The sequence below is a fragment of the Hyperoodon ampullatus genome, assembly GCF_949752795.1.
Source record: "Hyperoodon ampullatus genome assembly, chromosome: 1".
Taxonomy (NCBI): Eukaryota; Metazoa; Chordata; class Mammalia; order Artiodactyla; family Ziphiidae; genus Hyperoodon; species Hyperoodon ampullatus.
Window position 1 is genome coordinate 48617764 of NC_136914.1, and position 124175 is coordinate 48741938.

The window sequence follows — 124175 nt, forward strand, 5'->3', positions numbered from 1 at the left end:
AGATTCGCCAAGCACCTCCTTCTGTCAGGGTGGGAGACACTGATAGGCAGTTCTGGGCCATAGGGTCTCCCCAGGCTTCTGGGTGCCCACTGGTGCTTCCTGACAACTGAAACAAATACTAGGGCATCCAGAGAGGGCAGCTAGTGGGCCTGGCCCCTGGAGCTGGCCAGGATAAATGCAGATCTTCCTGCGGCAATCCATGGTCTTTAGCCTGCACCCCTGCCTCCTGGCCTAGGCTGGCTAATGCCAATCCCAGATACTTGATTGGCGCAAGGTCAAGTAACTTGAGAAATATTCCTCAGAAATGCCTGCACAACCTTGGACCTGGAAGTGCTGATTCGTCCAGCTTCAGATCTTCCTGTGGTCCCCTCAGATCAAGGTGGAGTTTACAAATTCTCTTTTGAAGGAAACAAATTCTTGGGCTGTAGGCAGAAGCTGGCCTGCTAATATGTTTTGATAGGCTTTTGGAAGCAGAAAGCTCCCATAGAGGACCTGGCAGTCCCGGCCTCATGGTGAAGGTTGGACCCAGCCTCCTCTTCCACGTAGCTGACAGGAGGGAGGGCGGCAGCCAAGGGCAGGACCGTCTGATAGGCCAGAGCACAGCCCGTGCCGCATCCTCAGGAGCAGCGCACGCTGCCCTCGGCCTGGACACCCTCCTTCCTCCTTGTGTCTGCTGCTGCCTTCAGCCCCTCTTGGGTGCTGCTTCACCCCTGCAACAGAGCCCCCTGTGCCCCAGGCAGTGCCGCTCCCAAAGGGGGGCTTCTGAACTCTGGCAAGTCTCCAAAGTGGAAGGCAGGGTGATGGTTTCAATATTTCAGCAAAAGAGACTTCCAGGTCAAGGATTTTTGCTTTGTCCAGAAAGCTGCTCCTTTTGCTTCCCAAACCCCTCCCCCTGCACCCCAATTCCTCCAACAGTATCAACCACACGAAGAAAAGGAAGTCACAGGAAGGTCTATAATAGGCTTGCAGGGCTGCATGTCCCACGTACAGTCCACTGCCCACCGGCTCTCAGGCAGCAGACAGGCGAACAGTCCCGCAAGGGTGATGGATCCTTTCTGTTACAGAGAGCTTTCTCTCTGGAAGAAAAGTTGTATACCAGGACAGCCGCGGGCTCCAGAGGGAGGAGCTGGGAAGGCAGGCATCTCCCTGAGAAGGCTGGTGGAGCTGGGCATGAAAAGGGCATCTAGCCTGCCTGAGACTGACACAGATGCACAGGTGGACATGACCTGACTTGGGGCGGGCAGGTCTGGGAGCGCCACATGCTGCTTGGGACTGTCACTTTGAGAGAAACTGGACACTGACCAACTGTGACCTGGGTGTCCCCTTATGGCAGCAGGTCTACTTCTGGTCTTGACCCCAGTGAATTCCTTTCCAAAGCTCACAGAGGTAAGCATCAGGACGGTCCTACAGTATGACATCTAGTATCGACCTATTAGGAACAATCTGAATATTGATCAAGGGAGGCCCATGAAATAAATTGTTCCATCCATGCACTGGAATACTATGTAGATGGCTGCAAAGTACTATGTACTGCATGATCCCATTAATGTAAAAATATCCTTGTAAAGTATACTGAGGTAGGTCTTTACATATAAAAGCTGAACTCTTTGTGGTTGTTCTCTCTGCAGAGAGTAGGATGGGACAAGGGGGGACCTTATCACGCTGGGGGACAGCCTGGACCCAGGCTGGTTGCAGGAGTGTCCCCGTCTGTGCAGTGTGTCCTGCCTTCATCCCGCGGGTCCTCCTGCCCCGCACAGCCTGCCCCACGCACACCCTCCCAGAGGGTCTCTGGCCATGACGCAGAGCTGGATGCCGGACCTCAGAGGGAAGCCCTACTCTGCACTGTGTCCTCCTATAGCCGCACTGCTGGGCCCCACCTGCTGGGCTTCCTGCAGACACTCACTCTGGCACAGTCACATACAGGAAAAGGAGTGACCAAGTGCCACGTCCAGCCTGCCTCTGGGGTACAAGCCCCGGGCCAAGCCCCAACACCCCCAACCCAGCTTTGAGAGGTGCACTCCCCAACCAAAGACGCTCTTGATGTGCTGGGGACTGATCGCTTCCTGGCCTGAGATGAAGGGAGCAGTGGCCAGGCTTCCCAGCCAGGTCCTTCCTTCCATTGTCCATGCTGTCTCTGTCCTCACAGTGTCCACAGTGAGTGGTGAGCAAGGGCTTCGACGGCCTAGCCGGCTCAGGGAATGCACTGTGGTGTGGGAAGCGTGTCACTTGGCGGCGCCAAGGGGGTTACTTACCAAACAACCGCGTGTCTCCGAACTTAAATCTACAAATAACTTCGTCCTTCTTCTTTGCATTATTAAATCCTTTTCCAGAAATCATCAATTCATTTTCATCTGCAAGGGCAACACCCAAAGGTCTGTATTAGGAGGGGCTGAGTGCTGTCTTCCCTCTGATCTTGCAGTTATGACAGGCCACTCCATAACTGAATTACCAGGGACTCTGATGAGGAAGCATATGTGTCTGAACCAATATCTGTGTGCACACTGGGCCTCACCGGGTATCACAGAGGGTACAACTGAGATAGATGGGCCTTGAGCACTCGGGGGCTTCTCACCACTGACCCTGACCCATCCAACTCATTAAAGGCACCCAGTCTCATACCCTCCACAGGGGCAAACCCAGCCATAGGTTTCTGACTCTGAAGCCAAGGTCTTCCCTGAAAGGCGCAGGCAGTGCTGTCCACCAGGCCCTCTCTTACACAAATGCCAGGAACCCAGATAACGCAGGCTGAACACAGTCCTGACCCTTGTCTGAGCTGAGCACACAAGCCTGGGTGTCTGGGGGGCTTTCTGACTCTAGGGGGTCTGCTCCTCCTCCGTGTATCTCTCTCTGCCTATGGCAGGCTGGAGACCCCAGGAGCAAGGCCAGGACCTGGGCGAGGCAAGGAGGAGGCGAGGACCGAGCCCCGGAGAACCCCCCATGGAAGGCGACGTCCTGCCTCAGCTGTGGGTCTGAAGTCCGCAGTGACTGCTCTGCCGCGCCCCCTTCCTGCCCCTGCACGTGCCTCACACAGACCCCCACGCCCCCCACAGAGATTCGCCAAGCACCTCCTTCTGTCAGGGTGGGAGACACTGATAGGCAGTTCTGGGCCATAGGGTCTCCCCAGGCTTCTGGGTGCCCACTGGTGCTTCCTGACAACTGAAACAAATACTAGGGCATCCAGAGAGGGCAGCTAGTGGGCCTGGCCCCTGGAGCTGGCCAGGATAAATGCAGATCTTCCTGCGGCAATCCATGGTCTTTAGCCTGCACCCCTGCCTCCTGGCCTAGGCTGGCTAATGCCAATCCCAGATACTTGATTGGCGCAAGGTCAAGTAACTTGAGAAATATTCCTCAGAAATGCCTGCACAACCTTGGACCTGGAAGTGCTGATTCGTCCAGCTTCAGATCTTCCTGTGGTCCCCTCAGATCAAGGTGGAGTTTACAAATTCTCTTTTGAAGGAAACAAATTCTTGGGCTGTAGGCAGAAGCTGGCCTGCTAATATGTTTTGATAGGCTTTTGGAAGCAGAAAGCTCCCATAGAGGACCTGGCAGTCCCGGCCTCATGGTGAAGGTTGGACCCAGCCTCCTCTTCCACGTAGCTGACAGGAGGGAGGGCGGCAGCCAAGGGCAGGACCGTCTGATAGGCCAGAGCACAGCCCGTGCTGCATCCTCAGGAGCAGCGCACGCTGCCCTCGGCCTGGACACCCTCCTTCCTCCTTGTGTCTCCTGCTGCCTTCAGCCCCTCTTGGGTGCTGCTTCACCCCTGCAACAGAGCCCCCTGTGCCCCAGGCAGTGCCGCTCCCAAAGGGGGGCTTCTGAACTCTGGCAAGTCTCCAAAGTGGAAGGCAGGGTGATGGTTTCAATATTTCAGCAAAAGAGACTTCCAGGTCAAGGATTTTTGCTTTGTCCAGAAAGCTGCTCCTTTTGCTTCCCAACCCCCTCCCCCTGCACCCCAATTCCTCCAACAGTATCAACCACACGAAGAAAAGGAAGTCACAGGAAGGTCTATAATAGGCTTGCAGGGCTGCATGTCCCACGTACAGTCCACTGCCCACCGGCTCTCAGGCAGCAGACAGGCGAACAGTCCCGCAAGGGTGATGGATCCTTTCTGTTACAGAGAGCTTTCTCTCTGGAAGAAAAGTTGTATACCAGGACAGCCGCGGGCTCCAGAGGGAGGAGCTGGGAAGGCAGGCATCTCCCTGAGAAGGCTGGTGGAGCTGGGCATGAAAAGGGCATCTAGCCTGCCTGAGACTGACACAGATGCACAGGTGGACATGACCTGACTTGGGGCGGGCAGGTCTGGGAGCGCCACATGCTGCTTGGGACTGTCACTTTGAGAGAAACTGGACACTGACCAACTGTGACCTGGGTGTCCCCTTATGGCAGCAGGTCTACTTCTGGTCTTGACCCCAGTGAATTCCTTTCCAAAGCTCACAGAGGTAAGCATCAGGACGGTCCTACAGTATGACTTCTAGTATCGACCTATTAGGAACAATCTGAATATTGATCAAGGGAGGCCCATGAAATAAATTGTTCCATCCATGCACTGGAATACTATGTAGATGGCTGCAAAGTACTATGTACTGCATGATCCCATTAATGTAAAAATATCCTTGTAAAGTATACTGAGGTAGGTCTTTACATATAAAAGCTGAACTCTTTGTGGTTGTTCTCTCTGCAGAGAGTAGGATGGGACAAGGGGGGACCTTATCACGCTGGGGGACAGCCTGGACCCAGGCTGGTTGCAGGAGTGTCCCCGTCTGTGCAGTGTGTCCTGCCTTCATCCCGCGGGTCCTCCTGCCCCGCACAGCCTGCCCCACGCACACCCTCCCAGAGGGTCTCTGGCCATGACGCAGAGCTGGATGCCGGACCTCAGAGGGAAGCCCTACTCTGCACTGTGTCCTCCTATAGCCGCACTGCTGGGCCCCACCTGCTGGGCTTCCTGCAGACACTCACTCTGGCACAGTCACATACAGGAAAAGGAGTGACCAAGTGCCACGTCCAGCCTGCCTCTGGGGTACAAGCCCCGGGCCAAGCCCCAACACCCCCAACCCAGCTTTGAGAGGTGCACTCCCCAACCAAAGACGCTCTTGATGTGCTGGGGACTGATCGCTTCCTGGCCTGAGATGAAGGGAGCAGTGGCCAGGCTTCCCAGCCAGGTCCTTCCTTCCATTGTCCATGCTGTCTCTGTCCTCACAGTGTCCACAGTGAGTGGTGAGCAAGGGCTTCGACGGCCTAGCCGGCTCAGGGAATGCACTGTGGTGTGGGAAGCGTGTCACTTGGCGGCGCCAAGGGGGTTACTTACCAAACAACCGCGTGTCTCCGAACTTAAATCTACAAATAACTTCGTCCTTCTTCTTTGCATTATTAAATCCTTTTCCAGAAATCATCAATTCATTTTCATCTGCAAGGGCAACACCCAAAGGTCTGTATTAGGAGGGGCTGAGTGCTGTCTTCCCTCTGATCTTGCAGTTATGACAGGCCACTCCATAACTGAATTACCAGGGACTCTGATGAGGAAGCATATGTGTCTGAACCAATATCTGTGTGCACACTGGGCCTCACCGGGTATCACAGAGGGTACAACTGAGATAGATGGGCCTTGAGCACTCGGGGGCTTCTCACCACTGACCCTGACCCATCCAACTCATTAAAGGCACCCAGTCTCATACCCTCCACAGGGGCAAACCCAGCCATAGGTTTCTGACTCTGAAGCCAAGGTCTTCCCTGAAAGGCGCAGGCAGTGCTGTCCACCAGGCCCTCTCTTACACAAATGCCAGGAACCCAGATAACGCAGGCTGAACACAGTCCTGACCCTTGTCTGAGCTGAGCACACAAGCCTGGGTGTCTGGGGGGCTTTCTGACTCTAGGGGGTCTGCTCCTCCTCCGTGTATCTCTCTCTGCCTATGGCAGGCTGGAGACCCCAGGAGCAAGGCCAGGACCTGGGCGAGGCAAGGAGGAGGCGAGGACCGAGCCCCGGAGAACCCCCCATGGAAGGCGACGTCCTGCCTCAGCTGTGGGTCTGAAGTCCGCAGTGACTGCTCTGCCGCGCCCCCTTCCTGCCCCTGCACGTGCCTCACACAGACCCCCACGCCCCCCACAGAGATTCGCCAAGCACCTCCTTCTGTCGGGGTGGGAGACACTGATAGGCAGTTCTGGGCCATAGGGTCTCCCCAGGCTTCTGGGTGCCCACTGGTGCTTCCTGACAACTGAAACAAATACTAGGGCATCCAGAGAGGGCAGCTAGTGGGCCTGGCCCCTGGAGCTGGCCAGGATAAATGCAGATCTTCCTGCGGCAATCCATGGTCTTTAGCCTGCACCCCTGCCTCCTGGCCTAGGCTGGCTAATGCCAATCCCAGATACTTGATTGGCGCAAGGTCAAGTAACTTGAGAAATATTCCTCAGAAATGCCTGCACAACCTTGGACCTGGAAGTGCTGATTCGTCCAGCTTCAGATCTTCCTGTGGTCCCCTCAGATCAAGGTGGAGTTTACAAATTCTCTTTTGAAGGAAACAAATTCTTGGGCTGTAGGCAGAAGCTGGCCTGCTAATATGTTTTGATAGGCTTTTGGAAGCAGAAAGCTCCCATAGAGGACCTGGCAGTCCCGGCCTCATGGTGAAGGTTGGACCCAGCCTCCTCTTCCACGTAGCTGACAGGAGGGAGGGCGGCAGCCAAGGGCAGGACCGTCTGATAGGCCAGAGCACAGCCCGTGCCGCATCCTCAGGAGCAGCGCACGCTGCCCTCGGCCTGGACACCCTCCTTCCTCCTTGTGTCTCCTGCTGCCTTCAGCCCCTCTTGGGTGCTGCTTCACCCCTGCAACAGAGCCCCCTGTGCCCCAGGCAGTGCCGCTCCCAAAGGGGGGCTTCTGAACTCTGGCAAGTCTCCAAAGTGGAAGGCAGGGTGATGGTTTCAATATTTCAGCAAAAGAGACTTCCAGGTCAAGGATTTTTGCTTTGTCCAGAAAGCTGCTCCTTTTGCTTCCCAACCCCCTCCCCCTGCACCCCAATTCCTCCAACAGTATCAACCACAGGAAGAAAAGGAAGTCACAGGAAGGTCTATAATAGGCTTGCAGGGCTGCATGTCCCACGTACAGTCCACTGCCCACCGGCTCTCAGGCAGCAGACAGGCGAACAGTCCCGCAAGGGTGATGGATCCTTTCTGTTACAGAGAGCTTTCTCTCTGGAAGAAAAGTTGTATACCAGGACAGCCGCGGGCTCCAGAGGGAGGAGCTGGGAAGGCAGGCATCTCCCTGAGAAGGCTGGTGGAGCTGGGCATGAAAAGGGCATCTAGCCTGCCTGAGACTGACACAGATGCACAGGTGGACATGACCTGACTTGGGGCGGGCAGGTCTGGGAGCACCACATGCTGCTTGGGACTGTCACTTTGAGAGAAACTGGACACTGACCAACTGTGACCTGGGTGTCCCCTTATGGCAGCAGGTCTACTTCTGGTCTTGACCCCAGTGAATTCCTTTCCAAAGCTCACAGAGGTAAGCATCAGGACGGTCCTACAGTATGACATCTAGTATCGACCTATTAGGAACAATCTGAATATTGATCAAGGGAGGCCCATGAAATAAATTGTTCCATCCATGCACTGGAATACTATGTAGATGGCTGCAAAGTACTATGTACTGCATGATCCCATTAATGTAAAAATATCCTTGTAAAGTATACTGAGGTAGGTCTTTACATATAAAAGCTGAACTCTTTGTGGTTGTTCTCTCTGCAGAGAGTAGGATGGGACAAGGGGGGACCTTATCACGCTGGGGGACAGCCTGGACCCAGGCTGGTTGCAGGAGTGTCCCCGTCTGTGCAGTGTGTCCTGCCTTCATCCCGCGGGTCCTCCTGCCCCGCACAGCCTGCCCCACGCACACCCTCCCAGAGGGTCTCTGGCCATGATGCAGAGCTGGATGCCGGACCTCAGAGGGAAGCCCTACTCTGCACTGTGTCCTCCTATAGCCGCACTGCTGGGCCCCACCTGCTGGGCTTCCTGCAGACACTCACTCTGGCACAGTCACATACAGGAAAAGGAGTGACCAAGTGCCACGTCCAGCCTGCCTCTGGGGTACAAGCCCCGGGCCAAGCCCCAACACCCCCAACCCAGCTTTGAGAGGTGCACTCCCCAACCAAAGACGCTCTTGATGTGCTGGGGACTGATCGCTTCCTGGCCTGAGATGAAGGGAGCAGTGGCCAGGCTTCCCAGCCAGGTCCTTCCTTCCATTGTCCATGCTGTCTCTGTCCTCACAGTGTCCACAGTGAGTGGTGAGCAAGGGCTTCGACGGCCTAGCCGGCTCAGGGAATGCACTGTGGTGTGGGAAGCGTGTCACTTGGCGGCGCCAAGGGGGTTACTTACCAAACAACCGCGTGTCTCCGAACTTAAATCTACAAATAACTTCGTCCTTCTTCTTTGCATTATTAAATCCTTTTCCAGAAATCATCAATTCATTTTCATCTGCAAGGGCAACACCCAAAGGTCTGTATTAGGAGGGGCTGAGTGCTGTCTTCCCTCTGATCTTGCAGTTATGACAGGCCACTCCATAACTGAATTACCAGGGACTCTGATGAGGAAGCATATGTGTCTGAACCAATATCTGTGTGCACACTGGGCCTCACCGGGTATCACAGAGGGTACAACTGAGATAGATGGGCCTTGAGCACTCGGGGGCTTCTCACCACTGACCCTGACCCATCCAACTCATTAAAGGCACCCAGTCTCATACCCTCCACAGGGGCAAACCCAGCCATAGGTTTCTGACTCTGAAGCCAAGGTCTTCCCTGAAAGGCGCAGGCAGTGCTGTCCACCAGGCCCTCTCTTACACAAATGCCAGGAACCCAGATAACGCAGGCTGAACACAGTCCTGACCCTTGTCTGAGCTGAGCACACAAGCCTGGGTGTCTGGGGGGCTTTCTGACTCTAGGGGGTCTGCTCCTCCTCCGTGTATCTCTCTCTGCCTATGGCAGGCTGGAGACCCCAGGAGCAAGGCCAGGACCTGGGCGAGGCAAGGAGGAGGCGAGGACCGAGCCCCGGAGAACCCCCCATGGAAGGCGACGTCCTGCCTCAGCTGTGGGTCTGAAGTCCGCAGTGACTGCTCTGCCGCGCCCCCTTCCTGCCCCTGCACGTGCCTCACACAGACCCCCACGCCCCCCACAGAGATTCGCCAAGCACCTCCTTCTGTCGGGGTGGGAGACACTGATAGGCAGTTCTGGGCCATAGGGTCTCCCCAGGCTTCTGGGTGCCCACTGGTGCTTCCTGACAACTGAAACAAATACTAGGGCATCCAGAGAGGGCAGCTAGTGGGCCTGGCCCCTGGAGCTGGCCAGGATAAATGCAGATCTTCCTGCGGCAATCCATGGTCTTTAGCCTGCACCCCTGCCTCCTGGCCTAGGCTGGCTAATGCCAATCCCAGATACTTGATTGGCGCAAGGTCAAGTAACTTGAGAAATATTCCTCAGAAATGCCTGCACAACCTTGGACCTGGAAGTGCTGATTCGTCCAGCTTCAGATCTTCCTGTGGTCCCCTCAGATCAAGGTGGAGTTTACAAATTCTCTTTTGAAGGAAACAAATTCTTGGGCTGTAGGCAGAAGCTGGCCTGCTAATATGTTTTGATAGGCTTTTGGAAGCAGAAAGCTCCCACAGAGGACCTGGCAGTCCCGGCCTCATGGTGAAGGTTGGACCCAGCCTCCTCTTCCACGTAGCTGACAGGAGGGAGGGCGGCAGCCAAGGGCAGGACCGTCTGATAGGCCAGAGCACAGCCCGTGCCGCATCCTCAGGAGCAGCGCACGCTGCCCTCGGCCTGGACACCCTCCTTCCTCCTTGTGTCTCCTGCTGCCTTCAGCCCCTCTTGGGTGCTGCTTCACCCCTGCAACAGAGCCCCCTGTGCCCCAGGCAGTGCCGCTCCCAAAGGGGGGCTTCTGAACTCTGGCAAGTCTCCAAAGTGGAAGGCAGGGTGATGGTTTCAATATTTCAGCAAAAGAGACTTCCAGGTCAAGGATTTTTGCTTTGTCCAGAAAGCTGCTCCTTTTGCTTCCCAACCCCCTCCCCCTGCACCCCAATTCCTCCAACAGTATCAACCACAGGAAGAAAAGGAAGTCACAGGAAGGTCTATAATAGGCTTGCAGGGCTGCATGTCCCACGTACAGTCCACTGCCCACCGGCTCTCAGGCAGCAGACAGGCGAACAGTCCCGCAAGGGTGATGGATCCTTTCTGTTACAGAGAGCTTTCTCTCTGGAAGAAAAGTTGTATACCAGGACAGCCGCGGGCTCCAGAGGGAGGAGCTGGGAAGGCAGGCATCTCCCTGAGAAGGCTGGTGGAGCTGGGCATGAAAAGGGCATCTAGCCTGCCTGAGACTGACACAGATGCACAGGTGGACATGACCTGACTTGGGGCGGGCAGGTCTGGGAGCGCCACATGCTGCTTGGGACTGTCACTTTGAGAGAAACTGGACACTGACCAACTGTGACCTGGGTGTCCCCTTATGGCAGCAGGTCTACTTCTGGTCTTGACCCCAGTGAATTCCTTTCCAAAGCTCACAGAGGTAAGCATCAGGACGGTCCTACAGTATGACATCTAGTATCGACCTATTAGGAACAATCTGAATATTGATCAAGGGAGGCCCATGAAATAAATTGTTCCATCCATGCACTGGAATACTATGTAGATGGCTGCAAAGTACTATGTACTGCATGATCCCATTAATGTAAAAATATCCTTGTAAAGTATACTGAGGTAGGTCTTTACATATAAAAGCTGAACTCTTTGTGGTTGTTCTCTCTGCAGAGAGTAGGATGGGACAAGGGGGGACCTTATCACGCTGGGGGACAGCCTGGACCCAGGCTGGTTGCAGGAGTGTCCCCGTCTGTGCAGTGTGTCCTGCCTTCATCCCGCGGGTCCTCCTGCCCCGCACAGCCTGCCCCACGCACACCCTCCCAGAGGGTCTCTGGCCATGACGCAGAGCTGGATGCCGGACCTCAGAGGGAAGCCCTACTCTGCACTGTGTCCTCCTATAGCCGCACTGCTGGGCCCCACCTGCTGGGCTTCCTGCAGACACTCACTCTGGCACAGTCACATACAGGAAAAGGAGTGACCAAGTGCCACGTCCAGCCTGCCTCTGGGGTACAAGCCCCGGGCCAAGCCCCAACACCCCCAACCCAGCTTTGAGAGGTGCACTCCCCAACCAAAGACGCTCTTGATGTGCTGGGGACAGATCGCTTCCTGGCCTGAGATGAAGGGAGCAGTGGCCAGGCTTCCCAGCCAGGTCCTTCCTTCCATTGTCCATGCTGTCTCTGTCCTCACAGTGTCCACAGTGAGTGGTGAGCAAGGGCTTCGACGGCCTAGCCGGCTCAGGGAATGCACTGTGGTGTGGGAAGCGTGTCACTTGGCGGCGCCAAGGGGGTTACTTACCAAACAACCGCGTGTCTCCGAACTTAAATCTACAAATAACTTCGTCCTTCTTCTTTGCATTATTAAATCCTTTTCCAGAAATCATCAATTCATTTTCATCTGCAAGGGCAACACCCAAAGGTCTGGATTAGGAGGGGCTGAGTGCTGTCTTCCCTCTGATCTTGCAGTTATGACAGGCCACTCCATAACTGAATTACCAGGGACTCTGATGAGGAAGCATATGTGTCTGAACCAATATCTGTGTGCACACTGGGCCTCACCGGGTATCACAGAGGGTACAACTGAGATGGATGGGCCTTGAGCACTCGGGGGCTTCTCACCACTGCCCCTGACCCATCCAACTCATTAAAGGCACCCAGTCTCATACCCTCCACAGGGGCAAACCCAGCCATAGGTTTCTGACTCTGAAGCCAAGGTCTTCCCTGAAAGGCGCAGGCAGTGCTGTCCACCAGGCCCTCTCTTACACAAATGCCAGGAACCCAGATAACGCAGGCTGAACACAGTCCTGACCCTTGTCTGAGCTGAGCACACAAGCCTGGGTGTCTGGGGGGCTTTCTGACTCTAGGGGGTCTGCTCCTCCTCCGTGTCTCTCTCTCTGCCTATGGCAGGCTGGAGACCCCAGGAGCAAGGCCAGGACCTGGGCGAGGCAAGGAGGAGGCGAGGACCGAGCCCCGGAGAACCCCCCATGGCAGGTGACGTCCTGCCTCAGCTGTGGGTCTGAAGTCCGCCGTGACTGCTCTGCCGCGCCCCCTTCCTGCCCCTGCACGTGCCTCACACAGACCCCCACGCCCCCCACAGAGATTCGCCAAGCACCTCCTTCTGTCGGGGTGGGAGACACTGATAGGCAGTTCTGGGCCATAGGGTCTCCCCAGGCTTCTGGGTGCCCACTGGTGCTTCCTGACAACTGAAACAAATACTAGGGCATCCAGAGAAGGCAGCTAGAGTGCCTGACTTCTGGGGAGCTGGCCAGGATAAAGGCAGGTCTTCCTGCTGCTAGCCCAAGGTCCAACTCTGTCTCCTGGTCAACGTCAATTAATTACTCGAGGTCAGTTAACTCGGAGGGACATGCCTCAGAAATGCCAGCACAACCTTGGACCTGGCAGTCCTGATTCCACCTGCTTCAATTCTTCATGCAGTTCCCATCAGATCAAGGCTAAGTTTGCAAATTCTCTGCTTTGAGGCAATTAGATTCTTGGACTGTAGGCTGAAGCTGGCCTGCTAATATGTTTTGATAGGCTTTTGGAAGCAGAAAGCTCCCATAGAGGACCTGGCAGTCCCGGCCTCATGGTGAAGGTTGGACCCAGCTTCCTCTTCCACGTAGCTGACAGGAGGGAGGGCGGCAGCCAAGGGCAGGGCCGTCTCATAGGCCAGCGCACAGCCCGTGCCGCATCCTCAGGAGCAGCGCACGCTGCCCTCCGCCTGGACACCCTCCTTCCTCCTTGTGTCTCCTGCTGCCTTCAGCCCTGCTCGGGTGCTGCTTCAGCTCTACAGCAGAGCCCCCTGTGCCCCAGGCAGTGCTGCTCCCAAAGGGGGGCTTCTGAACTCCGGCAAGTCTCCAAAGTGGAAGGCAGGGTCATGGTTTCAATATTTCAGCAAAAGAGACTTCCAGGTCAAGGATTTTTGCTTTGTCCAGAAAGCTGCTCCTTTTGCTTCCCAAACCCCTCCCCCTGTACCCCAATTCCTCCAACAGTATCAACCACAGGAAGAAAAGGAAGTCACAGGAAGGTCTATAATAGGCTTGCAGGGCTGCATGTCTCATGTACAGTCCACTGCCCACCAGCTCTCAGGCAGCAGACGGACGAACAGTCCCGGGAAGGGAGATGGACCCTTTCTGGAACAGAGAGCTTTCTCTCTGGAAGAAAAGTTGTACACCAGGACAGCCACGGGCTCCAGAGAGAGGAGCTGGGAAGTCAGGCGTCTCCCTGAGAAGGCTGGTGGAGCTGAGCATGAAAAGGGCATCTAGCCTGCCTGAGACTGACACAGATGCACAGGTGGACATGACCTGACTTGGGGCGGGCAGGTCTGGGAGCACCACATGCTGCTTGGGACTGTCACTTTGAGAGAAACTGGACACTGACCAACTGTGACCTGGGTGTCCCCTTAAGGCAGCAGGTCTACTTCTGGTCTTGACCCCAGGGAATTCCTTTCCCAAGCTCGTAGAGATAAGCATCAGGACGGTCCTACAGTATGACATCTAGTATCGACCTATTAGGAACAATCTGAATATTGATCAAGGGAGGCCCATGAAATAAATTGTTCCATCCATGCACTGGAATACTATGTAGATGGCTGCAAAGTACTATGTACTTCATGATCCCATTAATGTAAAAATATCCTTGTAAAGTATACTGAGGTAGGTCTTTACATATAAAAGCTGAACTCTTTGTGGTTGTTCTCTCTGGAGAGAGTAGGATGGGACAAGGGGGGACCTTATCACGCTGGGGGACAGCCTGGACCCAGGCTGGTTGCAGGAGTGTCCCCGTCTGCGCAGTGTGTCCTGCCTTCATCCCGCGGGTCCTCCTGCCCCGCACAGCCTGCCCACCCCCCACACCCCCAGAGGGTCTCTGGCCATGATGCAGAGCTGGATGCCGGACCTCAGAGGGAAGCCCTGCTCTGCACTGTGTCCTCCTATGGCCACACTGCTGGGCCCCTCCTGCTGGGCTTCCTGCAGACACTCACTCTGGCCCAGTCACATACAGGAAAAGGAGTGACCAGGTGCCGCCTCCAGCCTGCCTCTGGGGTCCAAGCCCCGGGCCAACCCAGCAACACACAGGAGGGATGAATCCCCAAACCACGGTGCCGAGGGTCCCAGGCCAGGCCCCGCGCTCATCCCCTGTGAGTCCCTGAGGAGAGGTTCTAAAGCAGCAAACTAGTCTGTGGAGGAAGAAATCAGGGAGTAGCTGCCTCCAGGCGGTGGGGCAGGGATTGCCTGGGAAGGGAGCTGAGGGGACTTTCTGGGGGCAAATGTAATGTTCTGGGTCCTCACAGGGTTGGGGATTACACAGGTGTGTGCATTTGTCAGAACTCGTCAAATGATAAACTTGTTTGTTGCATTTCAAAAAGAGAAATCTTAACAAATCTTGTTTCCCAGATAAAGAAATGTGGTGCAGTAGCCTGATGACTGTAAGTTATTTTGAAATGCATCAAGATATAAGATGGGGACTTCCCTGGTGGTGCAGTGGTTAGGAATCCGCCTGCTAATGCAGGAGACAAGGGTTCGAACCCTAGTCCAGGAAGATCCCACGTGCCGTGGAGCAACTAAGCCCCTGCACCACAACTACTGAGCCTGAGCTCTAGAGCCCGCAAGCCACAACTACTGAGCCCGCATGCCAAAACTACTGAGCTTGTGAGCCTAAAGCCCGTGCTCCGCAACGAGAGAAGCCATGGCAATGAGAAGCCCGCGCACCGCAACGAGGAGTGGCCCCTGCTCGCCACAACTAGAGACATCCCACAGCAATGGAGACCCAATGCAGCCAAAAAAAAAAAAAAAAACAGAAATAAGATGAATTGATGAAAACAGAGAGTCAAGAAAGAGAGATGAGTTAGATAAATAAATGATAAAGGAAATACGGTCAGGTATTAATTGCAGATCCAGGTAGTGGAGAGAGGGGTATCCATTGTACGTTCATTTCCACTCTGCTATAGGTTTGAAATGTTCCGTAATAAAAAGCTGGAATAAAAACAATGAATTGAATGATAAAAATAAAAACACAAAACTGTGGACACAGCCAAGCAGAAGTCATGGTTCATACTAGGTGACAAGTGCCTGACAAGAGACAGGAATAGAGCAAGGGCTGTGAGAAGCCAGAGGGACCAGTTGAGTAGGAAAGGCTTTGGAATTGAGATGCCCTGAGAATAAGACCTAAAAGGATGGTGGGCTGGACCCTGTAAAGCTGAGGAAGGTGTTTCAGGGAGCCCAGTCCCCCCAGCCCCCAGCCTCTGCAGCAGGTGGGCTTAGAGCAGAGGCTGGAGCTTGGAGGGTCTGGTTGTCTGGCTCGGGGGCCTCAGCCTCCATGGTCAGGCTGGGGTAGGGAAGTGGCCTTCTCTGCCCCTCAGGCCCTGTGCAGAGGATGGGCTGGAGCACAGGCCTGGAGGCAGGGAGGCCAGCAGAGGCCTCTGCCTAGTCCTGGAGGGAGGCCGAGAGGCTGAAGAGGCCACGTGCCTTATGCTCCCCACTCCCGGCTTCCTCACACCTGGTCGACTTATTCAGAACGATAGCCTGATGAACAGCTTCTTCTACTTTATTTGGGGTCCAGGTTCCTGCCTTGAGCTTTCCCTCCAAGTGACAGTCATGCTGTGTGGCAGCTTTTGACAAGATGACAGCAGTTGTAAAGGTCAGAGCAGCAGTGCTGGGTCATGCCTGCAGAGGGTGTGCGGTGGGCACCTGTCACCTCAGCTGGGCCACCACAGGGCATGAATGACAATGGGCATCTTCCTCTATGGTTTGACAGGCCTGTGTGTATGTCCCAGGGACATAATCAGAGAATTGAAGCTGTCAGGCTACTGCACGGCTGGCACGTGACACCAGAGAAGCCCTGGTTTCGTGTCTGGGGGCAGCAGAGCTCGGACATGAACATTGCTGTGTCTGACCCCATGGCCTACTGCACTGTAGCCTTGCAGATCAGAGCATAGTGGCCAGGCCCAGCTTCCTGGGTCTGCGTCCAGCTGCATCCAGCTGTGTGCTGTTGCCAGCGGGAGCGTGTGCTTATCCACCCACCTCAGCTCCACAAATCCCAGTGATGTGGACTCACGAGCCGGCACACACAGAGCTCACTGAGAGAGAGGGCTTCTTCCAGAAAAGCAACTGCACAGGATCCTCCCCACACCGATGCAGGGACCCTCCCAGGGGAGAGAAGGCAACCTTGTCAAGTTCCAGATCTCAGGGCGAGGTCGACCCCGTTGAACCACTGGGTGTAGTGATAGCTGTGAGTATTTGTTGGATGCCTTTGTCAGTCTGTGTTGCTAGTATGATGCTGACCGTGAACTATGTCCAATTCTTTTCTTCATCCACTGAAATAATCATATTTTTCTTCCCCATTTTGTTCATAAGAAAATCACATTGATATTTCATACACTGAATCAGGCTTGCATTTCAGAGGTGAGCCGTAATGATTCTTGATGTATTGTCCTTTTTTTACGTTGTTGGATTCTATTTGCTAGTGATTTGTTGAGGTTTTTTAAAATAAAGTTTTTCTTATTACTTAATTAAACTTTTGGTTTTGAGTTTAAAAAATATGTACACTAAACTTATCATTTTGCAATAGTTTTGTGTCATTTTATGGCATACATCAAACTTATACAGAACTGTATGTCAATTACATCTCAGTAACACTGGAAGAAAGAAGTAATTATACAAATACACACACACGCACCCCCAACACTTGGCATACACACCTCACATAAACATTCCCTTATATGCCCCATGTAGTCCTATGCCCACAATTTCCATACAATCACCCCACACACTCAGACACCACACTCACACACACCATACACACTACACGCACACCCCACGCATAGTGAAATCATGTGCTCACAGCACACCCACAACGCACACTGGGCACATTCACAACTCACACAAACACACACCCCTGTGTTTAAAACAGCACTCCAGCTCTTACCTCCTGTACAGACACTGGAAGGCTCCACAGCTGTAATTTCAATACAGGACTTAGCTCCGAGCTAGAATAGGGAGATGAGGGGCAGGGGCTTGAATGCGGGGGCTTGGCGAGAAGCTACCCGTTCCCACTTTTCACGTCCAGCCCTCACTCACTGGCTCAATGATGTATTTAAGAGCCTTGAAGCCTTGGTTCACTCCAAAGACGTGATGCGGGCTGTCTGCAATGTCCAATAACTACAGCAGAGAGGAACTGGTTGGCACACAGTCAGGGGTTGAGGACGCGGCAGGTCCCATCCCAGGAGACAGGCTCTTGTCGCCTGCCATGCTGGATTCCAAGGCCACACGCTGGCATCTGCTAGCAGCGCACCCTTAGGGAGTGGAAAGCTCCTCCATCCACACCCCTGGTGGGCAGGTTTACCCAACACTTGATATTCATCTGCAGTGGCTACCTGGTGTCCAGACACTTGGGGTGGGTAGGGGGCCATCCTCTCGGAGGCCCTGGGACAGCTGCCTTTGAGAGATTTGCCCAACAGGGCTCAAGAGGGGCACTGGTCACCTGTTCTGAATTACCTGGTCTCTCTGATAGTCTTTTACACCCACACAGTATACTGTTGCTCCCATTTTCCGAGCCCTGTCAGCCTAAGAGGAAAAAAGCGTTGAGTACAATTCACAAAACAGGCGGAGCACAAAGCTGGTAATGATGGTCTGGATTTACTTCTTCCTTAGTCATTTCAAATGGCGCTTCCTCCAGGGTTCCATCGGTCAAGGAGATAATCATAGAGGGAACCTTGTTTTCTGCAGAAGAAGCAGGGAGCGGCCTGGTCAGCAAGGCACCTGGAGTGACCTGCCTCAGGCTTCCAGGCCCACAACACTGCTCCCACGTCTCCTCCTCCTGGGGAGAGGCCACCCTGACCTGAGTACCCACCACCCAGAGCACCAGGAGGGAGAAGGGGCCTCCGCCCAGAACCCACTTGACAGACGAGGAGCCTGAGACCACATCAGAGCCCTTCCTAGTGGACTTTCACTATGGGCAGGTGGCACAGCCTTTGCCCTGAAAGGCAACTGCAGCTACTTCACTGGACGAGGACAAGGTTCTCAGGAGAGCACAGGGAGAAGCAGCTGACTGACTGCACAAGAAATCCCCCTAGGTCTGGGGGGAAGTGGGCTCTGTCTTGGGCAGCGCCGGCAGGCACTCCTGCTGGCTCTGTGGGTCCTGCTATTCAGAACTCGAGGTCAAGGTGCTTGGACAGCAGCCCCCACCCAGCTCCCCGCCTTTCCCCAGCAGTCCATGCATCCTTCCCGACAAGGGCTGCAACCCTACAGTCTCGATGCAGCTGGTCTGGGCCAAGTACAGCCATTTCCACAGTCGGAGGCACAGTCAAAGGATGAGAGTCAACCAGAGGAAAGAGGCTCAAGGGAAAGGAGGAAGAGCCAGAGCTGTGGTGGACCAAGTGTGGGCAGCCAGGGGGACACCAAGGTCTCTGTTCCCTAAACTGAACCCCGTCTGCTCACCGTCCCTGGAAGTTCTCTTTTCTTTTTCATGCAGCCCAACCATAGGTCAAGCACTTGATATCTAGTAAGAACCAGGAATGTAATGCATGATCCCATGTGGTTCTCGGAAGCATCCCTGGGGGTGGTTTTCCTCCTCACTGTGCAGAGGAGGAACCTGCAGCACAGAGAGGACAAGGGACTCGCTCCAAGGTCAGCGCTAGGAATTGGCCGAGGGGGTTCTGCACCAGCCCTCGCTGAGCCCCGCGCCCGGCCCTGTCCCACCTGAGACCAGTGACGTCAGCAGGCAGCTTACCTCCTGAGTTAGCTTGTTGAATCTGCTCATTTGCCTGCAACAAAATGAAGGAAATTGGTGAAGGGCAGTGAGATGACCCAATAATACTCTAAGAACTTGATAAAGCAGAAGAAAGTCTCAGAGCTGTAGGATCCGTACCTTTTTAAATCCTTCCTGCATGTGTTTGGTTCCTGTAGGTACTATATTCTGAAGTCTGCTGAGACCATCACGAATTTCATTTCTGAAAAAAAACAGTAAAGGGGGTTGAGGAGGAATGAGGGTTGACTGTTACAAAACAGAGCACTTGTCCTGGTGCCCTTCTGCTCTGTGGAGACCTGCCTGGACCAGAGAGGACACAAGTGGCCCTGTGGTGACCTCTCTGCCTGTGTCTTTGACACTGACAGGCCTTGGTCAACGCTTCTCTGTCCCCCATTCAGCGGGTGTGGGAGATGCTGCTTTGCTGGTCCCATGGGTAGGGCCTGGCTTTCAATGTGCTCATCCCTGTCTCAGGCATGCAGACCTCAGGGGACTCAGCAAGGGCCCTGCCTTGACCGTCCGTGGTGAGGGTGGAGCACCCATGGATACGCACCTGTGAATTCAGCACCCCCAGTGTGACTGGCGGTACTGCGGGCACCTAAGGGGTCCCTGGTGAGGGCACACCACCTTCCAGCAGACAAGGCTGAGTGTGGAAAGGTCACTGTGCTGATACCCCTGCCCTGTCCCCTCCTCCCCTACCACAGACCCCTCAGGTGGACTTGGACCCTCCAAGCCACTTCCCCCCAGGATCCATACTAAAGCAAGTAGTCAAGCTGCTGCATTAGAGTGTAGGGCTCCTGGGCTTCATGTGCTCCTGAAGAAATAGATCATAAGCTGGAAAAGAGGCCTGAGGCCTGTCCACGCAGGCGGAAGAGCAGTGACCCCAGTCTGCCATGGGGATGGGCTGTCGGCCTCTGTTAAAACAGATAGCAGGGGAAGGGACTGGGACACACCAGGGTTGGGGCTTAGGTTCAGGCTAATGCAGTGTGATGGGCTGAGCTGTCACAGCAAGTCTAAGGAGAACGTGGTCCCTGAAGTCTGGCTCTTGCCTTGCACAGAAGGAATTCTGTCGTGAGGTGCGATCTGAGAGCCCCAGGCCCTGCGCTGCCTGACCCAGCCCAGGAGCTGAGGACGCTGTGACCCAGGTCCAGTGGAGGCCACACCAGGCCCTGCCCACCTGAGCACAAACACCCTCCCCTCTTCCTGACACTTTTGGGAAGATTTCTGTTTTGTTGCCAGCACCCCCAAATATGCTGGAGCTCTCATCTCTCCCCAGCCTTTGACCTGAGACTGAGCTTGCCCAGGCTTCACTCCTGCCTGAGCGGGCCTTTTCCTTGGGCAGCCCCCCCACCCCATCCTTACTCCCAGCTCTGTGCACTAGGCTGCTTATGCCCTCATCAGGCCCTTTGCTTCTTAAGATTCCACCCTGTTTTTCACTCCCCTGAGCCCACTCCCACTTCTGACACCTTCCCTTGAGGAAGACTTCGTCACCTCCACTTCCAGAGAGGACCGCGGAGATCCTCAAGAGCCTCCCCACAGCTCCCTTGGTTCAGGCTCTGAACCCCTGCCTCGGAGGAGGCAGTGGTCCTCCTATCCCCAATTGGCAGCTCCTCCCCCATAGGATGCCGCCCAGCCCCCGCCTCTCTTTCTGCTACCTGCCTGACAGCCCCCCGCTGACTTGCTGTCTTCCACTTCCACCTGACTCAGGTCTCTCTGAAATGCAGAAGACAGGGACACACAAAACCAAGCCTTCCCCTATCTCACTTAACAGGAAGCACAGCCCCTGCTTCTCCTGGGAGCCAGGCATGGGGAATGCTGCGTCCACGCACTGGCACCAGCACACTCCCTGGGTTCCGATCATCTGCATCATGAGCATCGGAACCTCCCGGCTACTCAGGAGCTCCATATCTTCCCACCTCCAGGGCTTTGGGCACATCGCTGGGCCCTCCTAATGGCCCACCTAGGATGCTGGTGTGTCATGCTTCCCTCCTGCACCCCAGCCCACACTCATGGGCTCCCTTGTCTCAGACCCACCAAGGGACCAAGCTCCCCTCCACTGAAGCTCCAGCACTTCAGCACTGCCCACCCCTGCCTCCTGGCTCTGACTGTGCCTCCCCTCTTCCCCCACTGGCCCAGAGCAGAGAGTGACACACAGAGCAGGTGCCCAACACAGGCCAGTGTTCACAAAGGGCCCACACGTCTGCTCCACCAGGTCCCAGGCGTCCTTGCAGTGAGCCAGTTCTCAGAAAAGGGAAGAGCGCTGAGAGGACCCAGGACAGGCGGAGGGCGGGGCTTAGAGGGGGCGGAGATGGTCTAGCGGCACGGGGTCTGCCAGGGCCAGCGCAGCCAGGGGTCAGTGGGAGCCATGGAGCCGGGGCTGGGGGTCAGAGTGGACTCTGAGGGGAGCCCAGGACGGCCCAGCCTGCTCCCAGTGGGTCCACATGAGGTCTCAGGGAACCCCTCAGTTCCCTGTTTTTCCCTGTAAGCACTCCCACCAGGCCTGCCTGCGGGATTAAAGCAGCACTTACCTGTCTGAGGTGAGCTTCATGAGGGTGTGACCCAGTGTGGAGTAGGTGATGAAGGACACCCGCAGGTTAGGGCTGGAGAAGTATGAAGACAAAGTCAACAAGCAACCAGGAAGGGGGTGCATGTGAATTTCCCAGCTCCCATTCCAAGTGTTTTGCTTCGGGGACTCGTTTCCTGAACACTGGAAGTTCCTATAACTTAGTAAAGGATTCTGAGGCCTGTGGAGGTGTGGGGCCTTCCTGCTCCCTCCTTATACTCCCAACCCCCCAAAATCTCTCTGTCTCTCTCTCTCTCTCTCTCTCACACACACACACACACACGCACACACACACACACAGAGGCATGCACAAGAAGATAGATACTCATGTACTTCTGCATGAGCCTCCCAACTGGCCTCTTTTCTACTGTAAAATTCTCTGAGACTCACCCCTTTTCTCTCCTTGCCCACCTCCCCATGTCCTGCCCATCTCAAAGAAGTCACTCTACCTCTTTTCAGCCTTTCACACATCCCTCCCTTTTCTCTCCCTCCACTGTCTTCTGCCCCATTGACCCTCATTATTTTTTCTCTCAGTGGCTACCATAGGTCCCTAGCTGTGCTCTCTACTGCTCTTGGCTCTTGTTGCAAATCATTTTAACCACTCTTATCAGACTTTACTACCTGGAGGACCTCATGTATCATATCAGACACTTGCTGAAGAATCATCTAGAGCTCCCAATTACAGCGGAATTCTAAGCGCCTTGGCCTGGCATTATGAGCCTCAGTGGTTTTGGCTCCACAGTGCTCTGTCTAGACTCATCTCTCAGCCTTCCCTGAGTTAACGCTCCTCTCCAGTCAAATAGACGACTCACTCCACAAGAAATCTCCTTGATCATTCTTCTACCCTCTTTTCCCCATTCTTTAGGATCTCGTTCAAAATTCCACATCCCCTAGAAAGTCATACTTGACTTTCAAAAGATAAGAATACTTGCTTTTTCCTCAAAGTTACTAGAAATCCCTTTTCACGTTTCTTTTAGCCCTTGGCACAATTTAACTGGGTGTTTGGTTACTGGTTTGCCTGTTTATTAATCTGTGCGGTCCTCAAGGGCAGACTGTGTCCCCTACAATGTGGCCTGACCCCAGGCAGGAGCCGAGAAAGCTGCTGAGACCTGATGGAACCAGCGTGATCTGTCCTTTCTGCTTCAGAACACCCCCCTGGACTCTGTGCTCCCGACCAAAGGGACCTCTGTGACCACCGAGTCTAAAGAGCTATGTACCCTGCCCGGCAGAAGAAAACAGTAGCCGTCCTTTGTGTCCTTCTCCAATATTTCATCCACTACTATGTAAATGTCCTTCCAAATATCGTTCGCCTTCTGTGACCTGAAAACAAAGAAGACCTGAGTCGGAGGGATGAGGCGCATCCATCCAGTGGGCAGTGTTTCTGCCTCTCGAGCTTCCAGCAGACACTTTGGCAAATCCTCCCCATCCCAGGCACCAAAAGGCTGCCACACTCCCTCAGTGACCTCAGTGGGTCACCCTGGTGGTGACTTTCATCAGTGTGAGTGCTGGGGAGGGTAAACAACCAGACCCATGTGCAGGGGGATGAGGGTCTTTGGGTGGCAAACCAGGATGGTTGATCATTTTACTTGGGGCTTTAAGACAAGGAAAGAGGGAGAATTCATTGGTTAGAAACGCCTCCAGTGCTTCTGACACGTTGGCTCTCGTTGTCCCTCACGTATGGACACCCAACAGGTACCCTGGCCTCAGGCCAGGGTGCATGTGTTACTCAGACTGTTTGATTACCGTTTTTCTTCTCATGAGCCTGCAAACTAGGCCTGGGACACTGCTGTCCTGACATCATGATACCCACCAGCAGGGAAAACTGCAGGCCCTTCCTGGTCTCCTTCAAGTTTTTTGCTCCCATTGTCTTTAACTTTAGTGCCAGGATGGAGACTGAGGAGCCTGAAGGGGGTGAGGGTGAGGAGTGTGCTGTGCTTTCAGATAAGCCTGGCCTATCCCACTGTAGCCATGCTCTAGGCTTACTCCTCACTGATGGCCTGGGGATGGGAAATGGGTGCATAGGGCCCATCCTTGGAAACCGTCAGCTCCTCTTCCCCTTTGCAGAATCCAGCAAGACTCAGTCCTGTCACACCCACTAGCCTCTGGGCTACTTCATCCAATGTCTAGGAGCTTTCCCCCTTTCCAGTTGATTGCATAAGCAAATACCTTCCCTACTCTACCTCCCAGAATGTTTTGAGGATGACACATGTGCACTAAAGGGCTCTGGGGACCGTAAAGTGCTTCAGTGATATTGGGAGCCAAACCACTGTTACTACTGAATGACTAAAACGTATCCTCAGCCCCACGTAGGAGTTGAAAATGGAACCTAGGCAATCTGTCCAGTCTGAGGACACGCCCCTCCCTTTCCTTCCTTGAGGGCCAGAAGGTACAAAATGCACAACCCAGGTTTCCCAAGGCCACAAGCAGACAGACCCAACTGTTCATCATGTGCACACAAACTGGAACGTGGGTCTCCAAGTTGTCAAAGAAAGAAGCAAAACATTTAGAACCAGCAAAGCAAAGGACTTTCTAAGCAGTGACACTAGGAGAATGCCTAACACATGACGTAGCAATCTCCCTGGGGCCCAGGAAAAATAGAAGTCATTCGGGTAAATAACAAAACAAACCAAACACCAAACAAACCCAGAAATCCCAGTGAGCTTCTTCCAAGTGCTGACAAGACAGCTTCTAGCAATCACCTGCCCCTTGAGCTGTTTAAGGGACATGCAGGTCACAGATCCAGGTCAAGCTGATGGAGAGACTGACAACCATCCAGAAACTCTATGGTGCTTTGTTTACTTTCCAAATATAAATGTTCCCGGGAACAAAGGCCTGGGGCACTAATTCTAACTCAGGAACAAGGAGGCCACAGAGGTGTGTGCCTTGGGTCTAATCAAGACTGTTCTTGTCTCCCCTCTGTCAGAGGCTGGGTTCCCTTGGACTACTTCCTGTCATCCGTGGTCCTGTGGACAGAGGTGCCCTGAGGAGCACCCGGGCCAGGCAGGAGAGCCACTCACGCGTCCACTATGAAGTACAGGTCAAAGGCACCCTCGCAGGATTTCAGCTTGTCCCAGTTGTTTCTGTGATGGCTGGTGCCCAGGTGGAAGCTTCTGTTGTTTGGGAGGTGGTGCAGGGATCTCCCTGGGCACAGCTGTAGAGGCTGTAGCGCCAGCATCAGGAAGAGCATGGAGCCCAGCATCCTGGGCCCAACATTCCCCATTTTCTTGGCCAGCCCCCGTGGTCCCACTGGACCCTGGCCACTTCAGGCCATCTCAGGCTGGGGCATGTGCTACCTCCGCTGCTTCCCAGGAACCACTCCTCCTCCAGCCCTTTCACTAAGGTGCACTGTGCTGTAAGCCTCCCCTGGTATTTGCCCTCAGGGCAGAAGAGGCAAGAGGCTGGCCTCGGGGGATGTCCTCACTACCTGCATAATCCTCCTCTGTGATGTCCCTTATGATGGACAGGAAGGTTGGCATGGTGGCTTTGTGAGCTGCAGGTCTGCTCAGTGTCCTGCTATTGACAATCCCAGTGGGGAGGCATGGGTGGGAGTAAGATGAAGCGTCCATTTGTTCTTTATCCCAATCCCTCTCAGGTGGCCATTAAATTCCTCGGGAAACCCTGCCTTTCTGTCAACTGAAAGAAGGCAGCTGAGGTGGCTTAGATAAGGGCATCACTGTTGGGTCAAGGAATTGGGAGCCTAGAGTGCTGCAGTGGTCACTCGTGTGACCCAGTGGATGGAAGGGTCTACAAGTGGAGGAAGGCCTGTAACGATGTCAAAGTCCTTTGTGAATGAGAGACATTGCAGTTATCTTCTTCTGTGTAGCAAATCACCCCAAACTCAGTCGCATAAAGCAAGAACTATTTTATTATTCTCCTGGGTTCTGTGACCAGAAATCAGAGAAGGCTGAGTGGCAATGGTTTGTCTCTGTTCTATGTGGGCATACACAACTCAAAGTCAAAAGTGATTAAAGGGGCTTCCCTGGTGGCGCAGTGGTTGAGAGTCCGCCTGCCGATGCAGGGGACACGGGTTCGTGCCCCGGTCTGGGAGGATCCCACATGCCGCAGAGCGGCTGGGCCCGTGAGCCATGGCCGCTGAGCCTGTGCTCCGGAGCCTGTGCTCCGCAAGGGGAGAGGCCACAGCAGTGAGAGGCCCGCCTATCGCAAAAAAAAAAAAAAAAAAAAAAGTGATTAAAAAGCCAAGACTGTGAACATAAAACTTCTTAGAATACCTTAACCAATTGAGTTTATTACCTTCATTTTTATATGCATAAAAGAAGAGTGATATATGCTAAAATCCTTCTCTAGTAAGCTTAGCTATTTCAATTCGTAAAACCTAAATTGGAAGTGATCTAAAGCATTTTGGGTGTGGTATTTAAAATAATGGGATATTTTAAATAAATGGTGTTTTGGAATTGAGACAATTGGTGTACTTCTCCCAATAGCCTATTAGATTTTCCTTGCTTCATATTCTTCATGACACTTGGTATTGTCCTATTTTTATATGTTTTCCTATCAATTCAGCATCTGTTTTTGGTCTTAATTTGCATTCTTCTCATTACTAATGGGATTGGTCTTCTGTTCTAGAGACTTAGGGTCCTTTCTGAAGGAGGTAACAGGTGTCAGGGCCTGTTCCAATTAATTCTTGAGGTTTATGTGCTTGGTGAGCTTGGAATGTGAACCTACATGTGGTTACCAGACTTTTACAGAGAATGTTCATGTATAGGAACCCCATGTCTTGGTACCCAGAGTTGAAAGTCCCAGTCATGACTTTTCTTACACCCCTGTCCTCATCAGACACTTCTTGATGATTCTGAGAGTCGGCTTCTATCAGAAAAGCAACTGCACAGGATCCTCCCCACACTGATACAGGGACCTTCTCGGGGGGAGAGAGGGCATCCTTGTCAAGTGCCAGATCTCAGGGAGAAGCTGTCCCCATTGAACCACTGTGGGTAAGCTTAGCTGAGAGAATGTGTGCGGATGCCTTTTGTCAGGCTGTTCCTGTTATGATGCTGGACTTGAACTTATGACAACTTTTTTCTTTATTCATTGAGATAATCATGTTTTCCTTCTCCATTTTGCTGATGTGGTCAATTATATTGATATTTCAAACCTGAATCAGACTTGCATTTCCGGGGTGATCCCTAATTGGTCTTGATGTATTGCCCTTTTTATACATTGCTGTATTTCATTTCCTAGTATTATGATCAGGGTTCAAAAAGTATCTTTTATTATTTCTTAATTATATTTTTGGTTTTGAGTTTGCAAAAAGTAATTACTCCAGCTTCATCCCAGCTGGAGTCATACGTTGGTAGATTTGGAAAGGACTGTGGAGATAATTTAGCCCAACCCCAGTTTATTGATGGGAAACTGAGGCTGAGAGAGATGGAATAGTCAGTTCAGGGTCACTCACTGGATTGATATGGCCACTTCTGTCTCTTCTAGGAACATTGGCTGTCATTAATCTCTGATGTCAATGGCATCTCCTTGGAGGAATCAGTCTGGAAAGGATGTTAGGAGAGGCTCAGACGTCCCTGGTGGCACAGTTTGGACATCCTTTGAGGATAAAATGGCAAATGAAACCCAGGGTCACACAGGAGTGGGATGAAGGGTAACACTGGCATGTGCTTCCTCAGGAGCTGTTGAAAGCTCAGAGGTTAGACATAGAATCTGACTTTTTTTCTTTTTCTCTTTTCTTTTGTGGTATGCGGGCCTCTCGCTGTTGTGGCCTCTCCCGTTGCAGAGCACAGGCTCCGGACGCGCAGGCCCAGCGGCCATGGCTCACGGGCCCAGCCGCTCCGCGGCATGTGGGATCTTCGCGGACCGGGGCACGAACCCGTGTCCCCTGCATCGGCAGGCGGACTCTCAACCACTGTGCCGCCAGGGAAGCCCTAGAATGTGACTTTTTGATGGGGTAAAAGTTTGGGAGAAGTTGGAAAGAAGGTAGGAAAAGGAGACCTAAACCCTCAACATGCCCTCATTTGGTGTTTGGGTCACATGGTTGACTTGTTGTTTACCTCTGGGGGCTCTGGGAGGGCGACATGGCCAGTTCAACCAAAGCAGGCTTGGGGACACACACTTGGGTTTCAATCCCAGCTGCGCCTCATCCTTGCAGGCGACATGGGGCAAGATGCTTAGTATTGCAGGACTTGGGTGCTCTTCATCTGTGAAAGAGGGTGATGACCCTCCAGGTGTGTTGAAGATGGAAGGAGGTGACATATGCAAAACATGTGTCACAGACTCCTGTTGCCAAGATAGTGAGAAGGGGGGCAGGCCCCTGTGCTTCCTTTTACAGGTGGGGCAGGAGGCGGGGCGAGAGGAAGGAGCTAAGTTGGACTCAAGTGATGTTCCTGTGAGGAGGGAGCGGAGCTGTCCCCTCCTCACGGTCCTCCCGGGCTCAGGAGACGTATTTGTTAATGATGAAAACTCGGGACACTCAGCTGAGTGTGGTCCAGCAAACGTCTCACAAGCTGAGGGGGCGCTTGAAGATGGGTTTGCAAGCCTCAGGAACTTGCTGGTGGAGCAGATCAGGGAAGGGCAGGGATGAATGTCTTCCCAGAAGGGCTGATGGCTCCCTTTCCTCCTGGGTGCCACCCTCACTTATGGCCATTGTGTGTCTCCCCTGCAGCCGTGGGCGCCTCGAGGGCAAAGCAGAAGCTGATTCACCTGTTAGTGCCCAACAGGTTGTCCCAAGAGGGCATTTGACAGTTGACAGGTGAGCAGAGCAGAAGCAAGTGTATGAACATGTGAAGAACAGTTGTGATCACTTCAGGAGAGTGGAGAGGGAGACCCACACTTGGTGCAAGGGCAGGGCCTGGTGGATAGATGGCTGCCCCCAGGTGTGGGAGCAGGCAACAGGAACAGCTCTAGACCCAACCCACCATGTCTGGATGTTACTGTCCAGCTTTTCCCCTCTGGTCACCTGTGCTGCAGCAGCTCCTGTGTCCAGGGGTTTAAAGTGTCCAAGCACATCTGATGATTTGTGAGGAAAGGTGGCATGCAGAGCAGCAAGGAAAATAATCTGCTGTGAATCAGGGTGCAAGCATAGTAGAGTTGTCAACCAAGTCCCAACTGACTGGTGGAAGCCTTGTGTAAGTACAGCAGCTGCTGCCTGGATGCTGACAGATGTGGGGCAGTACTGAGCCTGGCCTCTGGGTGGCAGAGTTGTGCGGTGTGGTCCCTCCTCTGTTTTTGGAATCCTGAAGGTGAGAGCAGGTGGCATTGCGCTCTGAGTCAGGGTGAGTTGCTGCATCTATAGCAGTCTGGGTTCTTTAGATACCAACAACAAAGACCGACTCTGGCCACCTTAGTCAAGAAGATGAGTTAGAAGGTTTTGGTGAGGGTGAGAAGCGATGGGAGAGGAGAGAATAGATCCCAGCATCAAAGGGAGGACTGGAGAACTAATCTTGGAAAAATACAGGGCTTGAGCTGCTTCAGAGAGTCTGGTAATCCCCTCAAACTGAAATTAGGTGTTCTTAGGAAGGATGATGGCAGCATAAATTCAAACCAAACCATCGGATGTCTGCTTTACTCTCATAGTTAGCATGTAATCCTGCCTTCCCATTTGCTGGTTTGAGAACCTGGGTACAAAAGAGTGCCCTTAAGTCCGCTGCAGCCAACACTTCCTGAGAGTGTGCTACTTGCCACCTCAGGAAGTCCTGTGGGGTACACAGATAAACAGACATGCAGTCTTTCTCCAGGAGGAGAGGATCAGGCTGGGTCATAGCAAGGACAGTGTTGGGGCCCCAGCAGGCTCCACACACCCTGAGCTTTGGCTCTGCAACCCTGACAGCAAACCTGGCAGTCCTCACACAGGATGAGTTTGCTAGCTGTGGGAGGGCATAGCACTGGATTCTAATAATTTCTATTGGGGATAAAAGTAGTCCTCTCTCAGCCTTCAGTTTAGGTACTGGCCCCTGGAGTGTGGGCAGAACTTTTGTGAGTCTCTGCACTGGGGATCAGGACCCCTGACTTGCGCCCCTGCTCTACCTGCTCTATCTGGCAGGCGATTATGAGTACCTTCAGCCCGCCATCTGGACTGTGACCCGGGCAGGGCATCAGATGGGGGGTGGATGCCTGCTCCCACCTCTCAGGGGAGCCTGAGGACATGAGGGTTAATGAAGGTAAGCTGTTCTGAGGTCTGTAGAGAAAGCTGTGCAAGTTGATGGCTCTTACTGTGACCCTCTTCCTTTTCCCTCCCCTGACGCACTCAGTGGGGATGGAGTCACAGCTGGGTCTGGATGGCTTAGTATGCATAGAAGGGTATCATTTAGGGGTGGCTCTGTGTCCTACTAAACTTGTGTCCCTCAACGTTTTCCTCATGACTGGAGGATGCCTAGACCTTACTTGCCTGTGCTATTTTCACCATTGCTTCTTGGAAAACTCCTATTCATCCGTCAAACTCCAGAGCTAATGTCACCTCCTTGATGGGGCATTTCTTAGGTAGCACACTATTAGTGACTATTCATCCCTGATCCTACAACAGTTTCCTCACACCGTTAACACAGGCTTCAGTAGATCCTACTATAACTAGGCTTTCTTCCTCTTACTGAATGTTCAGTAATGGCTCCACTGTATTCATCTTTTTATCTACAGGCTGAGCAGAGATTTGTATTTGTTGAATAAATGAATGAAATGAATGAAAATCACCCCTAAGAGATATGGAATGGGTTTCTGTGTCTGGACCATATGCCTTGCTCATAAACAGTCCTTGCAAAACACTCGTGATTGAATTCTTACTCTTTTAACTGCCTTGCACCTGCTTTTGCAGTTCCCTCTGACTTCTCTTTTTGTATTCTATTTTCTTCCTGCCCTTTGGAGGATTCCCTGCCCCCTTTCTAATACCAGGAGGGTGTCTCTGGTATTCCAGTGCCCAGAATTCCAAATTACTTGGGTCTCATGGGTGGTGTGCTGGTAAATGTTTAATAATTGGCTCTCAGCATGTAGTTACAACAGGAATGTCAGACGGTATTTTCATTTGTGGTAAAGTTAACATGAAAATGAAACAATGAAGACAGCTGTCTAAATTTCACTTGTTTCTCAGTGCTTTGAGTGATGTCTTTTTCAAAATAGAGAATAGTTTAACAGTCGAAGAATATTCTTTCAAATTTTTGCACTAATCACAATGGAAAGAATTCAGACAGGACATAATGTTTAGTTTAAACTGAATTAACTTTTCACCCTCACATTCTTAAGTCCAGATAAACAATGAACCAAGAAACGAAGCCCCGATTTATAGCATATGCCATAGATGCCCCCATCATGGCTGACTTGATGTCATTCGATGTGGAGTGGGCGAGAAGTGCACAGGAGCAGGGCACCACAGCCCACATACAGGCCCAACAGTTGTGGCCCCATCGGCAGCAAGGTATTCAATAGTGAAAACTAGTAAAAGAATTAGGAAGTGGTGAGTTTGGGATATTTATTGTGTTTATATAATTTATTAATAGTTTACTTAATGTGGTTTTTGATAATGCCTGTGTTAAAACAGCTAGCTCACAGAATTCCTGAAAATCTCACAAGGCACTATGAGCTGGCTCTGACCGACCACTGGCCACATGCCACAAAAAAACTGTGTACTCAAAGAGAGTTGAGGGGAGAGAGGACACTTTTGGGGGACAGAGTTGCATGTATGTGTCCCCTCAGCCTCTTCATGTGGTGAGCTGTACTCAATGCCACAGTGACAGGTTCTGTCTGTTGGTTCAATCAACCTGTGTATGTCATCCCTTCTACTTGGCTTTCCTGCACCATAGTGGTGGAAAAGCTAAATGTACATTTTATAGACCCCTTGCAGTGAGGACATGGGCTTTTGACATGGATCCCTCCAAGCATCTCCACCCATCAGTGCACCTGGATAGGAATTCCAAAAGGTGTGAGGTGATATCTCATTGTGGTTTTGACTTGCATTTTCCTAATAAGTAGGATGTTGAACATCCTTTAATGTATTAATCTATCACATTTATTGTTTTGTCTATGTTGAACCATGCTTGCATTCCAGGGTAGAATCCCACTTGATTATGGTGTATGATCCTTTAAATGGTTCACTAGTACTTTGTTGAGATTTTTTCCATTATATTCACCAGGGATATTGGTCTCTAGTTTTCCTTTCTTAAATGTCCTTTTCTGGCTTTGGATTCAGGGTAGTGCTGGCCTTGTAAAGTGTCTTTGGTAGTGTTTCTTCCTCTTCATTTTTTGCAGAAAAGCTTGAGAAAGGTTGTTGTTCATTCTTCTTTAAACATTTGTAGAATGTACTAGTATAACCATCTGGTTCTGAGCTTTTCTTTGTTGGAATGTTTTTGATTACTAATTGAATCTCCTTACTCATTATTGGTCTGTTAAGATTTTCTGTTTCTTCAGGATTTAGTCTTGGTGGATTGTACTTTCTAGGACTTTCCCCATTTCTTCAATATTGTCCGATTTGTTGATGTACAGTTGTTAAATAGTAGAGTTTTATAATTAATTTTGGTAATATCAGTTTTCATGTCTTCTCCTTCATTTATAATTTTATCAATTTGGTTTCTCTTTCTTTTACTTGCTTAGTCTAAACTATTGTCACTTTTGTTTATGTTCTCCAGAAAACTAACTCTTCATTTTGTTAATCTTTTATATTGTTCTCTTGCTTTGTATTTCATTTATTTCTGCTCCAATCTCTATTATTTTCTTCCTTCTACTAACTTGGTGCTTTTTTAAATAGTTCTTTAGGTTGAAATATTATTTTCCTTAAAACATGCATTGACTTCTATAAATTTCCTCCTTAGAAATGTTTTTGTTGCATACTGCATGATCTGGTTTACATACTGTGTTTGCCTTTTCAAGATATTTGTTTGTTTTCAAAAAAGTCTTCTCTGGTCCACTGGTTGCTCAGGCATGCGTTGTTTAATTTTCATGTAATTTAGCATCTTCCAGCTTTCCTCACGATATTCATTCCTACTTTCATACAATTGTAGTTGGAGAAAATGCATGGCATGATATCAGTCTTCTTAAATTTATCGAGACTTGCCTGTGGCCTAAAATATGACGTATCGTAGAAAATGGTCCATAGGTGCTTGAGAAAATTGTATATTCTGCTGCTGTTCTATGAAATGAAATGTGTATATCTTTTAGGTCTCCTTTGGTCTATAATTTTGTTCAAGTCTGCTGCTTCCTGATCATTTCTCTATCTGGATGATCCTTCCATTGTTTAGAGTGGTTATTAAAGTCCTCACTTATTTTTGTGTTATTTTTTTGCCTATTGTTCTGTTAATAATTGCTTTATATACTTAGGTGCTCTGATATTGAGTGCATATATGTACGTGCAATTGCAATGTTTTCTTGATGGGTTGTCTTTTTTTTTTTTTAATCATTATATAATGACCTTCTTTGTCCCTGGAGCATTTTTAGCTCAAAGTCTATGTCGTCTGATGTAAGTATAGATATCAATGCTGTCTTCTGGTTACCATTTGCTTGAGTATCTTTTTCCATTCCATGACTGTTAGTCTTTGGGTGTCTTTAAAACTAAAGTAATTCTATAGTGGGGAGCATATTTCTGGACCTCTCTTTTGTTTTTGATCCATTCAACTATTTTATGTGTTTCTATTGAATTTAATTTTTTTATGTTTAAAGTAATTATTGATATGTAAATACTTACAATTGCCATTTTGTTAATTTTTTCAAGTGTTTTATAGGTCCATTTTCCCTAGCTTCTTATCTTCCTGTCTTTTGCTAATTGATGACTCTTTGTAGCGGGTATGCTTAGATTCCTCTTTTATCATCTTTTTTATATGTACCAGAGGTTTTCTCTTTATGGTTATCATGAAGCCTACCTAAAATATATTTATAACATCCTATTCTAAGCTGATAACAACATGGATAGCATACATAGATTTTCCCTTTATTTCTCCATCCTACACATGTTAGGTTATCAATATGGCAACTTATATATTTTAATGTTTCATATCCAGTAAGATATTATAGTAGTTATGGTTGTTTAATACATTTTAAACTCTTAACTAGTGTTCTAAGTGAATTACACACCAAAATTACAAGATTACAGGGTCTGATTTTGACAATATGTGTCATTAGCGGTGAGTTTTACAAACTTCTTATGTTTTCACAATGCTAACTATTATTCATTTATTTCTGCTTGATGAAATTCCTGTCGAAATTCTTTTATAGCAGGTCTTCTGGTGATGAACTCTTTCAGTTTTCTTTGTTTAGATATATTTTCAATCTCTTTCTTCATTTCTGAAGAACAGATTTGCGGGGTACAATATTCTTCAACAGAATTTTTTTATTCTTTCTGTACTTGAATACATCACCCCTCTCTCTCCTGGATTACAAAGTTTGTATTGGGAAGCCCCTCTAAATTCTTATGGTGGTGACTTACATGTGGTGACTCATTTTTCTCTTGTTGCTTTCAAAATTCCCTGTGTCTTTGAGCATAGACAATTTACGTACAATGTGATTTCCCATAGCCATTGCAGATTCAACTTGTTTGGCATTCTTTGTGCTTCATCAATTTGGATGTACATCTCTCATTCCATGTTTGGTAAGTGTTCAAGTCTTTTGTTTCAAACATACTTTTTCTCTTCCTCTTCTCATATGGGACTCCCATAATTCACTCTTGTTTCTGTTTGTAATGTCCCATAGTGTTTCTTTACTCTTAAATTAATTTTTCTTTTCACTCCTGTGGCAGGATAACTTCAAGTGACCTATCTTTTAGTTCACTGATTCTTTCTTCTGCTGGCTCGAGTTTGTTGTTGAATCTCTTTATTATATTCTTCAGTACAGTCATTGTATTCTTCAGCTCTAGTTTCTAGTTGTTCTTTCGATGGTTTCTATTACTTTGTTGAACATCTCATTTGGTTGATACATTTTCTTCCTGAATTTTATGAAGTTGTGTGTCGATGTGTGTTTCTTGTATTTCACTAAACTATTTCAAAGAGATTATTTTGAATTCTCTCTACAAGAGTCCATAGATCTCTGTTTCTTTAGAGAGTTTGTTCTTTTCATCATCTCATGTTTCCTTGATTCTTCATGGTCCTTGATTTGTTGCATTGGTATGTGCACTGGTATTTGAGTAAGCAGTCTCTTCTTCCCTTCTTGGACTCTGTGGTCCATGTGTTGCTTCATCTTCATATATATATCCTGTGATTTTCACAGTGAATTCTTGCCTATTGATAGTCCTCTAGCATGTAAGTGTGGAAGGAAACCTGATCATGTTTTCAAAGTATTCTTTAGGAGGGATCTGATAAATTGGGAGGTCTGTCTGTGTCATCAGAGGAGCTGATGGGAAATTGGGACCCTGCAATTACCTTAATATTATGAGAAATATTAAGGTACAGGAAGGGAACTTACACTTCTGAAGGAGGTGGTAGGTTTGAGGGCCTGTTTTTGACAGTGTCTGGGAGATTACATGGGTGGTGGCCTCGGATGTTAACCTACACGTGGTCAGCAGTTTACAGAGAATTCTCAAGTGTGGCAACCTCAAGTCCTGGTGTCCAGAGCTGAAAGGCCCAGTCATGATTTCTTCTAACACCTTGGTCCTCACCGCACAGTTCTTGATGTCTCTGAGCTCATCATCCTCTCCCTCCCTGGGGCAGAGGAGGAAGACATTAACTACTGGGCCCCTGAGTCTTTACAAGTGACCTGGCACTGTTCTGAGCACACTGTAGCAGTTACTATCACCCTCTTGGCACCCTGTAGAGGAGACACCATTATCCATCTTTTCAGTGTGAAATTGAAGCAGAGGGAGATTAAGTAACTTGCCCAGGAGATTAAGTAACAGCAAGTGAGTAATGGACACCAGACTGTATTCATACATCAAAGATATTTGGGGCTTCTTGGAAAGAGCATATTTTGGCTAAAACCCCACGTATCTCAACCCATGGTAACAGATGAAGGCCTGTCTGTGGGGAATGAGACTCATCATGTCTACATCCACAGGATACCAGGGTGCTTTGTCCTGGCAGGAGCAGTAGAGCTGCATCTCATACAGTGGAGCAGTGCTCACCAGGTAACAAACTCTCTTGCTCATCAACAACAAATCCCAAGTCCTTTTGACTGTAAACCAAAACACAATATATGTGTCCAATTCAGTACAAAAGGGGCTCTTAACAATTTTGTGTTTTTGGTGCTTTAGATGTTGGGCTATGGGGGTGGGAGTGACAAAGTACTTCTGCAGAGGTTCCGGGCAGTAGGAGGGATCAGCGGCAGCATCCTGGAGTGTGACTGAGAGCGTATGGGTGGGAGATGTTGACCATGTGCACAGCAGTTCCTGAGGGGGCAGCACTCCTGGCCAGGTTGAAGGCAGATATTTGGGCTGCAGAACATTTGTGTGCAGTGGGGATTCCATAAGTTGAAGTTGGTGCACCGGCCCTGTTTGAGGAAGAGTAGAGAGAGAAGGTCACTGAGAAGCCATTGGAATTGGGAGCAGAAGGCTGTGCTTTCCTTGGCTCAAGGGGATTAGGCTCAGTACCTGTCAGGATCCCCAGGGTGAGCCTTTGTTGATGCCCTTCCTCTTCCTAGGTCCTGGCCTCCAGCCTGCGCTTCTAATTCTAGACTCTCTTCAGATATTGGACATATGCCCTCCCTTCCCTATGGAGCCCCGTTGTTGTGACTCTGGACTCCCTTTGCTCTGGTGTTGAACTTGCCTGCTCCCCTCTGCACTGGGAGCCTGGTTAGCAAGGACAAGGGCTTATTGCCACTGTAGCCCCAGCATTGCCCAGGTTCTCTTGATGAGTATGTGCCGAAGGGATGGGTTCTCACTGCAACCCTCAGGCTGGGGTTGAGTCCAAAGAGCAAGGGCAGGTGACGGTGCCCTCAGATGGGTGATGGGCTCTGGAGGCAACAGCACATACAGACCCCTTGGTTTGGGTAGAGATTGATGCGGACCCTTTGGGACACCATAATCTGTCTGCAGCATCACAGGGAGGGTGGTGAGCACACTGACCAGCTGACAGCATCTATGGGCAGCCCTGGACTGGATCTGTCAATGGGACTCCAGGACCTCTGGACTTTGGGTTATTCGGACTCACCTGGACACTTTCTTAGCCTCACCAAAAACTGACCTAGCATTCTTCATAACTGCATTATTTGTTCAGTGGCATTTTATTATTTTATCCCTGTTTTTGTTTGAAAAAAAGGTAAGGCTTGGAGCGTTTCAGTAACTAGACTAACTGCGCAGATTTAGTAACAGGTTGAAGTCAGTACTTTCCTACAATCACTCCTGAAAATGCCAAAGGGACCTTTCCCCATCCCTGCACAGTGCCCCGCAAAGCAGATTTCTGTGCCCTATATTGTCAGATCCAAAATGCCTCCTTGTGTCACAGAAATGACCTAAAGCCTCTACACAGGAGCACGTGTAACTAGAAGTGCCCATTCATTCATTCATTCATTCATCATCAGAGGGCTCAGTGTGTGTGGACCACGTGCATCGGAACAACTGGATTTGGTGCCCTCGCAACACTCTGACCTGCAGGACTGGTGTGCCTCTGTCCCCCACACCCTATTGGGTGACACTGGGTATCCTGTGAACATCTTGACCATTGCATTGATGAGGACAGTACTTGATTTCCAGCCTTTCAATTCACCAAGCCCTACAGCCCCAGGGCATACGCACTGGCTGTTTCCTCCGTTTGGAAGGACCTCTCTGGATTTATTTTTATCAGTTATTTCTCAGCTTAACTGTCACTCTCTCACAGATTCTGATCTGGCCAAACAGCCACTCACTGAGATATTCATGACTTTCAAGTGTCTAGAGAGCTGTCTAGAGACAGGTGGAGAATGGGGCTTCTGTGCAAGCAAGGCTGGGACTCAGAGCTCGATTCAGACCCAGAGCCGGGAGCCAAGCTGCAGAAGGAGCCCCGACACCACTGTCACCGGACAGTGTCTCTGCTGGATGTGAGCATGCCTCAGGTGTGTCATCAGCAGTGTCCAAGAGACTTTCAGGCCTATCCAGAGCTTCTAAATGCCCACCTGTCCAGCCACCAAGAGCCAGTGTTTTCCGGATTCAGGGAATGTGGTCAGTACAGACCTCACTGCACATCGTGGGACTGCAACATCCTCCAGGCCCCTGGCCCGGTCTGTACAAAAGGTCTGATAATGGGGACACCAGGAATATGATGCCCAGGCAGGTGCTTCCCAAGAGAACCAGGAGCAAGGCCCTCCTCGGATCTGGAGGCCTGAGAAGGGCAGCTCTCTGACGGTTTGGGGGTAACCATCATGAGACCATGAGTGCTGCACCGAATGGGGGACAGAGCGGTGAGAAGGGTGGAGCCAGGCTCCGAATTCAAGTCCCGCTCTGCTGCTCCCACCCTTTGTGAGCTGGGACAAGTCACTCAGCCTCTCTGTGGGTCACACCCGCCTCCATAAAGCTGGGATCTACCAGTACAATAGTATCTACCTGTACATTCACTGGGAGCATTAAAGCAGTGAGAACATGTAAACTTCTTGAGCAACTGACCCACAGAAAGGATGCAATAAAATTATCTATCATTATTATTATTATTATTAAATAACAAGGATGACAAGTGGAGAAATTGGGCTTCTCCACATTGACACAGGTCCTGACACAAGTGGGGCATCTTTACTACCTGGTAAAACCAGTCAGTGTTGGCCAGACAATATTGGGAGGGGGGTGTCACCATGTCCTCTGCCACTCCTGCAGCTGAGTGAGCAGCCCAGGAGGGTCTTATGGATGGGGTGCAGCCAGCAGTCCCACAGGGTCGGGTAGGCATTGGGGAGGGATGATGGACGGGAATCCAATAGGCCTCTCCGGCCCTTTTCGCTTAAGATTGCAATTGCTGGGCATTGCTCTGGAGAAGAAAGGTCCTGACATCCTTGAGGCGAGGATGCAGGGGAAATGCACGGGCACCATGTTGAGTATCGTCTGGAAGCTCATGAGCTCCAGGTCTCCACGCCTTGGGCGTTCCTCTCGGCAGATGCCCGGAGAGGGCTCTCTGACCCACAGTCCCGGGGGCAACTGTCAAGGGCAAAAGCAAGACCCCAGACATGGGGAGCATCCCTGTGCCCTGCTTACCATGTCCCTGTGTGGACACCACATCAATGACATCTGGTTGCAGTGCTGGACAAAGTCACACAAGGTATCCAGTTTTCTCTGAAAAGCAGATGTGGTTGTGAGGAAGCTACAGGCATAGATGCTGCCTCTAGAGGGGTAGTGTCCCCTCTGACTTGAGATGGTCTGTCAGGGCTCTGTCCCCACCAATTCCCTGAGACAGCACTGAAGCTACCCTTTGGGGCCATCCACCAACATCCAGAAACCTGGGCCCATCCCAAGGAGAAACCCTGCTGGTGATGGGAACATGAGCCTTCGTAATTTTTGGCCGCCCCTGGGCCACTAGGGTCGAGAGGGCTTTGGCTTTTCTCTGGCACCAAGTGACTGTAGTCCAGTACCCAGAGCTCATTTCCATGCCTTATGGGTCCAGACCTGTGCACGAACCGGCTACCCGCACCTCCTGCTCCCCAGCCTTGGGGTCATCACTCCTTCCCAAGGGACTTTCTCACCTCCATTCGTTCCATCCTGTGTCCCTGGCACCCACCATGGACAATCACTGTGGGGCATGACATTTCACATGTCTCCTCTGGCTCCGAGGAAGAGAAAACACCGTCTGCGTCCTTGTCTGGCAGCTCCTGGGTGCAGACACATGACGTCTCTTGCCCCGGCACCTGTCAAGTACTGGCCACTCAGCAAATGTTTGTTGGGGAATCAAGGACAAATGAGCAGCACCCGGCACGTAAGAGAGTGGCCTCCATGTGAAAACCACACCAACTCCTTTTGGTTTACAAAGATGGCTCTTTTCCAAATATCAACAAACTCTATCCTGTCCCCTTGGTTTCTGGCGGCCACCCTTGCAGGAGAAGCTGGGCGTGAGGCTGTGCCATGTGACAGAGGCTGGCAGGGGTGCGGGCATTAGCAGGTGACAGGGCTGTATTCACCCGACTCTGGCAGATCCAGCCTCCCCAGGCCACACTGCAGCCAGTGTAGACGTCAGCCCGGGCAGTGACCCTGTTTCCCACCAGATCTCAGGCCCAGCTCCCCCTGTCTGGGGACACGGCACCCCTGCTCTAACTACTTCTTATGGACCCTGGGTTGGGCACCACCCCGGGTCAGCCCCAGCCTCCTCACCTGACCCTTGGTCCCTGTGCTCACCTGCGCTATGCCCCAACAGCTCAAAGTCAGGTTAGGACTCCCTCCACCCTCCCCAGTCCCCGGTCCCTAAAGGCCAACCCTGCCACGACCCTCATCCTGACATGAGCCAGGGATGAAGACCAAGGAAATGGAGCCCAGCATACATCAGAGCCCGGGGAGGGGGACCAGGTCCCTGAAACCTGAGGATCCTTTTCCAAATGCTAGTGTGAGTCCTGGGAAGGTTCAGTCTACAAAGAGTCTTTTGGGAATTGAGAAAAAGCCATTTATATCAGGAGGGACCATAGCTGTTTCTGAAATAGGCTACCCCACGTTGCTGATTCAGTGATAAAGGCCCTGGTTCAGGCGGTCTTCGGAGGTGGGGAACCGTGTTGTCTGGGGGACATTTTGTGAGTCTCAGGTCCTCTCTGGGGTCCCTCCCTGCCCTCTGTCACCCTCTTCTTTCTGCCACCTCTCTCTGCCCAGGTAGGTGGGAGCAGGAGGGGTGGGGGACGGCATCTCCCCATACACGTCAGAGGGCCTCTCTGTGCAGGTCAGTGTGGGCATCAAGTATGCTGACAATATCACTACGAAACACACCACTTACTTTTTCTGGTTTCTGGGCTGGTGGTGGCTCCTTGACGATCTAGGATGTTAAAGAGACATAAACACAGGCTGGAAGGGGCATGGAGGGCTCTGGCTCAGCTATGCAGACAGAAGGGGACCCCGCTCGGCAGCAGTAAGGGATCAAAACATGGGCTTTGGGGTGTCAACCTAGGTGCCCAGAGCCTGAGGGTCTGTGGCCAACAGGCTCCACCTCCCTGAGCCTCAGGCTCCTCAGTCATGTTGGGGGAATCGGTATCACCGTGGAGGGTCAAGGGGGAGACAGGCAGACTAAGGCCCCTGGTCCGTGGTAGAGTTTTCAGCAGCAGCCCTGACATCATATGAAGACAAGAGAACACTCGCCACACCCCTCCTCCTCTCCCCTTCCCTCCCTCCCCCTGCAGCCCTCCCTGCCTCCCAGCCCTCAGGGGTGACAGTACACCTCCCTCTCCCCGACCGGCTTTCTCTCCTCACTTCTCGCCCTTGGCAGAAATTTGACCTGCTGGCTTCTATGCTGCTTTGCTTGTCCTTTCTCAGCTCTGCTTGTTCGTCTTCTTCACCCACCTCTGGCCTGTGTCCTTGCAAACCTAGCCGGCCAGCGCCTCTGCCTTCCCTCCCACCCAGGGCCAGTCCCTGTCCTTTATCATTATCAGGGCACCTGCCACACCCTCTGAAGGTGACATTTACCCTCAATGCTCCCCAGCTACCAATACCATACCAGACACCAGATGGTGAGCGCCTGTGGGCAAGGGAGGTGGCTGCTTCATTTCTGCCCCTCTGTGCCCAGCACGGGGCCCTGCACATTCTGGTGACTTAGTGATGACTGATGAAGGAAGGACAGAAGGCACTAGAGATGGGCAGGGATCCATGCTGTTTTCAAAGGCGCAGCTGCCCCCGGGGTTAGCATCCTCCCGGCCAGCATCCTTCTCCCTTTGGGACATCAGTGCCCTTGCAGACCCCTCTTCATCCCCCAACAGCAGAGACTCTTGGGTCCTTGGTCCACCTGAGTCCTTCAGAAGCCTGACTGCTGTGGGGCAGCCCTGGTCTCAGGAGGTCTGGGGTCCTTATGCCCCAGGGGCCAGGACAGCCCATAGGCCACCTCCCTGTGAAGGTGAAAGCATGAAGCAGGTGGCCTCCTAGAAGCCCAGGCTGTGTCTATGCCCGGGACAGGAGGACAGAGTCTGTGTCTTGATTGCTTGTGTGTTGGCCCTGGAGCTGATGGGAACACGCCCGCAGGCAGGATCGTGGGGCAGGCATGGGCATGGTCCCTTGGGGCTTGGCGAGGGCTGGATGCAGGCTGTGCGGGCAGGGGTCACTCACCTTCCTGCGGCACAGCCACCAGATGCACCAGAGCATCAGCGGGACCAGGAGCAGGGCTGGGATGAGGGCATAGAAGTAGAGAGGGTTGACATAGAGGGTGAACTGTGGGGATCGTGAGGAGGGAGGCTCCTCGGGAGGCTGCTGGGCATCTAGTGGGGCAGCTGGTGGAGCATTCTTGCCATCTGGTCCCGCTTCCTACAGAAAAAACACACAGCAGAGTCCCGGCATGGACCAGGCGCCTGCTACTTGGATCCCATACCAGCCCACCCTGTCCTCACAGTCCCCCTTCTACTTGGTTGCCCTACCTGAGGAGACAGATTCTAGGAGGTCGGGGCTGGTACCCAGAGAGCCACTGTGGGGCCCTGGGCCACAGACCCCACTGCTGGCCCTGCTCAGAGGCTCCCGTCAGAGCCCTGTCAAGGAAGCCCAGTCCTCCATGCAGTGCAAGCCAGCCCTCACTGCCTGCCTAGTATGACATACAGGGGTTTTGTAAGGACCACAAAATGCTACGACACACAGATGGGTGAGGGAGGGGCTTTGGGGCCCCAGAGAGGTGTGGGTGCAAGAGCAGAGGCAGGACACCCTGCTCACCTCCCCGTGCCTCCCTCCCCTACTTCGCTGCTCTGCATCCTCGGGCCAAGCTGATTATGCACGGCCACAGCTGCTTCCACCCTCCTGACCTCTGTGCCGGGGACCCCGACTTGGAGGGCCCAGGGTTCCTAGAGGTCCTGGACCCTGTCCCCTAGTACACAGTGCCCCAGCCTCTCCTGCTCACCCTGGCTGGAATCCAGGATGGAGCCTTGAGCTGCCCACCACAAGGCCGGGGCCAGGGGAGGTGACAAGGTGTGTCCAGGGTGGGCAGAGCCTCAGCAATGTTCCTGGACACTGCTTAGGGCTCTAATTGGTCTCTTCCATGTGCCTTCAGTGACACTTGGTTCACAGAGAGAGCAAAGGTTTGCAAGGCCTGGACAGTAAGGTGACCCCCAGGTGCTCTTTTTAGTAGCACTCTCAAGGCACTACCCAAGCCTCATGGGGCTTCAGCTCCTGGAGGTTGGGCTAAGGGCTCCGAGCTACCTGGGAGATGCTGCTCAGGGGCCTGTCTGCACAGGCTACCTTTTGTGCCTGCCTGGGGTGTTGTTCCCTTCACTTACCTACCCAGGGTGCAGGGTGTCAGGACAGCCTTAGATGCTACAGCCTTACCCTGGTACTCGCACAGTTCCTGCTTGCGATGCTAACATTTTTGCTGATGAAGCTGACACCATGGTTCAGGCTAACTTCAACAAAGAGTTCCCTAAAGCACAGAAGGGGCAGACAGTGACCACCAGGCCAGACAGACAGAGTTCTTACCCTTGGCTCCAATTGTAGCTTATAATATCTCCTGACTGTAATGACTTTGAACATGAGGTATACAGGGCTACCAGAGAGCAGATAGCAGGGGTAAGCGGAGCTCATCCCAAAGTACTACGAGGTCAGCTTCTGCAGTGTAGGCTGACCAGGCAGTGAGGATCCCTGCACGGGGCCAGATGTCCTCGTGGCCATGAGTGAAGTGACCAGGGATGGCGGTATGATGTCACCATCCCGACTCCTCTGTATGTACAGAGTATGTGAATTTAGCTCCAAAAGGCTGCCTGGAGCAAAGGTACCATCCCTGGGGCACATCATCTCCTGCATCCTACGCTCCTCAGCAGAGCCTGGGCCACAGCAGACGGCTGAGCACCTCCGGGGACTACCAACCAGGGCAGGTGTGAAGGATGCCCTCAGTCCTCCTAGAGACAGACGTGTGCTGCCCCAGTAGAGGTGGCTTCCTAAATTTTTTACACCTCATGGTGGCAAAAACTGCCCACTTGGCCCCTGGGCTGGGCACTTACTGATCTGGCTTCTCTATCTTTACTCCTGGGCATGTTATACGGGTATCTTTCACAGACTTGGCTTTTATATCTGAAAGACAATCACATGAGAAGAATGTCAGTGGACTTGTCCACCCATCCGCCCCTCCCCTTCTGCCTGCCCTTGGAAGCAGAGCTACCACTTTGGCAGAAGCAGCTTCTCTTCTCTGCCTTCTTCTGACACCTGCTGTGCACCAGGCACTGTCAGGGCTCTGGCATTTAGTGGGAACAAGGCACACAGAGGCCCTGCTCTCAGGGACCTGACATTTGTGGGACTGGAGAGGGAGACAGACAATAAAGTAACAAACAATGAACAAAATACGCGCCGGAGTGATAAGTGCAGTGACATCAATAAGTAAGGGACAGGATAGAGAAGCGCGGGGAAGAGACAGCTTCTTCGGAGCAGGTTACCTGTCCTGTCTTTTAGAGACTGAATTTCTCTCTAAGAGAAAATGAAATATTTATACAGGACATGATGGGATGTCTGGGATTTGCTTCACAATAATCAATGGTGAGAGTATCAGCACAACCAGATTGGCCAGGATTGGTAATTACTGAAAGTAGGGGAAGGCTGCTTCATGGGCATGATACGATTTTTGCTACTTTTGTATATTATTGAAAATTCCTATTAAAGATAAGTACTCTCTGAGGCGGTGTTCTTGGAGCTGAAACCGGATGAGGGGAAAGGCAGGGAAACTTCTGGGGAAGAGGGTCTGGGCTGTGGGAGCCTGTTCCGAGGCCTGAGGCATAACTAGCTGAACTTGCTGTGGGAAAGAGGTGAGTGAAGTGAGGGGGCGGGGCCTCGTGGGCCCTGGGGAGTTGTTTGGGCTTTATTCTAAGTTCAGTGAGCTTGTTGCATGGCCACTATCCTCACAGTGTCCACAGTGAGTGGTGAGCAAGGGCTTCAACAGCCTAGCTGGCTCAGGGAATGCAGTGTGGTGTGGGAAGCGTGTCACTTGGCGACACCAAGGGGGTTACTTACCAAACAACCGCTTGTCGCTGAACTTAAATCTACAAATAACTTCATCCTTCTTTTTTGCATCATTAAATCCTTTTCCAGAAATCATCAATTCATTTTCATCTGCAAGGGCAACACCCAAAGGTCTGTATTAGGAGGGGCTGAGTGCTGTCTTCCCTCTGATCTTGCAGTTATGACAGGCCACTCCATAACTGAATTACCAGGGACTCTGATGAGGAAGCATATGTGTCTGAACCAATATCTGTGTGCACACTGGGCCTCACCGGGTATCACAGAGGGTACAACTGAGATGGATGGGCCTTGAGCACTCGGGGGCTTCTCACCACTGCCCCTGACCCATCCAACTCATTAAAGGCACCCAGTCTCATACCCTCCACAGGGGCAAACCCAGCCATAGGTTTCCGACTCTGAAGTCAAGGTCTTCCCTGAAAGGCGCAGGCAGTGCTGTCCTGCAGGCCCTCTCTTACACAAGTGCCATGAACCCAGATAACGCAGGCTGAACACAGTCCTGACCCTTGTCTGAGCTGCGCACACAGGGCTGGGTGTCTGGGGGGCTTTCCGACTCTAGGGGGTCTGCTCCTCCTCCGTGTCTCTCTCTCTGCCTATGGCAGGCTGGAGACCCCAGGAGCAAGGCCAGGACCTGGGCGAGGCAAGGAGGAGGCGAGGACCGGGCCCCAGAGAATGCCCCATGGCAGGCGACGTCCTGCCTCAGCTGTGAGTCTGAAGTCCGCAGTGACTGCTCTGCCGCGCCCCCTTCCTGCCCCTGCACGTGCCTCACACAGACCCCCACGCCCCCCACAGAGATTCGCCAAGCACCTCCTTCTGTCGGGGTGGGAGACACTGATAGGCAGTTCTGGGCCATAGGGTCTCCCCAGGCTTCTGGGTGCCCACTGGTGCTTCCTGACAACTGAAACAAATACTAGGGCATCCAGAGAAGGCAGCTAGTGGGCCTGGCCCCTGGAGCTGGCCAGGATAAATGCAGATCTTCCTGCGGCAATCCATGGTCTTTAGCCTGCACCCCTGCCTCCTGGCCTAGGCTGGCTAATGCCAATCCCAGATACTTGATTGGCGCAAGGTCAAGTAACTTGAGAAATATTCCTCAGAAATGCCTGCACAACCTTGGACCTGGAAGTGCTGATTCGTCCTGCTTCAGATCTTCCTGTGGTCCCCTCAGATCAAGGTGGAGTTTACAAATTCTCTTTTGAGGGAAACAGATTCTTGGGCTGTAGGCAGAAGCTGGCCTGCTAATATGTTTTGATAGGCTTTTGGAAGCAGAAAGCTCCCATAGAGGACCTGGCAGTCCCGGCCTCATGGTGAAGGTTGGACCCAGCCTCCTCTTCCACGTAGCTGACAGGAGGGAGGGCGGCAGCCAAGGGCAGGGCCGTCTGATAGGCCAGCGCACAGCCCGTGCCGCATCCTCAGGAGCAGCGCACGCTGCCCTCGGCCTGGACACCCTCCTTCCTCCTTGTGTCTGCTGCTGCCTTCAGCCCCTCTTGGGTGCTGCTTCACCCCTGCAACAGAGCCCCCTGTGCCCCAGGTAGTGCCGCTCCCAAAGGGGGGCTTCTGAACTCTGGCAAGTCTCCAAAGTGGAAGGCAGGGTGATGGTTTCAATATTTCAGCAAAAGAGACTTCCAGGTCAAGGATTTTTGCTTTGTCCAGAAAGCTGCTCCTTTTGCTTCCCAAACCCCTCCCCCTGCACCCCAATTCCTCCAACAGTATCAACCACAGGAAGAAAAGGAAGTCACAGGAAGGTCTATAATAGGCTTGCAGGGCTGCATATCCCACGTACAGTCCACTGCCCACCGGCTCTCAGGCAGCAGACAGGCGAACAGTCCCGCAAGGGAGATGGATCCTTTCTGTTACAGAGAGCTTTCTCTCTGGAAGAAAAGTTGTATACCAGGACAGCCGCGGTCTCCAGAGGGAGGAGCTGGGAAGGCAGGCATCTCCCTGAGAAGGCTGGTGGAGCTGGGCATGAAAAGGGCATCTAGCCTGCCTGAGACTGACACAGATGCACAGGTGAACATGACCTGACTTGGGGCGGGCAGGTCTGGGAGCACCACATGCTGCTTGGGACTGTCACTTTGAGAGAAACTGGACACTGACCAACTGTGACCTGGGTGTCCCCTTAAGGCAGCAGGTCTACTTCTGGTCTTGACCCCAGTGAATTCCTTTCCAAAGCTCGCAGAGGTAAGCATCAGGACGGTCCTACAGTATGACTTCTAGTATCGACCTATTAGGAACAATCTGAATATTGATCAAGGGAGGCCCATGAAATAAACTGTTCCATCCATGCAATGGAATACTATGTAGATGGCTGGAAAGTACTATGTACTGCATGATCCCATTAATGTAAAAATATCCTTGTAAAGTATACTGAGGTAGGTCTTTACATATAAAAGCTGAACTCTTTGTGGTTGTTCTCTCTGCAGAGAGTAGGATGGGACAAGGGGGGACCTTATCACGCTGGGGGACAGCCTGGACCCAGGCTGGTTGCAGGAGTGTCCCCGTCTGCGCAGTGTGTCCTGCCTTCATCCCGCGGGTCCTCCTGCCCCGCAGAGCCTGCCCCACGCACACCCCCCCAGAGGGTCTCTGGCCATGACGCAGAGCTGGATGCCGGACCTCAGAGGGAAGCCCTACTCTGCACTGTGTCCTCCTCTGGCCGCACTGCTGGGCCCCACCTGCTGGGCTTCCTGCAGACACTCACTCTGGCCCAGTCACATCCAGGAAAAGGAGTGACCAGGTTCCACCTCCAGCCTGCCTCTGGGGTACAAGACCTGGGCTAATCCAGCAACACACAGGAGGGATGAATCCCCAAACCATGGTGCCGTGGGTCCCAGGCCAGGCCCCACGCTCATCCCCTGTGAGTCCCTGAGGAGAGGTTCTAAAGCAGCAAACTAGCCTGTGGAGGAAGAAATCAGGGAGTAGCTGCCTCCAGGCGGTGGGGCAGGGATTGCCTGGGAAGGGAGCTGAGGGGACTTTCTGGGGGCAAATGTAATGTTCTGAGTCCTCATAGGGTTGGGGATTACACAGGTGTGTGCATTTGTCAGAACTCGTCAAATGATAAACTTGTTTGTTGCATTTCAAAAAGAGAAATCTTAACAAATCTTTCCCAGATAAAGAAATGTGGTGCAGTAGCCTGATGACTGTAAGTTATTTTGAAATGCATCAAGATATAAGATGGAGACTTCCCTGGTGGTGCAGTGGTTAGGAATCCGCCTGCTCATGCAGGAGACAAGGGTTCGAATCCTAGTCCGGGAAGATCCCATGTGCCGTGGAGCAACTAAGCCCGTGCACTACAACTACTGAGCCTGAGCTCTAGACCCAAAAACCACAACTACTGAGCCCACATGCCAAACCTACTGAGCTTGTGAGCCTAAAGCCCGTGCTCCGCAACGAGAGAAGCCATGGCAATGAGAAGCCCGCGCACCGCAACGAGGAATGGCCCCTGCTCGTCACAACTAGAGACATCCCACAGCAATGGAGACCCAATGCAGCCAATAAAAAAAAAAAAAAAGAAATAACATGAATTGATGTAAACAGAGATTCAAGAAAGAGAGAGGAGTTAGATAAATAAATGATAAAGGAAATACGGTCAGGTATTAATTGCAGATCCAGGTAGTGGAGAGAGGGGTATCCATTGTACGTTCATTTCCACTCTGCTATAGGTTTGAAATGTTCCGTAATAAAAAGCTGGAATAAAAACAATGAATTGAATGATAAAAATAAAAACACAAAACTGTGGACACAGCCAAGCAGAAGTCATGGTTCATACTGGGTGACAAGTGCCTGACAAGAGACAGGAATAGAGCAAGGGCTGTGAGAAGCCAGAGGGACCAGTTGAGTAGGAAAGGCTTTGGAATTGAGATGCCCTGAGAATAAGACCTAAAAGGATGGTGGGCTGGACCCTGTAAAGCTGAGGAAGGTTTTTCAGGGAGCCCAGTCCCCCCAGCCCCCAGCCTCTGCAGCAGGTGGGCTTAGAGCAGAAGCTGGAGCTTGGAGGGTCTGGTTGTCTGGCTCGGGGGCCTCAGCCTCCATGGTCAGGCTGGGGTAGGGAAGTGGCCTTCTCTGCCCCTCAGGCCCTGTGCAGAGGATGGGCTGGAGCACAGGCCTGGAGGCAGGGAGGCCAGCAGAGGCCTCTGCCTAGTCCTGGAGGGAGGCCGGGAGGCTGAAGAGGCCACGTGCCTTATGCTCCCCACTCCCGGCTTCCTCACACCTGGTCGACTTATTCAGAACGATAGCCTGATGAACAGCTTCTTCTACTTTATTTGGGGTCCAGGTTCCTGCCTTGAGCTTTCCCTCCAAGTGACAGTCATGCTGTGTGGCAGCTTTTGACAAGATGACAGCAGTTGTAAAGGTCAGAGCAGCAGTGCTGGGTCATGCCTGCAGAGGGTGTGCGGTGGGCACCTGTCACCTCAGCTGGGCCACCACAGGGCATGAATGACAATGGGCATCTTCCTCTATGGTTTGACAGGCCTGTGTATGTCCCAGGGACATAATCAGAGAATTGAAGCTGTCAGGCTACTGCACGGCTGGCACGTGACACCAGAGAAGCCCTGGTTTCATTTCTGGGGCAGCAGTGCTCGGATATGAACATTGCTGTGTCTGACCCCATGGCCTACTGCGCTGTAGCCTTGCAGTTCAGAGCATAGTGGCCAGGCCCAGCTTCCTGGGTCTGCGTCCAGATGCATCCAGCTGTGTGCTGTTGCCAGTGGGAGCGTGTGCTTATCCACCCACCTCACCTCCACAAATCCCTGTGATGTGGACTCAGGAGACGGCACACACAGAGCTCACTGAGAGAGAGGGCTTCTTCCAGAAAAGCAACTGCACAGGATCCTCCCCACACCGATGCAGGGACCCTCCCAGGGGAGAGAAGGCAACCTTGTCAAGTTCCAGATCTCAGGGCGAGGTCGACCCCGTTGAACCACTGGGTGTAGTGATAGCTGTGACTATTTGTTGGATGCCTTTGTCAGTCTGTGTTGCTAGTATGATGCTGACCGTGAACTATGTCCAATTCTTTTCTTCATCCACTGAAATAATCATATTTTTCTTCCCCATTTTGTTCATAAGAAAATCACATTGATATTTCATACACTGAATCAGGCTTGCATTTCAGAGGTGAGCCCTAATGATTCTTGATGTATTGTCCTTTTTTTATGTTGTTGGATTCTATTTGCTAGTGATTTGTTGAGGTTTTTTAAAATAAAGTTTTTCTTATTACTTAAACTTTTGGTTTTGAGTTTAAAAAATATGTACACTAAACTTATCATTTTGCAATATTTTTGTGTCATTTTATGGCATACATCAAATTTATACAGAACTGTATGTCAATTACATCTCAGTAACACTGGAAGAAAGAAGTAATTATACAAATACACACACACGCACCCCCAACACTTGGCATACACACCTCACATAAACATTCCCTTATATGCCCAATGTAGTCCTATGCCCACAATTTCCATACAATCACCCCACACACTCGGACACCACACTCACACACACCATACACACTACACGCACACCCCACGCATAGTGAAATCATGTGCTCACAGCACACCCACAACGCACACTGGGCACATTCACAACTCACACAAACACACACCCCTGTGTTTAAAACAGCAGTCCAGCTCTTACCTCCTGTACAGACACTGGAAGGCTCCACAGCTGTAATTTCAATACAGGACTTAGCTCCGAGCTAGAATAGGGAGATGAGGGGCAGGGGCTTGAATGCGGGGGCTTGGCGAGAAGCTACCTGTTCCCACTTTTCACGTCCAGCCCTCACTCACTGGCTCAATGATGTATTTAAGAGCCTTGAAGCCTTGGTTCACTCCAAAGACGTGATGCGGGCTGTCTGCAATGTCCAATAACTACAGCAGAGAGGAGTTGGTTGGCACACAGTCAGGGGTTGAGGACGCGGCAGGTCCCATCCCAGGAGACAGGCTCTTGTCGCCTGCCATGCTGGATTCCAAGGCCACACGCTGGCATCTGCTAGCAGCGCACCCTTAGGGAGTGGAAAGCTCCTCCATCCACACCCCTGGTGGGCAGGTTTACCCAACACTTGATATTCATCTGCAGTGGCTACCTGGTGTCCAGACACTTGGGGTGGGTAGGGGGCCATCCTCTCGGAGACCCTGGGACAGCTGCCTTTGAGAGATTTGCCCAACAGGGCTCAAGAGTGGCACTGGTTACCTGTTCTGAATTACCTGGTCTCTCTGATAGTCTTTTACACCCACACAGTATACTGTTGCTCCCATTTTCCGAGCCCTGTCAGCCTAAGAGGAAAAAAGCGTTGAGTACAATTCACAAAACAGGCGGAGCACAAAGCTGGTAATGACGGTCTGGATTTACTTCTTCCTTAGTCATTTCAAATGGCGCTTCCTCCAGGGTTCCATCGGTCAAGGAGATAATCATAGAGGGAACCTTGTTTTCTGCAGAAGAAGCAGGAAGTGGCCTGGTCAGCAAGGCACCTGGAGTGACCTGCCTCAGGCTTCCAGGCCCACAACACTGCTCCCACATCTCCTCCTCCTGGGGAGAGGCCACCCTGACCTGAGTACCCACCACCCAGAGCACCAGGAGGGAGAAGGGGCCTCCGCCCAGAACCCACTTGACAGACGAGGAGCCTGAGACCAGATCAGAGCCCTTCCTAGTGGACCTTCACTATGGGCAGGTGGCACAGCCTTTGCCCTGAAAGGCAACTGCAGCTCCTTCACTAGACGAGGACAAGCCTCTCAGGAGAGCACAGGGAGAAGCAGCTGACCGACTGCACAAGACATCCCCCTGGGTCTGGGGGGCAGTGGGCTCTGTCTTGGGCGACGCCGGCAGGCACTCCTGCTGGCTCTGTGGGTCCTGCTATTCAGAACTCGAGGTCAAGGTGCTTGGACAGCAGCCCCCACCCAGCTCCCCGCCTTTCCCCAGCAGCCCATGCATCCTTCCTGACAAGGGCTGCAACCCTACAGTCTCGATGCAGCTGGTCTGGGCCAAGTACAGCCATTTCCACAGTCGGAGGCACAGTCAAAGGATGAGAGTCAACCAGAGGAAAGAGGCTCAAGGGAAAGGAGGAAGAGCCAGAGCTGTGGTGGACCAAGTGTGGGCAGCCAGGGGGACACCAAGGTCTCTGTTCCCTAAACTGAACCCCGTCTGCTCGCCGTCCCTGGAAGTTCTCTTTTCTTTTTCATGCAGCCCAACCATAGGTCAAGCACTTGATATCTAGTAAGAACCAGGAATGTAATGCATGACCCCATGTGGTTCTCGGAAGCATCCCTGGGGGTGGTTTTCCTCCTCACTGTGCAGAGGAGGAACCTGCAGCACAGAGAGGACAAGGGACTCGCTCCAAGGTCAGCGCTAGGAATTGGCCGAGGGGGTTCTGCACCAGCCCTCGCTGAGCCCCGCGCCCGGCCCTGTCCCACCTGAGACCAGTGACGTCAGCAGGCAGCTTACCTCCTGAGTTAGCTTGTTGAATCTGCTCATTTGCCTGCAACAAAATGAAGGAAATTGGTGAAGGGCAGTGAGATGACCCCAAAATACTCTAAGAACTTGATAAAGCAGAAGAAAGTCTCAGAGCTGTAGGATCCGTACCTTTTTAAATCCTTCCTGCATGTGTTTGGTTCCTGTAGGTACTATATTCTGAAGTCTGCTGAGACCAACACGAATTTCATTTCTGAAAAAAAACAGTAAAGGGGGTTGAGGAGGAATGAGGGTTGACTGTTACAAAACAGACCACTTGTCCTGGTGCCATTCTGCCCTGTGGAGACCTGCCTGGACCAGAGAGGACACAAGTGGCCCTGTGGTGACCTCTCTGCCTGTGTCTTTGACACTGACAGGCCTTGGTCAACGCTTCTCTGTCCCCCATTCAGCGGGTGTGGGGGATGCTGCTTTGCTGGTCCCATGGGTAGGGCCTGGCTTTCAATGTGCTCATCCCTGTCTCAGGCATGCAGACCTCAGGGGACTCAGCAAGGGCCCTGCCTTGACCGTCTGTGGTGAGGTGGGAGCACCCATGGATACGCACCTGTGAATTCAGCACCCCCAGTGTGACTGGCGCTACTGCGGGCACCTAAGGGGTCCCTGGTGAGGGCACACCACCTTCCAACAGGCAAGGCTGAGTGTGGAAAGGTCACTGTGCTGATACCCCTGCCCTGTCCCCTCCTCCCCTACCACAGACCCCTGCGGTGGACTTGGACCCTCCAAGCCACTTCCCCCTCTGGATCCGTACTAAAGCAAGTAGTCAAGCTGCTGCATTAGAGTGTAGGGCTCCTGGGCTTCATGTGCTCCTGAAGAAATAGACCGTAAGCTGGAAAAGAGGCCTGAGGCCTGTCCATGCAGGCGGAAGGGCAGTGACCCCAGGCTGCCATGGGGATGGGCTGTCGGCCTCTGTTAAAGCAGATAGCAGGGGAAGGGACTGGGACACATCAGTGGTGGGGCTTAGGTTCAGGCTAATGCAGTGTGATGGGCTGAGCTGTCACAGCAAGTCTAAGGAGAACGTGGTCCCTGAAGTCTGGCTCTTGCCTTGCGCAGAAGGGATTCTGCCGTGAGGTGAGATCTGAGAGCCCCAGGCCCTGCCCTGCCTTGCCCAGCCCAGGAGCTGAGGCAGTTGTGACCCAGGTCCAGTGGAGGCCACACCAGGCCCTGCCCACCCGAGGACAAATACCCTCCCCTCTTCCTGACACTTTTGGGAAGATTTCTGTTTTGTTGCCAGCACCCCCAAATATGCTGGAGCTCTCATCTCTCCACAGCCTTCGGTCCAGGACTGAACTTGGCCAGGCTTCACTCCTGCCTGAGCGGGCCTTTTTCTTGGGCAGCCCCCCCACCCCATTCTTACTCCCAGCTCTGTGCACTAGGCTGCTTATGCCCTCATCAGGCCCTTCGCTTCTTAAGATTCCACCCCAGTTTTCACTCCCCTGAGTCCACTCCCACTTCTGACACCTTCCCTTGAGGAAGACTTCATCACCTCCACTTCCAGAGAGGACCCCGAAGACCCTCAAGAGCCTCCCCAAAGCTCCCTTGGTTCAGGCTCTGAACCCCTGCCTTGGAGGAGGCAGTGGTCCTCCTGTCCCCCACGGGCAGCTCCTCCCCCAGAGGCCCCCGCCCAGCCCCCGCCTCTCTTTCTGCCACCTGCCTGACAGCCCCCCACTGACTTGCTGTCTTCCACCTCAACCCCACTCAGGTCTCTCCCTCTGAAATGCAGAAGACAGGGACACACAGAACCACGCCTTCCCTTAGCTCACCTAACAGGAAGCACAGCCCCTGCTTCTCCTGGGAGCCAGGCATGGGGAGTGCTGCGTCCACGCACTGGCACCAGCACACTCCCTGGGTTCCGATCATGTGCATCATGAGCATCGGAACCTCCCGGCTACTCAGGAGCTCCATATCTTCCCACCTCCAGGGCCTTGGGCACATCGCTGGGCCCTCCTAACGGCCCACCTAGGATGCTGGTGTGTCATGCTTCCCTCCTGCACCCCAGCCCACACTCATGGGCTCCCTTGTCTCAGACCCACCAAGGGACCAAGCTCCCCTCCACTGAAGCTCCAGCACTTCAGCACTGCCCACCCCTGCCTCCTGGCTCTGACTGTGCATCCCCTCTTCCCCCACTGGCCCAGAGCAGAGAGTGACACACAGAGCAGGTGCCCAACACAGGCCAGTGTTCACAAAGGGCCCACACGTCTGCTCCACCAGGTCCCAGGGGTCCTTGCAGTGAGCCAGTTCTCAGAAAAGGGAAGAGCGCTGAGAGGACCCAGGACAGGCGGAGGGCGGGGCTTAGAGGGGGCAGAGATGGTCTAGCGGCACGGGGTCTGCCAGGGCCAGCGCAGCCAGGGGTCAGTGGGAGCCATGGAGCCAGGGCTGGGCATCAGAGTGGACACGGAGGGGAGCCCAGGACGGCCCAGCCTGCACCCAGTGGGAACTGTCAGCTCCCTGGGCTCTCAATGGATCCCATCCACTAGGCCTGCCTGGGGGATTCAAGCAGCACTTACCTGTCTGAGGTGAGCTTCATGAGGGTGTGACCCACTGTGGAGTAGGTGATGAAGGACATTCTCAGGTTAGGGCTGGGGAGGAAGCACAGGCTCATGAGAAGGTCTACGTGACACAGGCTCCAAATGAAGCCAATGAGCAGCCAGAAAGAAGGTGCATCCCAATTTCTCTGTTCCTCACCCCAACTCTTCTGCTTTGGGGTCCATTTCCCAAACCCTGGAAGCTCCTATTTCTATAGTGAAGGATTTTAGGAATCTTGGTGAAGGAGGCCTGTGGAGATGTGGTGCCTTCTTGGAAGAAAGTGCCAGGATGGCATCCTGCTCCAACCCTATGCTCCCAACACCCCCCCCAAGTGTCTTTCTCTCAAACACACAGACACACACACACACATGCACACACGCACACAGGTGCACATCCACACACCATAAATTTATGAAATTTATAAAAACTATAAAGAATAAAGAAAGGATAACACATCTCAAACTAGTTGTTCTCTATTATCAAAAGGTAGTGTTCAATATATATCCAAAAAGTCTACCTTAGTGATTATTTCATCTAAATCTTTTATATCCTTACTTATTTTTTGGCCACTTGACCTATCTCATACTGAGTGGCCTGTTAAAGTCTCTCATTATTACTGTGTTTGTAGTTCTTATTGCAATTCCTGTAATTTATGTTTTATCTTAGTGGTTGCTGTGTTCCATGGTACATGGAGTCAGATGTATTATATCTTTATTGTGGAATGCAGCTTTTAACTTTAAGTGCCCTTTGTCTCATTTAATACTCTTTGGCTTGAGGACTACTTGGTCTGGTATCAGGATTTTAACCCATGCTTTTTAAAAAAAAATTTATTGAAGTATATTTGGTTTACAGTGTTGTGTTAATTTCTGCTATACAGCAAAGTGACTCAGTTATACACACATATATATATTCTTTTTCATATTCTTTTCCATTATGGCTTATCACAGGATACTGTGTATAGTTCCCTGTGCTATACAGTAGGACCTTGTTGTTTATCCATTCTGTATATAATAGTTTGCATCTGCTAATCCCAAACTCTCAGTCCTTCCCTCCCCCACCTCCCTCCCCCTTGGCAACCACAAGTCTGTTCTCTATTTCTGTGAGTCTGTTTCTGTTTCCTAGATATGTTCATTTGTGTCGTATTTTAGATTCCACATATAAGACATATGGTATTTGTCTTTCTCTTACTGACTTACTTTGCTTATTTGCTTATTATGATAAGCTTATTATGATAATCTCTGAGTCCATCCATGTTGCTACAAATGGCATTATTTCATTCTTTTTTATGGCTGAGTAATATTCCATTGTACATTGTATAGCATTGTATACCATGTCTTCTTTATCCATTCATCTGTCAATGGACATTTAGGTTGTTTCCATGTTTCAGCTATTGGAAATAGTGCTGCTATGAACATAGGGGTGCAAGTATCTTTTTGAATTAGAGTTTTGTCTGGGTACATGCCCAGGAGTAGGATTGCTGGATCATATGGCTACTCTATTTTTAGTTTTTTGAGGAACTTCTATACTGTTTTGCATAATGGCTGCACCAATTTACATCCCCACCAACAGCATAAGAGGGTTCCCTTTTCTCCACACCCTCTCCAACATTTATTATTTGTAGACTTTTTATTGATGGCCATTCTGACTGGTGTGAGGTGGTACCTCATTGTAGTTTTGATTTGTGTATCTCTAATAATTAGTGATGATGAGCATCATTTCATGTGCATATTGACCATCTCTATGTCTTCTGTGGAGAAATGTCTATTTAGGTCTTCTGCCCATTTTTCAACTGGGTTGTTGGCTTTTTGTTATTGAATTGTATGAGCTGTTTATATATGTATTTTGAAAATTAATCCCTTGTCGGTCGCATCATTTGCAAATATTTTCTTCCAGTCCATAGGTTGTCTTTTTGTTTTATTTGTGGTTTCATTTGCTGTGCAAAAGCTTATAAGTTTGATTAGGTCCCATTTGTTTATTTTTGCTTTTATTTCTATTGCTTTGGGAGACTGACCTAAGAAAACATTGGTACGATTTTTGTCAGAGAATGTTTTGCGTATGTTCTCTTCTAGCAGTTTTATGATGTCATGTCTTATATTTAAGTCTTTAAGCCATTTTGAGTTTATTTTTGTATATGTCTTTTGTTAATAATAAGTCATAATGCCTTGTCTTAATGGTGTAATTTTTTACAGTTTTATTGAGCTATAATCAACTTACAGCACTGCATAAGTTTAAGGTGTACAACATAATGAATTGACTTATATATATCATGAAATGATGACCACAATAAATTTACTTAACATTTATCATCTCATATAGATAAAAAAAAGAAAAAAAAATTTTTTTTCCTAGTCATAAGAACTCTTAGGATTACTCTCTTAACAACTTTCATGTATACCATACAACAGTGTTAATTATAGTCATCATGTTGTACATTACATCCCCAGTTGTTATGTTGTACCTTTTGATCACCTTCATCCAATTCCCCCTCTCCCCACATCCCTGTTTGGTAACCACAAATCTGATCTCTTTCTGTATAAGTTTTTTTGTTTTTTTGTTTTTTAGATTCCACATGTAAGTGAGATCATATGATACTTGTGTTTCTCTGTCTGACTTATTTCACTTAGCATAATGCCCTCAGTGTCCATCCATGTTGTCGTAAATGGCAGGATTTCCTCCTTTTTGTGGCTGAATAATATTCCATTGTGTATGTGTGTATATATACACACACATACATACATACCTCAACTTCTTTATCCATTCGTCTGTCAGTAGACACTTAGGTTGTTTCCATGTCTTGGCTATTATAAAGCATGCTGCTATGAAGATGGGGGTGCAGGTATCACTTCGACATAGTGTTTTCATTTCCTTTGGATATATTCCCAGAAGTGGAATTGCTGCGTCATATGTTAGTTCTCTTTTTGATTTTTTGAGGATCCTCCATACTGTTTTCCATAGTGGCTGCACCAGTTTTTTATAATCCCATCAGTAATACACAAAGGTTCCCTTCTCTCCACATTCTCACCAACATTTGTTATCTCTTGCCTTTTTGATGTTAGCCATTCTAACAGGTGTGAGGTGATATCTCATTGTAGTTTTGATTTGCATTTTCCTAGTGATTAGTGATATTGAGCATCTTTTCATGTACCTGTTGGTCATTCGTATATCTTCTTTGGAAAAAATGTCTATTCGGATCCTTTGTCCATTTTTAATTAGATTATTTGGATTTTTGCTATTGAGTTGTATGAGTTCTTTATGTATTTTGGATGTTAACCCCTTATCAGATATAGGATGTGCAAATACCATTTTTTCCCAATCCATAGGTTGTCGTTTCATTTTGTTAATGATTTCTTTTGCTGTGCTCTTGGTGTAATTTTAGTGAAACTTGAATAGCTCAAAATGTTATAATTAATGACATTCATCTATAATTATAATTAGTAATTGGTTCAGGCCTGCTGTCCTGCTTTCATGATACCTGGTTTTTCTTTACAAAGCAGTTGGTAGGGGGTCAGTTTTTAGATGTGCGTGTATACATGATACCTAAGTAGTGTATAGAAGTTATTCGATAAAAATTTAAAGTGGACCTTGTGTAGAATCAAGCTGGCTTTAGTCAGCTTTACAGCTGCATGTTGGATCCTAATAGTCTATAGCCTAGAAGTCAAACTTACACAAAGACCTTTGTGATCGAATTTTTTCCCTGTATATTTTAGCCTCTTCTGCTACCTGTTCCCTAAACGTACCCTCCATTCTAGCAATATCGCTCTTCCCTGGATGTGCCATTCTATTCTAGAGCTTCATGCCTTTGCCCAACTCATTTCCTCTTCTCTGCCTGTCTACCTGTTAAATTATTATTATCCATCAAGACTCAGCTCAAGCATTTCCTTCTCTGAAGCCTTTCCTCTAGACACAAGTAGGTGTGTTCTCCTCTGTACACTTGTTGCTCTTCATACACACGTCTATTGTAGTATTTAGTACGTTTTATTATATTCATTAACAGATTGTTCTACTTCATCAGAATGTGTGAGCACTTAAAAAAACTACAAATTTATTAAGTGCTGAAAATGAGATACCATTGTATTATGTAGAGGGGATGCAAAGATGAATAAGATAGGACTCATAAGGAGTTCATAGTCTTGAAGGGGGCCTGGCATATAAACAAATAATGACAATACTTTATGACAAATGCACTAAAGAGATGGATTGATGATAGATAGATAGATAGATAGATAGATGAAGCACAGAGGTACCAATGAGGAAAAGAAGAAATGCCAGTTAATTTTCCAAATCTATCCTCTGACAGAGCATGTGACACTTGACTGGCTCCCAATAAATGAGTTAAATCAGTAAATAAATAACAGGGCTATTTGGGTACTTATAATATTTATCACAAACCTCCTATGTAACAGATATTATGCTAGGTACTGGATATATAAAAATGGAAAAGATGTGGTCCTTTTTATGTACACATTTACAGTCTTATAGCTGAGGTATTTAAAATAGAAAATGATAGTAACAGGACATGTATGCTACAGTAGGGGTAAGCAGTGATGGTAAATCTTATCAATGCTTTACATTCCTTATCTTACTTGACTTTTCAACAACATTTGACACACATGACAATCCTCTTCCTCTTGAAGTGCTCTTTTCTCTTAGGTCTCATGGAAACACACTCTCCTGATTTTCCTCCAGCTCATTCTTTTTCAGTTTCTTATTCCAGCAAAACCCTCCATAGGCAGTAATAGTGATTCCCATAGCTTCTGTTGCCATTTATATGTAAGTGAATGTTCAGTTTACATTTCTGGCCAGACCTCTTAACTGGTTTCCACACCAGTTAGTGTACCTGTGTTCCTACTGGACATTTCTACTTGAAATGTTTCTCAGGCTCCATAAACTCAACATTTCCAATTGCATACCTGATCTTTCCCCCAAACCTTTCTTCTAGCTGTATATGGTGCCACATTTATATAGTTGCACAGGGCAAAAACCTGATTCATTCTTGATACCTCTTCATTTTCCTGACATCCACTTTACAAGTCCATCCAGTGTACCACATATATATTTCTCAAATATGGAAATGTTTTCATTTCCACTGTTACCATCCAAAGTTCAGACTACTCTAGCCATTCACCTGGACTATTAGAAAAGAAGGTAAAGGGTCTTACCTTATATTGACAATATAAACATTGTCAACTGCAGAATTAGGTAGTAACCTATTATATTTCCTTTCTTGTGTAATGTTTGTTTTTCCTGTGGTTCCTAATTGCCTTGCTTTTTCCTTATATTGTTGATATTTACCTTTATCATATCCTCATTAAAAAATTATTATATAGGTTTTCTATCAAACCTCCTTTAACCCAGGACCCTTTAGGAGTTCTTCTGTCTAGTCTCAATGAGTTTCTTCTTAGGTCTGCTGTATAGATATTTTCTTGGGATTCCTATCACTGCTTTCCTGGTTGTATTCATGATTTCCAGGATTCACTGTTTTCTCTTTTCCTCTTTCTTGATTTATTTCTTCATTTAGTCAAAACACATCTTTAGAAACTTTTAAGAAGAAGTATGTGGGACATACATTATATGATTTTTTTCATTCTAATAATGACTTAAGCTGGATAAAGTTGAAAGTTATTTTCTCTCAGTCCTTTGAAAATATTGTGTGCCCTTGCACAGACTGAGAAGATGTCTATCTGATTCTTGTTCCTTTGTAGATGATATGTTTTTACTTAATTGGGGTTCATCTTTGGAAATTTTAGGGTCTTTATCTCTGAAATTCCACTATGATGTTCTTAGGTGTGGATTTTTGTTTTTTCCTTCCCTGTGCTAGTACCAAAAGGGACTCAGTGGACCCTTTTGGCCTGCAGATTTGTGCCCTTCAGCTTTGAGGAATTCAGGGTTTTTTTGTTTCTTTTTTCTTTGATAGTTTTTCTCTGTTTTCTCAATTCTCTCTTTCTGAAGCTCCTGTTAGTCAGATATTATCTCCTAGGTTGAACCTCTAAATCTCTTACCTTTTCTTTCAAAATTTTTGTCTACTTTTTTACTTTTGGGGTGCATTTCTTGACTTCCAACATTTCTATTGCAACTTTTTAGTTTGCAACCATATTTTTAATTTCCAAAAACTCTCTCTTCTCCTCTGATCACCCAAGAAACAAAAGCCCAGAGAGAAATATTTGTTCTTTACTGCTTCTCTGAGGCCTGCTTTTTGTGTTCTAGTTTCTTTTCTCAGGGTGAACTTTTCCCCTGAAGACTGATAGCAGGAATATCGATCGAACCCATTCTGGGCAGATCAAGCCTACACAAAAGGCCTTGATCTCACCCTATAGGATGGTAATGATTTCAATACAGCGTGGGGTAGAAAGATGCTTTATTTTACTACTCAGGTTGAGTGGAGGTAGGCACCTTGGCCGAGCTGAGCACTGACAATCCAACAGTGAGAAAGGAAATAGGAGAGCTGCTGTATTATAGTACAGTACAATGACTGATATTCATCATACTCAAACCGTTTTGAAAAGACTATTCATCGTTTATTGACAAATTAAACCCTTTGAAAAGCCATGAAGTACTAAATAAAATAAATAAATAAAACTCAACTCACCTGTTTGTCTTACATAATTTGAACTTGATATAGCTTTCCATTTGTAATGTTGCTTGGAAAAATTACCCCTTCATAAGCTATCACCCATTGCTAATCTGCATATGGTCTGATATATAGCATCATGCTGATCAACACTAATTTTGGGCATGGTAGGAAATTTTAACAAATACTGACATCTAAACAATACAAAAATAGTTTTTGTTTTTATAAACATCTATCTCTTCAGCATTCTAGAAGCATAAGCATCCAGATGAATGACGGCAAACCTTTTATATGAGTGTTTTGAGGTCATACAGATACAAACATAATACTAAAATCATTGTCTTACTTTGCTCTAATGTAAACAATGGATCACCAAGAATTTCGACAGTCTTAAACAGTCAACATTATTGGAAATAAGGGGGGCATATTAGTTTAATTAATTTTAATCCAGATCATTGAGACTTATAATAAAGCATATTGAACCTAACTGAGTTGGCACCTAGTTGATGGTTAACAAGGATCTCTTAACAGTAACTCCCTTTAGTGAAGAAACGCTGAGAGATGATTACCCTGCCGTGTAAATCTAGATTTGAATATACTCCAACCTGAAAGGCATTAATAATACATGGCGTAACTGAGCAAAGAAGATCAAGCAAGTTAACAAAAGTACTTCATTTTGGGTTCATGAAAAATTCTATTGTTATGAAATGTTTTTGTTGTGATAAATCGAATATAGAATTTTAAAAGAGAGATTCTTTTGTTAATTTCTTTTATTTTTCATGTACCTTGACTTTACATTGCTAAAGCCTATTCAAACTTTAAAATATATTTTATTTTCCACTGCTTCAGTGCACATTTTAGTATATACTGTCCAAATAACAATAAGGAAAAAATACTTAAAAGCTATGATTAAAAGTGAGATTTGTGAGAAAAGAGACTTATAAGGGTATGTTGATATTATACATCAACATATTTTATGAGAGGCAGGCAGTATTAGTATTTTCTCCTGAGGTCAGATTCCTTCAGAAAAAAAATATTTATTATTTTAAAAAACTGATGACATGACAGATCTGAACAAAACTTTCCCAACTAAAATGCATAAGTTTAGAGAAAACTTGTTTAGGAGGGCAGCGTTTCTCTTCAGATCATATTGATGAAAATAGAAATTGTGCTTCAAAGAAGATTTTAGACATAGCTTTCAAACATACGAAAGTGTTTTACTGTATTGTTTTTTCTATTCTTCTCCTTCCATTTTAGGAGAACCTCCAGAATTCCCCTTTACAAATTTGGACCAGTAGAAGCTGTCACTATTGGCTCTGTAGAGCTCTGTACTCTTAACTTTCGCTTTTTGACAACAAAAATATCTCATGATCTTGATTCTAAGCTTATTTTTCCTACTTTGAAAGCATTTGGGGCTGAATTTCATACTCAGAAAGTGAAGATTTAGTAGCACTGGCTGGAGCTGTATACTGTGCAGGAAGACTCTGTGCAAACCTCTTTGCATAGTTCTGCCAATGCACCTCCATGCTCACCTGCAGCATCCCTTATTACCCCATAACTGTGTCTTTTTGAGCACAGAAAACAAAAGATACAATTTGGCATGATTGGTGATACCTAAAATCACTGTAAGATTAGAATGAGATCCCAGTACCTATTTGTCCAGTGATCCAAAACAAAAAGTAGATTCATAGATGGTGAAAGGGAAAACCAGTGCTGCTATTTAAAAAGAAAAAGAAAAAAACCTTTACTATATCTCAGATGTCAGTATTTATTCTGGACATTTTAAAAGGCTTTTCTTTATAGTGTTTTTAACAGCTGTTTGTATCAGCTCAGCTGCTACTTCAGTGGTTTTCCCTTTCACTCTCCATGTATCTTTTTGAATGATTAATTAATATAAATATTTTTACTCTAAAAAGTGAAAGGTAAAAGCAGAGCTATAGCAGTTGAGTCAGTACTGACAACTACAAAACAAATGTTCCTGCAGGGGTCTGGAGGAACTTCTGATACTTAGACAGTTACGAGTTGACTCTTTTTCTTTTCTTTTTAAAATTTTGGCCTCATAGATTTTAACATCAAATGGTTACCCAGGATTTCTTAAAAAGTGAAAACAGACATAAAATAGCAAGTCTTAATTGAAGCTTTTTAAGCGCATATACAAATACTTTGCTCAAAGACAGAAACGGTTTTACACCAGACTAGGAGTAGAAGATGTTTGTTTTAGTCATATGAGTAACTTTTCAAGTTGAAGGTGTTCTTGTTAAATTTATAGCTCAAAATATGGTTCCTTTGACCATATTTTGTTTCCAAAGACAGGTGGAAAAGATAGAATTTCAGCTTCATTAATACTGTTCTTCTTGTGTTAAAAAGTATTAGTAGCAGAATTGAAAGGAATTTAAAAGATCATCTAGAATACTCTTTTCAAATTATTGGTGAAAAATGTATAGTTTAGACTCAAATTATAGACTCAGAGAGCTTATTTGAGAGAAGCTGGTTCAGAACCCAAGGTGTTTGACTCTTAGTAAGATCACATTTCCTGTCTGATCACATTTGTCTACCCAAAGTGAAAGTTTATGGTTTTTTTCCTAACTATTCCTCCTGTCTTTACTAAGTGTGCTGAGTTAGTCTTTCCCAATAATAAAAGAGCTGAAGAGTTTATATCAACTGATATTATTCATTCATTTATCTTAGGAAGCTACTTGTGCCACAGAGGGTGAATTGTTGTAGGGCTTTTTTCTGTGTATGCCCCCAAAGGAGCACAAGAGTGAAAGTACTTCTTTATAGGATTATGAGAATCTATGAGCACATTTCAGTCGGTCACCTAATGTTTTATTTTATCTAATTCCTGTGAAATACTTTTTTATATATAGCATGCAGTCAAATAGAGAGTCAGTTTTAAAATATATCCAATGTATATATTAAAATTTATATTCCAGTCCCTGTAGGCTGTAATACTACTCTGTTGGTAAATTTGAGACTGTTTGGTAGTCCTGTATTAGTACTTTCTTAAGTCATGTATGTATGTATGTAGATAAAGATACATATATATATATGTATATATATATACACACACACAGATAACTTCTAAGTATTCATACTTACCATTTATCAAAGAGATAGTTGCATATATGTGTTTATATATAATGTGCTTAATAAGTGTGTGCTGAATTAATAAATGAAGATCTTAAATGAACTTAGTCCAGTTTAAAATAGTCATTAAGAAAAAGTTAGTCTTGCTCATATGTTCTTTAAGAATGTTTAATCACAGTTGCATCCAAACCAATCAATAAGTTTTATTCTTAACAGTAGGTTTGGAAGCCTGTTCAGTAGATGCCTTAGCAGTAAGAAGGGATATGTAACATTTATGCAGACATGAAAGATTTGTTATTACTGAAAAGTGGATGATGAAATATTTTTGTAGGTATCACATTAAAGATCAGGTATTACTACATATCACAAAGTATCAATAGTCTTTCATTATTTTAATATCTGTGTCTAAGTTATGAGTTTGTACAGCTGTGCCAGAATCTAAACCCAGAATCTACATTGTCTGAGACCTTAAACTTTTAGCCTGCACTGCACCTCCAGGTTAAGAGCTGTAGGGATGCTGTTAACAGCTATGGCCCTTCTGGCATATGTCATAGAAATGCACAGTCACACAGATGAAACAGCTGCCCGTCTGTAAGAGAAAAATACACCTATAACAATCCTTTAAAATTGGTATTCTTATCCCATTTTATAGTCGTAGGAATTGAGGATTGTAATATAAATTCACTTATTCTTTCAAAATAGGGTGATTATATAATAATGACAGTAACTCTAAACTTGTTACCATTTATTCTTTTATATTCAATGCCTTTTATTATTGACACTGATATTCTGAAACAAAATAGCTCTTCTAAGTATAATATAGTTAATTTATGTGGGCTCTGCAGAATGTTATTTATGCTACATCAAGCTTCCTTAAATACCAAATTATAGAACACATATTCACAGAAGATAAATCTAGAATAGTGTGAAAATGAGAGCGATGCATTACAGACCATGGCTTAACCCAACAGTACCAAGTATTTCATTTTGGTCAGTTTGCCTGGCTAAATTCTACATAGATCTTAAGTTTAGAAAACTTTGCAAAATACATCACAATAAACTTTATTTTTGCCCCCCAAATAATACCATTGCCCCAACATAATACCATTTGTTTTCCAAAGACTATATTTATTTTATATTTCTCATTGACGTAGTCAGACTGATTTGTGTTTTCCTTTCAGATAGAAGAGAAGCAGTTAGTTCTTGCGAACTCAGAACTAATGGAAGCACGGACGGAACGTGATCAGTTCAGTCAGGAATCTGGAAATCCGGACGATCAACTTCAAAAGCTCTTGGCAAGTTGATGCTCTGAAATATGAATGAGATTAATTCTGGGAATTTTTTACCACAATAGTTCACAAAACTAGTTTCATTTGTAAAATTACAACTTTTACAACATAGTTGTACACTGATACACAACACAATATCCTAGACACTATTCAAGTTTTACATATAAAATATAGTATTCTATACTTCAAGCAGAACTGTTAGGGCTTAAAAGTTAGGTGAAGCCGATCTTCAAACAGCCATAGTCTTTCAATTAGGTACTGTGTTCTGCTAAATTGAAATAATGTTGAGTTTTCATTTCAAAGCCAAACAACATCCAAAACACATACAAATTATGTATAAAGAAAATTTAAATGCAAGTTCAGTTAAAAAAAATTTTTTTAGAAGGAAAGAAAAGAGGATTCTGAGAGTAGTGAACCAGATTCTGCCCTCTGTTTAGGGGGTACTACAGGCTGAGAAGTTTAGGAAAGGAGATGTTAGTACCCCTTCGTGTGATATTTATTAGAGGTCCTATAGAATAGGGTTCTTTCTCCCCACCCAACCTTATTTCAGGCTACAGCGCCCTCTGCTGGTAGAGCGTCCTTCGCAGGCCGACAGGGGGCTTGAAGAGCGTGCGGTAAAGGGAGAGCTGGCAACTGGGAGAGAAGCTCTAAACCTTGGGATGATCCTCACTTCTCTCCCTCCTATTGCGTGTATCCCAGTGTCCTCATATCTCATTTGAAAATATTGGAGGTTAAATGTCTGAACCGTCCTCATAACCATCCCCTCCTTTTCATTCTTGCTGCCACTACCCATTCATTCAAGCCCCTCATTATACCTGGAGCATGGCAGCATCTCCTTACTCGGTTCCTAAATCTAGTTTCTTCCCTCTTCCATCCAGCCTATATTCATCTTTCTAAACTATAGCTCTGATTGTGTCTCTCTTCCACTCAGAAATTACTCTCCCCATAAAGTCAGACTCCCTGCCTTTCAAGACTGTTCATTATCTGGCCCCAGCTTACCTTTCCAGTCTTTTCTCTCCACATACACCCAGTGCTCCAAGCAAACCCCATGTGCGTCTTTCTAGTCCCTTCTTCCTAATCTCTGCATCTCCAAGCTGTTCTCAAGGTCCAACTTAGATGCCTTCTTGAAGCATTCGATCTCCTTTTGGATCGTTTCTCTCTGCTGTTCATTAGCTCTGTCTCTTCAGTGAAAAGCCACTTCCAGTTATTTGTCCATTTATCTCTCTCTGGGTGAAAAGTTCTCTGAATATCTGTGTGTCTTTTTTTTCTCTTTCTCCGACTATGGAGTTTTTGCCAACAGTAAACACCCACTCTGTGTTTCTTGAGTAACTGCAGAGGGAGGTATTCTATTCACAACCCAATTGCCACTCCAATCCCAATACCAGACACTATTCTGCTATTTCTGAAGCAGTCAACCAAATTACTATTGCTGTTCCTTCAAGCTTTTCTTTATTACGGGAGTACACTTGATGTGAAGCATAATGGCTTTGTTAGAAAATTCAAAACTTAACGGGACGATTTGTAGTTTCCTCTTCTTTATATACTATTTGGGGTCTAGTCCACTGAGGTGTAATGCTAGAAATTACAAGTAAACAAAATGTTATTTTTCTAGGAAATATTGTGCTTTATCAAGCCATTAAAAGGGAATCAGATTCCAAAATCAAAGGCTTCTCAAATCACATAGCAACTCCAAAAATGATGTAAGGAAGGAAAATAAGAATTTTACTTTAATTATTTAATATAGGGAAAAAGCTTATCTCCATTTCTTGTATGCTGATCTGCATAAACGAGAGAAGGAGCTGAGTCTCAAGAACGAGCAGAATAAGTGTCTGTGGGACTGTCCCACAGGCAACAGCATCATCATCGACCACCTGTTGCAGGAGCTGGGCGACAGGAACATGGAGGTGCAGCGCCTGGAGGCCCTCCTCAAGGCCATGAAAAGCGAGTGTCAGGGCCAGAAGGAGCGGCAGGTCAGGCAGGGCTGGGGGGCTCCTCCTTGGTCTCCCCCAAAGTAGAGTTGTGGATTCTGTGAGCAACTTATAAGAACCTGTTGTTTATGTCTATATTTTTGACGACTTGTTAAATTTAAAATGTTAAGCTTTATCTCGTTTTTGTCCATTGTTGAGTAATGAAACTCCCATCCAGTTTGCCTTTTCATTTCCACCTAGAAATTGGTAACCTAATAATTGCTTATTTCAGAAAAGCATCACACCATAGGGAAATCTGAGGAACAGCAGGGTTGAAGGTTTCCAACAGATGTTTTTTTTGTTTTTGTTTTTCCCCCGGAATTAAGGGGCAGGTTGGAGGGAAATAGAAAGGGCAGTTTGTCTTCAATCCTACCACACGTTCCACTATTGCCAGTGTTATCCTAACTTAAATTGGTGTGGAAAACATCCTCAGAGGAAACTTGCCAAGCTCCTCCCAACGCTAGAAAACCATTCTAGAGGAGCATTATTATTAAATTAAGGCCTCTCCACCTTGGTCTAATTAACACATGTCAGTCTATGGTCTCTATGAGGTTCTGACAGCAGAACAATTTGAGACACTGTCAGATTCATGATTTCATGTTGTTGAGCTAACTTGTCATATCTCTTGAGACCTCTGTCTGCCTGCCTAAATTCATGAAATTCTTTAACAATCAGATGGCAGCAATTCAGGGAAAGAATGAAAGTCTAGAAGAAGTGTCCTCCTTGACTGCTCAGCTTGAACCCACCAAAGACGTGCTCCACAAAGTAGTAGAAGAGTTGACAGCCAAGAAGTTGACCCTGGAGAGCTCCGAGAGGACTGTGTCGGACCTGACAACTTCACTCCAGAAAGAGAGAGCCATCGAGGCCACCAACTCAGAGATCGTGGAGCTGGGCTCCTGGATGGACTTGAAGCTGCAGGAGCTGCAGCTTCTGAAGAATGAAGTAGTTCACCTCAGAAACGTGCAGGTAGAAAACGAGTACCTCAAGCTGCAGATGGCAGAGAAGGACGAAGTGAACAAGACCCTGCAGCAACAGATTGAAGACATGATGCAGCCGATGGACCAGGATGGACCGATGGCGGATGCTGTGCGTGTAGAGAAAGCCCATCTGAAGAAAAAGCTCAATGATACGAGACTGGAGCTACAGGAAGTTAAGGTCTGTAGAGCGTTTTGGTGGTTTAGCTTCTGAAATATCTTTTTTCCCATGAGTAAGTATGACCTAACTGACTGGAAAGCGGTTCTGTAAGATGATTCTGGACACTCTGAAATTGTTTGAGCGTATTTGTGTCAGTGTGCATATATGTTTTTGTGAGAAAGTTTCCATACTTTTATCAGATTCCACAAGGAATGGCCCCAAAATGGTTCAGAACTGCTGACACGAAAGAGAAAAGTCAGAAAATCCAGCTTCTTCGTGAAGCCTTTCCTGATCCCACAGTTTGAAGAAGTATTCTGTCCCTCTTCAAACAGACCTAAATTTGAACCCCATCTCTCACCACTCAATAACTGTAAAACACTGGACTGTTTGCTGAATGTTGGCTTCTATGTCTGTAAATCACAAAGCAAACAAACAAAACAAAACCCCCAAAACCTATTGGGTTATTTGAGGCTTACATGAGAAAATATGTATCAAGGATTTATTTAGCTTGGTTCCTGGCCTCTGGAAGATGTTTAGAAAATATTAGTTCTCTTCCCCAATTCCGTTCTCCTTCTGAACCTTTCATACTGCATTGGTACTTGTTATAGCCTGAATCACGTTCTGTATTGCACTGTGTGTGTGTGTGTGTGTGTGTGTGTGTGTGTGTGTGTGTGTAAATAGCAGTGTCTCCTCTTCCCTATAAGACTGCAGACTTCTTCAAGCAGGGTACACATCTTATTAATCTTTGTACCCCTGCCCCAGGACTTTGTGCCTTGCACCCAGCAGGTGCTCAGTAAATATTTATCAAAATTTAAAACTACCAAACAAATATATATATATATATATATATATTTTTTTTTTTTTTCGGTACGCGGGCCTCTCACTGTTGTGGCCTCTCCCGTTGTGGAGCACAGGCTCCGGACGTGCAGGCTCAGTGGCTATGGCTCACGGGCCTAGCCACTCCGTGGCATGTGGGATCTTCCCGGACCGGGGCACGAACCCATGTCCCCTGCTGAACAAATTTTTTAAAATTTGATTTCCTAAGCTTTATGTTACCTGTATCTGCCACGGTAAGTAGTAGGAGACAAGTCATGTACAATTAATTTTTTTCTTTTAGTTTTACTGAGATATAATTGATACAATACTGTATAAGTTTAAGGTATACAGCATAATGGCTTGATTTACATATATTGTGCAATGATTACCACAGTAGGTTAACCTCCATCATCTCATATAGATACAAAAAAAATTAAATAAAACAATGTTTCTTCCCTTATGATGAGAACTTTTAGGATCTACTCTCTTAGCAACTTTCAAATATACCATACAGCAGTATTAATTATAGTCATTATGTTGTACATTACATCACTGGTGTCGTTCTTTCTGTTATATCTGGAACGTTGTACCTTTTGGCCACCTGATCCAATTTCCCCTCCCCATCCTTTCCCTGCCTCTGCTAATCACAAATCTTTTTCTTAATATTGATTTTCTTTTTTATTAATAATTTCTTTATTTGTTTACATTTTTGGCTGCATTGGGTCTTGTTGCTGCGCACGGACTTTCTCTAGTTGCGGTGAGCGGGGGCTGCTCTTCCTTGCAGTGCGTGGGCTTCTCATTGCAGTGGCTTCTCTTGTGGCGGAGCACAGGCTCTAGGCATGTGGGCTTCAGTAGTTGTGGCTCACAGGCGCTAGAACACAGGCTCAGCAGTTGTGGTCCACAGGCTCAGTTACTCCGTGGCATGTGGGATCCTCCTGGACCAGGGCTCGAACCCGTGTCCCCTGTATTGGCAGGTGAATTCTTAACCACTGTGCCACCAGGGAAGTCCTGATAATCACAAATCTTGATTAAACTTTAGATGCCCTAGTTTCCTCATTCTAAAAATTGGGCTGATGGATTATTACCTATCCTATGGAGATATACAAGTTCATTGCATAAAGACCTAGAATTTTCTAGTGCTTAAGTTTTACTTGATTGTATCATACATTTTTTAACAGACAAACTTACCATGAAAGAGACTTTTAAAGGCTTCTCAGTGGCCAACCCTTACAGTGAAAACTTTAGAATAGGTTTGCAGAACATGTTAGAGGAGAAAATATGATTATTCCACCTTCTTGTTAAAGAAAAGAGATGGATTTCTAGTATTGTTAAGAGTACAAAGAAATGGAAGAATCTGTTGTGTTTCATACTCTGTAAATTAAATCAATTTTACGTTCACAAAAACATTATGAGGTATGTACATTATTGTCCCATTTTGCAGATGAGAAAACTGAGAAATGGAGACATTAAATAGCTTGCCTGAGAACAACACTACCTCGGGATTTGGTCCTTGGCAGTATACTAGTAAATACTACAGTGCAGTCGTTCTCAACCACCTGAGAACTAGAAGTTCTCAGTCACCTGGACTGAAAACCAGAATCACCTGGAGGACTTGTTAAAACACAGACTGCTGGGCGCCAGCCCCAGGGTTTCTGATTCAGTAGGTCTGGGACGGGGCCTGAAATTTAGTGTTTCTAAACAAATTTCCATCTGATGCTGGTCTAGAGAGCATAGGTCAAGTTCTGATATTAGAGTATCCCAGAGCAGTGTGGATTACTGTGACTAAAGTGGCCAATGAAGCCTTCCTAGAGAAGTGGGGACTTGAAATGGTAAAAACTAGGCAAAGAGGAGGAAAGAAGGCATTCCTAGCAAGGGGAAGTAGCTCAGTCTATAACTTATCCTATAGGTGGTGTGGGAGCTGTTAAAAGTTTTGGGTAGAGAAGAGAAGGTGACATGAAAAAGGCAATGTTGGGGGTAGGTTAATCTGACAAAGTTTGGATAAAGAATTTAAAGATAGATTAGACAGGGTAGAAACTAATTTTTAATTCCCAAATACGGAACTGGAGCGGCTTCAGGGAAAGATTTCCTAGTTGAAAAGAGCTTCACACAGATGCATAGGATGTAAGTTTAAAACTTGAGCTTTTATGCTACATCCACTTCCCTCCACAATCCAGCGAGGACGAAAGGAGGGGAATCCTAGCCCTGGAAGGTATGGTTTCTCTCACCTCTTTAGGCTGGGTCCTGCGCACACTGACAGCAAAGGAGCAGGGTAAGCTCTCTTCTAGCAACTGCAGGTCCTCACAGCTGGATCCTTTCTTCCAAGGCTGAAAAAGGACCAAACGTCCATCAGCTGACCCCACCAGTTGGGACAGAAGTAGCATATGCCCAGTACATGTTGTGATGCCGCAGGCTGTCCCAGGAAAGCCCTCCCCCTCCGTCACCCCATGAGTCCAGCTGGATCCAGGGTGACAGTTACCGGGAGTGGCTAGGCAATCTGGGATTAGATGGCCTTGTTTAGGGCCTTTACTGCCCAAGCCTGTCACAGGTGGGAGGGAGACAAGCTCGTAGCTCTCCACCGATCCTTTCTGCAACAGCTAAAAGCTTGTCACGTGTTACATTTCAAATATAGCATTGGTCTATACATTTAAGCTGCATTAGCTAGTATTATATTGAAGGCCAGCAGGCCTTAATTTGAGGGGACAATCTGATGACAAATAAGTAAGTTTCTTTTCAAATGGTGTTTGCTCAGAGGAATCTAGGCCGGCTCTGTCCACTAGAAATGCGATGTGAGCCACATATATAATTTAAAATTTTTTAGTAGACACGTATAAAGAAACTGGTGAAATGAATAACATTTTATTTTACTCATATCCAAAATAGGGTGATATTTTTATGTTGTAATCAATATCACAAATTGAGATATTTTAATTTATTTTAATATAGAGTCTGAACTCTGGTGTTTGAAATCTCCACTTAGATTAACCACACTTCAAGTGCTCAACAGTCCCATGTAGCTAGTGGCTATTGTACTAGACAGTGCACACCTAGGTCTGGGAAGAGAGGGGTTCATCCTGGGAAGGCTTACCAACATAAATAGAGACCAGTTTTGAGCCAGTTGTAGGAATCCACATGAGAGGGATGAGAATCCACAGTGGAGGTTGGGGAAGATTTAGTTGATTATAAGGGGTCCAGGGAAAGGGAAAGACATAGGAGACTTTGAGGTTTCAAAGGCACTTAGATGTCTGAGGGACTTAGAATATGGTAGCACCCCTAACAGAAGAATTGGGAAGAAACTCGAGAGGAAAAGCCCTGTGAGGAAGGAGTGGTTTGGTCAGAGTCTGCAGCAGGATGCCAAGCTGGGAATTCCTGGCAGTTGGTTGGAAATGCAAAATGAGAGTTTCCAAATTCATATTCCCTGCTCACTTCAAGGACCAGATCCAGCCCACCTCACTGGCTTGTTCTAGCAGGTGCCTTCTCATAGGTCTCCCACTTCCACTCCTCCCTTTGTCCCCAGCACTGTTTATGCTTCACACAGGAGCCAGAGTTTTATTTTTAAAACACTATGCTGTATCACTCCCATGTTCCAAACTGTCCAGTGGCTCCTTTCTCAGAAGGAGCTCTCAGTCACGTCCTTACATTGCCTCTAAGGCCCATCTTGCCCAGGGCTCCCTCTGACTCACCTCCCACCACTTCCACCCACGCTCACTCCAGTGTAGAGGACACAAAATCCTTTTCCTTCTGTCCTTCTAAATTCTCTGGGGCCCTGACCGATTAACAAGATAAGACCAACACAAGTTTATTAACATGTATGTTTCATATATGCATGGGAGAGACCCAGGGAAATGAGTAATTCAGAGAGGTGGCTTAGAATTCAGGCTTAAGTACCATCTTCAGCTAAAACAAAGAACAGTGTAGGGGACGTATGTCATGGGAAGTAGACCACGAAAACTACGGTACACAAGGATGAGGTCTGTTACGTAGATTTAAGTTGGTGCCTCCCCAGTTGCTAAGATTCTCTCATGATTTAGTCTTCCTCCAGTTCAGAGAGTGAGACACCCTTACAAATGGAGATTTCCTTTATAAATGTAAATTTCCCTTAAAGGTTAACTTCTACTGTTTTCAGAGCTGCTTCTGCGTTTGTTGTTTCCCAAAATAATCCTATGCCAACGAGGCAGATTTTGGGGTGGCCTATTCTGGTCTCCTCCACCAGCCATTCTGACAGCCTTGCTGTTCCTTGAACACATCACCCGTGCCTGGAGCTGTCCCCAGCCTACCACATGCTTGCTCTTTTACCTCTTTGAGGTTTCTGCTCATCAGAGAAGTCTTTCCTGACCAACTGTGGCAGGGTCCCCAAGACCACTCACAGTGTGATCATTTACTAGGAGGACTCACAGTACTCAGCAGATAGTCGTGCTCATGGATAGGATCTATTACAGTGAAAGGATCGAAAACAAAATCAGCAAAGGGAAAAAGCACACGGAGGAAACCAGGCACAAGCTTCCAAAAGTCCTCTCCGGCAGTCACGCAGGATATGCTTAATTCCCCCAGCAACAAGTTGTGACAACATGTGTCACATGTTGCCAACCAGAGAAGGTCATTAGAGACTCAGTATGCAGGGGTTTTTATACTGGGGGCTGGTCATTTAGGTACTCCTTACTGGACAGGTGAATACAGTCTTTTGAAAGGAAAACAGGTGTTCAGCATAAATCGTTTTGTTTGCAGAACAGTTTAGGCAGAGTGGGCCACTTTGATCAGTTAGACTGGTGGGAACCCTCTCAAACTCCAAGTCTCCAGAACAGCCAACAGCCAACCTGCCTAGCAGGCTTTCATCAGGGTACCAGTCAGGCTCTCTTCCACATACCAACTTAGCTCACGTAGCAGCCCCCTCCCTGTGTTCATTCTCTACCCTCTCACCTTTTTAATTCTTTTTTGTCCTTATTATTATCTGGCTCTTAAATATTTGTTTCATCTGTCTCCTCTCACTGGAATGTAAAGCCCCACGAGGGCGAGGACCCTGTTTATTACTGCTATACACGGCCAGGGCAGAGGAAGCGTCGCAGGTGAGGTGTTTTGGGAGTAAAACAAGGAGGTGCTCACCTAGGGCATCCCCTACCTCCCCTGCTACGCTATCCCCAACAGATAAAGTGGGGCCTGGCACAAAGTAGGTGCTGGTGCTCAATATCTTGTTTTGAATGAATGAATACAAAGAATAGGAATAATGAAGGGTTGCGGTCAGTGATACTGAGAATTAACATCTAAGGTTAAAAGGAAGTAAAATATTCCTTTTGTTTTCCAGCTTACTATTGCTGCTTTGTATTTTATTTTTTTAATTTCTTACTCTGTCCTTTGTGTTTATCCCTATATTTAGATTTTGAATTATAAAAAAGTTGCAGAGATACGGGAGCTTGAAGCCAGAGTGTGCGACCTGGAGCTGGAAAAGGTGAAGCTGGTGAATGCAGGCTCTGAGTGGCTCTGTGCAGTGAAGGACCTCAAACAAGAAAGAGTTCATTTATTAAGTGAGGTGAAAGCTAGTAGTGAGTTAAACAATCTTACAGGTATGTTACTCCAATTCAAATTCTGCTAAAAAATAGGAGTGCTATCAGTGAAGTTCAGTGAAGATCCCAGGACTATGTGAAAGAATGGTTCCTCATCCCAGTTACAAGCATGGATAATTATGCTGTCCCAGTGGACACCTGAAATCCTGATACTTCTCCTTGAAGCCTTCCCACAGCTTGCACTTATTAACCATTAACTTTAGTCAGTCTTCAGTGTCCATGAAATTCTTTACTGAGTTTCCAAGAAAAGGGTGAGGGAAGTAGAAACCTTGAGTCCTTTGAGTCAGATAGCCTGATTAGATGTTTAATAAGGAAGCAACCCATGTAAACAGACTTATGCAAATTTCTTGAAACAGAAAAATCCAAGGCCTTAAATTTTAAAATGAAACACTCCTAGTTCACCAATAGTATGGTATAGGTATTATCTACTTCTCATACACACACACACATGCACACGCACACGCACACGCATACACCTGTGATTCCTGAACATTTACTATGCCAGATGCTGAGACAGGCCCTAGAAACAACAGTGAGGCTCCTGGCTAGTTGAGAACCAGACCCGTATAGAACAGGTTACAGTACAGTGGGTGAGGCACAGTGGACGTGTGCTGGCTGCACATGTGGGAAAGGGTAGAGAATCAGCCTCCTGTAGGAGGTGACATCTGTACTGGGATTGATGGAGGAAAAGGAATTTGGCAGGTGAAAAAGAGGTAGAAGGGCAATCCAGGCAGAGAGAACATTATGGGCAGAAGCATGAAGGCATAAAATAACATAATGGGACCTCAGAAGTATTTATGGAAGTAAAAATACAAAGGAATGAGGACTAAGAAATGAGGCAGACAATGTGGAGCCAGCAAAAGATATTAAGTAAGAGATTGTGGTCATCAAATCCACATGTTAGAAGGACATTGTCAGCAGGTAAAGAGAGAAAGGCAAACCTAAAGGAACAGAGGCCAACCAGTTAAGGAGGGTTTTGCTGTAGTCCCAGGGAAAGGCGATGAGAACTTGAACTGAGGCAGTGGCAGTGAGAAGGAGAGGAGAGGGAAGAATTAAGAATATTTTTGGAGATTGGAGGGACTGTGTATGTGTTTCAGGTTTTATATTTGCAGTATTGGGAGAACAATGATACCAACAGCTGAGGGAAGGAAACCAGGAGGGGTTGGCTTGCGGGCAGGAGGGTGAGACGCAGTCAGTGTGATACCATTGGTCTGGGGGCACCAGGACATCCACATGGAAGTGTCTGGTTAGACAGAGTTAGATCTCAGCAGAGAGGTCTTGGATCTGTTTGTTCCCTTTATATGTAAATATATCTATCATATATAAATAGATAAATATAAATAAATAGTTGAATGTGTGTGTGTGTGTGTGTGTGTGTATTCTTATGTATGAACAATGAATGCCGGGTATTTTGATAGTTACTGGAGATAAAAAATCAGATAAGACACATGGCGGCCTCAGGTTACTTACCATGTGGTGGACATTTCATCTACCTACAGCTGGTGGTTAAATCTGTTGTGGTAGATATGATTATCCAAGAAGGTTTAAGATGAAATAGATGTGAGCCAATTATACTGGCTTGGAAAAAGCAGTAAATAATAAGTGGGTAAAGGAGGAAGATCCACCCAAGCAGATTAAAAAGAGTCAGATGCCTGGAAATGTGTATGTACATCTAATTTCTGTAACAAATGATGTAACTAAATGGAATCTCTTTCAACTCTAAAATTCTGTGATCATTATTTACAAATAAAATATACTTTATAACAATGGAGTAGAAAAAATTAATCAACTATTATTGATTGTCACATTGTACAGAGGACTATGAAGTCTTAAAAAGGAATTTTCAAAACAAACGTGAAGAAATGGAAACTACTACAAATAAGCTGAAAATGCAAGTAAAATCTTCACACTCTGAGCTAGAACAAATAAGAAATACAGTAAAGCCAATGGAAGGATCTGATGGTCATGGTATGCTTTAGTAGATTTTTTCCCTTTGTTTTTAGTTCCCTTGGTCTAGACTTATTAAAACACAAACCTAGATACATTGCCTTTCACTTCTTCACAGGGCAGCATGATGTGAGAGACATACAACAATAGGTAAATAGGTATCACTGATGGGTGTTATATAGCAGTAGTTATCAGGCTTTTTTTGTGTGTGTGGGAAATTGCCATTTACTTAATTTAATCTTTAAGTATCTGAATCTTTCTTTTTCTGTAGCTATTTCAATAATTTCTAACAGACCTCAATGTCCATAAATGCCAGTTAATTGTTTTTAAGGAAGTGTTGCTATAAATACAGGCTACCAATAATTTTCATTCAACACCTTATTTTTCACACGTTTATTATCTACATAAACTGTGTATCTGTGGCTAATTGTCAGTTCCCAATTCCTTCTCTGAGATGAAGATGGGAGGGAGCCCTGGGAATTGAACTGCTAGGATGGGGGGTCCCTTCAACCACTTACCTGTTCCCTTTTCACCTTGCTGCCCATATTAATTCAGAGAGAGAAGGTTAGTTGCTGTTTCATATTATTCATACCATTATTTGTATGGCTATATTAGCTGACTGTAAGAATAAATATTTAACTAAAGGCTACATTTTTTCTATTTCTCAGTATTTTTTCATGTCAAAAGATTTATGTTTGTGCTTACTTCAACAGCACATACACCAAAATTGGAAAGATACTGAAGGAGATTCCCATGGCCCCTGCACAAAGATGGCACGCAAATTCTTGACGCGTCCATATTTTGTGCGGTTCTTGGAGATTCAGCTCTTTCTTCGCTGGTTAACACCAAGAAAATGGTGGGGCTTGGAGAGATCACTCCAGAGGCCCATCTGGGGTCTGTTCCCTCGTCCCCTCCACCAGACAGAGTCTCATCCTCAGTGTGTGCCAGGCCTCGCCACAACTGCCCCAGTCACATTACCATTGTTAAATTAACTAGGTAATCCTGTATCTGCTCTCGAATGCCTATTTTCATTGATTAAGATCACATTAAAACAAAAAATTTATTAATAAAATTACCTTTGAAGGCCAACCATGATCCATTTAATCAGATCAAAATTCTTCAAAGTGGTGAGCAAATGATGCCAACAAATCAGTGTACTGTGCCTGTATTAACCCTGTCTTTGACAGTTTAGCTATAAGAACTATATCTTGTTGGGAAGAAGTCACACCTTTCATCCTCCAATAGTTTGTTTTTAAAGAATGGCACATTTTCCTTTTCTTGTTAACCTCTAAGCTCTAGCTGGACCTAACTCAAAGCAGTGGCATTTTCAAACCTCTTTTCTCAGCTGACTCCAAGAAACAACATAAGGTCTCTGACTTTGAATTTCCAAACAAGGATGAGCTTTATTTATCTTTTCAGTGGCCTGCCATATCTTAAGTATTCAATGCCTACTACCTGTCTAGAACATTCTCATCCTGTCATCAGTTTTAGTAAAATAATCACATATATGCTTGTATTGCCAGTTTGACTTCTGAAACAGCAGTGAGTTCCAAGCACATGATGATAACCATGAGATTGGAAATTGAATCATTTGTGATATCACTGGGATCTTTTAAAAGATCACTAATAGTAGATGTCTTGCATGGTATTTTATATATCAGTTTCTAGAAAAATTGTTTTAGTAAAAATACTATATAAATTTTTCATTTTATGACTGTATATATTTTGTGTGTATGTATTTCCTATATGTGTAAGTATGAACTTGGTCAGCATTATTTATTACTGTTGGAGATACAGCAAATTATGATGGCCAATGAAATTAATTCTAGCAAGGAATCACAAAACATCATCATTTATATACATTTCTGAGCTCAAAACCTCTGAGTAATTGCTGAAAATTGTTATATCCCAATAATGTGAAATCTGAAGACATTTTCTGTGAACACTTCCTTGAAACTGTCCAGGTGCCTTAGAGGAATCTTACCTGTCACCTTCTCATAATGTTTGACCATCAAATTATAGTCACCTCTCAAAATTTAGAAACTTTAGAAACTAAGATACAGTTTAGTTCTTTTTTTTCCAGGTATGAAAGTGGCAATGGGGATGCAAAAACAAATTACGGCTAGAAGAGGTCAGATAGATGCCCTTCAGAGCAAGACACAAGTTTTAGAAGAGGCCATGGTAAATAGAAAGAAGGTAAGTCTCTGTCCTTGGAATGGGGGAAGCCAATATGTTCACTCATTAGTAAACTACAACACAGAAGAAGATGTAGCAGAGATACAAAATACAATGGAAGAAAGACAAGAGTTTATTTCTGACAGAGAGAATGAGGAGGAAGTTCCTGAAGGAACATTTGAGCAGGACCTTGAAAGAGCTAGTATTTTTTTTTTGTAACTACTCTGGAATGAATTTTATTTTATTTTATTATTATTTTCCTTCGTCCTCTTTTATTATTTTTTTTTGCATGTATCTATTTTTTTTAAATAAATTTATTTATTTATTTATTTATTTTTGGCTGCGTTGGTTCTTCATTGCTGCGCACGGGCTTTCTCTAGCTGTGGCGAGCAGGGGCTACTCTTCGTTGTGGTACACGGGCTTCTCACTGAGGTGGCTTTTCCCGTTGTGGAGCACAGGCTTAGCTTCCTGTTGTGGGCTCTAGGCATGTTGGCTTCAGTAGTTGCAACGGACTTAGTTGCTCCGCGGCATGTGGGATCTTCCCAGACCAGGGCTCAAACACATGTCCCCTTCATTGGCAGGCGGATTCTTAACCACTGTGCCACCAGGGAAGTCCCCATGTATCTATTCTTTTTCAAATTCTTTTCCTATTTTGTTTGTTACAGAATATTGAACAGAGTTCCCTGTGCTATACAATAGGTCCTTGTTGATTATTTATTGTACTTTAAATACAGCAGTGTGTATATGTCAATCCCAAACTCCCAATCTATCCCTCCCCACGACCCTTCTCCCCAGTAACCCTAAGTTCGTTCTCTAAGTCTGTGAGTCTGTTTCTGTTTTGTAAATAAGTTCATTTGTATCATTTTCTTTAGATTCTGCATATAAGCAATATCATACGATATTTGTCTTTCTCTGTCTGACTTACTTCACTTAGTATGATAATCTCCAGGTCCATCCATGTTGCTGCAAATGACATTATTTCATTCTTTTTTATGGCTGAGTAATATTCCATTGTATAGACGTACCACCTCTTCTTTATCCATTCATCTGTCGATAGACGTTTAGGTTGCTTCCATGTCCTGGCTATTAGTAACAGTGCTGCAGTGAACATTGGGGCGCATGTATCCTTTTGAACAATGATTTTCTTTGGATATATGCCCAGGAGCGGGATTGCTGGATCATATGGTAGCTCTATTTTCAGTTTTTTAAGGAACCTCCGTACTGTTCTCCATAGTGGCTGCACCAATTTACATTCCCACCAAGAGTATAGGAGGGTTCTGTTTTCTCCACACCCTCTGCAGCATTTTATTGTTTGTAGATTTTTTGATGGTGGCCATTCTGACTGGTGTGGGGTGATATCTCCTTATAGTTTTGATTTTTATTTCTCTAATAATTACTGATGTTGAACATCTTTTCATGTGCCTCTTGGCCATCTGTATGTCCTCTCTGGAGAAATGTCTATTTAGGTCTTCTGCCCATTTTTTGATTGGGTTGTTTGTTTTTATGATATTAAGCCACATGAGCTGTTTGTAAATTTTGGAGACTAATCCTCTCTCAGTCACATCATTTGCAATATTTTCTCCTATTCTGTGGGTTGTTTTGTTGTTTTGTTTGTGGTTTCCTTTGCTGTGCAAAAGTTTTTGAGTCTAGTTAGGTCGCATTTGTTTATTTTTGTTTTTATTTCCATTACTCTGGGAGATGGATCGAAAAAGATATTGCTGCAATTTATGTCAGAGTGTTCTTCCTATGTTTTCCTCTAAGAGTTTTATAGTGTCCGGTCTTACATTTAGGTCTTTAATCCATTTTGAGTTTATTTTTGTGTATAGTGTTAAAGAATGTTCTAATTTCATTTTTTTTTTACATGTAGCTGTCCAAGAGCTAATATTTTAACTGCAAGAAGTAGGCAAAAGGATATTCATGGTAGAGAGACGGAATGGTTACAAACAAAGCATATTCAGTTCTGCTCTAATGCAACATATGTGTTACGGAAATCACCACGCTATGCAAAATTGTGCAATAAAAACCACCATGGGGCTTATCAGAACAGTGGGATTAGGAGCACCACACTAACGAAGTTCATCAGTGACAAAAGAAAAACAGGAACCTAATGAAAGTGGTAGCACAGTTTTACACATGTTAAATGGTTAAGAGATACATAAATACTACAATTAGGATGGGCCTTTATCTTAAAAACAGACCTGAAGTTTGCTTGTGCGTTGAGGAATTGCAGCATGGGAGTTGTTAAGAAGGGGTAGAAGGTGGGTTTCCTGTAACACAGGATGTGCATGGACATAGCTCAAAACCCAGGGTAAACTGAGGGCGCTGATAGTTGTTGGAAGGGTGTGTATGTATGCTTTTTGTGTATTTCTGTGCAGCTCTGTTTAGCTGGGTGCTGTTTTCTGCATTGACCCCGTATTTCTCATAAATGAAACTGTGCATAAGTAAATGTGAAATTTGTGTTATACTCAAATGTTCCCTGATAACATCAATCACTTTGGAACAAATTTACACTTTTAGAAGAAGAGTTATAACAGAACTGACTGTAATGGAGATGAGAAGGTAAACAGCATAAGCAGAAAATAAGGGCAACTAAAATAATTGCTTTCCCCATACCGAAAATGCTGAAATATTTTTTTTAGAATGAGGCTAAATATTAACAAATATGTACATACATTTGTGCGTATCCCTCATCATATGGACTTATTTATTTCCTGTTCTTTCCCACTTTTTTCTCCCCTCCATTTCTTATCCTAAATTTGTTCTTTTCTTTTTCTTCCTCCATTATTTGCCTATTTGGAACCTAAAGCAGGGCTTATCGTCGTCCTCCCCAAGGGTACTTAGGGCAGTAAGAGGTTACTGCCTGCTGTCACCAGAAACACCTACACCTAGTAAAGGAAGGTGTTCATCAAGGCTCAATGACATTCCCCTCAAACAGGAAGGAGGCAGCTTGAAAAATTAATCCTTCTTTCTTTCTGCATAACTCATCAGAAAAGGAAAAATTATTTGTATCCAAAATGTGTATTACAGTGGTGATACCTACTGCCTTGTTTACATTAAACATTTTCTCTATGAAAAAAATATACATATAGAAAGAAATATAGACTCAGTAAGTTCAGGTTTATATTTTAACTTGATGACTATGCATTTGTTCTTTTCTACCCATTTCACGATGTATTTTAAAGGAATGAGCTAATTTTAATGAAATTTTGTTAGATACCAAAGATTCTCCACAAGTTTATCAGTAAGCTTATTCTCATCACTGGGTCACAGTGACTTTGAGGACAGGAACTGTGTGTCCTATTTCTTTTTATGCCAGATGGCCTATAGTAGGCATTTGTGAAATTAATATTTAACCATTTGTGAAATTAATATTTAACCTTGAAACAAAATAGAAAACCCACAAAGATTTCAAATACGTGTGTCTTCTTTTTTTTTTTTTTTTATTAGTTTCTGCTTTATAACAAAGTCAATCAGTCATACATATACATCTGTTCCCACATCCCTTCCCTCTTGCGTCTCCCTCCCTCCCACCCCTCCAGGCGGTCACAAAGCTCCGAGCTGATCTCCCTGTTGTATGCGGCTGCTTCCCACTAGCTATCTACCCTACGTTTGGTAGTGTATATATGTCCATGCCTCTCTTTCGCTTTGTCACAGCTTACCCTTCCCCCTCCCCATATCCTCAAGTCCATTCTCTAGTACGTCTGTGTCTTTATTCCTGTCTTACCCCTATGTTCTACATGACATTTTTTTTTAATTCCATATATATGTGTCAGCATACAGTATTTGTCTTTCTCTTTCTGACTTACTTCACTCTGTATGACAGACTCTAGGTCCATCCACCTCATTACAAATAGCTCAATTTCGTTTCTTTTTATGGCTGAGTAATATTCCATTGTATATATGTGCCACATCTTCTTTATCCATTCATCCGATGATGGACACTTAGGTTGTTTCCATCTCCGGGCTATTGTAAATAGGGCTGCTATGAACATTTTGGTACATGACTCTTCTTGAATTATGGTTTTCTCAGGGTATATGCCCAGTAGTGGGATTGCTGGGTCATATGGTAGTTCTATTTGTAGTTTTTTAAGGAACCTCCATACTGTTCTCCATACTGGCTGTGCCAATTCACATTCCCACCAGCAGTGCAAGAGTGTTCCCTTTCTTCCACACCCTCTCCAGCATTTATTGTTTCTAGATTTTTTGATGATGGCCATTCTGACTGGTGTGAGATGATATCTCATTGTAGTTTTGATTTGCATTTCTCTAATGATTAAAGATGTTGAGCATCCTTTCATGTGTTTGTTGGCACTGTGTATATCTTCTGTGGAGAAATGTCTATTTAGGTCTTCTGCCCATTTTTGGATTGGGTTGTTTGTTTTTTTGTTATTGAGCTGCATGAGCTGCTTATAAATTTTGGAGATTAATCCTTTGTCAGTTGCTTCATTTGCAAATCTTTTCTCCCATTCTGAGGGTTGTCTTTTGGTCTTGTTTATGGTTTCCTTTGCTGTGCAAAAGCTTTGAAGTTTCATTAGGTCCCATTTCTTTATTTTTGTCTTTATTTCCATTTCTCTAGGAGGTGGGTCCAAAAGGATCTTGCTGTGATTTATGTCATAGAGTGTTCTGCCTATGTTTTCCTCTAAGAGTTTGATAGTGTCTGGCCTTACATTTAGGTCTTTAATCCATTTTGAGCTTATTTTTGTGTATGGTGTTAGGGAGTGATCTAATCTCATACTTTTACATGTCCCTGTCCAGTTTTCCCAGCACCACTTATTGAAGAGACTGTCCTTTCTCCACTGTACATTCCTGCCTCCTTTATCAAAGATAAGGTCACCATATGTGCGTGGGTTTATCTCTGGGCTTTCTATCCTGTTCCACTGATCTATCTTTCTGTTTTTGTGCCAGTACCATAGTGTCTTGATTACTGTAGCTTTGTAGTATAGTCTGAAGTCAGGGAGCCTGATTCCTCCAGCTCCATTTTTCGTTCTCAAGATTGCTTTGGCTATTCGGGGTCTTTTGTGTTTCCATACAAATTGTGAAATTTTTTGTTCTAGTTCTGTGAAAAATGCCAGTGGTAGTTTGATAGGGATTGCATTGAATCTGTAGATTGCTTTGGGTAGTAGAGTCATTTTCACAATGTTGATTCTTCCAATCCAAGAACATGGTATATCTCTCCATCTATTTGTATCATCTTTAATTTCTTTCATTAGTGTCTTATAATTTTCTGCATACAGGTCTTTTGTCTCCTTAGGTAGGTTTATTCCTAGATATTTTATTCTTTTTGTTGCAATGGTAAATGGGAGTGTTTTCTTGATTTCACTTTCAGATTTTTCACCATTAGTATATAGGAATGACAGAGATTTCTGTGCATTAATTTTGTATCCTGCTACTATACCAAATTCATTGATTAGCTCTAGTAGTTTTCTGGTAGCATCTTTAGGATTCTCTATGTATAGTATCATGTCATCTGCAAACAGTGACAGCTTTACTTCTTCTTTTCTGATTTGGATTCCTTTTATTTCCTTTTCTTCTCTGATTGCTGTGGCTAAAACTTCCAAAACTATGTTGAATAAGAGTGGTGAGAGTGGGCAACCTTGTCTTGTTCCTGATCTTAGTGGAAATGCTTTCAGTTTTTCACCATTGAGGACGATGTTGGCTGTGGGTTTGTCATATATGGCCTTTATTATGTTGAGGAAAGTTCCCTCTATGCCTACTTGCTGGAGGTTTTTTATCATAAATAGGTGTTGAATTTTGTCGAAAGCTTTCTCTGCATCTATTGAGATGATCATATGGTTTTTCTCCTTCAATTTGTTAATATGGTGTATCACGTTGATTGATTTGCATATATTGAAGAATCCTTGCATTCCTGGAATAAACCCCACTTGATCATGGTGTATGATCCTTTTAATGTGCTGTTGGATTCTGTTTGCTAGTATTTTGTTGAGGATTTTTGCATCTATGTTCATTAGTGATATTGGCCTGTAGTTTTCTTTCTTTGTGACATCCTTGCCTGGTTTTGGTATCAAGGTGATGGTGGCCTCGTAGAATGAGTTTGGGAGTGTTCCTCCCTCTGCTATATATTTTGGAAGAGTTTGGGAAGGATAGGTGTTAGCTCTTCTCTAAATGTTTGATAGAATTCCCCTGTGAAGCCATCTGGTCCTGGGCTTTTGTTTGTTGGAAGATTTTTAATCACAGTTTCAATTTCAGTGCTTGTGATTGGTCTATTCATATTTTCTATTTCTTCCTGATTCAGTCTTGGCAGGTTGTGTGTTTCTAAGAATTTGTCCATTTCTTCCAGCTTGTCCATTTTATTGGCATAGAGTTGCTTGTAGTAATCTCTCATGATCTTTTGTATTTCTGCAGTGTCAGTTGTTACTTCTCTTTTTTCATTTCTAATTCTATTGATTTGAGTCATCTCCCTTTTTTTCTTGATGAGTCTGGCTAATGGTTTATCAATTTTGTTTATCTTCTCAAAGAACCAGCTTTTAGTTTTATTGATCTTTGCTATCGTTTCCTTCATTTCTTTTTCATTTATTTCTGATCTGATTTTTATGATTTCTTTCCTTCTGCTAATTTTGGGGTGTTTTTGTTCTTCTTTCTCTAATTGCTTTAGGTGCAAGGTTAGGTTGCTTATTCGAGATGTTTCCTATTTCTTAAGGTGGGATTGTATTGCTATAAGCTTCCCTCTTAGAACTGTTTTTGCTGCATCCCATAGGTTTTGGGTCGTCATGTCTCCATTGTCATTTGTTTCTAGGTATTTTTTAATTTCCTCTTTGATTTCTTCAGTGATCACTTCGTTATTGAGTAGTGTATTGTTTAGCCTCCATGTGTCTGTATTTTTTACAGCTCTTTTCCTGTAATTGATATCTAGTCTCATAGCATTGTGGTCGGAAAAGATACTTGATACAATTTCAATTTTCTTAAATTTACCAAGGCTTGATTTGTGACCCAAGATATGATCTATCCTGGAGAATGTTCCATGAGCACTTGAGAAAAATGTGTATTCTGTTGTTTTTGGATGGAATGTCCTATAAATATCAGTTAAGTCCATCTTGTTTAATGTATCATTTAAAGCTTGTGTTTCCTTATTTATTTTCATTTTGGATGATCTGTCCATTGGTGAAAGTGGGGTGTTAAAGTCCCCTACTGTGAATGTGTTACTGTCAATTTCCCCTTTTATGGCTGTTAGTATTTGCCTTATGTATCGAGGTGCTCCTATGTTGGGTGCATAAATATTTACAATTGTTATATCTTCTTCTTGGATCGATCCCTTGATCATTATGTAGTGTCCTTCTTTGTCTCTTCTAGTAGTCTTTATTTTAAAGTCTATTTTGTCTGATATGAGAATTGCTACTCCAGCTTTCTTTTGGTTTCCATTTGCATGGAATATCTTTTTCCATGCCCTTAGTTTCAGTCTGTATGTGTCTCTAGGTCTGAAGTGGGTCTCTTGTAGACAGCATATATATGGGTCTTGTTTTTGTATCCATTCAGCCAATCTGTGTCTTTTGGTGGGAGCATTTAGTCCATTTACATTTAAGGTAATTATCGATATGTATGTTCCTATTCCCATTTTCTTAATTGTTTTGGGTTCGTTATTGTAGGTCTTTTCCTTGTGTTGTGTTTCTTGCCTAGAGAAGTTCTTTTAGCATTTGCTGTAAAGCTGGTTTGGTGGTGCTGAACTCTCTCAGCTTTTGCTTGTCTGTAAACGTTTTAATTTCTCCATCAAATCTGAATGAGATCCTTGCTGGGTAGAGTAATCTTGGTTGCAGGTTTTTCTCCTTCATCACTTTAAATATGTCCTGCCAGTCCCTTCTGGCTTGCAGAGTTTCTGCTGAAAGATCAGCTGTTAACCTTATGGGGATTCCCTTGTGTGTTATTTGTTGTTTTTCCCTTGCTGCTTTTAATATGTTTTCTTTGTATTTAATTTTTGACAGTTTGATTAATATGTGTCTTGGCGTATTTCTTCTTGGATTTATCCTGTATGGGACCCTCTGTGCCTCCTGGACTTGACTGACTATTTCCGTTCCCATATTAGGGAAGTTTTCAACTCTAATCTCTTCAAATATTTTCTCAGTCCCTTTCTTTTTCTCTTCTTCTTCTGGAAGCCCTATAATTCGAATGTTGGTGTGTTTAATGTCCCAGAGGTCTCTGAGACTGTCCTCAGTTCTTTTCATTCTTGTTTCTTCCTTCTGCTCTGCAGTAGTTATTTCCACTATTTTATCTTCCACGTCACTTATCCGTTCTTCTGCCTCAGTTATTCTGCTATTGATCCCATCTAGAGTATTTTTCATTTCATTTATTGTGTTTTTAATCATTGCTTGATTCTTCTTTAGTTCTTCTAGGTCCTTGTTAACTGTTTCTTGCATTTTGTCTATTCTCAGTTGTGGTTATTTTTATAGAAATGTTTTTACATTGCTAAAGCTGTTTGCTCATGTCATCCTTAGTTCATTCATTCTTTTGAGTGCCCTCCACATACTAAATGCCATGTAGATGCTGGGGCTACAGAGGATAAAGACATGGCCTCCAGTTACTCTCAAGTTTTCTGAATAAAACATAAATAAACAGATAAATGTAATACAGTGTGCCAAGAACAGGGGAAGTTTCCTTGAAGAGATGGCGACTCTGCATTTATACATTAATAAAATAAAATTGCATAAAAAATGGAGGGTAAACCACATGTGGTTGCTTTATTGTAGGCATCTTTGCAGTTTGCAAAATGTCAAGATATAGTACAGCGTCGGGAACAAGAACCTGTGCGCCTAAACCTTCAACACACTTTGGATGTAAAAGTAAGATCTTTTTTCATCAAAAATAGTAGTTTAAGCAAAAATTATGCCTTGGTTTGATATACTTTCATATTTTCCCCATGTACTTTAGATACATTCAAGTGTACTTGTAACATTATCTAATATTAGCAATTATAAAATCTGTGCATTGTACAGATTATACCTATCCTTTTCATATATAGTAACAAATTGAAGCACCATTCTTTATGGTAAGTCTATACTGAATGAGGGAAACATAGAAGTACCTACCTTGGGGAGCCAAAGGTTTGTATACAAGAGGTCAAGTATGTTTGGCTTGTTTGGAAAATAGAAAAATGATGTAATTTGCATGAAAAAACATGTTTTCTTTAAAAATAGTAGATTTTTCCACTGGAGTACATGTCTGTTTTTCGAGTATATTTTAAAGTTGCAGACATACTTTAAAGTCTCAATACTGGATATTTTCACAGGCAGGAGCACTCCATAGTCGGAGAGGATTTTTCTCAGTAGTATGTCAGAAATAGTGTGGAGTGTTTGGCAAAGTTAGAAACCAACGTAGTAACATCCCATCCGAGATATGTTTTCACATCTGGAATGATTTTATCCATCAGAAGTGTGAAGGCATCTTCCTAAGCCCATGATTAGTCCCCAAAGAGTAACATACACCAGAATCATCTTGCTTAATACTTTGGCTTAAAACTTTGTAGAAGTTCAACATGTAAGCCTGAAATTATATTTGCAAAAATACGTTTTGATTTCACAATTCTCACTGTAGGTTGACAGTTATTTTGCCCACATGTATATTGTCTTCGAGGAACTTAAGGGCCCTGGATACACCTCCAATTCTTCGGTGAAACCATGCCTTCTACAGCCGTCATTTGCTGCCCATTCTCATTCTTATGTACCATCTTCCCAGTCTGCAGCCAGATTCCTATGTCATGTAAGTAACTAGTCTTATAGTCTAATCACACATGAAATCACACACGAAAATCAGTTTCATTAGTTAATTGTCCTATTGTACGTATAGCAACAGGGTTGCTACTAACCTACCAGTTATCCTGCTTATGCATTTAAATGAAAAGCATGCACTACAAAATGAAAAAGTTGAAATAGACTATTTTCACACACATGAGTTATGTGCACTGATAAACTAGCTATCACACAGCAAGTAACATTCTATCAAACAAAATAATATTATTAATATTAGAAGTTAACATGGTTCCCTGTGGAGACTGGAACTTGGAGGTGGGCAGAGGAAGGGAAGGAGACTGCTGCTTTTTGTTTTAAGTGTTATAAAATCATTTTACTTTTAAAACTATATGCATGTTACATTGATAAAAATTAAATTAAACCCCTCTCCCCATGAAGCAAACAACAAACACAGCAAAGAACATTTGACCAGGAGTCATTGGGACTTAAGATGTGTCTCTAACTACTTTGTGTGACCTTGGAAACTGAGTTAAATATATTGTTCCTTTTCATCTCTAATGAGGAGTCTGGACCATAGATCATCTCTAGGGTTTTCTAGAAGATCAGCTCTGAAATTCCATGACTTTTCATTACCCAAAAGCCAGCCTAGTAGTTAGGCTCTTTAATACATAGACTGTACTTGATTATAAAGAATCTCATCCATCCCTGAAAAAGTACTAGTCATAAGTCTATTAAATTTAAAACTTTAATTGTAATTCTAACAGCAGTAATGAAGTGTATTATCTAAATAAACTGTTAAACATGTTTTATACAATTTCTTCCCTTAAAAATGTTTATTATATAATTTTACACATTAAATGTAACATGCATTCTTTGTTTTATTCACTGATGTGTTCCAAGCACCTGGAACAGTATCTAGCATGTGGTAGGTATTCAGTACATATTTGTCTAATGGGTGAATGAACTCTTTGTAAAATATTGTGTTCAGGTTTTCATTGTTTCTACTGACAAGTCAGTTTAAGTCTTATTGTCGCTTTTTGGGAGGTACTTTTTTTCTCTAACCACTTTAAAGATTTTCTCTCTGTTTTGGTTTAAGCAGTTTGACTGTGATGTGCCTATGTGTAGTCTTCTTTGTATTTATCTTTCTTGGGGCTCACTGATCTTCCTGGATGTGTGGATTGATATCTTTCATTGATTTTGGAAAATTATTTTTTCTATTCTTGACTATTTTTTCTGCCTCATTCTCTTGTTTCCTTCTGAGACTTGTACTATTGAGTAACTTTATTTTTTAAATTGGTATGTGATAACTCCATTATCTGAATCCCCTATGAACTTGTGACCATTGTTTCTCTTGGTTTCTCGTCATATTTTTGTCTGCTCTTTTTGCTGCCTTTTTTTCAAGACTATTTTTTAGAGCAGCTTTAGATTCACACCAAAATTGAAAAGAAGATACAGAGATTCCCCATATACTCCCTGCCCTCACACATGCCCAGCCTCCCCATTATCAACATCATTCACCAGAGTGATGTGTTATCAAGGATGAACCTATATCGACACATCATAATCACCCAAAGTCCATAGTTTACCTTGGGGTTTGCTCTTGGCGTGGTACATTCTATGGATTTGGACAAATGTTTATACATATGTCATAATTGACATATATCCATCATTATCATATCATACAAAGTATTTTCACTTTCCTAAAAGTTCTGCCTTCCCCCCATTCCACCCCTGGCAACCATTGATCTTTTTACTGTCTCCCAGTTTTACCTTTTCCAGAATGTCATTGAGTTGGAATCATACAGTATGTAGCCTTTTCAGATTGGCTTCTTTCACTTAGTAATATGTATTTAAGATTCTTCCACGTCTTTTCATGGCTTGATAGTTCATTTCTTTTTAGCACTGAATATTCATTGTCTGGATGTACCACAGTTTATCTGTTCATCTACTAAATGGCACCTTTGTTGCTTCCAAAGTTTGGTGATTGTGAATAAAGCTGCTATAAACATCCAGGTGCAGGTTTTTGTGTGGACATGTTTTCAACTCCTTTGGGCAAATATCAAGAGCATGATTGCTGGGTCATATGGTAAGAATCTGTTTAGTTTTGTAAGAAACTACCAAACTGTCTTCCAAGGTGGCTGTACCATTTTACACTCCCACTAGCTGTGAATGAGAGTTCTTCTTGTTCCAGAGCCTTGCCAGCATTTGGCAGAGATTATATAATCCAGTGGTTTCCTGAGAATGGGTGCATTTCATTCATTAAGTGTTTTAAAACCTTGCATGTCTGAGAATACCTTTATTCTTCACTTACATTTGATTGATGTGCAAAATGTTGTTGCTATTGTGCCATTTTGATTCCAGGGCTTTTGTATGTGACCTCTTTGTTTCTCAAAGCTTTTAGAGTCTTTTCTTTACCTCTGTTATTCATTTCAGGGTGATCTCTGCTGGGGGTCTTTTTCCCTTCATTGTGTAGGCTCTTATGTTCTTCTCTGAAATTCTCTTGTGTCATTTATTTGATCATTTTCTTCCTTCACTTTTTCAGTTCACTCTTTCTAGAATTCCTGTTAAGTCACCTATTAAGCCTTCTGGATTTATTCTCTAATCTCCTTTAATTTTGACTTCCAATTTCCATCTCCTGATATTTTATTCCCACCTTCTGGGAAAACTCCTCAACTCTATCTTCCAAACATCTATTGAATTTTTTTTCTGATATCATGTATTTTTAAAAATTTCCAGGAGCCTTTTCTTGTTTTTTAAATCTTCTCTTTATATAGTTTTATGTTCTTTTGTGGATGCGGTACTTCCTCATTTCCGTTTAAGGATATTAGTATCAGTTTTTCAGTAATTTCTTCTGTTACCTGAATTATTGCTGTTTGTTTGAATTCATTTTTTTTCTGTTTGTTTTGATGTCTGTCTTTCATGTTGGAGATTTTCCTTCACTGTTTGGCGATCATTGGCTGTCCATTCATATTTAAGACTGAGGCCCTAAAAAACCAATGAAAAGCACTTTGTAAGGTTCACAGATTTGTTAGCTAGTAGATGGTTAGGTATTACTTTTTAACTGAGGGATCCAAAAATTATCTTAGTTTTTTTCTTGGTCCTGTTAATTCCCTTAAAGAGCCATTGTCTTACTACAGACTTGTAGATATAAATCTATCTGCCGGTATTCTGAGAAGTGAGTCAGGCAGGGAATCTGGGGTATCTATATATCTATAAATCTTACTTTATGCTTATATTTTCAGTTTGCAACCTTCCTCCTGCCATGCCAGATATCCTTTTGGAGCCTAAAGTCCTTTGGTTCAGCCTCACCCAGAGATTAAACCTCTAAATATATTTAGGGGAAAAGAACGAATTATTACCTGACTCCTTGGGGAGTACATCTGGTATTCTCACAGCTTGTGCCATAAACTTTTAGCCAGTCCTCCCATTTTGCTGCCCTGTCCCTTACCCTGGCCTTTAGAAATACACAAGGCCTCCATTTCCTGAGTCTTTCTGGAATACTCTGATGCAGAGCAGCTTGCTGCTTCCTGGCTACTTCTGTGCAGGCACTTGATGTTTTAGCTTTCTTTGTTCTACTAAATTAATTATTAATTTACCTATTTGCTTTCCATCTCCCCCAATTTTATCATCATTACTCATCTAATGTTATCTCTCCTTTCCTCTTTATCCTTGTTAATTCCTTTAGTGTCATTTTAGTGGGGCTTCAGATAGAGCAAAAATAAATGCCAAGTCTTATGTTTAAAAGTAGAATATTTCTATGTGCATTGTTCTCCATTGCCCCTTCATTTATCTCGTTTCATTTTAGTCTTCTTGTTCCATGATTCTAATAATAGTCATCACTTACTGAACACCAGGCACTGTGCAGCATACTTTCTATAGATTATATAATTTATTCCTCACAACCACCCACACAAGATAAGTGCTATTATTGTACTTATTTTACAGAGGAGGAAACTGAGACTTGGAGAAGCTAAGTGACTTACAGAGTTCACACTCCAAAAACCCAGTTGTGCCAACACTTAACCAAGATAGCCTGAGCCTAGAACCTGTCTCCTTAGCCAGTTATACTGTACTGATTCTCTACACCACACGGTTGAATGCTGTTTATAAACAAAATAAATGGATGATGACGTAAATAGATACTCTACCTGAACAAATAGTGTATTTCATTAGGTCTTTGTGAATGAGTATTATACCATTTTGGAGGTACAAAGGCATTAAAAATTATCCAGTTGATTGCCCTAGTTTTAACAGGTGAGAAAATGGTAGAACCAGAAAAATTATGTGACTTGATCCAAGCTCAAACACCAAGAACATGTATATATGTATGTGTATCTAAATACATACCTACACAGACAGACACATACACACAAATAATTGGTAGCTTGACATAGAAGATTTTAGATGAAAGTTTCAGATAAAAGCTATTGTACCATATAAAAATAAAATATTGCCAGGATCATATAATTTATTTTGTTTATATATCAGATTCTGTACACATGCACTGTAATTTGTGCTAGCTGTGCTTGATCTTTGTCATTGAAGTACCCATGATGTGAGCAAGATTTTCAGCAAGACTTTGTAACTTTTGTCTTATTTCCTACTCACCCATTTTTAGTATACAATATAAATAATATATATATATATATATATATATTCTAAACAGTATATTTATATTCCATTTTTATTACCACCTTCTGACAGGAACATAAGTATTAAAGGAGAAGGATTTGGTCAGACATTCTCAAAATAGAATAGTCTAATTCAAACTGAATGAGATCAAGCTTTTATTTTTAGCTTTTACATTCATCTTCTATCTTTGGAGAATGGAGCTAGGAGGAGTTGAGAAGCACACATTCTCCCTAGACATTACTTATCTTACATTATAACTCATAAGTTTGCCTGTAATGGACTCAAGGCCATTAGAGAGAACAGTATTTGGGGAAGATGGAGGTACATTAGAGATATAATTTGCAAGGTATTTTGGAAACAAATTTAACATAAAATAATTTCAGAGTCAAAATGTAATAGGAAGCTAATCAAATCACAAAATAAACCTTAAGTTTAACAACAACAGTATAAGCTTATATTCTTCCCTTGAATCCAAAAAAGCTTGTAGAAGTTTTAACCTGAAAATGTATGTCCCCTAGCAATAGCATTAATGTGTATCCTAAGGGTCAGAGGTTGGAGTGGGAGAGAGCAAGATTCTTTGACGGGCTCCAGTAACTTCAGGAAGAGCTTATATGTAGCTATTTCTTTACCAGCCAGACAGGAGTCATATGTGAAGAATGTTTTTAAATTGTTCAATTCCTAGCTATTTTCTAATTTTTAAAAGTGTATTTTGTTCATGTTATAAATCAAAATATGTCCCATATGAATCAAACAGCAAAAGTATTAATAATGAATCAGTGAGGGGGCTTCCCTGGTGGCGCAGTGGTTGAGAGTCCGCCTGCCGATGCAGGGGACACGGGTTCGTGCCCCGGTCCGGGAAGATCCCACATGCTGCGGAGCGGCTGGGCCCGTGAGCCATGGCCGCTGAGCCTGCGCATCCAGAGCCTGTGCTCTGCAACGGGAGAGGCCACAACAGTGAGAGGCCCGCATACCGCAAAAAAAAAAAAAAAAGAATCAGTGAAAGTATTACAAGATTTATAAACATTAAAAGGAACGATTGGGACTTCCCTGGTGGTGCAGAGGTTAAGAATCCACCTGCCAAGGCAAGGGACACGGGTTCAAGCCCTGGTCTGGGAAGATCCCACGTGCCACAGAGCAACTAAGCCTGTGCACCACAACTACTGAGCCTGCACTCTAGAGCCCGCAAGCCACAACTACTGAGCCCGCTCGCCTAGATCCCGTTCTCCGCAACAAGAGAAGCCACCGTAATGAGAAGCCCACGCACCACAATGAAGAGTAGCCCCCGCTCGCCGCAACTAAAGAAAGCCCGCACACAGCAGCAAAGACCCAACACAGCCAAAAATAAATAATAAATTAACTAATTAATTTAAAAAAGGAATGACTGATTATTTTGAGTAAATAAAGCTTAAATCACAAAACCACCATAAACAAAATCAAAATGAAATCACAAACTAGAAAAATATTTCTAATAAATAAAGGGTTAATGTATATAATATAGAGAGTTTTTACATACCCAGATGAAGATAGCATATACTCTAAAAGAAAAGTGTACTAAAGATATGGATACAAAATTCACATAAGAAATGCATATAGTCAATAAACATGAAAAATGTTCAAACTCATTTGTAAACAAATAATAATTACTGCACATTAAAGCAAAAACAAACGAACAATTTTGCATATAAAATGGTCAAATGGTAATGGGAAGGGTGCAGCATAATGGCCACTCTTGTATCATACCTTACTGATAAAGATATAAATTGATATGATTTTATGTTGTCATTTTTGCTTCCAAAGTTCACTGTTTCTTTTTTTTTCTTTTTAAATTAATAGACTAATTTTTTAGGGTAGTTTTAGCTTTACAGAGAATGGAGCAGAAAGTTTAGAGAGCTCCCACAGACTCCCTTTGCCCTATCCCTCCCTCCCCCCAGTTTCTCCTATTACCAATGTCTTGCATTAGTGTGGTACGTTTGTTACAATTGATAAGCCAATATTGATACATTATTATTAACTAAAGTCTATAATTTACATTGGGGTTCACTCCTTGTATTATACATTCTGTGGGTTTTGACATATGTATGATGGTATATATTGACCATTATAGTATTATGCAAAATAGTTTCACTGCTCTAAAAATGCCCTATGCTTCACCTGTTCATCTGTTCCCCCCCTTCCCCTGAACCCCTGGCAACCAGTGATCTTTTTACTCTCTTTGTAGTTTTGTCTTTTCCAGAATATCATATAATTGGAATCATATAGTATATAGTCTTTTCACATTGGCTTCTTTCACTTAGCAATATGCTTGCAAGATTCCTTCATATCTTTTCATCCCTTAGTAGCTAATTTCTTTTTCACTGAATAATATTCCATAGTATGGATGTACCACAGTTTGTTTATCCATTCACCTATTGAAGGATGTCTTGATTGCTTCCAAGTTTTGGCAGATTATGAATAAATCTATATGCAGATAAACATCTATGTGCAGGTTTTACACAGACGTAAGTTTTCAACCCTGTTAGGTGAATACTACAGAGCATGATTGCTGCATTGTATAGTAAGAGCATGTTTAGTTTTGTAAGAAACAATGAAACTGTCTTCCAAAGAGGCTGTACCATTTTGTAATCTCACCAGCAGTGAATAAGAGTTCCTGTTGCTCCCCATCCTTGACAACATTTGGTGTTGTCAGTGTTTGGATTTTAGCCATTCTAATAGGAGTGTGGTGTAGTATGATATCTTGTTGTTTGACTTTGAAATTCCTTAATGAAATACAATGTTGAGCCTATTTTCATATGTTTATTTACCACATACATATTTTCTATGGTGAGATGTCTGTTCCAAACTTTTACCCATTTTTTAAATGGGCATTTAAAAACTTTTCTTATTGTTGAATTTTAAGAGGTTCTTTTTTGGGGGTGTATTTTAGTTACCAGTCTTTTATCAGTTATGTGTTTTGAAAAGATTTTCTGCCAGTCTATGGTTTATATTTCCATTTTTAAACATTATCTTTCACAAAGAAAAGTTTTTAAGGTTAATAAAGTGCACTTTACTGATATTTTTCTTTCATGGATCATGCTTTTGATGTTGTATCTAAAAAGTCATCACTAAACCTGAGGTCATCTAAATTTTCTCCTATATTATCCTCTGGGAGTTTTATAGTCTGGAATTTTACAGTCAGGTCTGTGATTCACTTTGAGTTAATTTTTGTGGAGGATATAAGGTCTGCATCTAGATTCATTTTTTTCTGCATGTGGATGTCCAGTTTTTCCAGCACCACTAGTTGAAAATAGTGCACTTTCTCTATTGAATTACCTTTGCTCTTTTGTTGAAGATCAGTTGGCTATATTTGTGTGGGCCTATTTCTGGAATCTTTATTTTATTCTGTTCCATCAGTCTATTTGTCTGTTCTTTTACCAGTACCACACTGTCTTATTATAGTAAATCTTGAACTTGGATAGTGTCAGTTCTCCAACTTTGTTCACCTTCACTATTGTCTTAGCTCTTCTGGGGTTTTTGCCTTCCCATATAAACTTTAGAATCAGTTTGTCAATATCAACAAAATTTAAAGAATTATTGGGGCTTTGATTAAGATTGTATTTAATTCGTAAATCATGTTGGAAAAAACTGATATCTTAACAATATTGGGTCTTCTTATCCATGAACATGGAATATCTCTCCATTTATTTAGCTCTTCTTTGATTTCCTACGTCAGAATTTTGTAGTGTTACTCATGTAGATCTTGTACAGATTTTGTTAGACTTATACCTAAGAATTCTATATCTTTGGTACTAATGTGAATGGTATTGTGTTTTTAACTTTAAAATCCAATTGTTCATTGCTCTTATACAGCAATTGACTTTTGTATATTAACCTTGTTTCCTGACACCTTGAGATAATCTCTTATTTGTTCTGGGAGTTTTCTTGTTACTGTTGTTGATTCTTTGGGATTTTCTACGTAGTGAATCATGTCATTTGTGAAGAAAGACAGTCATTTCTTCCTTTGCAAATCTGTACACCTTTTGTTTCCTTTTTTTCTTTTTATTTCATTAACTATAACTTCCAATATGATGTTGAACAGAAGTGATGAGAAGGGACAGTCTTGCCTAGTTTTTGATGTTAGCAAGATAGCATCTAGCTTCTCCCCATTAAGTATGATGTTAGCTGTAGGGTTTTTGTAGGTGTTCTTTATCAAATTGAGGAAGTTCCCCGCTATTCCTAGTTTACTGAGAGGTTTTTTCCCTTTCAAGACTATAAATAATTATTTTTAATTGAAATATAGTTGATTTACAATATTGTGTTACTTTCAGATGTACAGCATAGTGATTCAGTATTTTTGCAGATTATATTCCATTATAGGTTATTATAAGATAATGGGTATAATTCCCTCTGCTATACAGTATGTCCTCGTTGCTTATCTATTTTATATATAGTAGTTAATCTCATACCCCTGATTTGTCCCTTCCCCATCCCTCTCCTCTTTGGTAACCACAAGTTTGTTTTCTATATCTGTGAGTCTGTTTCTGTTTTGCATATTTAGATTTCACATATAAGTGATATGTGGAATCTAAACAATTTCTGTCTGACTTATTTCACTAAACATAATGTTCTCTATGTCCATCCACATTGCTGCAACTGGCAGTATTACATTCTTTTTTATGGCTGAGTAGTATCCATTATGTGTGTGTGTGTGTGTATGTGTCACATCTTCTTAATCCAGTTGTCTGTTCATAGGCACTTGGGTTGCTTCCATGTCTTGGCTATTGTAAATATTACTTGCTGTGAACATTGGGGTGCCTCTATCTTTTCAAATTAGTGTTTTTGTTTTTTCTGGATATTTACCCAGGAGTGGAATTACTGGATCATATAATAGTTCAATTTTTGGTTTTTTAAAGAACCTTCATACTGTTATCCATAGTGGCTGCACCAATTTACATTCCCACCAACAGTGTATGAGAGTTCCCTTTTGTCCACATACTTGCCAACATTTGTTTTTGTAGACTTTTTTTTTTGGCTGCACTGCATGGCTTGCAGGATCTTAGTTCCCCAACCAGGGATTGAACCTGGGCCCACAGCAGTGAAAGCAGCAAGTGCTAACCGTGGACCACCAGGGAATTCTCTATTTGTAGACTTTTTGGTGATACCTCTTTGTGGTTTTGATTTGTATTTCTCTAATAATTAGTGATGTTGAGCATCTTTCCATTTGCCTGTTAGCCATCTGTATGTCTTCTTTGGAAAAATATCTATTCAAGACTTCTGCTCATTTTTTTTGATTGGATTGTTTGTTTGATATTGAGTTATATGCTCTGTTTGTGTATTTTGGATATTAACCCCTTGTCAGTCACATAATTTGCAAATATATTCTCCCACTCTGTAAGTAGTCTTTTCATTTTGTTGATGGAAAGTTTCCTTTGCTGTTCAAAAACTTTTAAATTTAATTAGGTCCCATTTGTTTATTTTTGCTTTTATTTCTTTTGCCTTAGGAGACTGATCCAAGAAAATATGTCAAAGAATGTTCCACCTATGTTCTCTTATGGGAGTTTTATTGTTTCAGGTTTTACGTTTAGATCTTCAAACCATTTTTAGTTTAGTTTTGTATATGGTGTAAGGAAATGTTCTAATCTCATTGTTTTACATGTGGCTATCCAGTTTTCCCAGCATCACTTATTGAAGAAACTGTCTTTTCTCCACTGTATATCCTTGCCTCCTTTGTCATAGATTAATTGACTGAAGGTGCCTGGGTTTATTTCTGGGCTCTCCATTCTGTTCCATTGATCTATGTGTTTGTTTTTGTGCCAGTACTACACTATTTTGATTACTGTAGCTTTATAGGATAGTCTGAAGTCTGGGAGGGTTATACCTCCAGCTTTGTTCTTTTTTCTCAGGATTGCTTTGGCAATTTTGTGGTCCCATATAAATTTTAGGATTATTTGTTCTAGTTCTGTGAAAAATGTGATGGGGTATTTTGATAGGGATTGCGTTAAATCTGTAGATTGCTTTGGATAGTATGGCCATTTTAATAAGATTATTTCTTACAATCCAAGAGCATGAGCTATCTTTCCATTTCTTTGAATCATCTTTAGTTTCCTTTATCAGTGTTTTATAGTTTTCAGAGTACAGGTCCTTCACATCCTTGGTTAAGTTTATTCCTAGGTATTTTATATTTTTGGATACAATTTTAAGTGGGATTTTGTTTTACTTTGTCTTTCTGATATTTCATTATTAGTGTACAGGAATGGAACAGATTTCTGTATGTTAATCTTGTATCCTGCAACTTTGCTGAATTCATTTATTCTAATGGTTTTTGGGTAGAGACTTTAGAGTTCTCTATATAGAGTATCACGTTGTCTGCAAATGTTTTACCTCTTCCCTTCCAATTTGTACACCTTTTATTTCTTTTTCTTGTCTGATAGCTGTGGCTAGGACTTCCACTACTGTGTTAAATGGAAGCAGCAAGAACAGACATCCTTGTCTTGTTACTGAATTTAGTGGGAAGGCATTCAGCTTTTCACTGTTGAATATTATGTTGGCTATGGGTTGGTTGTAAATGGCCTTTTGCTGAGAGTTTTTATCATGGGTGCACGTTGGATTTTGTCAGATGCACTTTCTGCATCTATTAATTTAATCATGCAATTTTTCCTCTTTAGCCTGTTGATGGTGATAGATTATATTAATTGACTTTTGAATGTTGAACTAGCTTTATATAACTGGGATAATTCCCACTTGATTGTGGGATGTAGTTCTTAAAATAGATTGTTGTATTATACTTAGTAATATTTCGTTGAATATTTTTATATCTATGTTCATAAGAGATATTAGTCTATAGTTTTCTTTTCGTCTAGTGTTTTTGGTTTTGGTATCAGGGTAATGCTGGTCTCATAGAATGACTTAGGAAATATTCTGTCTACATCTATTTTCTGGAAGAGATTGTAGAGAGTTGGTATAATCTTTTCCTTAAATGTTTGTTAGAGTTCAGCAGTAAACCCATTTAGGCCCGGTGCTTTCTGTTTTGAAAGATTATTAATTATTGATTTAATTTCTTTAATAGATATAGGCCTATTCAGATTATCTATTTCTTCTTATGTAAATTCTGACAGATTATGTCTTTCAGGGAATTGGTCCATTTCATCTAGGTTATCAAATTTGTGGGTACAGAGTTGTTCATAATATTCCTTTATTATGCTTTTAATGTCCATGGGATCTGTGGTGATGTCATCTCTTTCTGATAGAAATTTTTGTATCCTCTCTTTTTTTCTTAGTTAGCCTGGCTAGAGACTTACTAATTTTATTGATCGTTAATAAAAAGCAGGTTTGGGCTTCCCTGGTGGCACAGTGGTTGAGAGTCCACCTGCCAATGCAGGGGACACGGGTTCATGCCCCGGTCTGGGAAGATCCCACATGCCGCGGAGCGGCTAGGCCTGTGAGCCATGGCCGCTGAGCCTGTGCATCCGGAGCCTGTGCTCCACAACGGGAGAGGCCACAACAGTGAGAGGCCCGCATACCGCAAAAAAATAAATAAATAAATAAACAAAAATAAATAAATAAAAAGCAGGTTTAAGAACCTGCTTTTGGGTCATTGATTATATCTATTGGTTTCCTGTTTTTAGTTCCATTGATTTCAGCTTTAAATTTTATTTGTATTTTCTTTGCTTGCTTTGGATCTAATTTGCTCTTTTTTTCCCTAAATTCCCAAAGAAGCTTAGATTATTGGTTTTTAGATCTTCCTTTTTTTCTAATATGTGCATTCAGTGCTATAAATTTCCCTCTAAGCCCCACTTTTGCTATATCACACACATTTTGGTAAGTTTTATTTTCATTTTCATTTCATTCAAACTATTTTAAAATTTTTCTTGATATACCTTCTTTGACACATGTGTTATTTAGGACTGTGCTGTTTAATCTTCAATTATTTGGGGATTTTCCAGCTGTCCTTCTGTTACTGATTTCAAGTTCAGTTCTGTTGTGTTCCTAGAGTAGACATTGTATGATTTTTATTCTTTAATAATTGTTAAGGCGTGTTTTATGGCCCCAAATTCATATCTCGGTGAATGTTCCATGTAAATTTGGGAAGAATATGTATTCTGCTGTTTTTAGATGAATTTGTCTTTAGGTATCAATTATATCCAGTTGGTTGATGGTGTTGTTAAGTTCAACTCTATCCTTACTGAATTTCTGCCTGCTGAATGTTTCCATTTTTGAAAGAAGGTTATTAAAGTCTCCAACTAATTGTGAATTCATCTATTTCTCCATGCAGTTCTGTCAGGTTTTGCCTCACATATTTTGATGTTCCACTGTTAGGTGCATACAGATTAAGGATTGTTATACCTTCTAAGAAAATTGACCTGTTTATCATTATGTAATACCCTTCTTTATCCCTGATCATTTTCCTTGCTCTAAAGTCTGCTCTGTCTGAAATTAATGCTACTCCAACTTTTTTTTTTTTAATGAGGACCATTTTTAAAGTCTTTTAAAAATTTGTTACAATATTGCTTGTTTTTTATGTTTTTTTTTTTGGTTTTTTGACCACAAGGCATGTGAGATCTTAGCTCCCTGACCAGAGATCAAACCCACACCCCCTGCACTGGAAGGTGAAGTCTCAATTACTGGACTGGCAGAGAAGTCCCCTGATTTTTTAAAGTTAGTGTTAACATGGTGTAACTTTCTTCATCTCTTTACTTTTTTTTATTGTTATTTATTTTTTATTTTTGGCTGCTTTGGGTCTTCATTGCTGCATGTGGGCTTTCTCTAGTTGCGGCAAGCGGTGGCTACTCTTTTTTGTGGCGCATGGGCTTCTCATTGAGGTGACTTCTCTTGTTGCAGAGCATGGGCTCTTGGCACATGGGCTTCAGTAGTTGTGGCATGCGGGCTCAGTATTTATGGCTCGAGGGCTCTAGAGCGCAGGCTCAGTAGTTGTGGTGCACTGGCTTAGTTTCTCCGTGGCATGTGGGATCTTCCCAGACCAGGGCTCAAACCTGTGTTCCCTGCATTGGCAGGCGGATTCTTAACCAGTGCACCACCAGGGAAGTCCATCATCTCTTTACTCTTAATCTATATGTGCTTTTATATTTGAAGTGGGTTTATTGTAGACAATAAAGGTCTTTTTTTTTTTTTTTTTTTTTTGTGGTACGCGGGCCTCTCACTGTTGTGGCCTCTCCCGTTGCGGAGCACAGGCTCCGGACGCGCAGGCTCAGCGGCCATGGCTCACGGGCCCAGCCGCTCTGCGGCATGTGGGATCTTCCCGGATCGGGGCACAAACCTGCGTCCCCTGCATCGGCAGGCAGACCCTCAACCACTGCGCCACCAGGGAAGCCCAGTCTTATTTTTTTTGATGCACGCTGACAACCTCTGCTTTTTAATTGGTATATTTAGACCATTAACATTTAAAGTGATTATTTATATAGCTGGATTAATATGTATCATATTTGTTACTGTTTTTTTTGTCATTGCCTTTGTTTTCTTTCCTATTTTTGTCTTTCACTCTTTTCCTGCTTTTTTTTAAATTGAGCATTTTGTAAGATTTTATTTTTCTCTCCTTTTGCACATCAATTATGGGTTTTTTTCTGCTTTTTTTAGTGGTTGTCCTAGAGTTTGCAATATACATTTACAGATAATCCAGGTTCACTTTCATATAACACTATACTGTGTCATGGGTAGCGCAAGTACCTGCTAACAACAAACTAGTGCTAATTCCTCTCTCCTGCCCTTTGTATCATTGTTGTCATTCATTTCACTTATACATAAGCATACATATACATAAGCATACATATACATATACATAAGCATATATTAGTAATACATATTGTAATGTATATTATGTTATATATTTTATTAATATATATGATGTACGTCCCTAATTGAATACATTATTGCTATTATTGTTTGAACAAACTGCTCTTAGAGCAATTAAGAAAAAGTTTTATACTTTACTTTCACTTATTCCTCCTTTAATACTCTTCCTTTCTTTATGTAGTTCTGGGTTTCTGACCTTATAATTTTCCTTCTCTCTAAAGAACTTTTAACATTTCTTGCAAAGCAAGTCTACTGGCAACAAATTCCCTCAATTTTTGTTTGAGAAAGTTGTTATTTCTCCTTCACTTTTGAAGGATAATTTTGCAGGCTTCATAATTCTAGGTTGGTAGGTGTTTTCTCTCAATACTTTCAATATTTCACTCAACTCTCTTTTCGCATGCATACATGGTTTGAAGAGAAGTCTGATGTAATTTTTATCCTTGCTACTCTATAGGTAAGGTGTTTATTTCTTCTGGCTTCTTTAAAATGTTTTTTTTTTTTTTCTGCAGTTCAAATATACTTATGCATAGATTTTTTTTTTTTTTTTTTTTTTTTTTGGTGTTTATACTGCTTGGCATGTTCTCTTAGCTTCCTGGATCTGTGGCTTGGTATCTGTCAGTAATCTTGGAAAATTCTCAACTATTATCACTTCAAATATTTCTTCTGTTTCTTTCTCTCTTTCTTCTCCTTCTGGTATCCCCATTATGGATGTTACACATTTATAGTTGTCCCACAGTCCTATTTTCTGTTCTATGTTTTTCATGCTTTTTTCTCTTTGTATTTCAGCTTTAGAAGTTTCCATCGGCATATCTTGAAGCTCATTGTTTCTTTTATTGGGCATGTCCAGCCTACTGATAAGTCCAACAAAGGCCTTTTTCATTTCTTTACAATGTTTTCTCTTTCTAGCATTTCCTTCTGATTCTATCTCAGAATTTTAATCTTTCTGCTTACATTACCCATCTGTTCTTACAAGTCATCCACTTTTTCCATTAGAACCTTTAGTATATTAATCATAGTTATTTTAAATTCCTAGTCTGATAATTCTAAAATATCTGCCATATTTGAGTCTGGTTCTGATGCTTGCTCTGTCTGTTCAAACTGTGTTTTTTTGTCTTTTAGTATGCCTTGCACTTTTTTGTTGAAAGCTGGACATGATGTACTGGATAAAAAGAACTGAGATAAACAGACCTTTAGTGTGTGGTTTTGTGTTTTTTCGCTAGGAGTTGGGCTGTGTTTGCTGCTTGCTGTAGCTGTAGGTGTCAGAGGCTAAAATTTTCTCAGGTGTCCTTGTTTTTGTTTCCCCTCTTGTCTGGGTTTCCCTAGAGACTTTCTCTTAAGGCCTTTGACATGCAGTTATTTATGTTGTAGTCTCATTATTATACAGAAGGCTTATTGATGTTGTGGTAAGGTGTGTGTGGGGGGAACACTGTATAGTCCTATTATTAGGTCTGTCTTTTAGTGAGCCTATGCCCCTTGGGTGGGACCCTTCCAAGTTCTCAGTTTTGTTACCCCACCACCACTATCATCTTTGGGTAAGACAGGAAGGCTAGGGGGAGTTGAGTTGGGTATTTCCCTTCCCCCAGGTTGGTCAGGCTCTAGTAAAACCCAAGGTGTTTCACCTCTGGTTTGATATCAAGTGTCCCTTGAGGGCTGCATTTGTTAAGAAGAACAGAAGGCTCTGAGCATATTTCAAGATAGTTACTTTTCCCTTACTCCTGTCGGGAAACACAAGGAGATTTTTCTCCAGTCTTCATTCTGAGAACTGATGGGGCTCCTGGAGGTAAAGCTTACAAAAATGTGGTGGCCCTAACTTGGAGTTTTTAATTCTTAAGCTTGTTCACACTGAGCCTCTAGCAATTCATCAATTTAAGTTTTTCTACCCTTTACTGGCTTCAGTGGAGGATCTCTGCTCCTGGACTTCTGCTCCAGTAAGTTATAATTCTGTATATTTGCCTCCAGTTTTGAGAGCAGCAGTTTGGCCTGTGTCCTCAGTTCTCTGATGGATGTAAGGAGAGTTGATGATTATCAGTTTGTTAAGTTTTTTTCTTGTTGTGAGGAAAGAAGTGGTGACTTCTAAGCTCCTTACATATTGGATTGGACTGTTAAGACTTTTCTGGATAATAGTTATCAGAAGTCCTAAAATGCCCTTTGATTCAGTAATATCATCTCTAGAAATTGATCTTGATAAAATAATCAGAGATAGGCACAAAGGTAAATGCATTAAGATATTCACTGAACGTGAGCCATGGCCGCTGAGCCTGCGCTTCTGGAGCCTGTGCTCTGCAATGGGAGAGGCCACAACAGTGAGAGGCCCGCATACCGCAAAAAAAAAAAAAAAAGATATTCACTGAAGCATTATTTGTAATAGCAAAAAATGGAAATAATACAACTGTCTAACAATAGGATATTGGTTTATAAAGGAAGGGAGCGAAGAAAAAAGAAAAGAAAGATAATGTCTCTACTTATATCAAGGAGAGCATAAGTAACTGGAATGCACAGTGAACCCTGATGACATCTTCTTAGTGGCTCTATCCTAGTACTAACACATTATAATACTTTAAGTCTTATTACCTTTCTGGTCATTCTAGATCAGTAAATATGAAGCATCTAAAATACTTCATGTGTTTTTATGCTAAGGGGAGAAGGAAGTGGAAACCAGCCTTTACTGAATACTTCCTATGTATACATTAAGTGCTTCTCATTCCTTATGCCATCCTTATAAAGTAAGAGTTATTTTCCTCATTTTTACAGATTAGGAGATGGAGATTAAAAGAAGCATTTCCCTTTTTATAATGAAATGATCTGTTTATGCATTTGCCTCCCATATTAATCTGTATGGTCTCTGCAAGTAAGGGCCAGTTATATTTGTCATTTTACATTAGTTCCTAACAGAGTGTCTGGCACATAACAGATATCCTGCAAAGTCTGTTGGAGTGTGAAAGGTAACTTGTTCTACATCACATAGCCAGAGAATGGTAGTGGCCATGATTTAAAAGCCTGTGCTGTCTTCCACTGGTACCACACTGCCTCTCTATTCCCTATCACCTCCAGAATGGGTTAGGAAGTGGTACTGGCATTTGTGTTACTATCTCTTTAGTAGTTTTAAAGATTCCCAGGGTACATTTGACTGATAAATCAATTCTTGTTTAATGCCTCTGAGTTTGTAGAGTAGTTGCCTTCATGTGATTTGTGAATTACTTTTAGTAATAACCAGACTGTAAGTATGGTGAGCTCAGGTGTTCAACTGTATGATTTAATACTTGCCCATATTCTACAATTTTGTGATTTTATGATCCTAAATTTGGACAGCTCATTACATACTGATAACGTTTCCTAATGAATATATCCAGTGAGAATTAGTCAGTGTATCACATTGGGCAGATCACGGACTTTGAAGACAAACAGATGATGTTTTTTATCCCAGTTGTGCCATTTACCCCTTGTGTAATTTTGAGCAAGTTGTTTAACCTCTCTGTGCCTCAGTTCTCTCATTTCTAAAATGGAAGTGATGATTTCTACCTTATTGGGTGGTTTGAAGATTAAGGTTTAAATGAGATAATATATTGAGTACTTGGTACATGGTAAACATTTGATAAATGGTACCTCTATTAATTTATCTTGACAGTTGAAATGATGAGCCACATCAATGAGAGAAGGTTTGACTGGGATAGATATAGTCTTGGACTTGGTACTAAATGCACAGAAATGCAAAGTACACGACATGGAAGATGTGTATTATCAATAACGTGTGGAAAAGACTTGGGGAGCCTCAGCTGCCTGCCTGCTCAGTCTGAGTCAGCAGTATTATGTTGCGGCCAAAAAAGGTTTTAAGGATAGTGCCTAGATCAAGGAAGGAGACATTTCTCCTCCCTTCTGCTCTGGTCAGATTCTCCTTGATTTCTCTATTTCATTTCTGGGCATGAACATTTAAGAGAATCATTGATTAACCAGAGTCTGTCAAAAAGAAGCACAACCAAGGTGGTGAGAAATCATGAGCCCATGCTACTACTTAAAAGAGTAGATGAATTGAGAAGATCTAGCTTGGGGAGTGTGTTAGAAGGTATAGGTGGGGGAGGGGAGGTTGGCATGATAAAATAAGTATCCATTTCTAAAAGGTTATCGTGTTAGATTGTTCCCTCATAACACTAGGAGATAAAACTATGACCAGGGATGGAAGTTGTATGGAGGAGATTCAATTTAAGCCTTTCTTGCAAAGGATTAAATCTATATGAAAATTAAACTGCCTTCCTTGGTTTTTGGTGATCAAGTAAATGCCAGATAAGTATATTGCTGGAATGCCGTAGAGAAAATTCATCATCACTTCTGACTGGAGATTGGACTAGAATTAAATGATCTTAAAGACCCTTCCAACTTTATATTTTTGTGATTTTATATACAAGCAAAGTATGGGTTATTTGAAATGCAGTGTATAAAGATGGAGATGGTTGAACCAGTCCTTGCCTCTATGAAACTTATATTTTAATTGGAGGAACAACACAAATTTTAAAAGTTTTAAAGAGTATTAGGATGAAATCACAATAAGAGAATATCATAGGGCTGATTGATTAATTGTTAAGTAAATGTTAATATTAATTGAATACTTTTCAACCTTGTATGTTTTGTAAAGCACCAGTTACTCTCAAAGAACATGAGTGTCATGATCCTGGGGGTGGGGAAGGAAGCATATTTACATGTTTGTACGTTATTATACTGATAAGTTATAATAAATGTCAAGGGCTTAAAATTTTTAATGACAAAGCTTTTTTTTTTTAAAGATATTGGGGGTAGGAGTTTATTAATTAATTAAATTATTTTTGCTGTGTTGGGTCTTCGTTTCTGTGCGAGCGCTTTCTCTAGTTGTGGCAAGCGGGGGCCACTCTTCATCGCGGTGCGCAGGCCTCTCACTATCGCGGTCTCTCTTGTTGCGGAGCACAGGCTCCAGACGCGCAGGCTCAGTAGTTGTGGCTCACAGGCCTAGTTGCTCCGCGGCATGTGGGATCCTCCCAGACCAGGGCTCGAACCCGTGTCCCCTGAATTAGCAGGCAGATTCTCAACCACTGCGCCACCAGGGAAGCCTGACAAAGCTTATTAAGTAAACTTTCCAGTGGGCAGAAGATATGAAGGTCCAGGTGTTATATTGAGATTTCAAGGTTAGAACTAAAGTGACTGAATATTGCAAAGGATAAGGTTTTTGAAGTTTTATTCCACATTAGATATGATGTCCACCAGGGCTAGGACAGGAACAAAGCCAGTGTTTGGTGCAATTGGATCTGCTTAGAGACAAATGCTTTTATTTATGATTAGGAAACTTGTTCAGCATGTGTGCGATCAGCGGGTATATGGGAAATCTCTGTACCTAATACTCATTTTTGCTGTGAACCTAAAACTGCTCTAAAAAATAAAGTCTATTCAAAATGGTTCACATCTTCATATATTTTAAGTTAATGAAATCAAATTTCATCATTTGATGGAGTCTAATTTATGAAATTCTGAACCCATCATGGTAATTTCTAGGTAAGGTGACCATCAGTAAACTGGAAAGATCATAATTACCACAAATTCAGTTAGAACTCTTGACATCTTCATCTGGATATTTTATGTGGTTTATCAGTGCTGGTAGGAAGGGGAAGGGAATGTGAGGGTTATACCAGTAACATCAACACTTGGTTGACATGGACCCTAGAAAAGTAATGCCCAAAGAACAAAAATTTTGCAGTGTTCATCCTTCAGCAACCAATCCGTGTGGCAGGTGTAACTCTGCCTTGGGGCAGACACTTCTGGCTACAATAGCTTGATGATGCTTGATGCCTCTCTAGCCATGAACATCCTCCAACTAAGTCCACCTGCTCACCAGGGCAACTTCTGACTATCGTTAGGTTTCCTCTCTTTTTGGGCCAATTGGGAACCTCTGTACTTTTTCTTATATTATAAATATTCATTGAGGAATACTATCTATTTGAAAATCTTTTTTATATTATTCTCCAACTAACACAGTTTGAAAATACTGGATGTCTCTTTCCTCATCAGTAAAGTGTTGGGGGTAGATTGACTCATAGCTAGAGAGTTCCTTGCTTGTAAAGTTCTGTAGCTTTATAAAATTAGTTCAGCCCTTAACAAAAGTATTGGAATTATTTTGCCTGGATGTAGTTGTAACTATTTAATGGCATGGTAAGATGTACCTACCACATTGTTAAAGTTAAAAAATAAAAAAGATTTAAAAATAGATGTGTATAGTTTGATCCTGTGTCTACATATATGTATAAATAGGTATACACACATTTATAGATTAGATATAGCACTGTGTGGATTATTGATTGAATAGTATTGATTATCCCTGAGTAGTAAGATTACAGGATTTTTATTTCCTCTTCTTTCTCCTTCATAATTTCTGTTTACCAGTTGAATTAATTTTATAGTGGGAAATGGCATTCGAATCTGAAAAAAACAAAGTGTCCTTGTCTTGTAAGTTGTTTTAATTCAGCACTGTACGAAACCTAACACAAAGGAATATACAACGAGGGACTTGAAACAGCTTATCCAGGAGTTGAGAAGTATGATCAACGGGGAGCCACCCGTGCCCCTGGGCAAGAGTGAGGAAGACGGGAGAGCACCATCTCTGGCGGTCTCCTATGTGGCTGTGTAGGACTGAGTGTACTTGAGAGTGGGGAGGCTTCTCTCATCAGTGGGTGGCGATCACGTTGTCTATGTGGGACAACTTCTGGGGGGTTGAAGTTTCAGTAACTTTGAGGGGTGTCTGGACATTACCAGGGAAAACAAAAGTGGATGAGTCAGCAAAAGTAAAACACCTTGACATCAAGAGAAAATAATAGCAATAGATTTTCTACTCAGAAATTAGTCAAGGCAACGTGTTACCCAAAGTTACATTCATACAGTAATTTATAGTTCCCAACAGATTTCACATCCATAATCTTATTTGATTGTCACAACAACTGTCTGCTTGAGACAAGACAGAGCAGGATTTATTTCTCCCATTTTAAAAATGAGAAAAACACAAGTTCCAAAAGGTTGACTTACCTACAACCACACATGGTGAAGCTAAAACTCAAACCCTGAGAACTGCATAACTCTCCAGGTATAAGCTAATTGGAAAGCCTTGGTTCTCTAGGCATTCATGCCAATGACTTAAATTAATAAAAGTTGGATCCAAAAAAGGATTCAACCAGTCCACCAGCCACTCCCTGCATGTACCTGCAGAAATCAATGAGATCTTCATACTCTTTTCAAATAGTGTTTTAAATGTTTAATGTGTGCTATTATTAAATTAACTTAGAGCATTTTAATATGGTATATACTATATTCTTAGCATTATAATACTAATTATATGTTGTTAGTATTATAATAACCCATTGTAATTTTGTTTTCTGGTTATATGGCAAATATCTCAAAATAATACTTTCTGACATAATACTTATATATAAACAATCTCCATTTTCTTAAGATGTTCAGTTAGTGTTTATTAACCTGAGGTAGCAAAATATTATTTGGATTTGTCTATTTTTTATTAATAATATTATTCATAGTAGTAGTCAAATATTAATAACAGTCCAGTTACCTAGCATAACATTGCATTCTCTGAATCACATGTTAGAAACATTCTATTGTCACTCCATCCAAGAATACTTCTATGTGCAGGACACTTTCATTTTTTTTAAATGTTCTCAAGCATTTTATTTTTTCTCAGTTTTTTAAATCGAAGTGTAGTTGATTTACAATGTTGTTAATTTCTGCTGTATAGCAAAGTGATTCAGTTATACACATATATACATTCTTTTTTTTAATATTCCTTTCCATTATGGTTTATCATGGGGTATTGAATATAGTTCTCTGTGCTATACAGTAGGACCTTGTTGTTTATCCATTCTGTATATAAAAGCTTACATCTGCTAACCCCATCCCTCCCCCTCCATCCCTCCCCCACACTCCCTCCCCCCTTGGCAACCACCAGTCTGTTCTCTATGTCCGTGATTCTGTCTGTTTCATAGATAGGTTCATTTGTGTCATATGTTAGATTCCACATATAGGTGATATCATATGGTATTTGTCTTTCTCTTTCTGACTAGCTTCACTTAGTCTGATAATCTCTAGTTGCATCCAGGTTGCTACAAATGGCATTATTTTGTTCTTTTTTATGGCTGAGTAGTATTCCATTGTACGTATACACCACATCTTCTTTATCCATCCATCTGTCGAGGGACATTTAGGTTGTTTCCGTGTCTTGGCTGTTGTGAAGAGCAGAGCACGTTCATTTTTGTCATGACTCTGTAATATGCCTTCTGAGCCAGGGCAGTATTATTAAGCTCATTTGACAGATGATTACATTTAGACAGATTAAGTTGCCTCCTCCTATGAGGCAAAGAGACAAAGTCAGAAGTAAACATCAGAGCCCCTGGCTTCCAGCACTAATCATTCCACAAGATTACCATGACTTCCCTGATCAAACTTCCATCACTTCAACCACTAATGACGGGCTTGACTGCACTGAAATGTATTCAACATGAATATATTTAGCCCCTGCCGTTAGAGAGTTTATGTTAATTTGCTGTAATCCTACAAATGACCTTGTCATTTTAGGCTTTGTCACCAAAGCCGGAACTCAGCCTCAAGCTTTTAAGGGTTCAGGAACAAAAACATTTCTAAGTTGACAAATTCCAGGGGTAGCACTTAGCAAAATTTGCTTGGAGGCCTAAATTCTACTGTTGTGCCTTAAAAAAGAGTTAAATACATAGAAGCAATGGATTATTCTAAAAACACGTGGAATCTAGAAATTATTCTTTGTATAATTAACTGAGAGTTACATTTATCTATACAGAGATGATAGAATAAGAGATTGCATTACTGAATCAAGCCTGAGATTAGAGATATGCCATAGGTGAGAGGAATCTGAGATTCTGAATCTAATTAATTGTCCAGGAATTTTACATATGACCAGGTAATTTGGGAAGTCTGGACAGTTTACATGAGAACTGATGGAAAGTTGTGATAGTGTTTAACTGAAACCAAAAAGGATTTCGGTGCAATGTACTAAAGTAATTTACTTTCTAGGAATCAACTTAATAGGCTTTTTTTTTATATCTGATTTCATTTTATTTAAATTAAATACATCCCTATGCTAAAATTCAACAAAAGTCCATATTTAATACTGATGCTTAAATGTAAGACTGCACTTGTAGACTTTTTTTTTATTAGTTTCTGCTTTATAACAAAGTGAATCAGTCATACATATACATCTGTTCCCACATCCCTTCCCTCATGCATCTCCCTCCCTCCCACCCTCCCCATCCCACCCCTCCAGGCGGTCACAAAGCACCGAGCTGATCTCCCTGTGCTCTGCGGCTGCTTCCCACTATCTATCTACCTTACGTTTGGTAGTGTATATATGTCCATGCCTCTCTTTCGCTTTGTCACAGCTTACCCTTCCCCCTCCCCATATCCTCAAGTCCATTCTCAAGTAGGTCTGTGTCTTTATTCCCGTTTTACCCCTAGGTTCTTCATGACATTTTTTTTTTTAATTCCATATATATGTGTTAGCATACGGTATTTGTCTTTCTCTTTCTGACTTACTTCACTCTGTATGACAGACTCTAGGTCTATCCACCTCATTACAAATAGCTCAGTTTCGTTTCTTTTTATGGCTGAGTAATATTCCATTGTATATATGTGCCACATCTTTATCCATTCATCCGATGATGGACACTTAGGTTGTTTCCAGCTCCGGGCTATTGTGAATAGAGCTGCAATGAACATTTTGGTACATGTCTCTTTTTGAATTATGGTTTTCTCAGGGTATATGCCCAGTAGTGGGATTGCTGGGTCATATGGTAGTTCTATTTGTAGTTTTTTAAGGAACCTCCATACTGTTCTCCATAGTGGCTGTACCAATTCACATTCCCACCAGCAGTGCAAGAGTGTTCCCTTTTCTCCACACCCTCTCCAGCATTTATTGTTTCTAGATTTCTTGATGATGGCCATTCTGACTGGTGTGAGATGATATCTCATTGTAGTTTTGATTTGCATTTCTCTAATGATTAATGATGTTGAGCATTCTTTCATGTGTTTGTTGGCAGTCTGTATATCTTCTTTGGAGAAATGCCTATTTAAGTCTTCTGCCCATTTTTGGACTGGGTTGTTTGTTTTTTTGCTATTGAGCTGCATGAGCTGTTTATAAATTTTGGAGATTAATCCTTTGTCAGTTGCTTCATTTGCAAATATTTTCTCCCATTCTGAGGGTTGTCTTTTGGTCTTGTTTATGGTTTCCTTTGCTGTGCAAAAGCTTTGAAGTTTCATTAGGTCCCATTTGTTTATCTTTGGTTTTAGTTCCATTTCTCTAGGAGGTGGGTCCAAAAGGATCTTGCTGTGATTTATGTCATAGAGTGTTCTACCTATGTTTTCCTCTAAGAGTTTGATGGTGTCTGGCCTTACATTTAGGTCTTTAATCCATTTTCAGTTTATTTTTGTGTATGGTGTTAGGGAATGTTCTAATTTCATTCTTTTACATGTAGCTGTCCAGTTTTCCCCGCACCACTTATTGAAGAGGCTGTCTTTTCTCCACTGTATATTCTTGCCTCCTTTATCAAAGATAAGGTGACCATATGTGCGTGGGTTTGTCTCTGGGCTTTCTATCCTGTTCCATTGATCTCTATTTCTGTTTTTGTGCCAGTACCATAGTGTCTTGATTACTGTAACTTTGTAGTATAGTCTGAAGTCAGGGAGCCTGATTCCTCCAGCTTCATTTTTCTTTCTCAAGATTGCTTTGGCTATTCGGGGTCTTCTGTGTTTCCATACAAATTTTGAAATTTTTTGTTCTAGTTCTGTGAAAAATGCCAGTGGTAGTTTGATAGGGATTGCATTGAATCTGTAGATTGCTTTGGGTAGTAGAGTCATTTTCACAATGTTGATTCTTCCAATCCAAGAACATGGTATATCTCTCCATTTATTTGTATCATCTTTAATTTCGTTCATCAGTGTCTTATAATTTTCTGCATACAGGTCTTTTGTCTCCTTAGGTAGGTTTATTCCTAGATATTTTATCCTTTTTGTTACAATGGTAAATGGGAGTGTTTTCTTAATTTCACTTTCAGATTTTTCATCATTAGTGTTTAGGAATGCAAGAGGTTTCTGTGCATTAATTTTGTATCCTGCTACTATACCAAATTCATTGATTAGCTCTAGTAGTTTTCTGGTAGCATCTTTAGGATTCTCTATGTATAGTATCATATCATCTGCAAACAGTGACAGTTTTACTTTTTCTTTCCAATTTGGATTCCTTTTATTTCTTTTTCTTCTCTGATTGCTGTGGCTAAAACTTCCAAAACTATGTTGAATAATAGAGGTGAGAGTGGGCAACCTTGTCTTGTTCCTGATCTTAGTAGAAATGGTTTCAGTTTTTCACCTTTGAGGACAATGTTGGCTGTGGGTTTGTCATATATGGCCTTTATTATGTTGAGGAAAGTTCCCTCTATGCCTACTTTCTAGAGGTTTTTTTTTTATCATAAATGGGTGTTGAATTTTGTCGAAAGCTTTCTCTGCACCTATTGAGATTATCATATGGTTTTTCTCCTTCAGTTTGTTAATATGGTGTATCACGTTGATTGATTTGCGTATATTGAAGAATCCTTGCATTCCTGGAATAAACCCCATTTGATCATGGTGTATGATCCTTTTAATGCGCTGTTGGATTCTGTTTGCTAATATTTTGTTGAGGATTTTTGCATCTATCTTCATCAGTGATATTGGCCTGTAGTTTTCTTTCTTTGTGACATCTTTATCTGGTTTTGGTATCAGAGTGATGGTGGCCTCATAGAATGACTTTGGGAGTGTTCCTCCCTCTGCTATATTTTGGAAGAGTTTGAGAAGGATAGGTGTTAGCTCTTCTCTAAATGTTTGATAGAATTCGCCTGTGAAGCCATCTGGTCCTGGGCTTTTGTTTGTTGGAAGATTTTTAATCACAGTTTCATTTTCAGTGCTTGTGATTGGTCTGTTCATATTTTTTAAGTCTTCCTGGTTCAGCCTCGGAAGGTTGTGCATTTCTAAGAATTTGTCCATTTCTTCTAGGTTGTCCATTTTATTGACATATAGTTGCTTGTAGTAATCTCTCATTATCCTTTGTATCTCTGCAGTGTCAGTTGTTACTTCTCTTTTTTCATTTCTAATTCTATTGATTTGAGTCTTCTCCCTTTTTTTCTTGATAAGTCTGGCTAATGGTTTATCAATTTTGTTTATCTTCTCAAAAAACCAGCTTTTCGTTTTATTGATCTTTGCTATTGTTTCCTTCATTTCTTTTTCATTTATTTCTGATCTGATCTTTATACTTCTGCTAACTTTGTGGGGTTTTTGTTCTTCTTTCTCTATTGCTTTAGGTGTAAGGTTAGGTTGTTTATTTGAGATGTTTCTTGTTTCTTAAGGTAGGATTGTATCGCTATAAACTTCCCTCTTAGAACTGCTTTTGCTGCATCCCATAGGTTTTGGGTCATTGTGTTTTCATTGTCATTTGTTTCTAGGTATTTTTTTTATTTCCTCAGTGATCTCTTGGTTATTAAGTAGTGTGTTGTTTAGCCTCCATGTGTTTGTATTTCTTACATATTTTTTCCTGTAATTGATATCTAGTCTCATAGCGTTGTGGTTGGAAAAGATAATTGATGCGATTTCAATTTCCTTAAATTTACCAAGGCTTGATTTGTGACCCAAGATATGATCTATCCTGGAGTATGTTCCATGAGCACTTGAGAAGAATGTGTATTCTGCTGTTTTTGGATGGAATGTCCTATAAGTATCAGTTAAGTCCATCTTGTTTAATGTATCATTGAAAGCTTGTGTTTCCTTATTTATTTATTTTCATTTTGGATGATCTGTGCATTGGTGAAAGTGAGGTGTTAAAGTCCCCTGCTATGATTGTGTTACTGTCAATTTCCCCTTTTTTGGCTGTTAGTATTTGCCTTATGTATTGAGGTGCTCCTATGTTGGGTGCATAAATATTTACAATTGTTATATCTTCTTTTTGGATTGATCCCTTGATCATTATGTAGTGTCCTTCTTTGTCTCTTGTAATAGTCTTTGTTTTAAAGTCTATTTTGTCTGATATGAGAATTGTTACTCAAGCTTTCTTTTGATTTCCATTTGTATGGAATATCTTTTTCCATCCCCTCACTTCCAGTCTGTTTGTGTCCCTAGGTCTGAAGTGGGTCTCTTGTAGACAGCATATAAACGGGTCTTGTTTTTGTATCCATTTAGCAAGCCTGTGTCTTTTGGTGGGAGCATTTAATCCATTTACATTTAAGGTAATTATCGATATGTATGTTCCTATTACCATTTTCTTAATTGGTTTGGATTTATTATTTTAGGTCTTTTCCATCTCTTGTGTTTCCTGCCTAGAGAAGTTCCTTTAGCATTTGTTGTAAAGCTGGTTTGGTGGTGTTGAATTCTCTTAGCTTTTGCTTGTCTGTAAAGCTTTTAATTTCTCCATCAAATCTGAATGAGATCCTTGCAGGGTAGAGTTATCTTGGTTGTAGGTTTTTCTCCTTAATTACTTTAAATATGTCCTGCCACTCCCTTCTGGCTTGCAGAGTTTCTGCTGAAAGATCAGCTGTTAACCTTATCGGGATTCCCTTATGTGTTATTTGTTGTTTTTCCCTTGCTGCCTTTAATATTTGTTCTTTGTATTTAATTTTTGGTAGTTTGATTAATATGTGTCTTGGCGTGTTTCTCCTTGGATTTATCCTGTATAGGACTCTCTGTGCTTCCTGGACTTGATTTACTATTTCCTTTCCCATATTAGGGAAGTTTTCAACTCTAATCTCTTCAAATATTTTCTCAGTCCCTTTCTTTTTCTCTTCTTCTTCTGGAACCCCTACAATTCGAATGTTGGTGCGTTTAATGTTGTCCCAGAGGTCTCTGAGACTGTGCTCAATTCTTTTCATTCTTTTTTCTCTATTCTGCTCTGCAGTAGTTATTTCCACTATTTTATCTTCCAGGTTACTTATCCGTTCTTCTGCCTCAGTTATTCTGTTATTGATCCCTTCTAGAGAATTTTTAACTTCATTTATTGTGTTGTTCATCACTGTTTCTTTGCTCTTTAGTTCTTCTAGGTCCTTGTTAAACGTTTCTTGTATTTTCTCCATTCTATTTCCAAGATCTTGGATCATCTTTACTATCATTATTCTGAATTCTTTTTCAGGTAGATTGCCTATTTCCTCTTCATTTGTTAGGTCTTGTGGGTTTTTGCCTTGCTCCTTCATCTGCTGTGTGGTTCTCTGTCTTCTCATTTTGCTTAGCTTACTGTGTTTGGGGTCTCCTTTTCACAGACTGCAGGTTCTTAGTTTCCGTTGTTTTTGGTGTCTGTCCCCAGTGGCTAAGGTTGGTTCAGTGGGCTGTGTAGGCTTCCTGTTGGAGGGAACTGGTGCCTGTGTTCTGATGGATGAAGCTGACTCTTGTCCTTCTGGTGGGCAGGTCCACGTCTGGTGGTGTGTTTTGGGGTGTCTGTGGCCTTATTATAATTTTAGGCAGCCTCTGTGCTAATGGATGGGGCTGTGTTCCTGTCTTGCTAGTTGTTTGGCATAGGGTGTCCTGCACTGTACTTTGCTGGTCGTTGAGTGGAGCTGGGTCTTGGTGTTGAGATGGAGATCTCTGGGAGATTTTCACCATTTGATATTACGTGTAGCTGGGAGGTCTCTTGTGGACCAGTGTCCTGAACTTGGCTCTCCCACCTCAGTGGCACAGCCCTGACGCCTGGCTGGAGCACCAAGAGCCTCTCCTCCACACGGAAAGCAACAGTGAAAAATGCAAAGATGACTCCTCCCAGTTATAACCCGCAGCTGCTCTTGCACATCCTCTTCAGAGAAGCTCCTCAGGGATGTCTGAGCTGCTGCTGCCTGTGCTAGAGTCCTCAGTAAGAGCCCGGAGTACAGCTTAACTCGCAACTTTTAGGTTGTGAGTTTCCTTCAGTCGACATGTGTGTTCAGCTGCTAGAGTTGGAGGGTCTCCTGCAGAGGCAGGGGGTGGCTGTGGCTCATGGTGGGGACAAGGACACTGGCAGCAGAAGTTCTGGGAAGTACTCCTTGGTGTGAGCCCTCCCAGAGTCTGTCATTAGCCCCACCAAAGAGACAATAGGCATTTTTTAAATTTACTTATTTATTTTATTTTTGGCTATGTTGGGTCTTTGTTGCTGCACACAGGCTTTCTCTAGTTGCGGTGAGCAGGGGCTACTCTTCATTGCGGTGCGTGGGCTTCTCACTACAGTGGCTTCTCTTTGTTTCGGAGCACGGGCTCTAGGTGCCCGGGCTTCAGTAGTTGTGGTGCGTGGGCTCAGTAGTTGTGGCTTGCAGGCTCTAGAGCACAGGCTCAGTAGTTGTGGCGCACGGGCTTAGTTGCTCCGCGGCATGTGGGATCTTCCCAGACCAGGGCTCAAACCCATGTCCCCTCCATTGGCAGGTGGATTCTTAACCGCTGTGCCACCAGGGAAGCCCCATCATTTTTATTTTTTTTGCTTATTTTACATTTTACTGCTGTTTAACCAGATGAAGATATTTATATGGTATGCCATTCCAAAATCGGAATACTTTTTCTATATTTACATGTATTTACAATAGCTTACCTAACTTTTGAGAGAAAGGTAGTCTGAAAAGAATTTACAACAACCTCAATATAGGATTATAAGAACCTTACTGAAAACAGTTCTATTTTTATTAATAATTGAATAGCTGAATGTTTAAATGAAATCATAAAAAGAGCATAAAGAAATGAAGTCCATAACCTCTAAACAAAGACAACTTCTGAGAACTGACTTTAGCCAAAAAGGAAAAAAAGCTCATATTAATTTGTTACTCATGTCAGACACAGAAGCCATTGCCTGTAGATCTTCAGTAGATCCTCACTGCCTGCTGCATTCAGTACATGGTTCTCAGGCTGACACCGAAGAATCTCCCTAACTCGTCACCACCCTGCTTTCCTCCTGTATTGTGCTCTAACCAAAACAGACTACCCCTGATTCCCAAAAGGGGTTCATTTCCTTCTGTCTTCAAGCTTTTCTCCATACTGTTCTCTCCACTGGGAAGAGCCAGTGCCCCAATGTCACTCTTTTGACTCTGCATTTGTCTAAAAGCAGTATCCAGAGGAACAATTTTGTTTGATCACTAAGTTAAAATAACATCACGTAGTCTTTAACTTCTTCCACCCTCTGCCAACAGAAGCAACAACTCATTAAGCGGGAATCCACTGAAGGCAGCAAATCAGATGAAACTCTTAGCAGGTAAGAATCTGTCTCTCCAGCCCCTGACTTTCAAAATGTCCCCTTTACTACTTTCATTCATTAATTCAGAAGATCATTAACTGCCCATGATGTGCCACACTCTGTGCTAGGCCCTTAGGATGTAACAGTGAAGAAGACAGATATGGGCTCTGTCCTCAAGTTGCTTTTAGTCATAGGGTCTATTTATTGACTGACTTTTTAAGGAAGATGCATTATCTTATTGGCCCCATTTTTATTCACACTTTGACTTATATTTCGGACTTTATCTGAGTAATCCTACCATGTAATAATCCAAATGGAAAACATGTTGTATTTGTTTAAAAAAACTTTTAAAAAGTTTTTTTTAGACAAATGCTTTTTATTGGATGCATTGTCTGGATGGAGTATGTCTTGGACATTCTGCAATAGATATTTTGGAGAGAATTTTGGGAACATTTATCAAAATTTAAAGTGCATGTATTCTTTTACCCAGAAACTCTACTTCTAGCAATTTATTCTACAAGGAAAAATTGTACATACAAAAGTCTGAAGTATTTTCTATAGCATGTTCATAAACAAAAATAAGAAACAACTTTTAAAAATTTATTTACTAACATGGTGCATCCATACAATGGAATACTGTGCAGTCATAACAAATCATGAGCTGAACTGGAAAGATGTTGATATTTTGTTAAGTGAATAAAAGCAAGCTACAGAACAATTTATACCACATATTTCCATTTATGTAAAGAAGAAAACTCTGTGTGTGTGTGTGTGTGCGTGCGTGTGTGTGCGTGCGTGTGTGTGTACATGTGAAGATAGTCACTGACAGGTTTACAGTGATGACCTGGGATGGGGAGGTTCAACAGATTGAGGGAACAAAAACAAACAATGACCTTTACCCCTCTTTGTACCCTTCTGAGGTGTTCAAATTATTTACAATTAGTATGTATTACTTCTATAACAATAATTATCATGTTCGTTTATTTATTGGCTGTGCTGCACAGCTTGTGAGATCTTAGTTCCCTGACGAGGGATTGAACCCATACCCTCGGCAGTGAAAGAGCAGAGTCCTAACCACTGGACCACCAGGGAATTCTCTATCATGTTCATTTAAAGCACCTGAAAGAGCCAAGATTTACCCTTAGCTCTGTTACATAATTTCAGTCTTTTAAAAAATATGCTACTTTGCAATTTTTGAGAACTTACTGAGCTCAGGATGTATCTATTCTGTGGTAGCAAGCTGACCTTTTAAGAAGCGCATAATAGAATTTAAAGCCTGAGTAATGTTGCTTTTCTAACTTTGCTTTATCAACATTTTCAGCAATGTCTTCAATGATCAGAAATCAAGAAAAGAGGATACACAAAGTGAAAGATCAGGGAAAAAAGTTACTAAAAGGATACATCACTTGCCTTTCTTTTAAGAGGTTCTGTTCTTTGCCATTCTTTACAGAGATGATGCCCAATTAATTGTGGTGTTACTTATAATTAGTGCCCTGTGTACTTTTTTCTTTTTATGTGAAAATTTAATAAAAGATACTCTGTCCTGTAAACTCTATTTTGAAATAAACTAGTCTTGAGTGCTCCCTCAGTAAAACTTAAAAGCAGTACTAGCTAGATGCAAAAGTACCTAATAGGTGTTATTTTGTGCTAATACCAGTGTGTTGGAATAATCACGTGTTTTTTTGTTATCTTTAGTGGTGCTAAGGCAATAGTCTTTTTTTTTTCAGCTTAAAATGCTTCTTTCACATGAAATTGAAAGATGGGGTGTAATGCCCAGAATGGGAGGACAAACTCCAAGGTACTGACCAGGATTCCTTCTGTGACCCTGAACTCCCTGTTTGTTCTGTCAATATCAGTGAATGTAATCACATAACTAAACATTGTGGCCTGTAATCAAAACTTTTAGAAAAGTTTCTTTTTACATATTAATAACTAGGAAGCAAGAAAGAAAAAGTTTGTTATTCTTCAGCCAGTGGGTAACTTCTGCAGATTGAATGGATTCAGTCTGCCTTAATTAGAGTTTAATAAATTAGTGGGGTTTGTATGTGGAGTGTTTTCCAACGCCAATAACCAATTCTCTGTGGATACCAACTGGGTGTCTATGAGTCAATTCCATTCTGACACTACCTGGGGTTAGTGTCAGATTCTATAGATTTAAGGGCTCAGTCCCACAAGACTGCCCCTACTTCAGGCACCAGTCACAAGTCCCGGGCCACCTATACTTTTTGACTGGCTATAAATTGGGGGTTCCCACATCCCCCTCTAAAGTTTCAATAATTTTCTAGAACTGATCATGGAATTCAGGAAAGTGCTTTACTTACTATTACAGTTTATTATAAAGGCTATAACTCAGGAACAGCCAAATGGAAGAGATGCACAGAGCAAGGTATGGGGTGGAGGTGTGGAGCTTCCGTGCCCTCTCAGGGCTCCCGGCACCTTGTGTTCGCTAACCCAGAAGCGCATTAAATCTCACCATTTGAGACATTATAGAGCTTCTTCTCCAGCCCCGCTCCCCATCCTGGAGATCAGAGTGTGGCACTGGAAGTTGCAAGCCTCCGATCACTTGGTCTTTCCGGTGACCAGCCCCAGCCTGAGGCTATCTAGGGGCCCCATCTAAGTCACCTCACTAGCAGAAGCTCAGGCGTGATCTAAAGGGCCTCATTATGAATAACAAGATACTCCTATCTCTCAGGAAATTCCCAGGGTTTGAGGAGCTCTGTGCCAGGAACAAAGACCAAATATATGTATGATACTACAGGATGTGAACCAAATAAAAGGAGAGCAGAAGAACAGATACAAAAATGTTTACATTGTGCCAAAGACAACAGAAACAGTGTCCACAGAAGCCAACCTGTCCAAAAACGCCTGTACTCCCGTTCCATAGTACAGCTGTCACTGAGAAGCTGCTGCCCAACTAGAGACTCTGTTTCCCAGCCCCACTTCCCCTCTCCCTACCTGGGAACACCTGCCCAGTTCTCACTAATGGCACGTGGACACAGCAGTTTGTGGTGCTTTCTGGCCCAAAGTTTTAGTGGGGTCTTTCCTTACTTTATTTCCCCTTCCACAGGCTGCTTACAGAGGACAGTGAGTTCCTAGGGGATGGAGGAGCCACAGGACAGGAGCCTGGGTGATGACCTGCAAGGAAAGCCGCCCTCCCGCCAGGAGCACCCGCTGCTGTTTAGTGAGGGAGAAGTAAGCTGCTGTCGTTGCAGCCTTCTTACACGCTGGGGTCTGTGACAGCGGGTGGCGCTCAGGGTAACCAGTGCAGATGACACGCTAAGTAGGGCCTAAGTTACCACCACAGCCCTTATGCTTCGCCCTCTAAGCACATCCGATTTTAAATAAGTTTTAAAAATGTAAAGTTTAGTATTACATGTTATCTCTTAAGTCAGTTGGCTTTACTGAAAGATTTTTATTTCATCAGGTAATGATAAAATGGCTAATGATAGAACTCTAAACAGATTTTGACTGTAAATCGTTTTACCTTTAGTTTGACCTAATAGAAATGCTTGGGCATTCTGTACAGTAATGGTGAATGCCTTCTGAAGACCTCACTGGTACAATATAAAATTCATTGTGAAGTCTGTAGAAAATATATGTGAATTTAACACAAAAGTGCTATGAGCCAAAAACAGTTCTTAAAGCACTCTCTAACAGTATTTTCAGTTGGGTTTAGGCTCTTTTCAGCAAAGACCATCTATAACCAGGATTAAACGTTGTTTTGCCAATAGATGTTACACTTATTAAAAGTTGTTTTAATATAGAATTAATTTTCAAGTACAGGCATGTATAATATCCCTCCAAACAAAGGTAAAGTTTTAAAAGAAATATTCTAAAACTTTTTCTCTAAAGGGAGAACAGACTCTGTGCCTCTTGATGTTTGCTTTTTTTTCTGTGTCATTAGTGGAGAAAATATTAGTATTTTATTTTACATCTAAGCTATTATGGTACTAAGATTTATACAAATAATTCAGACATTTAATAAAGATGTTAAAACTCAGGTTTTATTATTTTTTTCAGTTATAATGGCAAAGTTTAAATGTTTCTTCCCAGAGCAAAGATGTACTTCCGTATCACTCTCCTGTTATAATTTTGTTAGCTACTGGCATGAAGGGAGAGGGAAGAGGGTGAAATGATTGCTATGGGGCAGTCCATCTGTCAGCCCAGAGCTGCTGTGAGACGAGGGGCCATGAGGAAATGACAGGCGTGTCCAACCCTGCAGTCCGGCGGGGGCTGTAGCTCCCAGCTCTCTAAGAGGTGTCATTCAGGCCACCTTGCTCAGCCTGTACCCTATCCCCATTCCTGTTCTTTCCTCTTGGGCTGCTCCTGCTAACAGGCTCTGATTAGGCCCCTTGTTTGTACACCAGCCGTTGATCATTAAGACAAAAACAGACTTGCTCCCCTCAAACCATACATGGCAAGTAAAATCAAGCAAAAAACATTGGGAAGGCTTAATGCATTACCTTATATCCTGGCTAATCACATCTAGTGACCAGATATTTTCTAATCACAGTTCCATATGATGTTAACGATTTTTGTTTGTTTGTTTTGTTTTGTGTGTGTGTGTGTGTGTGTGTTTTGTGTGTGGTACGCGGGCCTCTCACTGTTGTGGCCTCTCCCGTTGTGGAGCACAGGCTCCGGACGCGCAGGCTCAGCGGCCATGGCTCACGGGCCCAGCCGCTCCGCGGCATGTGGGATCTTCCCGGACTGGGGCACGAACCCGTGTCCCCTGCATCGGCAGGCGGACTCTCAACCACTGCGCCACCAGGGAAGCCCAATGTTAACGATTTTTAAATATAAAGTGTGTATGATTAAAGAGAGCATTTCTCCAGCTGTACCAGTGCAAAATCTCCTTTTGAATAAGGGGTGTTTTACTCCCCTGCTTCAAGAATCACCCAAAGGCTCAAGCCTGAACCCTCTGCAGCTGGTTAGTTTCTGTGCTCCGTGAGCAGTGCACATCTGAAGTTTAGCCAAGGCCTCCTCAAGA

The 124175-nt window shown here is 44.0% G+C and overlaps 1 protein-coding gene across 1 annotated transcript; it reads left to right on the forward strand.

The window, feature by feature from the left end:
* Nucleotides 1–57121: 57121 nt before the first annotated feature.
* Nucleotides 57122–120609, forward strand: CCDC158 (coiled-coil domain containing 158; the record flags this gene model as incomplete). Its single annotated transcript, XM_079710574.1, is given in 14 exon segments — nt 57122–57133; nt 65134–65251; nt 66994–67211; nt 67884–68363; nt 74527–74713; nt 76529–76681; nt 78744–78856; nt 87532–87624; nt 88415–88540; nt 109427–109584; nt 111776–111835; nt 119148–119160; nt 119163–119206; nt 120510–120609. Coding segments are annotated over 14 exon segments (1875 nt in total).
* Between the last annotated feature and the right edge of the window lie 3566 nt (nt 120610–124175).